Here is a 144,179-nt window from a genome sequence, read left to right as displayed (position 1 = left end):
TTCACTAGAGATATGCGAGGATGCGTAGCGAAGGATGTCTTTTTAAAGAACCAATAGTATCGCTTCATTTATCTCGCCTCGCTCAGCACAGCTTTGGTGGAAACGGCTCAGTGGTGCTATCTTTTTGCACATACAAAACAAATTAAAGATGTGTGCGAGGAAAGTGTGCGAGAAATGCCTGCGATGTATGTTTATTAGTTCTATAATTTTATGCAATAGAAGACACAGCTTCGCAATCATCATCGTATCTGGTGGAAACGCAGCTTAAGAGCCAAGGGAGCTTAATCATATTGCTTCATTTAAGTTAATTTTTGAAGTTTGAAGCATTTAGTGTTTGACGAGATACTATTGGTTATTGAAATAAATAAAACACATTTATTGTCAGAATCACACAAAGATATACATTTACAAAGGAAAAACAAAGGAAATAAAAGAAAAATTCTAAAAATAAAAGAATCTTATTCCTGAGAACACAGTTGGTAATGTGGCAGTGAGTGACCTGACAAATGGAGCCAGCTCAGTTTATGATGGCAAGGTGATTAATACCTTACCACCACTGATTTTCAGTGACCCCAAGTGACCATATTTACAAACACATTCCTCGCTACACATCCTCGCACATCTCTGGTGGAAACGCAGCCTAATAGTGGAACGTCGCGGGTGATAAATGTGAGCCAGTGTTACCGAAATATGCCGAGTGGCCATTACCGACCGTTTGGATGCGCTTGCACGACGCAGAGAGAGCTCTACTAGATAGAAATGGCAGATAGGAAACTAATTTTATCATAATACTAGCGGCCCGCCCCGGCTTCGCCCGTGGTACATATGAAAAATAGATGTTGGCCGATTCTCAGACTTACCCGATATGCACAGAAAATTTCATGAGAATCGGTCCACCCGTTTCGGAGGAGTATGCAGACTAATGGCTGGCGTCCACTAGGCGGATCGGGCCGGGCCGCATCGCAACGCAAAAATACGCCGGCCTATGTTTTGTATGAAACATCGTCCATTAGCGACGGATCGGGCCGGGGCGGGCCGCAACGCATTGGCGGATATCGCTTCGCAGGCGGATTTCTGCCGGCGGTGCGCTGCGGCCCGGCCCGCCCCGACCCGTCTAGTGGACGCAGGCAGGCGGATGTGAGCGGCGAGCGTCTGTTAGATAAAATCCGCCGCGCCCCGTACAGGTGGACGCAGGAGCAAACAGCGCGTCCATTAGAGACGGCCCGTTGCGATGCGGCCCGGCCCGATCCGCCTGTAATGGACGCCTAGCATAACATTGTGACACGAGAATTTTATATACAGGGTGTCCCAAAAAGTAGTGATGAACGGAAGCTGGGAGGTAGAGGACCTAAAGGGCTATCCGAATCACCCCCATGTATGTTATGCGATTTTTCGTATTTTCGGAGTTATGACGTTTTTTTCAATTTTTCACCTATCGCCGAGTACGGTGATATTTTCACTCATGGTGACGTCAATTATTGCGGAAGGTGCTTGATTTTTTTTGTGTGCTAAGCTGAAAGATAGGCCAATTCAGTATGGTAACATTTACTATCGTTAGATCTTTGAATGGAATAAAAAAAAGAATTAAAATGCCAAGAAAGATAAAATTACCCAGTATGTTCTCCACTTCAAGGGCCCGTAAAAAAATAAAATCACATAAAAAAAGTTTTCCATTTGGCTTTTAAAAACTTGCTCTATCTATCAGGTAGCTACCCTGAAAATTTCATTTTATTATTCAGAAGGCTTCAATCAAAAAATTGAAATCTAAATGAGGTAAGTGCAAAAATTGAATTAACATGATGATTAATAAAAACAAATTAAAACCAATAACAAGATGTTTAATTACCAGAAATTTTTAAAATGACCCCGCTATTGCTCAGTGCAAGTGCGACATCACCGTAAAAAGTTGTCTTTTAAATGTCTGAATGCCCTTTTGTCATTTTTAATGGTTTCTTCTGCTACTATGAATTTCCAGGTTATTTCGTTCAAATTGTGGCAGTCTCTCGTCTTTGTAGTATCCCCACGGAAAAAAATCAATAGGGTTTATGTCCGGGGACCGTCGAGGCCAGGCTAAAGGGCAAAGATACCCTGAAAGATGGATTGGTCGTTGCAGCCTGCGCATGCGCTGGTGACGCCTGCCTTAAAGCCTGGCCTGCACGGTCCCTCGACCTAAACCCCATTGATTTGTTTCAATGGGGATACTAAAAAGACCTCGGCTACTTGAGAGAATGCTACAATTTGGACGAAATAACCCGGAAATTCATAGTAGCAGAAGAAACCATTAAAAATGATAAAAGGGCATTCAGACATTTAAAAGACAACTTTTTACGGTGATGTCGCACTTGCATTGAGCAACAGCGGGGTTATTTTAAAAATTTCTGGTAATTAAACACCTATTTATGGGTTTTAATTTGGTTTTAATGATCATCATGTTAATAAAATTTTTGCACTTACCACATTTAGATTTCAATTTTTCGATTGAAGCCTTCTGAATAATAAAATGAAATTTTTAGGGTAGCTACCTCATAGATAGAGCGAGTTTTTAAAAGCCAAATGGAAAACTTTTTTTATGTGATTTTATTTTTTTATGGGCCCTTGAAGTTGTGAACATACTGGGTAATTTTATCTTTCTTGGCATTTAATTCTTTTTTTATTCCATTCGAAGATCTAACGATAGTAAATGTTACCATACTGAATTGGCCTATCTTTCAGCTTACCACACAAAAAAAAATCAAGCATCTAGCGCAATAAGTCACGTCACCATAAATAAAAATCTCATCGTACTCAGCGATAGATGAAAAATTGAAAAAAATGTCATAACTCCGAAAATACGAAAAATCGCATAACATACATGGGGGTGATTCGGATAGCTCTCTAGGTCCTCTACCTCCCAGCTTCCGTTCATCACTACTTTTTGGGACACCCTGTATAAGATGTACTTATTATTTGTTATAGAGCTAAAGATTGAAAAAATATAGGTGTTTCAAATACAAGTGTTATAAAGCTGAGAATTGAAAAAGGTGTTTAAAAGTTGGTTATTCAGTATTTTATTTTTCATCATCAGTGTTTGTACTAGTAAGTAACTATTAAATGTTAGATCATTAATCAAAGCTACTATACTATAGTAAATGATAATGCACTATATTTAAAATAGTTACACATGTAATCTTATTTCTATATACAAAATATACAATACTTCTCACTTTCATAACATTTCCGATTGTAAACTGACCCTAGTATTTGTCGATGTTAAACTAACATTTTAGGACATCATAAATACAAGAAAAACAACATCCCTTCCCCCACTTTATATCTCTGATACCGGAGAGTAATAAATTTATGACCACTCATGAAAGCTCTATTATATTTAAAGCGCTATAAATGTTTCAGTTTGATTTATATTATTGTTTACTTGCTTACTTAATTAAATTGCGATGACAGTACTGCGACAAATTTTATATTAAATTAATTTGTATACTTTCGTTTCATTTACTATTCAATTATTAAAACACTCGAGCAATTTTTAATTATGACATTTTTGTGCTCGTTGTTTAATCTTCGGTGAATAAGAAATATCAATCTTCGCGCAGCGGTCCGCCCCGGCTTCGCCCTTGGTACATGTTTACGTTTTCTCTACATAAGAACCATCCTCGTACTTCAAGGAATATAATAAAAAAAGAATTATCGAAATCGGTTCAGCCGTTCTCGAGTTATGCGCTTACCAACACATTTTGCGATTCATTTTTATATATAAGAGAAGATATAATATGTAACTGGTTGCTAAGATGAGAGACAATAAAGTTTTAAAGTAAATGAATAATGTTTTTTTTCATTTCCATATGAAAACTAAAAATAATGTACTTACTAAGAAAAGTACATGCTTTTCATGCTAAACACCATGCTCTACAATTTTTCATTATTAGGTTTAAAGAATCATTTATTCTCATTTATAGACTTAAAGCTAATTACATGAGAATAACATAACAAAGTAAATAAATAATCTAACAGTCGTCCGGGCACAGCTATTCCAAAGGTAGGTAGGTCCCAGAAGTGATTGGTCATTAAGTATGTGATCAGCTAGGCGCTTTTTAAATGCATAAATCGATTCAGCTGTTTTTATATCATTGGTTAGTTTATTATATAATTGAGCACCTTCAAAAGTAATACATTTCTGTCCATAGCCAGTCCTTATTATTTCCTTTCACAAGGACTTCTTTACCCAAATTTTTATACGTTCTACACAGAAAACGTTTATTTAAATTCTGCAATTGTCTCTCACAAAGATTAAAACGTAACAGCATATAGACATTCATTCCCCGGCGCAATTTCAAAGGAGCTTACAAATCACAAATAGTGAATCCAAAGCAACAAAGACATAGTATATTCAAAACACGAAAATGCTGCATCGCAAGGAGCGAAGGCGGCAGAGGAAATAGTATGTAAACGCAACGCCCGCATCTCGATGCTTCGTTTGTATTTAGGGAGTTACTGGAGCTATCGAGTAAACATGATTAGTTTGTTTTTATTGTTATTTCTCCTATGTTGAAACAACCACAGCAAGGAGAGGAGATGGTATATAAACGCAACGCCCGCATTTCTGTGCTTTGTTAATCAAGGGAGGTTACTTCAGCTATTTTATGCAGAAACTTTTTCTCACATTATATTTAAAAAGAAACTGCCGATGTACAAAAATTGCATGAATCTACCCAATAAGTTCGTCAAGATATTTAAAATATTTTTGTAATGAACAGAATACGATTTAAGCCAGGTTTTTTTTATTTTATATATAGAGATTTAATTCGTATTTATGCGTTTCCTATTACCATAAATTTTAGGTGATAGACAACCAATTATTATCAGTAAATTGCTCTGTTACGTCTCAAACATTGCAATGGTGTCCCTAGGTAATTCCAAATAGATGTTTGTAATTATTATAGTAATTAAAGAGCCAATCTACATGTTTCTTAATATTTCGAATAAAGATTGCTATTTTCCAGGAGGATATTTAATACTTAAACACACTGATATATTGTTTGTAAATAAGTTTCAAAGGAAGAACTTCCTAATAAGATTTAACCTTATGAATTAACATTTTTATTTAAAGACTAGCAGTCCGCCCCGGCTTCGCCCGTGGTACATATTTCGCAATAAAAGGTAGCCTATATTCTTTCTCAGGGTCTAAAGATTATCTGTGCCAAATGTCATCAAAATCGGTCCAGTAGTTTATGCGTGAAAACCATACATACATACAAACCTTTCCTCTTTATAATATTAGTATAGACAAACGCTACCAAACAACACAACATCTTAGTAACCAGATAGACAAGGAAACTAAAACTGTGTATCGTATTTGTCACCAGAATAGTGAATTTAAGTGGCTAGCAAACGAGGCACCGTGTTAAAAAAGTGGTGAACTTATAATAGTCGCTCCTACCGGTTTATTCCTTTCACGGAGTTGCGCCAAATGAGTTCTGCCTATGTTTTACGTCTGTATCCCATTGTATGCATGCTTTATCTTCTTTTTTAATTATACTGTTTGTGGGATTTTGTCGTGTAATTTCACTTTTGAATGGCGCTTCATTTGTATTTTATTTTTATATAAAAAAGGAGTTAATGACTCGGCTCCGCTAGACTGTTTTTCTGTTTGTAACTTTTGAATGTTATTATCCTAATTGGAGCGAAGATTAACTTATTTCAAATCGGTTTAGCTGATTTGGAGTAACAGGTACCTAGGTAATATTATTGTGTAACTATCACGATTTCCTTTTAGTAACCAATATTTAAAATATTCATTATATTTTTGAGAAACCTAAATGTAACATCAATTTAAATTTAAAAGTTTTCTAACAATTAACAATTTACTTCAGCTTCATCAATCAAAATATGTATATTTAAAAGATATCCCTAAAAAACATTATTTGTAAGAATTAGGTTATCGGTAAAAATAAACGAAAGTGAACAATAGCCAAATACTTTAAAACTTATTTACATCTTGTAAATGAATATCCCAAGAATATTTAGGTATTTGTCCTTTTTGTTATAAAAGTAATTGAAAGTTATTAACAACAGGGGTTCGAGCTTTAATTAAAAATATTGCTCCCGAGTTACAAAGGCTTAAATTAAGCTTTTATTGAGGTTTGCATTTTCTTCGGTTATTTATAGCTATTTGTTATATTTAGTTATTCTTTCTATGTCGTGTCGGTCTGGTTATTAGACTAAGTAGCGCGCTCAAGTTTGCTTGCATTTACCTAATTATTAGTTTTTTTTTAAATAAACTAATGTGTTTAAATTAAAAGAAGCGTGAGTAATTTCTTAAATATTTTTTTGAAAACAAGTCATGAACAGTTTTATACAAATAGGTGGTTACATAGCTATAATATTATTATGATAATATTCATAATTTTACTTTTGCAGGTTCGTTTGGAAGTTGTATTCTGTTATGATTGTAATTATTCATAACTCATATTTTCAGATTAAATTTGTTATTGCTTTCTTAAGCATTCATATTATGAATTTTTGCCAAATTTTATCCGAATCCGCTCAATTAAAAGGCGTGAATGATGCACGGATCGAAAATGTAAAATATTCCTTATTATGAGTACTTTTAAAATACTACCAAATTTTTCTAATTAAATTTTTTTAAAGTGAAACTTTTATTACATCGTCTCAAACTTTTTGGTCTGTGTAGCGCATGTCGCGTGTATCGCGGCTGCCGAGTAGGTATACCTGTGGTATACCTACTCGGCAGCCGACCGTCATGCGACATGCGCTACACAAAGCAGTGTTCGGAACCGTTCGAACAGTTTCACTTTTACCGTGGTTTCATAAAACCACACAACATTTTTTCTTCATAAAAAGTACCAAATTGAATCACTTAATCTGTTTTAATATTAACAAAGCGTAAATTTTATTTAAACAGTAATTCGGTTTTCACTCTTTACGCGCCCTAAAACAGGATTTTTAAAGTAATTGCCCTTTTAAATCTCCAGTTTTTAGTTCAAAGCAAGAAAAGTGCACTCTCTTAAAGTCCGTCAGGATTGCGATACAAACGGAATGTTAAATTAACTGTAGGTACGAATAACTTCATCCAGTATTCATATCGCACTACCGCACTGCACTTTGAGCTTTGTGCGTATGGTAATAGAATTGTAAATGCGTTGCGTGTGTTATGTTTAGGTTGTACTGGGACTATGTTTTGGGGAATGTTTTTTGGCAGAAGGTTGAGTATGCTCTTCTAAAATCTGCTTATTTCAAGCCTTCTAGAAAACAGAGTATATTTGTACAAGAAATGTACGTACATGTATGACTGTATGTCGTAGCTTAAAACTACAATTAAACACATGCCAATTTTAATGATGATGTACATTATATAATCTCATTAATTTTTAAGCGTTTCTTAGTATTCTGCATACAGCATGCATGTACTGTTTTATTTTGCTGTGTTTTAATTTTCAGTTCTATCTATTTTAAATATTATGCCAACTAGAATATTTATCATACTGACAGTTACCATGAAACTATGATAAGCTGATCGATATAGAAAACCTGAAAGTTTATCCTACCTTAATAAATCAGATTAGTCTTCGCTAATTTTCCACTCCACAGATTATGGTATAAAAGAACAAAATCCTGGAAAATCTCAAATGTAGTTACACCGCTTCGTGAACAATATTCCTAGGGTGGCTCCACATTAGAGCCGTGAATTCACGCACGAATTCACGCTGCGAATTCACAGCATAAGTCGTGTCCTCTACATTCATAGGATGTTCACAATCGTAAGTGAAACCCGCCGTGATACTTCTACCATGGTTACCATTACTATGGATACCATGGTATCTATCTTGGTATATAATATCTACTCATGGTATATATCTATATATAATATATACCATGGTATGCCATGGCACGGGGCCGTGAATGTGGATATGCGTGAACGCCGCGTGAAGAAGGCGCAAATCTTTTGATGTTTTTATAAAAAAAAAACAATAGAAAAATCTCCAAACGAAACGAACTAAATGAAGCGATATGATTGGTTCTTTTCAAACACATCCTTAAGCATCAATGCACAACTCTAGTGGAAAAGCACCCTTAGAGTATGTAGCCGTAGGGCAAAGCGCGAAGTCGTAGCGTGTAGCTGTTAGTTTTTATGTTCGAAAGCCTGATACTTTTTTGTATCGAATTTTACGATTGACTTGCGTCAGGTTATTCGGTTTGGTGTGTCTATAAGCACTCTTACCAATGCAGGTTTTTGTTTCTAAAAAGTAAAATACCAAATATTAGAATATTATATCTTGATGATATTTTAATAAATAACAGTATAGATATACTAGATAGGATAGAACGGCTCTTTTATAATAATTTCAAAAGGTATATAAACTTTAGTCTCTTACCTTATTGAATACAAATAAATAGTATATAAAGTTACTACATCTAACCTTAAATACTCTTTTGAAACAATGGCATCCACTACTTCAAAATAAAACCATCTTACCATGTAATAATTGCAGAAAGCGCATGCACATACGTATAAAAGTATAAACTTAAACACACATTTAGCAAGAATCCAGGGTTGAAAGTGTTCCAGATATTTCAGTGTCAGTGAGACGCGGATCCAACTGTTTAAAAGTGATACTTTGTTTCGCTTAGATTTACTTGAAATATAACGGGGTTTTTGGGTTATATACACTGAATTTAACTTTATTTGGGATGACTATTATGATTTGTGTAGGTTTATATTGAGATTGAGGCATTCATATAATTTAATACGAATCGTTCAATACAAAAGGAGCCACAATATATAGGTACCATATTAAATTTAAATTTTTAAGAACGTAAAGTATTAGTTTAATATTATTATAACTGTTGGATTATTGCCAACTAATCCGTAGTTTACTATATTTTACAGAAGGTATATTATTCGTGACGAATAATTTCACTTAAACAGTTATTGATTTTTGTCGTAATAGGGAACTCCTACTAGAATTTCTAATACAGCATTATCTCCCATGCATCTTTTACTTTTACAAGAAAATTAAAAATATATATTTACGTGTATAAGAATAAATATTTCCAAAAAGTCGGAAAGCTTTGATTAACATTCTCCACCGATATCTCGATATCGCTCTAATGTATTATTCATTGAGAATAAGATCGTATGTGACGAAAATATATTGATATGTTTTTCATCTTTGTCTCTTATTTATTAGAAGCCTTTTGTTGAGCGGACAAAAGGCTCTCGTTCCGATCGATTTTAATATGTATTCTGTTTACTTAAATTTTAATGATGATGATTTATTGTGTCTGGAGCCCGTGGCTTCACTTGTGTTGTATATTATAATACTAGCGGTCCGCCCCGGCTTCGACCGTGGTATTTATTTACGTTTTCTCTACATAAGAACCATCCTCGTACTTCAAGGAATATAATAAAAAAAGAATTATCGAAATCGGTTCAGCCGTTCACACGTGATGCCGTGACAACGCGAAACGGGTTACATTTTTATATTTATAATATTTATATTTATTGTATTTCTGGGGGAAAGAAAATTCATGGAGATTGTAAGTCTATATATCACTCTCTCTCTGCTTTATTTTATACTAGCTTTCCGCCCGCGGCTCCGCCCGCGTTTTAAAGAAAAACCCGCATAGTTCCCGTTCCCGTGGGATTTCCGGGATAAAACCTATCCTATGTGTTAATCCAAGTTACCCTCTATATGTGTGCTAAATTTCATTGTAATCGGTTTAGTAGTATTTGCGTGAAAGAGTAACAAACATCCATACAAACTTTCGCCTTTATAATAGTAGTAGGACAAGCCTTATAGCGGTTTAAGCTTATAGTGTTAAGTGTTTAAATAGTAGACTACATTTTCATGTTAATAATATTAGTACTATAGTAGGATAGGCGTGTACCTAGAGCAAATATAAAAGCAAATTAAAGTACACTATTATGTAACGTACGTGTATGACGTTACATGTTACATAAGTATTTCATTGAAATATAGCCTGATATATAGAATTTGACACACAAATCCAAATATGGTATACATACAATGGTGTTCCATAAAAAATGTAATACGAAAATAGTTTCCATCATTCGTACGCGAAAAGACAAATAATTCGTTTCTATGTCATGCATTTTCAATACGATATTGCATTTTATATCCGCTTTGCGCTCACAAAAGAGCATTGCAGGCAAAACATTTACGTACAAAGAATATTTGTGAAAAATGCTTAAACGTTATACTGCGGCCGGTTGCGGGAAGGCAAATTTACAAAAGAATTCTTGACACTTTTCATATTATTTAATGTTAGATTTTTCTCGAAATAAACGGAATATATGGTTTGTTTTTGAGGAATTTATTACGTCACGTTTGTTTAACTCAAACTCAAACTCAAACATTTATTTATTCAATTAGACTTCTTCTAGAAGCACTTTTGAAACGTCATTACATATTTTAACATTTACCACCGATTCGGTTTAAGTTTCAATCGCTATTTATGTTGTAATTGCGAAATTAACTGTTTCTATAAGTTACGCTTTTATGTCTTATACCTACCGATATTAATGAAATTTAGTACGAGCATAGAAATGACCTTGGATAAGACCTCTAAGATTTGGAGAAAATTAACTCTTTAGTTGTCTTATTTAGTTGTATTATTTTCTAGAGAAAATATTGAATTATGAAAAGTTAAAAGCTTCCCTATATTTTATGACGTTTAAAAAGTAGTCCACCTGTTTCGGAGTACCGTGGATACAGACATGAAAACGTTACTTACATCCATATAAAATGGATATAATACGAGATATGCACGTTATATAATCAGAATATTGCGTCTATTTTATAAAATGTATCATAAACCACAAATACTAGAAACGAAATATGTTTTTTACTGCGCATAATATTTAGTGTGTATTAAATTAACATCCATATAGCAACCCTGCAAACATTGTTAAGTGCGCCGCCGAAATTTAATCCGGCGTATGTCTTTGCTTATTATTAAGCGTTAAAACCACTTATCCTGCCTGCGACTATGTAGTAGGGTTGTCACTTGTGAAAAGTTTAAAAATTTTCATATTAGTATGGAGAAAAAAATTATTAATCATTTCAGATTTAAACAGTGCATTTTCATTTGATTTCGATCTCCAAAGACACACATCAAATTTACACAATCTGAAGACTATCATAGTCCGTATACTTTAAAGCTATTGCATAGCTTTTATCTCAGACTTTGAGCACGGCGACCGAATGTAAAAATTCCGTAACGAAAAAACCGAAACCGAAAACTCCGACCGGCACAGCGATGCGATGGTATGCAATAGCTTTACCGCGGCAGTCCTCGAGTGCCGCACGTATTTTTTTAACTCTCTAATTGTAACTTGTTTATTGTAAGTAGAAGTATTAATTGACGTTGTGTGTTTCCATTAAATTCTGAATAATAATTTAATATACCAAGAGTTGTAGAACTCAAGCTACATAATATTATGACACTTAAGGTATTCATTTTGGTATCTTCAAAATGCAGTTTATAACTGCATCGCCAAATTGCCAACCCTAGCTAGTAATACTCATGAAAATTAATTCCACACTAGTTTTAGTGTAAAGCCAGATTCCCTTGTAAATCGCTGCTAAAACTTCACACGATGATAATTTTATGAGACTAGCGGGAACAATATTGCGGCCGCGTATTGAATTATTATTACCACGTATCTAATTTAGTTTAGTCTGCCCTGGGCAGAGTTTGTAGGGTTGCCACAATATACTGGCATATTGGGATCCTGTGTCACGTGAATCTTAGTTGGGTAAATATGATGTTACTTATGATAAAAGTGGTAAACTAGTGTCTAGTAAAGATGAGTCTCAATTTATAATACAGAGAGGAAATTTTTATTTTGTTGTCTTGTTAAGAATCCACTCACAAATTACTGTATTTATTAAAAATACGTATTATTAGAAAGTTGTCATTGCCAGGAGATAGCAGTAGTGTCAAAGTAGTGTCAATTTAGATGAGTAATTAATATAACTACTGAAATATTTTGGCTGATAACTTTTATGCATATGAACTATAGATGCAAATAATAGGTAAAGGTGCTTTTTATACCTTATACTTTATAGGTATGTTTTGTCTAAGGAAAGTCGGGGTATAATAAAGCTAAATGTTGTAATTAGCTAGAAAATTATTCTAGTAATACTGAGGGTAAAATTTTTATAAGCATCATATATACTTCCAGGCTTCATTTGGACAGAAGCCTAGCGATGACGCATACTTGATCCTAGGGTTCCTGTTTCACACGTCAATCGAGGAGTGACGTCACAACACATTGACGGGTACAGATGGCGGATTTAATCGAATATCGGTCTTGTATGTGCTTGTGTGATGAGCTATCAATCTGTAAGTGAAACCGTGGTCCTGTTGACTGGCTTGTTGGATTAATTATGTAGGGAAGTGTAGTGACATTGTGGTAGATAAGGTTTGTATTGTTTGTTTACAATCACAAAATATAATAGCTGTAGAGTGGAACTTCTTAGTCCGAGGTCTCCAAATAAAAAGCCTTATTTCTTTAAACTTTTAATCCTTTTCCCAAACGTATGACTTAAGCTAAAGGTTAAGCGCTACTGAATAATAGATATACAGGGTGTCCCAAAAAGTAGTGATATACTGAAGCTGGGAGGTAGAGGACTTAGAGGGCTATCCGAATCACCCCCATGTGTGTTATGCGATTTTTCGTATTTTCGGAGTTATTACATTTTTTTCTATTTTTCATCTATCGCCGAGTACGATGAGATTTTTATTTATGGTAACGTGAATTATTGCGCTAGATGCTTGATTTTTTTTGTGTGCTAAGCTGAAAGATAGGCCAATTCAGTATGGTAACATTTACTATCGTTAGATCTTCGAATGGAATAAAAAAAAGAATTAAATGCCAAGAAAGATAAAATTACCCAGTATGTTCATAACTTCAAGGGCCCATAAAAAAATAAAATCACATAAAAAAGGTTTTCCATTTGGCTTTTAAAAACTTGCTCTATCGATCAGGTAGCTACCCTAAAAATTTCATTTTATTATTCTGAAGGCTTCAATCGAAAAATTGAAATCTAAATGTGGTAAGTGCAAAATTTTTAGTAACATGATGATCATTAAAACCAATAAATAGGTGTTTAAAAATGATTTTTTTTTAAATAGCCCCGCTGTTGCTCAATGCAAGTGCGACATCACCGTAAAAAGTTGTCTTTTTAATGTCTGAATGCTCTTTTATCATTTTTAATGGTTTCTTCTGCTACTATGAATTTCCGGGTTATTTCGTCCAAATTGTGGCAGTCTCTCGTCTTTGTAGTATCCCCACGGAAAAAATTCAATAGGGTTTATGTCCGGAGACCGTGGAGGCCAGGCTAAAGGGCAAAAATACCCTGAAAGATGGATTGGTCGTTGCAGCCTGCGCATGCGCCGGTGACGCCTGCTTTAAAGCCTAGCCTCCACGGTCCCTCGACCTAAACCCCATTGATTTGTTTCAATGGGGATACTAAAAAGACTTCGGCTACTTGAGAGAATGCCCCAATTTGGACGAAATAACCCGGAAATTCATAGTAGCAGAAGAAACCATTAAAAATGATAAAAAAGCATTCAGACATTTAAAAGACAACTTTTTACGGTGATGTCGCACTTGCACTGAGCAACAGCGGGGCTATTTAAAAAAATTCTGGTAATTAAACACCTATTTATTGGTTTTAATGATCATCATGTTAATAAAAATTTTGCACTTACCACATTTAGATTTCAATTTTTCGATTGAAGCCTTCAGAATAATAAAATGAAATTTTTAGGGTAGCTACCTGATCGATAGAGCAAGTTTTTAAAAGCCAAATGGAAAACCTTTTTTATGTGATTTTATTTTTTTATGGGCCCTTGAAGTTATGAACATACTGGGTAATTTTATCTTTCTTGGCATTTAATTCTTTTTTTTATTCCATTCGAAGATCTAACGATAGTAAATGTTACCATACTGAATTGGCCTATCTTTCAGCTTAGCACACAAAAAAAATCAAGCATCTAGCGCAATAATTCACGTTACCATAAATAAAAATCTCATCGTACTCGGCGATAGATGAAAAATTGAAAAAAATGTAATAACTCCGAAAATACGAAAAATCGCATAACACACATGGGGGTGATTCGGATAGCCCTCTTGGTCTTCTACCTCCCAGCTTTCGTTCATCACTACTTTTTGGGACACCCTGTATAATCACTACATAGTATAAAACAAAGTCTCTTTCTCTGTCCCTATGTCCCTTTGTACGCTTAAATCTTTGAAACTACGCAACGGATTTTGATGCGGTTTTTTTTAATAGATAGAGTGATTCAAGAGGAAGGTTTTTGTATATAATTTATAAGGTTTTAGACAAAGCGGGCGAAGCCGCGGGCGGTAAGCTAGTTTACTATAAAGTAAAGAGCGTCAGGTTTTCACATTAGAATTTTCAATTTTAGTTTCAATAAACATTTCATATTAATGACAGTAGTCAGCACACAAATTTTTGTAAAATAAATAATCCATAGCTTTAACTTTTTGCCAAGATAATAGACGGCTGGTAAGTGCCGCAGTAATTTCGACGGACCCGACCATGCCCTATTGTTTCTGTGCATAGAACATAGATTACTAGATTATTTTGGTGTATTTTAAATGTAATTTCTACTCTATAATAAACGCTATTTATTATACCTACTTAAAGTTTGGTGTAATAAAGTTCTTCTAGAAGTCTAATTGAATAAATAAATGTTTGGAGTTTCTAGCCGGTTCTTCTCCATAGACACTGCTTTCCGAATCAAGGTAAATGTTAAAAATATATAATGACAATAGGAAAGTGCTTCTATAAGAAGTCTTATTGAAAAAATAAATGTTTCAGTTTTGAGTTAGTTCTTACAAATTCTAGGTAATAACAAGGTAAAATAAACATTTGCGGGTTAAATAGGTATTATTTTAGTCGTAAGCCATAGACTATATACTTTTATTATAAAACATAATCAAATTACATAAGAACGATTAACAGCGTAATGTGTTTGCTGTGATCAACAACAGAATAATCTAAACAATAAAACGAACATAAATACATAAAACGAACAGCAATATATTCCTAGATACAAATATACAATAAAAAGAAATTTAAAATCTGTAAAGTGCTTCCAGCAACCAATAATCCGTACATTTATGTATTTTATGAATCTGCTGCGGGCTTACGTTCAATCTATTATAAATTCATATGTCCGTCCCTTTGTACCTGCATATCAGCCATTTATCCAGGACGAACTGAGCTAATGGTGTTTTATGGATAACCTTACTCCTAGGTTTATAATTTATGTAATCTGTATTCTAAGTAGGGGTGTACCTGTTCATAGAAGAAAAAAAAATATTTGACTCCACAATATTACAATAAACACAATAACAGCACGCACAATACAATTAGGATCAAGACAATACAATGGTATGGTGTAATACGAATTGTAGTAAAAAAATATTCGCAGTTTCCAAATTCCATATGATTTGTCTTGCATGCTGAATTAGTTTTGCTATTACAAAATTCATACCATAGTAAAAATAATTGGTGAAATATGTTTTTTTTTTGTTTGTTCAAACATACACCAACGTAAGTGTAAAAAGTCCAAACATATTGTTATTCCAATATAAAACATTCACACAATAAAACCTTTATCTTGAATAAACCCACAAACGAAACACAATACGACTAAAAATATTCCGGCCATTGTTTTAAATAACAATAATTTTCAGACCAGCCGACATATTTAAGGGCAAGAAATCTTCATAAGCTTAAGTATGAGTTAAGTAAGGTATGAACTCCATGCTAAAGCTACGGTTTAAAGCTCTTAATTATTGTTGATTTAGTTCCAGTTGGAATTGCGAGGATTTAAATGGCTTTAAAAATATTTCTAAAGTATTATGTGTGGAGGGAATTTTGTAAAGAGCAGAACGGTATGAATTTAATAATGAAATACCATGTACAAGAGAATAGGGTAGACGTTTATAATCTATACAAATACTAGCGGCCCGCCCCGGCTTCGCCCGTGGTACATATGAAAAATAAATGTTGGCCGATTCTCAGACTTACCCGATATGCACAGAAAATTTCATGAGAATCGGTTCACCCGTTTCGGAGGAGTATGCAGACTAACATTGTGACACGAGAATTTTATATATAAAGATTATAAAGCTGAAGAGTTTGTTTGTTTGAACGAGATAATCTCGGGAACTACTGGTCCGTTGAAAAATTCTTTCGGTGTTAGATAGCTCATTTATCGAGGAAGGCTATAGGCTGTATATTATCACGTTACGATCATCAGGAATGGAGCCACGGGGGTGAAACCGCGCGGAGCAGCTAGTTTTATATAAACTGTGGGATTATATATAAACTACAGGCCCATGTTTGAAACATTTATGGGTCATTTGTACCACCAAGTGACCCATCTAGAACGATATAAAAGCATAAAATAATAAGATTCAGCACTATGTTGTCACTTGTAAGCTGTCCACCAGAGTGCAGATAAGAATTCGAAAGTACAGGTAGAGATTTTTTCTCCTTGTCTCCATGATTTTTCAATGTGTGCGTTTGATATTTAGGTAAGTAGGTTCAAGTTGGTTTTAATGAAATATAGAATCGAGCAGTAAGAACAAAAAAAACATGCAACAATTGGAATCAACAATTAATTCATCTCCCGAAAAACACAATTATTGTGTATTCGGTTTAATTCATAAATATTTAAAATTGAACCTTCTAGAAGCATCTAATCGCAATATCGCAGTTCTCAAAATACATATCTTATTTACGAAGCCGCCATTGTAAGCTGGGACGGTTGAACATCAATAAAATTGAATCGCAATCAGATTGTATGAATCGTTGGTTCAATAGTTAATGATATTACTTCTAACCGTTTTTCGGATTCAATATGTCTTTCGTCTATTTTTGTAACATTTCAATATATGTTATGGTATTAAAAGCCATACGTGGGCAGCTAGCGCGTTGTAATTTTGTGTTATTTTTAGATCCAGAGGCATTCAGGACAATTATCTTATTATTTGAGCGTTTTTTTTATGAAAATACGGATTATGTATGTAGAGTCATTATATTTATTTTTATGAATTGAATACGAAAGTACCTACAATAAAACAACCATCAGAATTAATATCTATTTTGTATATTTAAAACTGACCTTAGTGCAACAAAATTGAAACGTTAAATACAAATAATAATCATACTAAAAAGTTGAATTAATAATTCACAAAATATTAACCATGAAATAATGATAATTCGATTAATTGTTTCAGATTTCTTTGTCCAAAAAGAATTTTCAATACAGTAAAGAAATAAAAAAGAAAAACTACATTGGCAAAAAAATGGCAACGTATTCTGTTGGAATATTCGATACAGAATTCTTTGAACGAATTTATCATTCTTCAGAATGTTTTTTTTATTAATAAAAAGTACAATCAATCGTGTATGAATTCGCTTTTAAATACAATATTGAGAAAACATTTCGCATCGCATATTTTCCTTTTACAATACTTGCTGAAAAATGGCTGTCTATTTTAATATGTGAGTAAATGATAAATGTATTTTGTAATTTGAAGTATGTATGTTTTTATTATTTTCAACAGGAATACTTGCTATTGCTCTTTTTGAATGAATAAACTGTACTTTTCACGTCATGATTGGAAATTGTTCAATCAAATTCGATATCTATTATTTTACTTTTCTTCCATTTGCAATCTAATTTTTTCCTAATAAATACCAGAATAGGAGAATTGCTTGGCAGAATTGTATAAATTAATATTTATAGATATTATTTTTTATATTATGGTAGATAGAGAAAATAATTAATAAAATATCAAATAACAAGGCCTTAACTTATTCCACTTATTCTCCGAGATACCAGGCGAGCAGAAATTCGAAGAGTACTATTCGTACATAATAAACCGAAATACAATTCGTACACAAATGATAGAAAGTACAAGCGTGAGGCAATTCCAATTGGAAAGCCATTAGCTTCCAGTAGACTGTCCACAATGTAATTTGCTTCGAGATCCATCCATATCTACTAATGAATCATTAAACGTTTAAATTTGGCCATTGAGACTTGATTAAAATCGTTTTTATTGAAATTTAAGTGTCTGTGGCGTAGATTTTTGGAACAATGTGGTTTTAAATCATTGTTGGAGTAAAGTAATTGGATATTGATATTATTTATAAGGATATCTTATTACCTATTTTAATTACATGTTTTTTGACTGACCGTTTGGCTTGGTTGGTAGTGACCCTGCCTTGCAAGTCAGAGGTCGTGGTTTTGATTCCTACCCAGGGCAGGGCTCTGGGTGTTAATTATCTATATAAGTATTTATCTAAAATTATAATATACATACCTATTCCATTGTTATATAGCAGTGGTGGCTCAGTGGTGAGACCTCGGACTTCGAATCGATAAGTCCGGGGTTCGAGACCAGGCGAGCGCGCAGGAAATAAATTGATTTTTCAATTTATCTGCGCATGTTGTAACATCACCACTGCTCGAACGGTGAAGGAAAACATCGTGAGGAAACCGACATGTCGAAGAATTAAAAAGTTCAACGACATGACGTGTCATCCGCCAACACGCACTTGGCCAGCGTGGTGGATTATGACCTGTACCCTCATAGGAGGCCCGTGTCCCAGCAGTGGGAACGTATATGGGCTGATGATGATAATATATTCAGACGACAGCTGATTATGGGATGAGATCTTGCCGTGTGTGAAAAATGTCCTGAAAAAAAATTTATGTATTTAATATTAATTATAGGTAGTAACTAAGAATCTAGAGACTAGAGACTTGAATAACGTCATGTTTTGTTAAAAAATCCTATTTACTATGAACGAGGACTAGTCAATATCGAATATTACGTCTTATTTCTATGATTTCAAATATTAATTTATTGAATATTAGTTGCCCTTTGTGAATTTTGTGTAGGTGTGATCGGATAAAAATTAATCAGTTTCAACATTAATTGGTTATTCAGTTAAAAAGATTATAATAATTTGTTGCTAATAGTATTTTTAGGTTAATGTCGGTATTCACGTAGTAACTATTTACTAGTCTGTGGTGTTAGGTGCGCTAATTTGTGGTTTTGGTAGCAGTTACATTTAGCTAGTTGCTTATTGTATTTTTCTTTAAATTATAATACTTTTATTTTCATTAAAACATCCATCGTATTCTATAATATTGCTAGAGAGTGCTTGGGTGCTTTTTTATAGTTGTAGTTGTACATTTTTACCATTGGGCGGGTCAACACATAGCGTGCAGTGGACGTCGCTCGGTCGAAGAAAGTAACCGCACGTCAGTTTTCCTAGGCAGAGACATGTCTACAATGACAATTATTGTAGGGTGACAATTGACATTCGCGAGGCTGCTCGCTCTGCGATGAAACTCTTTTGAAGAATAATTTGGGCACGATCACAAAATTCCTAGAGCAGCTCTCACAGAGCGTTTGAACGCCGCGTTCCGCCCGCTCGGTTATCAACCTCCTCATACACCACTGTTGACATACGAATTGTCCCGATAATGACGTTGTAATGCAATTAACACAGCAAATTGGTTTAATCAAGTAGCAGTAAACATCTACTGGTCTCGTTAATTGACAAATAATGTTTCCACTGTTGGAATATTGCTTATTAATTTATTGGTAAGTCTCGTGTATAATTCGTTTAATTATCGTAGTTTATTCTCGTTGTGAAATTAATTGAAATTACTGAGAAGAGGATTTCACGACATAATTTGTAAAGGATTTTCGTGATAATCAATCAATTGCATGGACAATTTTAATTATTTATTCAGGCAGCTCGCCTTGGTTTTCGCGTTGTTCCGGTTTAAAAATAAATATAATAGCCACATGTTTGTAAATTGTATTACCTAAAGGTTACCAAATTTATTACACTGTGAAACAGATATTCTCTACTGTAAGAAGTAGAGAATGTTTAGAAAAAACTCGTACTCGTAAAATAAAATCAACAACTGAAACATACAATATAATAATATGAATTGTATTGTCCCAAACCCGACAAAGCACAGAACTTCACATTATTGAACAGTCTTCTATCCATGTGCTAGAGATTCATTCAAACTCTTTTACCCCTATATTGGTATTATTCTTATCTCTCATACATGCGAACAAAATCGTACAAAAGATATACATATCCCGCCAATAAATTGTACCAAACGCATCGGCTATTACCGGTAAAGCATTCACGTGAAGTTAGACACTAAAAGCGAGTTCCAAGATTCAATTTCCGAAGCATATTCTGGGCTAAATGTCTAACTTTGTTCTAGGTTACTGCAAGGCGTAAAAGGCTTCGACAATATGGCCAACTTTACGACTATTGTGTGAAACTTGTACTCTGGTTTTCATAAATCTGGAAATAAAGTTTTGTTTCGTAGTTTGGCTATGTTGGTACGATTTTATGCCTAGGGTGACATTGGTATTATTGCGCGACTTGGCTTTTTATTTTCGTTTATATTATCGACATTATATAAACGAAAATAAAAAGCTAAAATTGTTCGCTATATTGCGGAACACAGATCTGTATCTCGAATACTAACCAAAATATTTATATCTTGAATATCTTAGAACTCAAATATAATGCTATTACAAGATAATCTATTGAAATAACCCAACTCAAAATTTGGCTAAATGTAGTAACTAGATTATAAAAAATTGTGTTTCGTACAATAATAAACAATCACCCATTCCTTCTCCTCTTCTCTATAGAATTTCTTACTCCGCTACGATAAAAATTTTAGAACTAACCATAAAATAATTCTAGAATATATAAAACAACTTACACACGTTTAGTTCAAGGCAACCTTCCCACTTAAACCGCCCATTAAATAAAATATCCTTTGATTCGTTTCGCAGCAATTAAATTCTTTTCACAAATTTAATGGCGGCAAAATCCCCCGCTGTGTTGTGTCAATCAACTTTGAATAGTGAAAAATGGCGGGAAAAACAACAGATGTTTTTGGTAACTTGATAAATGACGACGTTTATAGTCTTCGGTAATGTTTCAAAGAATCGGTTGACGTAATGGGAGCTTTTTGTTTTGTTTGTAAATAATACGGGAGCGGAGTTTTTGCAATTACGAGAAAGAATTTGAATGTTAGTGAAATTATAGAAGCTGTTATTGTTTTTACCTTTGCCTTCGTTAGCTGTCGATAATTGTTAAAAAATAGTTGTGTAAATTTTATGATTGTTAATTCTACTTTTAAATAATATTCAATTATGTAACTTAACAGTTAATATGCGTATCATATTATTTATATCTATTTATATTATAAATTTTGAAATAGCCAAATTGTTTCTCACTTTCTTAAACAAAGAATAATAATCCAATCCATTGGATTTGATTGGGTATTAAATTACTCTTGTCTTTCCAAACATAATTACGTATCTACATACTTGAAAATATTCATTTATTATCACAACGAATCACCAGATGCCTATAAAATTCCTTAAGCACTGCCTGTCTAGAAGTTAGCAAAGTATCGGAATTCGAGTGTACTCCAGCGCTTCAAAAAACTTGAGCGAAGTAACGACCCTAAAAGTCTCGACTTGGACAAACACATAAATTGTTTTCCGAGAGTCATACTTCACGGGGCAGAGCTGGATACGGGACAAGCAGATCTCATCTCTATTGTAAATACGTATGATTCATTTTTATGTGACATAATGTCATCTGTAAATGTATGATGCGGATTTTTACCATGAAATCGTTGTAAGCTTTCGCAGTAATGAAGGACATATTTTAAACAATTATCAACTTGTATTCGGTTTCACACAAGCTTTATTTATGCTACAGTGATTTGGAATAACGAAGGTATGTTTTAAAATTGTTATGCAATCGCAATTCAATTAAAATATAGAAAGGCTTTGAGAATAGTTGCAAATAAAAATATATTTAGAATTGATTACTGCCAACACATAAATGCGATATTAAATAAAATTTGCTATTTTCCATTATGAATTAAAATATGTAATTGTTGTAGTTATAGGTATATCAAGTAACAAAATAATACACACATTTAAGAGCATGTAAGTATAAGATTCAAATTACTAACTTCCAACTTTAAAACTAGCTGTATTATCCACACACTAAAACAAAAGCTGCTCTTTTGTCAACAAAGCTGTCACTGAAATTCAGGACACCCTTTTTTAAAACTTATTTACTCAACTGTTACGCAAATCGGTTTACAGAGTAAAGTGTGAAGTAATGCCTAATTGGCGTTGTCATTTTTCTTAAAAAACTAAAAGAGAATCCGTCGTACATTTTCAGTGAGATGAAATATCATCCGCGACGGAAAACCGGAGATCCTGGCGCTTTGCCAGAGTTTTTACAATATTCCAGCTGCTGATTTATTATTTAATCAGTGGAAAATCTGATTGACCTTTATTGAAGACATAGGTATTGTTTTGGATGGTTTTGGACTTTGGAGGTGTCTTGTTGTTTATATATTTATTTTAAACATATTTTTTACTGATTTTATTTCTTTAAATTTTGAAATAATATAGTACTCGTATAGTACATCTACATCTTAATATCATTCTCACGAGTTGGGGCTTCCACCCGCGGCTTCGCCCGCATAGTGAAAAAGGATTTTCGATGTAAAATTTACGTCCTTTCATAGGTCTTAAACTATCTTTGTACCAAATTCTCATCAAAATCGGTTTAGTGCCTTAGACTTGAACAAGAGATAGACATAGTTTCATATAAGTTAGGATTATACATTTAGTTACAAAGGTACTTACAGACTTTGTTACAAACGCATACTATATTATAGTATGTTCCTTAACACAACAACATCCAAAAAAGTCCATCCAAGCATTAAATTCGTTGATGACGTAGTGTCTTCCCGACTGGCCGGCCGCCAGTCGCAATTAGCTCCTACTGCACTTGCATACGAAACACTGAAACAAAGGTTCAACAAAAAACCTAACTTTTACTGTGAACTCGTGATTCGAGTACGTGTCTCGAATTCACCTACGCTTAGGAATTTATTTTGGAAATTAATTTATTACGTTACTCATTAAATGGTGAGTCCTACAATCAATGAATCAAACTAGATGAGTGTATATCAATTACAATCTAATAGTTTATTATATTAGTACCTATGTATAGATTTATTCTCATGAAATTTTGCAAGGTACCTATAGTAGGTAGTACCTATAGGTAAGTAGGTACCTATGCCTTTTGCGTAGATCTGAGAATCAGTCAAAATCAATTTTTCATCCCCTTAAAATATAACAGTAATAAAAGACTTAACAAGTTTGCTGGGTCATCTAATCTTCTATATATAAAAATGTATCGCAAAATGTGTTGGTAAACGCATAACTCGAGAAAGGCTGAACCAAACCGGTGTTGGAGTACAACGGTGGTTCATATGGAGAGAAAACGTAATCATGTCACGGGAGAAGCCTGGGCGACTCGCTAGTGTTTATATAAATTCACTACAAATACAGGCTGTGAAGAAAAACGTCAGGAAATGCATGTGTTATCATAAGAACCTAAAGTTCGACGACATGTGACATCTGCCAAATCGCATTTGGCGCGGTGGATTAAGCGCGTCACACACGGTGAAGATACTATAATATTTTATCTTAAGATACTGTTATATTTTATATTACAGTATCTTAACGCATCCGGTATCAGCGTTCGGACCATCATTTTTCTTTTTGTCATTGCGTACTAAGACCCCTGTAGAACCGCAATCCTGTTACAAATGACGCGAAATTTTGTGGGTCATTTGTAACAGGATGGCGGTTCTACAGGAGTCTTAGTACGCAATGACAAAAGAAAAATGATGGTCCGAACGCTGATACCGGATGCGTTAAGATACTGTAATATAAAATATAACAGTATCTTAAGATAAAATATTATAGTATCTTCACCGTGTGTCACGCGCTTTATGGCCTGAACGAATATGGGCGGATGTTGGTGGTGATAATATATTTGTTTCTCTTTACTTTGTACCTAATAAATATTGTTATAAATACCTACTAAACGCCTATTCTACTCGGTAAACTGTAACTAAAAATTGTGCAATATTTTTTACAACCGACGAGAAATTAGACGTAAATTTGTTTAAAATTAGTTCGTGTCAATAGGTTATCCAATTTATAAATAAAAACAGTTCCAGTTATATTCTGCAGATATTTATTAAAAATATGTCGGTAGAAAATAAACTAGTTCTATTTCCATTTTATCATACAATGAACTACCATATTGATTCAGCCTATTTTAATCCCTTTGAGTTTTGGCATGTTCCCGACCGAAATAGCTAATATCCCTCTCCAAAACATTATTATAACCTCGTATAAATATAAAGATTTTAATGATGACAATAAAAGGCAGTCTAAAGTTATTAAAAGACAATCGAATTAAAGGATAATATGATCATCACTACTAGGTATAAAACAAAGTCGCTTTCTCTGTCCCTTTGTATGCTTAAATCTTTAAAACTACGCAACGGATTTTGATGAGGTTTTTTTTAATAGATATAGTGATTTAATAGGAAGGTTTGAGTATAATATAATTTATTAAGTTTTAGACCAAGCGGGCGAAGCCGCGGGCGGTAAGCTAACTATATATAAACTTATGCCGATATGTCAACATAAAATATTAAACCAGAATCCACGAAATAAATATCTCTTAATCGTTTCTTTTTTTTTCAATTCATTGAAAAACAAACGTTTTGTTATTATTTTTAATGTAAACTGAATTCATGAGATACATTTTAGTAGAATTTATGGACCGCAAATACTATTTAGGTAATTTCGTACAAATAACGCAATTTAATTAAATAAACCTATATTATTTATTTATACTATATACCTACCTATTTTAGAATCAGTTCTATAATGTGATACGTAGATAGAATTTACCATATTGTATATACTTAATTAAAAACAAAAAAACACGGAATTCCTATGTTTCCCGCGTTAGAATTTAACCGCTTTTTTAAATGTGGAATATTTACGACACAGCCCTCGTGACTATAACTCAAGCGGGCTTGATGCTATATGTCACTTGCATATACATTTATCTGTGTATTTAGCGAAAATCCTTCGCACGACATGCAGTTTTATGTATTTTTTAGAAAAAAAATGAATGTGCTGTGGTGTAAAAATACATTCGTGATTTCGTGGTCTAAATTCTAAATATTTCCGATTTTTTTAGATGTTATACCTAAACTCAATTTCATAAATGAATAAATATTCTGTGAATTTCTCCACTATAATGTTTAATAGAATAAGTATAAGTATATAAAATGTTGCATAACTAACTTGTTAAGAAATGATGAATAAAAAAACTGCACATTGTTGTAAAGTCCTTCGTTAGTCTTGTATTTTTTCAAGCATTTTACAGACAGATTATGTACTATTCAATAGTGTAATCGGATTCATATCTCATCATTTAATTTAAATAAAAATCCGACAGCTCCACACATTTCTCTGCCATTTTTTCTCATTCCGTCCCTTCACAGTTCATTTTCGCTAATTAAGTAATTATACTGATTGTCTAGATTACGTTTAAGAAAGCGACAAAAACTCAAAGAGAAAATAAATGAACGTACAATTGTAATTGAAGGGCCCCTCAAATGTTTTCAAATTGAATTGTTTTCTACCATCGTTTGTGGTTCAAGTTAAACATTTATATTTTGAGTGCATATTTGTGAAGAAACAATTTAAATGTTTATTAGATATTGTGTATTATAGTTTTTATTTAAGGAAATGTAAAATAAGAATCGCTGCTAGTTAGACAGCACTTTTAAAGAAAATCAGAGTATGTTTGAGCCACTTCATCATCATTTTATGACGTGGTCAATGCCAATGGTCAATAAGCAACGCAAATATGATGGCAAATATAGATTAGCAACATATTATTGTTATTAACAGAGCATTGAAATACAGAAATAAACACGGATTTCCAATCAAAGAACTGTACTAATTGTGTCGATTGTACTCCACTTTATATTCTAAAAATACAAGATCCTTAATTCCTTTCAAGCGACTAACTTAAAATAATCCAACGTAAAAACAAAGTTTTAATGATGATTTATACGGAATACTGGGAAATATTCAATCCTCGGAGATCAAGCTGGATAATTAACGTCGTTTTTCAAAATGAGACGAATATTATGCTTTGTCAAGAGTAGGTAGATTGTGGTAAGCGTGGGTTTGTATTTTCGTAAGTGGTTCTGTATTTTTTAATTATTTTCGAATATTTTTTGTATTGATTAAGTATAAATAATTATTCATTCATTACGTCTTATATAACGTACATAATATAATTGTTATTATAACGCAATTATACTATATAAACAATATTTCAGTAGCTTTTTAGTTTAAAGCTAAAGTTTAAAAAAACAAAATATTATGTTCATCTATCCTTTTTGTTCTGTTCTAATATTTATATAATATATAGCTTTAAAGAATTTACTGAATAATTAATTACAATATAATAATTTTCATTTGTACATTAATTATAGAATCAAAGGCAATATTGCAGTTATTATGCATAGATAATGTTCATTCTGACCTGTAGGACTGCTTTCTTGGTACAGTGGTTGACGCGTGAGCGTAAAACCGAGGGGTCCTGAGTTGGATTCCCGGTGGAGACAAAGAAAAAAAAATGTCTTGGTCTGATAGGACACAGAAGGCTGATCACCTACTTGTGTCCCTAAAAGAAAATGGATCAGTGAAGCAGATGATATGATTTTTTTCACTTGACTTGTAGGATTTGTATGTACAAAAAAGAAAATCAACTTTTGATTACAAAACATGATTCTAAAACTTGATTGATTCACGCAAATTACAAGTTGTTAAACAACTTGTAGTTACCTACTAGACAACAACAAAATAATTATTGAAGATTAAAATCGATTTTTTCATCAAAGAAAATCAAAGTAGGTAACTAAGGTAGGTATCAAGAAACTAATTGAGAATCCACTATTGGCTTCACTTTCTTAACTTCATTACAGAATTACATTTCACAAAGGAGTCTACGGAACTCTAAAACAAAGGCCAAGGAACGCTAATGAAAATGATTAGGCCTATTTACAAATTCCACGTCGCCTTCCATTTTGTTTCAAACTGCGATTAACGATGCTCTGTATTTAGAAATAAATCGAGTTTCAGTCAAATCTAACGACTGTTTCTGTATTTTTTAATGTTTAAAAATTCTGCTTTTGGGAATTTAATTTTCATTTATTAATTGGATTTCAAATTTATTTTGTCATTTCTAATTTTGTAAGCATAAGAATTATTCATACAGTGCAACCTTAATATAACGTACCTCAATATAACGATTTCCTCGATTTAACAAATTTTTCGTAATCCCCTTGAATTGTCCATAAGATTCAATATAAAATAGCCCTTTACATTACGAACATTTTTTGCGAACAACCTCTTTATAACGAATTTTTAACTATCAAGAAAAGTATAAATACCTCTAATTAACGAATTTCGTCAACCCAAAACCTTTATATAAAGTTCCAACCAATGTAATGATTCTTTAATCATAGTATGCGATTCATGTCGCGACAGGTTTCGACATGCTTTTGTTCGTAAAACGATCATTTTTGTTTAATTTAAATTGGAAAGTAATGTGAAAACTGCTGCTCGTCACTATTGTTAAAGATTCAAGTTGAAATGGATCAGAAACTTAAAAGACCCACAAAAAGACCTCTTTATAACGAATTTTAGACCAACCTAACCTCAACATAACGAACCTCAGTTCAACGAATTACTTGATATAACGAATATTTATTTGTTCCCTTCAGATTTGTTATATCGAGGTTGCACTGTATAAATAAAAAAACGTACGTGCATCTAGTAATTGAACTGAGGAGAGTAAATTAGAGTGATTAGTAGTTTTGCTCTACTATAACATACATAATCCGTTTATATTAAACTTATAAATGGACTTGGAATTCTAACACATTTTCTAATGACTGCCCTATTGCTTCAACCCAGGGGCAAAAGGGGCTCGCGGGCTGCTTGCAGCCCGCGCACAACGCACCAGCTAGTCTTTATCTCAACAATAACACTTGCATTTTAAGAATATCACTCGATAAAAATTATAAACGATAAGATATAAACATCACTTTTAATTCCTAAATGTTTTATATGCATTAAAAATTATCGTATTTATTTTAACGCTTGCAACTCTCGCACAAAAAACCGACAGTGTAGTAACGAAGAGTGTGATCGTCTTTTTAGTTCATCAAAAATGCAAAACTTCATGAAAATGTATGCGGATCGGTGTCGAGTTTACAAAAAAATGCCTGCGCTGCAGATTGCGGCCCACGGGTTTTAATATAGCTGAGGAAATAATACATTACTTTTAGACTTAAAAGTAGCAGACAGAAATACTGCTTATCTATACTAATATTATAAAGCTGAAGAGTTTGTTTGAACGCGCTAATCTCAGGAACTACTGGTCCGATTTGAAAAATTATTTCGTTGTTAGATAGCCCTTTATCGAGGAAGGCTAGGCTATATATATCATCTCGCTAAGACCAACAGGAGCGGAGCAATGCGAGTGAAACCACGGAGCACAGCTAGTTATTGATAAAGTCCGACCGGTATCCTTAATACTTTTTGTTAAAGTAAGTACCTAGCAGGAATCTTCTTAGTATCCGTAATGAAAAAAAGTTCACCTAAAAAGTAGGTTATATACTAACATGAAATAATAAATTTGAACTCAATCATAATTAATTAAATAGTCGAATGAATAATTATTATAATAGCATTGGAAAGACACATCTTTACTTAGCACTTCTCCAATAAAATAAATATATTAAACGGCAAAGCCGGGACATACAGCTAGTTAACCAAGGATTAAGAATAACTAGGGATTTTCGTATTATTTTAAGTTAACCTTGCCTTTTTTCGTTAAGTTAATCTAACGTCATGCTTTGTAAATTTTACGATTACGGAAAGGGTCGCAGATAAATATTTTTAAATAATACAAAGAAGGGAAAAGGTTGTGATTTTGTTACATGAAAAACAATTATATTAAGTCCCTTACTTTTATTTTTTGAAACGGAAATGTTTGGAACAAAATAATTTTTACATTTTATTCGTTTATGGATAATTGTTACTGTAACAATTAGCGACTTATCTTCATATTTTCCATCGATGCATATTTAAAATCAATTGATGGAAAATACATAAAATATACCTAGTTAACACTAGCGACATTTCCATAATTTATAAAAAATACGATAAAAATTATTTTTTTATATAATACCTATGTTAAACTATTAACTGAACTATAAAAATAGGTATGAAAACCGGCTAGCCATATAGGTATGATTAAAAATCATAGCATACGCAAAAAATACTTTAATTATCCGTTGTTAAATAAATATTGTAGAACGAAGTCCAATAGGCTAGCATGAGGCGCAAAATATTTTTAATAAACGATGTGTGATATCAACTCCTCCGTTTAAAAATCAGTTGGAATCCCCAAAGCTCTAGTCGGAACGCTTAACAGTTCCACAATTTCCATATACATATATTTTTAAATACAAGACCAAAAGTTCATGGAGAGCATTTTGTCCGTAAATTTCGCTAAAATTCCGTCGACCCTCGTTACGATTTTTGTAATCAAAAATGCAAATCTCCTGTTAAAATTATACTGATTTGCAAGTCCGCTCTTTCGACGACTACATTTTCTTTTTTAAGTTCGTTGCTGTTTCATGGAATTATCGTTGATTTTAAAACCTTTTTGAGTCCAGTGTTTCGTACAAATGTGGAGGGTTAAGTTATGTTTGGAAGTTAAGCGCTGAAAACGATAACAAATAATCCGATGCAAAGCTGCGGTAATGAAAAGGAAAAAGATGCGCGTGACGGTCGCTAGTTTTCAGTGCTCGTGGGAACAAATTAGAGGAAATTTTGAATGAACATTTTAGTAGCGTTAAAAGTGTCTTAATTGGCCTCTATTAGTGACTACTATTTTGTACATTGATTTAAGATTACATCGAGCATTTAATACTTTATAATGAAGCAGAATGGGCGTTGCTGTGACATGTGTACATGAGACAATAATTAACAATACCGATTAATATGCATTTTATTTTATCATTAAATACATTTGAAGAGGATTAGAAGTTTCTTAATTTGATTACACAAATTAATAATTATGACGTGGTATATGAATGTTTGCTATGTTGTGTGTGGTTCATATTAATATGTATTTTTAATTTTAGAAAAATCTTTGTCTCTATAATATATATTTATCGAGTAAAGTAAGTAGGTAGTAACCTACCTAATAAGGTTATTTAATTATTTTTTCACTACCTATTGAGTTATAATATTTTTTAAATGCTGATATATCGTGTTTTGAAAACATTTCACGAGGAAAGTCTCAAGTGCCTACAGAAATAGTACAATATGTGTTATGATAATAGATAAAAATTGTTTTGACTATTTCCATGAAGCATTAAGTTGTTTATAAAATATTTTATCGCAATTTGAGTTCATTTGCGTAATACAAAAATAACAAAATTATTGGCTAATAGGTACATGAATTTCTTTTTCCAACTAAACATATTATACACTAGCTGTTCCCCGCGGTTTCACCCGCATTGCTCCGGTCCTGTTGGTCTTAGCATGATGATATATATAGCCTTCCTCGATAAATGGGCTATCTAACACCGAAAGAATTTTTCAAATCGGACCAGTAGTTCCCGAGATTAGCGCGTTCAAACAAACAAACAAACTCTTCAGCTTTATAATATTAGTATAGATTGATATTATGAAGCTGAAGAGTTTGTTTATTTGAACGCGCTATAATCTCAGCAACTACTTATCCGATTTTGAAAAAAATATTTCGGTGTAAGATAGCGTATTTATCGCATACATAATATTATATCATCACGCTAAGACTAACAGGAGCGGAGCACTGCGGTAAAACCACGGGGTACAGCTAGTTCAACAATACAGATTAGAGTACCTACGCTTATTACAAAATTTAATATTGGTATACAATTTTCTATTCGTAAAATATTTCTACACTAGAATGCAACGGAAAAAACATAAAATAGCTTTTACAGATGGAAATTAAATAACTCTTCGATGGATTAAAAGCTATAGCAACAACTTTATTAAATACCAAATGTATTGTATGATTGAAATAAAAGTGTTTTAAACGAACAATAAAAACATTGAAATAAGGAATATCTGCATTTTTTATTCTTTGATATTCATAGTAATTGTATTGAGATTAAAATTTAAATAAGTAAAAACTTTACAGACACTTTTAAAATGTTATCATAGTGACAAAGTTTTAATTATTAATTTACTTCAATATTTTTGAAGTAGTGATCCTTCACTGTCCTTTCCCAACGAATAATTTTAATGATAATAATTAATGAAAGTATGTTTAAAATATCAAAAATAGGACATTATAAGTTTTGAAATATACAGGATAAATCGCTGTTATTATAAAATAATTTGGAAAATCCAAAAGTGCACGCCTCATAATTTTTTTTAATAAATATTTATAATTATTATTTTTGTTTATTTAATAACAATTAAACCACATCGAATCAGACCCTGAAAAATGAAAGGGTTCTATTCCTGAGCATACTCAAGCGTAAGAGAAAAAAAAAGACTCGATTAGTAAAGTATTTCGGTCGCTATCGTGTTAACAAGAAAAAGGATCCGCACATACAGACACACGGACGTCCAAGACAGAACTTTTTTAAACTGTTTTTTAACTAGTTTAAATAACAAAAATGACATCAAAAATATCATGAACGTTAAAAATAGTGTTTTTTCTTAATATGTGTGTGTATGTATTATCTTACAAGTGCAATGTATGATACATAAAGACATTTTAAGTTTGAAAAATCAGATGTTTTGCGCGAAGTGACAGTAGTACCCACCTCAACGCTTCGCTTATGAGGCGTGCAAAATGTGAGTATCATTTTATTTTACAAATTAATGAGCACGGCTTCGGATTAAAAATGATATTTGCAAGTAAATTTTAGTACGTATGTGACACCGTTTGCGGGAAGTGACGTCACGTTTCTTAATAAAAATAATAATTAAAAAAGTAGAACGTAACATTATGGAACAATTTAATGGTAACTATTTGTAACAGTATTTAGTATTATAGATAGTATATTATAATAATATTTGTTAAGTTTGTGTCAGAAAGTCGCATCGTAGTTCCAAAACCGGAATATGGCGTAGAATATTATCTATATTTTAAAATTTTATTCTTCTGCTATTTATTTAATATTAAAATGAAATACATTAAGACTGCGATCGGTCTAAATTCAGACGTATGTAACTGATAAGGTTTCTTTTACTATCTTCCTATTAAAAACTATACTTGGAAAGTATTTCGAATTCTCGTATGCCACATAAAAATGTTCAGTGGAAACTATGTCTGTACCACTTTGCCGCCAAATAATCTATCATATTACGAGTGCTGCAAAAATGTTTTGTGCATCCAAATAGTGACATAAATCCTATGAAATTTAGGCAACGTTAAACGCAGCCCACTTGAAAGTCTACTTGAATAATTTTAACTGTTTTATCGCAGTAGAATGCAAGTGCTTGACACTGTGAAACCAGAGATATCTATACTAATATTATAAAGCTGAAGAGTTTGTTTTTTTTTATTTTTTTGTCTGTTTGTTTGAACGCGCTAATCTCAGGAACTACTGGTCCGATTTGAAAAATTATTTCGGTGTTAGATAGTCCATTTATCGAGGAAGGCTATAGGCTATATTATATCATCACGCTAAGACCAACAGGAGCGGAGCAATGCGGGTGAAATCACGGAGCACAGCTAGTACTATTATATGAAACTATGTTATATTTCAATAGCCCTGTCACAAATGGTTACATTGTTTCTATTATTTTTAGATTCGTGAAGGAGGTGTAAACTTCCATATTTTGTTTTATATTGTTATTTTATGTGTGTTGAAACTTTGAATAGAGTTAGGGTGTCCTTGAGGTAGTTTGATGATATTTCAAATATTGAACTGTGTTGTAGTAACAATGTATGCAAATATTGTGTCAAAGAATCATTTTACGCAGAACCTGTTATTAAGAGAACTACTACTTATAAAATAACATTATGGTATTATGCTTACTTTTATTATATAAATGGAATTTTTTTTTGATGGAAGCTGCGTGTGATATGGAAATTATTTTCGCGTACTAATAATATTCGTAACATAATGTTTAATAGAGGAAGGATCTCAAAGCATGCTAATGCGAGGTAAACAAAAGTGTTTGCGGATGCATTAAAGATGTAGGATTGTAGGCAACACCTCATTAGTAAGTGACGGAGAGCCTGTGTCCTCTGTCACACCGTATTGTAACATGTATCGAGCGATATTTATACGTAAAATCGGTGTGAGATTATGATTGAGATTCAATAATAATACAGTTTACAAATTAATAAATTTTACCTTTGGTGCAAATTTTGAATATTAAATTTCATTATTTTTAATTAGAAATATCGTTGATGTAAAGAATAGATACATGCCACATCTGAATTGTGATGTGATATTATTTAAATTATGTTTCCGATTTATTTCACAAGAAAACATATTATCATAATGATAAAAATATTATGCATTATGGTGGTGTGATGAAACTGTCCGAAGGAAAATTTAGATTTAATTGTTGTTCGTGTTTTTTGAAAAAACTTCTTTAACAATCTAGAATTGAAACTAACCTCACTACTTCTATACAAAAATGCAAAACAAACGATTCAATACTTAACTTACTTCATGCAACACAAGACAACATAATATTATTATCACAGTATTACAATATTATTTCCTAGGTAATACTGTGTTATTATTATTACGTATGTGTGTACTCTAAGAGCTGATGTATCTCAAATACTAGGAGCTTATATCAATAGCCCGGCAGCAACTCTAGTTGCTTACAGCTTACATAGGTATACCTATTATGTTTACAGTGCATAGGTCAATAACCTATGGTACTAAGATTAATACTAGGCATAATATTTATAACAAAAAATACTTCATAATATCTGCAAGTAGATAATATGTGTTTATTTAATTATTGAACAATTTATTGGATCAAGAAACATTAGATTAAATAAATAATACACATAGTTAAACATTATTTATAAATATCCACTGTTAAAAATATAAATAAGAGTAAAAACAAACCATGTAATAAAATACAATATTTAATTTATTTTAAAAGACGACATTTTAAAAATATGTTCCACTTCTGTAAGGCTAATAATTCTAGCCTTCTGCCTTTTTATGGCGTCAACAACTTGTATAAAATCATAACTTTCTGTTATTTTATATCGACAATATCACTCATATACGAACTATTTAGTAGCGACATGTAGCAAGATGTGTGTTAGGTTTTGATATGTTCGGTTTTTAAAATATAGTTTATTGTTCTTGTCTGTCGATCAAGCGTTTTATTTTATTAGAGGTTATGCGCCCAGATTTTTTAGTTGAAAATGACGACGAATTATCTTGTTAGTGTGCCTAAATTGAAAGGACGTGAAAACTACAGCGAATGGGCTTTTGCGGCTGAGAATTTTCTGGTGCTGGAGGGATTGTCTGATTGCATCAAGTCGGAGACTGTACCAGCAGAAATAGGAGCAGCAGGTGACGCGAAAACCAGAGCTAAGCTGATCATGACAATAGATTCGTCGCTTTATGTGCATATAAAAAGTGTACAAACGACACATGAGCTGTGGAAGAAATTGAAGAACCTATTTGATGACTCAGGATTCACGAGAAGAATCAGTTTGCTGAGGAGTTTGATTTCAATACGACTCGAAAATAGTGCTTCAATGACTTCGTACGTGACACAAATCATTGAAACAAGCCAAAAATTAAGCGGTACGGGCTTTAATATCAATGATGAGTGGGTCGCATCGCTTTTGTTAGCGGGATTAACAGAAAAATATTCCCCTATGATAATGGCGATTGAACATTGCGGCATACCATTGACATCAGACGCCATTAAAACAAAATTATTGGACATGGAAGAAAGTGGAAATGGCAAAGACAGTAGCGCTTCCAATTCCAGTGGAGCATTTGCGAGTTATAAGATGAAACGGAATGTTGGTAACACTGAACAGATGTCAAACTTGTCAAAGTCAAAACCAAAAGTCATTAGATGCTACAAATGTAAACAAACAGGACATTATCGCAATCAGTGTACTTTTTCGGACAAAAAAGCGTCGAATACAAATAAAAATGAACGCACAAGAAGTAACGCGTTTAGCGCCGTGTTCCTGAATGGTGAATTTTGTAAAAGTGACTGGTATATTGACTCCGGGGCGAGTGTTCATCTTACCGCGAACGAAGAATGGTTGTCAAATGTGTCGCGAGATGTTATGATCAAAGAAATTGTCGTGGCAAATAAAGATAAAATACCAGTAATATGTACTGGAGATGTGCAGATTACGACAAAGACGCATGCCTGTGAATACGATATTACAGTGGAAGATGTATTATGCGTGCCGAAGTTGACTACAAATCTGTTGTCTGTTAGTCAACTTATATCAAAAGGAAACAAAGTTTCATTCAACAATAATGGATGTCAGATCTTCAACCAAGCAGGAGTATTAGTGGCTACAGCGAGTCTGTTGAATGGTGTGTATAAACTAAACATGCCTGAGTGTTGTTCATCGGCTGCAGTGATGGTGTCCAGTGAAGTTTGGCATCGACGTCTAGGTCATGTCAAGATGGAGACAGAGAGTGATCTGAAGGTACAGGAAAATTGTTCAGATGAAGTGAATATGGTTCCAGTGGAGGAAAAAGACTTGACACCTCAGGAAGATTCACTTGAACAATCAGAGAGCTCGAACACAGATGACAGCAGTGAACTATATGTACCTTGTGAAGAAGACACATTAGATAGCTCTGAGACTGGTACAACAGACAGTGAAGACTCCATTATATTGAACAATGTCAACATAATATCTGGTCCCCGGCGTAGGCAACAGCCAGACAGATATGGATTTGCAAGTGCTTGTATAAAAGATGACAACATGTTCATGGATGAGATATCCTTGCAGGAAGCTTTGGAAGGTCCAGAGAAAGAACATTGGTTAGCGGCAGTACAGGATGAGCTACAGTCATTCGAGAATCATAGTGCATGGGAACTCGTAGATGTACCAAAAGATGGTACTATAGTGCAGTGCAAGTGGGTGTTACGAAAAAAGTACGATAGTGAAAACAATGTGCGTTATCGTGCTCGTTTGGTCGCAAAGGGCTTCACCCAAAAATATGGTGTAGATTACACAGAAACATTTTCGCCTGTAGTGAGACATACAACCCTTCGACTATTATTTGCATTGTCTGTAAAGTTAGGTATGGATGTTCACCATTTAGATGTCAAGACTGCTTTCTTGAATGGTGATTTAGAGGAAACCATTTACATGAAAATGCCAGATTGTTATAATAGTAGTAGTTCAGATCATAAAGTATTGAAACTTAAAAAGGCCATTTATGGACTTAAGCAAGCCTCTAGAGCTTGGAATAAAAAGGTTGATAATTGTTTGATCAGTAATGGTTACAAAAGGTCAAAAATAGAACCATGTATGTATACAAAGAATATTAATAATTGTAAGACCATTGTGACAGTCTATGTCGACGATTTCTTTATATTTTCCAATGATATAATTGAAACTAATAACTTGAAACAGATTTTATCTAATAATTTCAGCATTAAGGACTTAGGTGAAGCTAAATTATGTCTTGGAATGAATGTAACCTTCAATAAAGATAAAGGATATGTAACTTTGAGTCAGGAAGCTTATATTGATCAACTTTTAAGCAGATTTAATTTAAGTGATTGTAAGACTGTTGATACTCGACTGTGCGACTGTTGAACCGAAACATACTTGTGTCCAATATTGAGGCTCTCCTTGGTGAAGTCTCTGAGTGGGGTCGACAAAATCTTGTCCAATTTAACCCTAGCAAGACGCAAGTATGTTCATTCACAGCCAAGAAAACCCCATTTCTCACAGCTCCCTTATTTGAGAACACTCCCCTAACAATAAAGCCTAGTATCGGAATTCTTGGTGTCGATATATCTGATGACGTTCAGTTCCGCTATCATTTGGAAGGCAAAGCTACTATAGCTTCTAAAAAAATGGGCGTCCTTAATAGAGCGAAGCAGTATTTCAGGCCAGGCCATCTCTTGTTACTTTATAAAGCGCAAATACGGCCTCATATGGAATACTGCTCCCATCTCTGGGCCGGCGCCCCACAATATCAACTCCTTCCACTCGATAGCGTGCAACGAAGAGCCGTCAGAGTTATCGGCAACCGGGCACTTACTGATCGGCTGGATTCACTTGCTTTACGACGAGACGTCGCATCTTTATGCGTATTCTATCGTCTGTACAATGGAGAGTGTTCTGACGAGTTGTTTGAACTGATACCTGCCGCAGAATTCCACCATCGTTCTGCCCGACACAAGGCAAAGTTTCATGCTCACCACTTAGATCTTTGGCGTACGAGTACAGTGCGTTTTTCTCGTAACTTTTTACCACGCACTACCAAATTATGGAATAGCCTCCCCGCAGCGACATTTCCTAATGTCTACAACTTGAGTGTCTTCAAGAAGAGAGTGCACCTCCATCTCAAAAAGTCGGCAACGCAACTACAGAAACCCCTGTAGATGAATATGGGCGGTGGACTCGCTTACGATCAGGCGCTCCACAAGCCCGTTTGCCCACTCTAATATAAAAAAAAAAAAAAAAAAAAAAAAAAAACTCCGATGGAGGTCAAATTAAATGTAAATAAAGGTCCAGTAGGGGCAAATAGTCATGTGCCCTATCAACAACTAATTGGTAGTTTGATGTACTTGTCAGTCTTAACTAGGCCAGATATTAGTTACTCTATAAGTTTTTTAAGTCAGTTTAATAATTGTCACACAAAAGAGCATTGGGAATATGCAAAAAGAGTATTAAGGTATTTAAAACGAACTAAATGTTATGGAATAAAATATTGTAAAGAAGGTAATTCAGAAATAACAGGCTATGTAGATGCTGATTGGGCTTCTAACTCTGAAGATAGGAGATCATATACTGGAATGTGTTTTTTGTTATCTGATGGTGTAATATCATGGGAGTGTAGAAAACAGAAATGTGTAGCCCTCTCTAGCACTGAATCAGAGTATATTGGTCTATCTGAAGCATGTAGAGAAGCATTATATCTTAAGGAATTACAATATGAAATAACCAATAAGATGTACACTATTTGCATATTTAATGATAACCAAGGTGCGCAGAAGCTGTGTGCAAATCCAGCATTTCATAAACGTACAAAGCATATTGATATTAAATATCATTTTTGTTGTGATCTAGTAAGAGATAAAATTGTTAAGGTGCTGTATTTGCCAACAGCTGATATGCCAGCTGATATTCTTACTAAAAGTTTATGTTCAGCAAAACATTATAAATTTATGTTGCTTCTTGGCATAGTTTGTATAGAATAATTTTGTATATGATTGTTTAGTGAATATTGTGATAAGTAGGGGTGTTATTTTATATCGACAATATCACTCATATACGAACTATTTAGTAGCGACATGTAGCAAGATGTGTGTTAGGTTTTGATATGTTCGGTTTTTAAAATATAGTTTATTGTTCTTGTCTGTCGATCAAGCGTTTTATTTTATTAGACTTTCCAAGATTCATGCTGTAAGTAGTTTTAGTTTACATAAAATATTAAATTCTTCGTAAACACGATGAGACCGCGAATTTCACGTAGTTTTGCGCGCATTAATATTATGTTTCTAATGTTTATGTTTATTTTTAATATAAATGTATTTCCTGAGGTATTTATTTAAAGTGGTGATTATAAAATAGTAATAGTGCATGGTGGAAATATTTTACTCTTTGTAATAGAAAATAATTTTTACTAGTAGATAACATAGAATTATAATTGAGAACTATTTTCCTCTTCCAAGTAATTGTCGGCTATTTTTATTTGCTTTACAGAGTAAATATTCATTCACATACAACAGGGAAAGATAAAATCACTTATGAGCGTAAAGTTTTGTAAAAAAAATAATAATAACAGATAACTTCATACACTGTTTTTAACACGCTTTTATGTTTGTAAGTTTTTATGTCTGTGTGCAACGACTATTTTGAGTCACTTAGAACATACAGTTTATATTCAAACTTTGTACCTTAATAGAGAATGGGTGATAATGCAACAATTGCCTGATTCCAGTTTATTTATTGATACTTTTGTTACACAATCGTGTAACAGGCGGCAGGCGCAAGTCAGTGCATCATAATTTGATTACGTATGCATTAAGTGCATCTTCCCCATGGTTGCAATCTCTTTCAAATTTGAATGTGAATCTTGCATTTGTCTTTAAACGTATTCATTTAAATTCGCGACGCTTGTTAGTTTTACTGCTTTTCTTTGTGGTGTCTGGGGTTAAGACCGGATAAAGGGTTTTTACAAGAGATTGTTGGATTGTTTTGTAATTTTGATTCATGACGAGGATTTTTAATGTTGTAAGAAATTATAACATTTATTGAGAAAATACTGAAAAAGTGTAGTTACCTAGTAAGTATTTATAATTGTTACGTTTTTTTAAGCTCAATTCATTGAGAAAATAGTGATCTTAATCATAACTCAGACTTTCCACTACATAGAAAAATAGATCTTAACTTCAGTTTTACCTAGTATATTATTATTAGTCTGTGGTTTTACTTTATATCATCATCGAGACATGTTTTAATAATGATTCTATTCCTAGCGACGTTCGCTGATTCATGAGTGTTATAAATATCAGGTCATTTATTTAACCTGATTGCAATGACCTGATTTCACTATGTTAGTTTATTTTACTATACAAGTATGATGATTTTTATAATGATTGAATCACATTTTTAAAGTTTAACATCCATATTTTATAAGAAATTTTTAAGCTATTGCAAAGCTTTTATCTCAGACTTTGAGCGCGGTGACCGAATGTAAAAATTCCGTAACGAAAAAACCTAACACCCCCCACTCCAACCGGCACTGCGATGCGATGCTATGCAATAGCTTTACCGCGGCAGTCCTCGAGTGCCACACGTATTTTTTTCAGTATATCTGTATTTATTTTAAGGCATAACAGCTGCCTTCTATTCTAAGAAAAACATCTGTTGATATTCTACACAATATCACAATAACTATGTAGATTTTAGCCTAATATTCTAGCCTACATCGAAGTATAACCAAGGCATGTCTATGAAAACAATACTAGTCCGGATAAGTTCATGGAACACATCTAATTGTCATCTGAAGACTATTTGGACCATGTAGCGAAACACAATAGGGCCTAATTGCTTGCCCCGTAACAATGAATAGATTGATTACTCCGCAAAAGCCTTACAATTGTTGAAGAAAGGATAGTTCTGCTTTAAACCTTATTGTTAATTTAATGGAAAATATAGAGCTCTATAAATATATTGAAATCGAATTAATTGAGTGCGAAAATAGATCGTGGAGTTTTGTAAATGTTAATGGTGTAGGATAGTAACCGGATTTTAGAATAATATATTTTACAGATTTCAAAGGAGTTTCTCAATTTTACTGTTTATTTGTTGGTTTTGTTACCTCAGAACTTTTAGATTTGATAATTCTTCTTTATTTATAAAGCTGGTGCCTTCCTCGTTGTCCCAGTTTTTTTAGGTCTGACAATTTGAACGAAGTTTTCATAAAAGAGGAATGCTTTGAAATAGAACTGCAAGCCACATGTGCATTAACTATTATGTAATAATTTAATGAAACAAAATTCATAAAATTTTATTTCCTTACCAAATGACCGCTTGTTTGCCATCTCCATTTATTTCATACTTACCAACATAAACTTCACGTAGCGTGATCCCGCATAATTAATACCTACCAATTTCACTAAATACAGTAAAATTTAACTGTCGTCGGCAGTTAATCGCTACCAAAAGACAAACCTGCGTATTTTGTAATGACAAATGAGTATCGTAGAAGGCAAAGACAGTTCCGCTACAGTTATGGCTACTTGACATGCAAGCCGTTTTGAGCTTCGAAATTTCAATTGCTATTTTGTCGTAAAATGAGCAATGAAGTTTGTTAAATAGTTAGCAATAAATTTTAACTATTCTGTGTTATATGGGTTCGGAAACTACCTTTTTATGGCGCTGATGTAGCGGTATTTATCGTGAATCTTTTAAAAGTTTATAAATCGTGAATGTTGTTGAAAAACATTAATGTGGATGATAGTCATTATGTTCAGCAAAGGCGTTAATAATGATTTGCGTACCAATTATTCATTCTTTTTATATTATATATTATGTATAAAATGTCGCTGCATTTAAAGCCATAATAATTTATAGTAATGAGTACATCATCACTTGCCAAAATTATATAAAAGAGAGAAAAAACATTTATACATAGATATTGCCAAACTTAGTTATTCTGCAAACCTTGCATATTACAATGATAATAGCTGTGCCCCGCGATTTTACCCGCATTGCTCTGCTCCTGTTGGTCTTAGCGTCATGATTTATAGCTTAAGCCTTCCTCCATAAATGAGCTATCTAACACCGAAAGAATTTTCCAAATCGAACAAGTAGAACCTGAAATTAGCGCGTTTAAACAAACAAACAAGCCTTATAATATTAGTTACTAGCTGCGCTTCGCGGTTTCACCCACGTGGCTCCGCTCCTGTTGGTCTTAGCGTAATGATATATAGCCTTCCTCGATAAATGGGCTATCTAACACCGAAAGAATTTTTCAAATCGGACAAGTAATTCCTGAGATTAGCGCGTTCAAACAAACAAACAAACTCTTCAGCTTTATAATATTAGTTATTGATATAAACATTCGTCAGATTTCAGTATTTACACGATTTCTTCGTCTATTTCACATCCGAGCTGCGGAAATTATAACAATCTACAAACAATTTAAACTACGAGCTTCCAATATTGAATATTTGAATATAAATAGGAATCGAAAACTATTCAGAACAAACTGTTTGCCCGTGAATATGGCGAACATTTGTGTTGTAGTGTTTTCGAATCAAAAGTTTTCAATACACCGACATCGATTAAACTATCATAGATATATATACTGCGAATATGCTAACATTTAGACAATCCAATTCACTGTGAATAGTGAATACTAGTGTATAAAAGTTTTGGGTCGTTTTGTCACTGGCTCACTGCATCGGTTTTATCCGGTTAGAGTGACTTATGTTGTAACAGGACCTAGTTTGATTCTTGGGAAATGTATTGTAAGGAATAATGCGTTATTTACCTACACGTTTGTCAATTACATTCGTTACTTATAATTTAAATGCACTTATGAGTAGGTACTTTAGTTTTTACAGGGTGTCCCACTATTGGTATACTAAGCGCGAAGGGACTTGTAGTTTTGCATACACTGATCACGAAAAAATACTTAAACAACAAAATTACATCAAAAAAATTTTGCTAATTTTTTCTTGAAAATCCATGTTCTCTTCTCTAGCTTCGCGGAGCCGGCATATAAAGCTTCGCTAATGTGAGCATTTTGTCTATGAAAACATAATCTTAAACGATAGGTCACGTGATGTTAGCAAAGCTGGGCGGGTTGCTTATTATGGGTGTACACATATCTAGAGTTTTAAGAATTCATCTATTTGAAAAAAAACTGCGTCTGGAATTTTTTACGTAGTCAGCGTATGCAAAACTATAACCTTCTTTGAGCTTAGTATACCAACACCCTGTATATTCCAAATATACTTGCAAGGTTACATTAATAGATAATTTGAATTAATTGCGCTGTGACAAATAAAGTACCTAAAATGTTTATTTTACATCTAATTACAAATTGTGTAGGTAATTTGCGTTATGTAATAACAAAACAATGCTCGAGAATGTATTCGTATCGAGTATTATAAAGCTTCTTTTATTTGTTTTCATATTTATTTTAAGAGAAATCGAATTCTTAGAACTTTATAAATCCCTAATTATATCTTAGTCCCTGTTATATACGCACTGCTTTACAAATCGAGCTCAAATTATATTGGCTCTTATTTTTTCTTTATAACATTGAATCGAACCACGTGTAAGTTGCAAAGGCCGAATAAAATTAATTAATAACATTTCCCTTCAAATAAAGCCTAAATGTAACTCATACATAAAAAAACACTATTTTCTGGATGATTTACCAATATTAATTGAATCGTAAAGGGTAATGACATTTAAAATTCCCTTATCCAAGAAAGCCAGACAAAATGGTGAAAGGTTAATCAGGGTAGAGTTAACAAGCCAGTGATTTTCTTTCAATTTCAATTAAAACCGATTAGGATTTGACCACAGATTAGGTAGTAGTTATTAAAGTTATGATTAATCTCTATGAATATTAATAAATTTTATTCGTATACATTATTGAGTGTAGACTGTTTTTTTCGTGAATTTAATTGCGATTAAAGAGAGTTTGTAAAAGCTAAGTTAAAAAATATTCGAGGATACAAAGATTGATCGAATTCTTCGTCATTTACGCAGAAGGTATATTTTTTTTATTTAATACTTACTTACTCAAAAATGTAATCCTTGAATCACTCTATCTATTAAAATAACCGCATCAAAATCCGTTGCTTAGTTTTAAAGATTTAAGCATACATAGGGACAGAGAAAGCGACTTTGTTTTATAGTATGTAGTGATTTACTAACTGGTAATTATTGATCTGTTATCAATATTTTTCAAATAAAAAATCGACTCATTTTTTGAAATAAATATATGTTATTACTATAGGAAGTTACTAGGACAATAGATTCATTTCCAATTTTAATACCAGCTTTCTAAAAAGATAGATGTATGTAATAGATGCATCACATAGCCGTGTTTGCCACATTCCGGCTATGTGATGCCAGACTAATGCATCTTCTTTCAATATTCCTATAATGACGACCGTTGGGTTTCAGGTAACAAAAACAACAGATATCTTCAAAACTTTATTCCAGTACACTGAAAGCATAATCAGGTGCTTCCTAAATTAGTATGTACAACTTATTCAGAGTTACATTCCCGTAGTGAATATATTTCATAAGCTTTGGCTATAGTGAAGTCAAGGCTTACTTAAAACTAAATGTTTCCATGTTTTGTTACATAGCCCTTTTTATTACCATCTATGTTTATTAAATTATTTTTAAATTATTACATAAGTATATAAAGTTTCATACAATACATGCAAAATATTATACAATACAAAACGTAATAAAAATAACAGCAAATGAATTAAGTGTACTTAGTTGAAAACATAAAATTAACGAACGACGACGACCTAAAACATTTTTATCAAAATTATGTTTTTCTAGATAAATAAGCTATTATATATTTTGCTGTCGATTATTTTCCTTTGGTATACAGGTACTAAATCGAATGACTTCAGAGTAAAGAAATACAACAACTAAACTACTTAATAAAATCTTTAATTAAGTTTATACAAAATTACCTCCTAGGTTTACCATGATGTCTTATAGCAGTTTTATTTCCAGCGTGGGAAAGTGATGGCGATAGACGATCTATATAGCGCTGTCACTTTTCCGCATTCTAAATAATACTGCTTTAAGACGTCATGGTATAGGAGTATCTTTACAATCACAGTTAAAAGCCGAGCTATGTAACAATCAAATCCTTATTCTAAAGTAGAAACCGTGCATGGTCTATTCTTAAACACCACTTGTCTGTCAAAAATATACTTTCTCATTTCTCTACAAAATCCTTACCTAAATTAGTTGACTATCTAATTCAATGCAGTTCGATAATTCACGAATGGCTAGATACATGTGAAACGTTAAATTTGTTTTAATTTGTTATTAAAATAGGAAACCAATGACAATTCCTTATAATATAACTAGCTGTGCCGCGCGGTTTCACCCGCGTAGCTCCGCATCTGTTGGTCTTAGCGTGATGATAATATATATCCTATAGCCTTTCTCGATAAATGGGCTATCTAACACCGAAAGAATTTTTCAAATCTGACCAGTAGTTCCCAAGATTAGCGCGTTCAAACAAACAAACTCTTCAGCTTTATAATCCTACCTATTAGTATAGATTATATTAATAAAATTAAATAAAAATATTTCAATTAATTTCTCATTTCATTAACGTTTATTTTTAAACTCATTTAATTTATTTAAACATTAATCTTTGTATAATTGGAGTGGTTGTTACTAGTTTCTTGAAATAATGGATTTTTCATTATCAAATAACAGGAATATCAAGTCATGTACCCAGAAATTCAACTCAGCCATACTCAGCTAAATAAAATTCCAGTAACTGAAAACAAAAGAAGTAGGTATGACTAGTTTTATGCTATGAATTTAATTAAATTGAAGTTAATATCTAAAAAGTATATAAGATATTTGCAATAAATATATCTTGTTATTGAAGTTCATAAAGCTGCCAATAATAACTGGCTTATTTCTAATTCCTAACCTTGAATTAGTACGAAAAGGTAGTCTTAGGTTGATTAGTCTATTTATGAAATTGATATTCTGCTTTATTGAACGTATTAGGTATATAAAAGACGAAAATAGTGACAAAAAAAGAGATTTGAAATAAATGCTGTGTTGTGTGCAATGTCATGGTTGGAATAGTCTTCTATATATATAAAACTCAAAGGTGACCCGAAATTCTTGCGGGAACGGGGAAAAACGGGGATGCACGTACAAAGTCGTGGGCGGAAGCTCGTGTATTATAAAATTCGGTGTAGGTTATTTTAAGATTTATTGAACACTTTAAGTATTTCTATCAATCCATATTGTTAATAGCAAAAGAATGGATATTAAAATATAGAACTTCAAACAAAGTAAATATCATACACATTACAGCAATTCCAGCCTTCAATTCCTGAACATCAATTAACATGAAACCATTCGTGAATTACCCAAACCCAGCTCTTAATATAACCTTGCGATATTGTCAGCATAACTTATCTAGCATCACTCAATAGTTCATAACTGTTTTAAAAAGTTTTCATCAAAATGTGCTCCCCGTATTGACCGAGCTTCGGCAGAATATCATCTTTCTTCCTATCCCTATGTGTACACTTCTTTTTCAGTCCTGTTTCTGATTTGTTATGTGTAGTCTTTAACTGCGTTGCTATGGAAACGTTACGTTTTTTAACACACGATTTGAACTCACAGCTTCCTTTAGTTTTAGCACTCTCACTTAAATGTTCGCCGCGCGTTTTCACTTTCGGTATTTCTTTTATCGCTTCGACGACTAGTTGTTTGTGATCTAGGCACGTTGTCGATTTCTGCGGGCAAACTTTGTTTTAGTTCCGATGAAGTATAATTGAATCGTAGTATTTCTGTTAGAAGTTTATTGAATAGTAATTGAAGCGTTATCGTTGTGAAATATTTTAATAAGTAATTTATTAAGCTTCTTTTAAACTTAACCCTTAAATCTCTGATATTTCAATGAGCTTATAAAAGGACCATAAAATATTATTTTTCATATTATCACTCAACTTTCATGAAAATCAATTAGTCTCATCATATAATATGAAGGTTAAGAATTAATTAAATTTTGAAAACGTACAGTAGGATTAACAGCTTTCGTGTAGATCTGAACTCGTCCCTCTAACTCCATTTTCAACGACCAGTCTCTCCAGTACATGTGTGAAGCTGCGCTGGGCCAACCGCGGCGCCATGTGTGCCATCTGTATTTATATACAAATATTATAATAATATAAATATTATTATTTGCTTAAGATATCTTTATAACTAAGGTAGTAGTTTTTATATAAATTAATACTGAATGTGAAGAATTTGCTAAGGACGAAAACCTCACCGATGTAATTAAAACTAATTATATCAATAATTTAAAGGCATATTATGAATGTGGGATATAGACTACGGAAACCCCATCACTGATCTATTTTGCGTATAAATGATGATAGAAACCGATGAAAAAGTTTATATTCACGTAAATCGGACGCAAATGGCTGAAAAGGACTTATGAGTATCATACTTATTGCTTTGCGTACCTATATTCCTGAAAATAAATACTTCAAAGCATAATTCTAGCAATTTGGACTCCACTATTGCATGACCAGCTCGACCGTAATTGTCATCAATAATACCAATGCATGGAAAGCCAAGTTTTATTTACGTTGAAGTGTCGTAGCTGAAATATTGTCAATACAGCGATAGGATCCGCGGAGAATACAAACAAAGCTAATTGAAAATCAATGGCGCTCCGGCGAGCACGTTTGTTAAAACATATTGTTTTATAAATTCCTTTGTAGTGAATATTAATTTCCATCGCGTTTTACGGATATTTTATTGGGCTATTTTAGTGGACATGAGCTGTTTGTGCGCATTCAAAGAGGCTCTTAATTTGATTTTGATTTAATATAGATTATAAAGGGATTTATTGATGGCGGTTTATGATATAATTATTAAAGAACTGTATACAAAAGGCATGTTGGACAAAAGAGACACGTGTAAAAGATAATGGTATAAAGTTAAAATATAGCATGAATATCAAGGTTTTCGATTTTTATCAGTCACTTAATTCATATATTATGTATATTTCATGTGACTTCTAGTTGAAATTATCGAGTAACTCATTAACGTTAGATTATTTCGTTTGCACTGGTTTTTTCTATGGATTTGGGAAAAGTTTGGTTTGTACCCAGTCAGCAGCTGCAGCACTTAACGTTTTGTACCTGGTTAACAATTGTAGCACTCTCGAGCGCTGACCAAGCGCGCGGTAGGTAAGCGTTTTGTACCGGGCAGCAGCTGCAGCACTGAATGCTATATACCTTGTTAACAACTGCAGCACTCTCGAGCGCTGACCAAGCGCGCGGTAGGCAGGGGCGTGCACAGAGTTTTTGGACAGGGTAGGCAGAAATATTGCAATGATAATAAGTCATAAAAATTAATATTTCATATTGCAGTACTGATATTTGATTGGAGATACATAGTATTTCCGCAAAATAATGGAAAACATATTATCACGAACATTTTTGTAATCTAAGCATAGGTCATAACTATCTATAAAATAATTGTCAAAGTACTTAGGTATGATATCCTAACTAGTATTCTATATTATGTAATTAATGATTAACTTTACCTTTGTGTATTACAAATTCCGGTATAGATCCATTTATAGATCGGCCTTTTTCCTATCACTCTGTTTGATAAAAGTTTATTCATAAAACAAAAATAAGAATTTTTCGTTAAATTAGGTATGCCTTATTATCTTACAAAATACACTGATGATATACATAATCTATTTAGTTACTCTCAAAACACTTCACTTGCAAATTGTCGTAGTAAACATTATTAATTTTCTCAAAAAAACAAATTTAACCTCAAAGTAAACGTTTGTTATTTCCAAAACAAAACAAACGAATAATGATACTATTTGCAGATGGTCTTTACCGCTACAAAATTGTATACATTATCACACTTCTTAAATTGGTCGCATATTCAACTTCAGTTTCGACTTTCGATGTAGTTCCGAATTCGGTTCGTACCTAATTCGTATATCTTCGTAAAAACTAAAAAGACACTGCCTACCTTGTGTGTTTGTGTGCGTGGTTTTATTACATCAGTGTGCCGTGTTTATAGGCACGCACACATATAAAATATGCGTAGACACGCAGATCACACATATAAAAACTTAGACACGGATAGTTTGTGTCTTTGCCGTCCCGTGACGTACTGGGTCCTGTGGCGGCGCTAGTGCAGCGCATGAATAGTGACTTGAGCCGAGCCGGTGTTATAGAAATTAGATATTATAATGTTACCAAAATACCGATAGATGGATCTAAAATATATTTGAAATATATTTTTATTTCATAACTACATTGCGCAATTAATAAAATTTAATGACGCTGTGAATTTCATTTATGCATATTAAATATTGATCAGAGTTTGGTAAATGGTAGGGTAGGCAGTGTCTTTATGTCTTTATGGAATGCACGCCACTGGCGGTAGGTGAGCGCAGCGCCGCGGAAGGCGAGCGTTTTGTACCTGGTCAGCAGCTGCAGCACTGAATGCTATATATACCTTGTTAATAACTGCAGCACTCTCGATCGCTTATCGAGCGCGCGGCAGGTAAGCGTTTTGTACCGGGCAGCAGCTGAAGCACTGAATGCTATATACCTTGTTAACAGCTGCAGCACTCTCGAGCGCTGACCGAGTGCACGGTACGTGAGCGCGGCGCCGCGGAAGGCGAGCAGGTCAGCGCGAGGCGCGTGCGGCCGCGACTGGAAACTCAGTCGCGTTGCTTCTAGGTAATACTTGGAAGCTGCAGCGGGGAGACCTGGCAAAGTTGTTTATGTGGTAGAAACGTTTATTTTAACACATACAGAAAATAATTTCAAAACTACATAGATATTCTACTAGAGAGATATTCGACTACATAGAGTACTGAATATTAAACATTGTTGTGGTCAATTTAGAACTTGGTTTTTACAAAATAAAGATAGATACTCATAAGTTTGTAAAATTATTCTCAAGCTGCATAATAAAAGAATTTTCGCGATGTAAAGTAACACAATCATAAACACAAAACATCTTTTGCCTACCACTTACCTCTACTCCGCCACCAGTTGCCGTACAAGATATAATGTTCCCAGTTATTCGGCTCCAAGTCCACCAACGTCTTCAAAATGTCCAGTTTCTCCAACTCCGGTTTCAAAGACAACAGTTCCACATGGGCTTGTACGAAGCGAGGATGTAAGGAAATACATCGCTCCAGCATTTTTACAGCTTGCTCGGGACGTCCTGTTTTCCTGAGAAATTTCGAGACTATTCAAAAGCTTGTAACCATAATGACGTCATTTATAAAAATGGATGACGTCATTATAACCCGATCATTTAGATCGTCCCCTAATAATCTTCATGATGAACAAAAATAAACAAGTATGGTAAAGGTCACTGGGATTATTAGTTGACCCGCGTCATCAAAGTCAGAGTATAAAAAATGTGTTTTATATTGAACTTGGTCTTACTTTTCATTGAGATGAGCAACCGATAAATTTAATGAAACAAAATTAAAGCTCTAGGTATATCTTTGCAAAATATTTAAAAATATTATGAAATATGCTGTAAATTAAAAAAGCATGAAACTGTACTTAAAATTGAAAATAATTTACGAAGTCCAATGAAAAATATGTTTAATTTTGTCGTCGCAGAATAAATTTTATATCGAGTCGCTTGCTATGACAGCGGTCACGAGAATTCACACTACATTCCAATCGTAAATTGTAAAAAGAAAATTTTATATTTTTATTGAATTTACAAATGCTTTTGTCCGGATAAAGAAAGCGTTTGTCATCATCAGAACTTTCATAAATTATATTTAAAAGTTGAATATGTATTATAGACTGGGGTAGAAGCCTTTGAAAATAATGAAAAGATAAAAAAAATCGCAGTCGGATGAAACCCATTATAGAAGGAGGGGAATATGATAAAAATGTAAGGAAAAATAAATTACGGTCAATCCGAGTTCGGGAAGCGGGAGGGGGGAGCTTCTAAGAGAAAAAAATGGTTTCTCTCAATTTCCGACAAAACTACAAGTCCTATAGAAAAAAGTTCAATGGCAAAGTTGCAGGTAATTAAAAGTTCTACAACTTTTGTATTCACAATTTTTTCACATAACCTAAAAATTTAGGTGAAAAATTCAAAAAACCAAGTTTTAGGTCTTTTATTTCTATCTACTTCAAAATTTATTTTTTTTCTACGAAATTTGGTGGAAACTTACTTTATTATGTCCCAAATACACTGTAATTTATTTGATTGAAAATATTTATTTTTTCGCCTTATTTTGAATTAATACCAAAAAAACAACCTAATTTTCAATCGAAAAGTCACCCGTCAAAATATCAGCTTTTTTCAAAAACTTGGGGTGCCTTTTATTCATTGAAATCTCTACTTTCATATGGTGTAAAAAAAATAAACACCACCATAGTAAATGTTCTCAGGAAATGCATACAAACAGTCTGAAAATTAGCTTTTACTAAATCAGGCACAATTCTTGAACTCTATATCTTCTCTTGTATCGGCTTTTCGGTAATATTTCAAAAGAAAAATAATTATCTGTTCTTAGTTTAATATTACAGCATATTCAAAAGCAAAATGATGTCGATAAAAACATTTCAGGTAGTTCGAGAAGTGTGCCTGATTTAGTAAAAGCTAATTTTCAGACTGTTTGTATGCATTTCCTGAGAACATTTACTATGGTGGTGTTTATTTTTTTTACACCATATGAAAGTAGAGATTTCAATGAATAAAAGGCACCCCAAGTTTTTGAAAAAAGCTGATATTTTGACGGGTGACTTTTCGATTGAAAATTAGGTTGTTTTTTTGGTATTAATTCAAAATAAGGCGAAAAAATAAATATTTTCAATCAAATAAATTACAGTGTATTTGGGACATAATAAAGTAAGTTTCCACCAAATTTCGTAGAAAAAAAATAAATTTTGAAGTAGATAGAAATAAAAGACCTAAAACTTGGTTTTTTGAATTTTTCACCTAAATTTTTAGGTTATGTGAAAAAATTGTGAATACAAAAGTTGTAGAACTTTTAATTACCTACAACTTTGCCATTGAACTTTTTTCTATAGGACTTGTAGTTTTGTCGGAAATCGAGAGAAACCATTTTTTTCTCTTAAAAGCTCCCCCCTCCCGCTTCCCGAACTCGGATTGACCGTAATTTATTTTTCCTTACATTTTTATCATATTCCCCTCCTTTTCTAATGGGTTTCATCCGACTGCGATTTTTTTTTGTTTCAAAAGTTATCTACTCTAGTCTATTATTCAGCTCTGAAAAGAATAAATAGCGGTAAAATAAATATGTAGATAATTTTAATATTTAGTAGTTTAATTTATGTTTTTTATAAAATTCTCACATAAATGTACAGTATCATTGAGCAGTTCCTAAGAAAATCTGATTTATTACAAACGGAAATCGTACTTTTCGTTTCTACGAAATTAAAAATGAGAAAAGCTTTTTTCCTCATTTTTCACTTTCCCAGAAGGACCACAATAATTTTATTTCTCAGAATAAACAAAAGTCGATTACATACATAACAAATACATAAACTTCTTACTGAATAACATTTATTTCTGATACCTTATATTTTGGAAATAATATACCTATACGGTTAATATTAAACTGCTAAACTATCAATAAGACTTGCACTATACTAATTAAAACAAAATAAAAATCACTTCTATTAGTTTATATCATTTTCATAAATGGTTTCGAAGAAACGCATGCATGGACAAACACACACCTACAAAGTATATTTGCTTAGAATATTATTTCGGGCCAAATATTTTCGGGTCAATTTTCACATACGGCACGAAGTGATCTCATACTAAGCTTTCGCTTGTGCTATGGAAACCAGATGGCTGATAAACATGCATACATAATTACATAATTTTAAATTAATGGTGGGGTGTGAATCGAACCCACGACCAGTGGCTTGGAAGGTAGGGTCACTACCAACCAAGCCATCCGGCCAGTCAAATATGAATAAAGTATATTTGTTTAACTATACTCACTTATACAGCTTCCCAAGGTTGTAATGTGCGTTTACATGATACTTATTGTACCGAATCGCTTGCAAGAAGTGGTGTTCTGCGTTCTCTGAACCAGTGACCAATGTTCCAATGTTGTTGTGAGCGCTGGCGTATGTTGGCCATAACCTAAATAGAAACCAATTTTATTTGTCACCTAAATACTTCAAGCATCACCTAAATACATTGTACAACATAACGTTATGGGAAATGGATAATATAATTTAAAGATAAGCAAATGTTGGAGTAGAATGAGAGTCTGGGTAAATGCTGTTTACTTGTGCAACTAGAGAATAAAGAAAACCTAGGTAAATAATATTAATATTACCACATTCGTAGCATTCAAATCTTGAAGTACTGTCGGTTTTTAAAGTGAAGAATACTACAAGCTATGTCATATCAAATGCAAAACCATGCAAGATATACAACAATAAGCAAAAAAAGTTAAACATAACACAATTATCTACGCTCCCATTGTGAAAACTCCTTGTATCCCGCAGGTACGTATGTTAATCTTAACATATTACATTTCTGTTTGAAATTCATACGCCAGGCGTACTTTTGTAAGCCAAGCACGTATCTTAACAGCAGAATTGCAATACCTGTCTAGTTCGAGCTTGAGCCACTGAAGAATTTGAATTGACTTAATTTTGAGGTACTTAGTATGAATTTTCGTATGAAAATTGTATTGTTTGCAGCTTTTTGTTGGTTATGATTCAACAATTTTGGTGGTCTATTTTATTGTTAAATCCATACTAATATTATAAATGCGAAAGTAACTCTGTCTGTCTGTTACTCAATCACGCCTTAACTACTGAACCAATTTGCATGAAATTTGGTATAGAGATATTTTGATACCCGAGAAAGGACATAGGCTACTTTTTATCCCGGGAAATAGGATAGGTTTTATCCCGGAAACCCCACGGGAACGGGAACTATGCGGGTTTTTCTTTGACTGCGCGGGCGAAGCTGCGGGTGGCGGCTGGTAAGCTATAAATATTAATCGATAAACACGTTCCCAATAAAGCAGCAGCATAGGCTTGTTATAGAATTAACATTTTTAATACTTAGTTGCTACACATTACTAATACTTCTATTTCCATAAAACTAAGCTAAAAACCATCGAAGCTATATTTCACTGAACAAGAGCATTTAAATATGTTCCTCCATTAGCATGCTACATGACCCCAGATCGATACACAATTATTAAAGTTGCGTATATTCAACTGTATTTATATCGGGGATTGGTAAAACATGTTCTACATTATACATAGTAACCTAAATTATACAATCGCTCTAAAGCGATAAGACCGCCATTTGTACTTAGTTTAAGCTATATTTAAGTGTCTGTATTTCTTTTTTATTCTCTTTAAGTGCAATAAAGAATTTATAAATAAATAAATAAAAGACAACTGATGTATAGTTAAATACAATATCAACAATCTACATCACTAATATGGAAACTTATAACACAAAATGTATGCTACAATTAGGCGACCAATTTGTAAGGGAATCCATGCGTATTCGAACAATACCGATTCGTTCTCATTGATGTAAGTATTGAATCAAGCCTATTATTATGATTGTACATAATATCAATCACTAAGCAATTATAACACAATTATGCGTAGTAATATCAAAGCTATTATAACATTAATATAGAAATTATAACTAGCTGTTCCCCGCGGTTTCACCCGCATTGCTCCGCTCTTGTTGGTCTTAGCATGATGATATATAGCCTATAGCTTTCCTCGATAAATGGGCTATCAAACACCGAAAGAATTTTTCAAATCGGACCAGTAGTTCCCGAGATTAGCGCGTTCAAACAAACAAACTCTTCAGCTTTATAATATTAGTATAGATTTATCGTTTACATTAACAAGGAAAATCACGAAAACAATAAAAACAACTCCCGAGACCTTTAACGAGGAAGAAGCAGAAAAACTAGAATGCAAATACCTATAACATAAAGGAAACAGCAAGCACACAAAAGCTTATCAAAGTATCTCAGGTCCCATTAAAATATCTAATTACAGACCTCAAAGCTTCTTTATAATGTTTGATGGCGGACTCTTGTTGTTCGGTTTCACGAAGAAAGTTGCCCAAGTTGTAGTGTAGTTTGGCGTTTTGCGGCAAGCTGGCTAAATCCGCGCTGCAACAAAATGCATTACGTCGCATTTATCATTCGAAGCGGCCAAATCTCGTCACACGATAGTTCTGGAAAGTTCTAGAAGATTTCGTGAAGTGTGGGTGACGTGGATGCGGGATCATTTTTGGTCGAAATTTTAAATGATGAGACATTTATATGTTTAAATATCTTGTTAATATAAAACATTGTGTGTGTCTATTTAACGGAGTAATCGGAATAAAATCCATTACGTCGAATTTATAATTCGACGAAAAAACTAGCTTACACGTGTAATAATTGTAGCCACAGTAAAAGAGCTACGAGACGAAATTCGTGTTAGTGAAAACGCTTACAACGCCTTGTGGCAATGAAAAAATGCCAAGTCTACGTAGATTGCGCCTAGTGAATTATATATTAAATTTAATATTAAAGGTTGTAATGTTAATTTGATGGGTATTGTGTGTTAAACTGTTTGAATTTGCTTTGCATTATCTGGCAGAGTGCATACCTATGTACCTGGAATAAAAGTTTTATCATTTAAATTTGGACGACACATATTTTGTCAAGTGTTCTAAGTGTTAAAAATTCGTCAATTTAAATTTTATAGTTAAAACAGTGAAGCATTCTCGAAACTTACTTTTCTGAAATCTAAATGTAAATATCCAAAGGTAAATAGTATTTAAATTATGTCCCATTTATCATTTGTTGAGTTCGAATTTCTTCTCGTGACGAGTTCACTACTGAGTTTTAAAAAATTTACATTTTAAGATTTATGTGTTCTTACAGTTAAAAATATAACATGACAATTCGATGATCTGTTATTATGATCAGGTGGTAATTTTGCACGCTCTTTTAGTTAGATTTTACTACTTTTTTCATTTTACAAAAGGTTCTTTGGTGTTATGTTCATTGTTTATCATAAAGAGGTATAACAGGAAATAAACAATATGGTACATAAATTTGCATTATAGCGGTACGGGTCGCATACTAAGTTGCACTGCCATCTGCTTTATTTGAGCACTTACTTACGCTATGCAATGATTTGAGCGGTATTCGGAGTGCGGATTAAACTCCCGCTGGCGGTGGACTATATTCTACATGACACATTATAACGTGTTTATTAGTCTTTTTTGTGTTTGATTATATAGTTCAAGTAGTTAATCATTCGAATGATTTGAACTATATTCTACTTGACACATTATAACGTGTTTAGTCTTCTTGACGTGACAACGTCTTATAATTCGTTAGAGCTGGTTGCACGCACGAAAAAACATGACTCATGCGGCGTTACCTCGCTCTGAGGCGTTCCATGTAAGGCTTGAAGTGGAAGCGAGAGCGCGGAACGAGCGACAAAAAACACAATCGGACGTTGTCACGTTCAGCTATCGTCAGTAAACCGACTTTACAGACAACCAATTTATTTTTTATGTCAGAGCAAGCAAAGGAGCAGATGGGCCAACTGATATTAAGTGGTCACCACCGCCCATAAACACTTGTAACACTAGAAGTGTTACAGGAAAGTAAGAACAAGTTCTAGAAGATTTCGTGAAGTATGTATTGTACACGATTGTAAATGTGTTACCGCAGCAGAGTGTGGCGGTCGCGCCAGTCCGCGTTGCGGCGCAGCGTGCGCGCGGCCCCGCCGGCCGCCAGCGCCGCCAGCCCCACCACGAGCAGCGCGCGCCAGCCCGCCTTCGTCCACATCAGTTGGACGCCGTACGCCGTTATTATTACGCTACCCACGCTGTAGGCAAACTTTCTTATGAGTAAATATAGTCTTATTGTGTATTTTTAAGTATTGTAGTAGTATTGTAGCATATAAGTATTGTATAAATTCATTATGTACTTGTGACTGCTATGTGCCATTAAATAAACGTTTTCTTTCTTTCAATAGTTTTTGCGTGTTATTAAATATTATATCAGAAACTAGCTGTGTGTTCCGCGGTTTTACCCGCAATGCTTCACTCGTGTTGGTCTTAGTTCCCGAGATTAGCGCGTTTAAAACAAACAAACTATTCAGCTTTATAATATTAGTATAGATAAAATCGAGACGACTCAGCGCCGTATATTTACACGAACTATTTCGAGTCCCTTTTGACACCTCTACAAGTATGCTTTTCCTCCAAAGATGTGATAAGTAGCTCTGCTGCGAAAATCTATGATGTAAGTAAGTAGACTCCGTTCTGCACATATGCGTGCGTGCGCACCCATGACACGCATTCTTCCAAATAAAAAACACGTATATTGGCTGAATCCATTTCCACCAGTGAAAAGCACCGTAACTCAAAATCTATTCGACAATTTAGTATGTACTTACTCTCATAACTAATTTTGAAAATATATGAATATTAGTTGATTAACTTTACCTGGGAATGTAGAGCACTCGTTCAGCGATCACAAAACCAACTGTGACCAGTAAGTTGCTAGCTGGTACGAACGGTATGACCAGCAACAGAAGACCCACCACGGCTGGTGTGTGCCTTTGTACCTGGGGCCAAGAATATTGGTTATATTTCGTATTGATATTCATAGGCATTCGAATGTTTATTTAAATTTAACTAAGAATTTAACATATACAAAAAATATAGCACATTTTCTATAATAATAATTACGGGGATGTCGTCTCAATATATTCTGTTTCCACTAATAATTGCTAAAGACTATTTCCAGGACTAAAATTGATTTTTCCTTTCAGAGAATCATAGACACATACATACATAAACCTACAAACAACCGTATTTAGACTAACATTGTGACACGAGAATTTTATATATATTTATATAAAATTCTCGTGTCACAATTATTTTATTAAATTATTATTATTATTTTATATATATATTATTGAATCAATACATTTGGACTTACGATAAATAGTACCATAAGCTTGATAAATGATAAGTCATATCTGTGAGTCATATACTTTTATAATAACTGCAATGAATTTATCACTTATTTAGAAAATATAAGGATATGAAACAATTATAAATGTAACACATAGACACATAAAAAATATCAAAGTAAATGGACATTATGAGGTTTGAATGAGCGTAGCCTAAAAATAAAACTCATTAGCGTTATAAATGAGTTGTCATACACATAAGACTTAAAATAAAAACCCCGAATACTCGTAAAAAAGATTAAACATCAATCAACATTATTAATTCGAGCAAATATGAAGGGTACCCTTTCAGAGGTCGTATTCAGGCAATTACTTTTGGCCAAATAAATATTTGTGTTTCATATAAATTCCTTCATATGCTATTTAAATTTATTGCTATCCTATCTGTGCCACGCGGTTTTACCCGCATTTCTATGCTATATATTATCATCACGCTGAGACGAACTCAGCGTGATGATATGGTAGCCTATAGCCATCCTCAATAAATGGGCTATCTAACACTAAAATAATTTTTCAAATCTGACCAGTTGTTGCTGAGATTAGCGTGTTCAAGCAAACAAACAGAATCTTCAACTTTATAATATTAGTATATATATTTATATTATGAAACATAAGAAATTAAATGGCAGTAAAAAAGTTTTTATCTAATAGAGAAGGAAAAAAAAATTCTAAAGCGTAAGCCGGACAAATTAGATAGCTAAGAACTATTCAATTTGTATTAAAAAGCAATTTTTTCTTTAGATATTATGTTACGTTTAATGTCGCTGAGAAAAGAACAAAAAATATGTTAACAATGGTCGTATATTTAATTATATTATAACAGTTATTACACAATAATCTAATGTTAAGATTCTTAATAATTCATATACCTACATAGTTCCAAATTTACGATATTGTCAAGTTTCTAAATTATTTTTTACTCAGATTCTGATGTTTGTTATTAAGAATTCGTTTAGTTTGTCAGATGTACATAAACTTTTAAAAATTTTCATCCCCATAAAAAAATCACTGCATCTAAAACGAAATACGTACCTCCAAATCCGTCAAGCACCTATATCCCAGTAACAGCAGGATCCCAAACGCCGCACACGTGAGAATGTTCCTCGGATCCCAGCCACTCGTGATGAGCGGCACGGATCCCATCTGCCAGTCGTGGCTGAGCGTCCAGGGGCAGAGGAGCAGCCACCAGTTGAAAGCAGCCAGGTAGCAGAACGTCATGAGTCTGGAAATGTGTCTTATTAGGGTGTATTTCCACACAATAATGTGCGAGGAATGTTTGTAAATAACCAATAGAGAGCAGTGGTGGCTCAGTGGTGAGACCTCGGACTTCGAATCGATAAGTCCGGGGTTCGAGACCGGGCGAGCGCGCAGGAAATAAATTGATTTTTCAATTTATCTGCGCATGTTGTAACATCACCACTGCTCGAACGGTGAAGGAAAACATTGTGAGGAAACCGACATGTCGAAGAATCAAAAAGTTCGACGATATGTGTCATCCGCCAACCCGCACTTGGCCAGCGTGGTGGATTATGGCCTGTACCCTCATAGGAGGCCCGTGTCCCAGCAGTGGGAACATATATGGGCTGATGATGATGATGATGATGATGATTGCTACAAGCGCTAAACTTCAAACTAAATAGAGCGATATGATTGGTTACAACTTACAAACACATTGCTCGCTACACATCCTCACACATTATTGGTGGAAAAGCACTTTTAGGCTCTAGGTAATGAGATAACTATTTTTAGAGTGTGGTAAGAATGTTACATTTATAAAAGAAGGAAAAAAATGACTGTCATTTGAATGACACGAGAAACCACACATAAATGAGAGGCAATAAAACATTTCGAGTTGAAAATGAATGAATGAATAAATGTTTGTATATAACCGCACATTCATTTCTTCATTAATTTTATACATTGATAAAAAAATGCACTGATTTACAATACTATAACGTTAACACTTGAAATAATAATAATATACAGGACAAGGACTGTGATCCAGACTGTAGTAAGTAAAAATAAATATTTTAGTATTATAATAATTAATTGTCTTCTGTTATAAGTGATTATTTTATTGTTAATTTAGTTAAAATACCTTAAAACTAAAGCAGTAGCATTTTCAATTAAAGGTAACATGATAATAAAATAATAGTGTATAATATAGTGTAACGTTCATATTAGTCGAAATGCATACTAAAGTTACAATGCTAAAAGCACCTGAGGGCAAGCCTTTGAACTTAATAACCTCTATATAGAATATGACGTAAGTAATACTATGTTTTGTTGCCTCTTGATGGAACTGCATTTGAGAATTTTAGAGAAGCATTTGATTCACTAGATATTAAGAATCTTTCATTAAAATCATGCTATCATCCAACCATACCTGACGAGGATGTTCAGAAACTGGTATAAATTAAATTATTTTTATTGGATTAGCGTGAAAGGATATATTTATAAATTTATAAATTATTTTTATTTAAAAGTCCAGATAGTAGGCACGGAACAACCGTAAGGTTATAAGTGGGGTTAGTTATTTTAAGAATCAATTATTTACTATGCACACATAGATAATTACGATAATTATAATATTAAAATTATTAAAAAGTATTCAATTTCTAATCAAGGGAAAATAAATTAGTATTTCCATGGAAGTCAATGTGCCGCGACTTCCATGCTATCCCACAACTTCCAAATTGTATTGGATTAAAGACGTATTTCCCAAAATAATAGAATCGCTCAAATAAATTTGAAATTTCATTCAAACTCATTGACGGTAACGCAAACTTTATCCAGGATCTTACAATAGAAAACAAATTTGGACCGAGTTAGGAGTTGGCAACGATACAATGGGGGTTAAATTAGTGCCAAGTAAAGCAAGTTTTCAATGGAAAATGTATTATTTAGTCATTAAGGGATGTAATTGTGATTTTTACTGTGACGGAAGGGTATAAACTTCACATTGAACATATAAGGGAGATTATCAAAATCATTTATTCATTTGTTTTTGGGAGTTTTAGTTTAAAATTCAATTAAGAACTGCCAGTTTAATAATCTTTACTAGTACGGAACGAAAGTTTGAGAAGAATCATGTTACTATTTCCTGCAAATGCTACTTATTTTTTTTGAATGAAAAGCAATGCTATATATTTGATTGATTCTAATTGATCATTTCCGGAAACATTTCTAAAACTAATTCTCACTAATATTTATTGATAGGCAACGACGTAAACGGATACGACTTATCAATTAAAATATTAAGTGCCAAATAGAATACAACAATCTTACCTCACAAAAAAGCTTGGATGGAACGCAGCAGGGTTGTCCTGTGGTGAAAAAACCGGCCAGGTCCCTTGCAAAAGAGCCAACCTAACGCTTATCAATAGGGCTAGAGACACCACTATCTTAATTGTCCTGATTGACAGCCCTGCACATTTCTTCTCGATCTTCAATGTACATATGGACCTGTGTAAAGATATTAGTATTACATGTAATTTTATTTTGTGCAAACATAAAAAAGAGCGTGTGTGCCGAGCACACGCGTCAGAAGCGAAACTTCTTTGGCGAGATTCAAAGATACCAAAATCGTCGTCTTACTCCATGACGTGATGGAATTCACATGACGCAACCTTGAAATTTTACTCTCAACGCGCCTAAAGAAGTTTCACTTCAAAAATAAGAAAGGTCATGATCATAAATTAAAATAAATGACCCTCATATTATTTCTTTGATGCACGTTATTTTTATTGTATAATAATAAAATATAAGAACTTTTAATGCATTTTCTAACAACGATGGTGTCCTTCATAGGCAACTTGAGATATTTATTATTTCAATTCCAGGAGCAAAACACTAAGAATAAAGTACAATCTAGATGAGAAAATAATAAACTTGCTATTTTAAACAGCATTATATTTTTTGCATAAATAAATACGCAAAACACAAGGAGATATAGACATAATTATGAAAAAAAAATAAGAATGTTAAACCTTTTATTGTGAGGCAGGATTTGAACCTGCAACTGCAATACCTTAACCGCCGGATCTTCTCACATTTAAATATTCCAAATGGTAAAAAATAATAATTTATGCCTCTCTATCTAGTCAGACAGCCGTGTGAATGACAAAATACATGTCTAGTTTTATGTAAGAAATAGCCAAAGAAATAAACGCGGATAACGTCGCGGGCGTCAGCTAGTTAATATTAACTTTCACACATAATATGGACTCATAGTACATAACAGCCAATAATGAGCTTTATTTCAGTACAAAATTTACGCACAAAATACACAATATAAATGATAAAACTGTAAATCACCAGAACTCGATAAATAATTAGGTGCCGAATCGTATGAGTTTAATTTATATTGTGAGGTGTAAAAACACTGGTATTTATTGCTATGTTAATTACAATATACATACTTGTTAATATAATTGTTGGATTTTTTTAAGTTTAATTATAACTAAGTGACTAATTGTATCTTTGGTGATAATGTCACAGTGGTTAGTATAATATGTATACAGGGTGTCCCACTATTGGTATACTAAGCGCGAAGGGTAGTAGTTTTGCATACACTGATCACGTAAAAATACTTAAACAACAAAATTACGTCAAAAATGTCTCCTTTGAGCTTAGTATACTACAGTGGGACACCCTGTATACGTGCTAAAGTATAATATCGATTGTTTAAAGTCGTAACCAAATTGTTTTAACAGTTTTAGAAAAGCTCGAATAACTTTGATACAACAATAGTTTATGATATCGCCAGCGAAACAATATTTTTATTATAATAAAATCTAAAATTTTAAAGAACAAGCATTTAGTAATAGTTTTAATTTGTAATGTCTAATGGAATTTGAATAAATTAATATCTCAATAATCATTTACAGTAGAATTCATACATGTTTTTCCAGCAGGCAAATAAATTTACTCGCTTTTATTTTTTTAACGTTAGAATAAACATTACTCAGTTTTCGCGGGAAATTCTGCGAATCCTTCTTTTTGTAATATCAATAAGACATCAAAATCATGTTTTATGTGTAAGTTTCATGGAACAGATTTGTACTAGAATAAATCTCTGCGAAAATCTAATTAATGAATAGCTTCAAAGAAGTAATTAATAATATAAATTTGTAACGAATAGAAAAAAAATCGATCACGAGGCGGGACTCGAACCCGCATCCTTTAGCGCCATTCCGGGGCGGATGCCTGACCAATTCAGCCACTCGTGACCCGCCAGAGCAATCGAATGTATTCTATTCTTTCAGTTTTTTATGTGTCTAAGGGACACACAATCATCTCAACCAATATGAAACACTTTTCAGTGAATACAATATTGTAACGAAGTAATTATTTCTTAATAAAATATCAATAATTATAACATGACATGGGAAGCGTCTTGTATCTTATTAACTTAAAGGAATGGAGCAAAAGGCGGCGAAATTTCTATTAAATAATTAATAAGCAAGCCTTTCATGTGAAATGTCAATTTTCTTGAAACGACGAGTGTAGGTAATTTATATAATATAACATTAAAATATTAAAATAGGTTTCCTTTCATCACACAGCTCTACCTTAAGCATGTTAAGACTTTCTTTAAATATATTCGGGGGTAATTATCTTGTAGGGTGCCTCAGGGTAGTAGCTATATGGCCCCAGGTTTTTCTTGATCTACATAGGTATATATAATTGTTTGTATAATTGTCTGTAAAGGCGTAACGACGCGTTTATTAGAACTTACAGTTGTTATATATTTATAAAAAAATACCATTGATACATTTTTAATTCAATCTAAGATAATTCAAATATGGCAATGTTATTCTGTTTCTAAAAAATATTCGTGTTGTGATTATGTATAATATAAGTTAACCAACTTATTTCAACGCGTGAAACATCCTGACCTCTAGTAAAAGTGTACTTACATAAAATATGAAACGAATAAAACAATAAGTTACTTACCTTTTAACAAACGGCCAACACCGGTAGAAGTCAATAGCTAGGTTCAGTACGAGGATAGTAATGCCAGTCTCCTTGGCCAGCATACTAAGACCTCCGAGAATTACACTCAGCCATACACTCTTCTTATTACTTGTAGGTCTAGAAGAAATGGACATGATTAATGGCTTTGAATTTGAGATTGAGTTTGAACATTAAAAATACTGCAGTAGGTCTACTATACCTATTGTATTGTCTATTGTTTTAAAAGTCACTCTCTACTAAAAATATTTAACTTTAAGACCTTAGTGAATATAAATAAATAATTTATTAAGATCAAAATATTTAAAAAATGTCACCAAGTTTTAATGCATGCGAATACCTACTAATGGGGTAAGTATTACGATTTTAATGTAAATTTTAATATTCATTAATTTATTATTGGTTTGCTCTATTAAACGTGCCAACTGATTAATATTGTGCAAATTAACTGCTTGGTGGATATATTTCGGTGAACACTTCTTTTTTTTACCAACAAATTGTTTTGGTCTTTTTTTGTAGTGTTTATTCTGTTGATAAATATCCCTAATATAATAGGAAAATTCCTAAATCCGTATTAAAGTAATGCAATGAATCATAAAACAATTTACCATACATTAAAAATCACAAAAAATCTACAAAAATATAAATAAAACGCCTCCTTACAATTTTTCCGCATTCGAACAATTCGGACCCATTATTTTTCCCTACGATTTTAAAATTAGACCGCCATTATTTCATTCAATCACGTTGGAATATAGGCAAATTGTAAATGGAGTTCAGGCTACCATTTATGGTTATTATCGGAAAGTGGAGCTAAAAGTCCGATCAGGGCATTAAATATTAATTGAAAAACGCTTTCATAGTTCCGTTGAAAATGATACATGGTTACATTGTTTCGTAAAATAATTTACAATTAATAAAATATTGAGTAATTAAGTACCTAAAGGACTTTTAAACGTATTTTAAACGCGCGATATTCTTAACAAGAGCTTTCGAAAAAGTGCAGTGTTATAGTAAGCTTGGTCACGGAGCAGACTGGACTTAAAATTCGTATATTATAATGCTCGCGTAAAACGTAACATTACGAATTAAGTTGAAGAATAGCTTTAAAGGAATTAAAGAGCTCTTTTTATATAATATAAGTAATAAAAGTACGATTCAATTACATCAATCAATTATTGCTAACTAAAAAGTTATATGTATAAACTTACCTATGATACACCAATAATGAGGATAGAAAAAATATACACGCCAGCACATCTGCTCGCCCCACTACTCCTGCTACCTGTAGAAAAAAACCAATAAACTTCAGAACAAGAAAAACAAAACAAAAAAAATACTTTAAAATTAGATACCTAAAACATTCTATAAAAAGTTAATAAGGTAATAAATCATCGCTCTAAATTACACAATAATAGTGAATTAATATTAAAATCTGCTGTAAATAAAAACAATATTATTAAGGAGAGAAAATGTTTAGATTTTAATAAAAGAGTAACGAAAAATAAAATAAATTATAATTTGCCGCCAAGGCGAACGTTATAATATTTTTTGCGCGGTTATTTAAAAAAAATAAACATTCGCATGACAGCTGCCACAGACAATATATTTTGTACTGACATGAAAATTTATTATAAAATTCCTAACTTATAATAATATAACGGGACCTGAAAATAAATTTATGTGAGAAATTCGATTACAGTCGAAACTGTGTAGGACTTAATATTTTTAAAGTTATACAATGAATGCAATGAAGCATTAAAATATAAGGACGACCTTTTAATGGACATGGCATGTTGTCTCTATAAAAAAAAATTGTTGCGCAAATTTTAAGATAATTTCTTAGCCCTATATAAATCCATTTAATAATAATTAGATATTATTTTTTAACTACCTGTTCAGTATGTACAGGATGGACAGCAAATAGCAGAGCAGCGAGCACCGTAAACGGGCGTCGCAACCGCGCGATCGTGACGCACGCCCGGGCGACGAGCTCGCAACACGCCGCGTGTAGAAAGACCTTACATGTGTATCACAATCACTTCCAGATATTTATATAATTACCGCTTCAGTATGTACAGGATGGACAGCAAATAGCAGAGCAGCGAGCGCCGCAAACGGGCGTTGCAACCGGGCGATGGTGACGCACGCGCGGGCGACGAGCGCGCAACACGCCGCGTGTAGAACGACGTTGCATGTGTGCCACCACCACGGCCGGAGGCCTGCGAGTGCGTAGTTTAATCTGTAACAAGAAAAAACGTATTTATTTTTGCAGGTGAAATCGTCACCACGAAATTAGAGATAGGGGATTATACATTCTTTTTAAGCTTCACTACCTATGTCAAATTGCTTATTTAAATAGAGGAAGAAAATAATCTTATTAATCTTAAATAGATTAATGGTCTACATTATATTTTATGCGAAAATTATAACTGAACATCTTTTAATGTTATATTAATTCAAGCTAACTCACACATAAAACACTAGCGTTCAAACATGCTAAATGAACGCGCACCCTACCTACGTAGATTTCTAACGTTATTCTGGGTAAGTAAACTACATACTAAGACCTTTTTCCCGGCAATTTACCGCGCCGTGCGTGAAAAATTCTTTATAAAACTCCGTGAACGCGTTTCATTTTGCCTTCCTTGAAGTGTACTTTTTACCAGCTCGTACGTGTAAGGTGGTAAGGCGTTTCATGCTTTATATGTTTTACTTGAAACTTAGTATAAAAGTGGTTTAAATATTTGAAATGTAAATACAATTATATAGGATATAAGTTGGTGTTTGTATTAATGGAAATTTGTATGAGCATTATAAAACCATCACGCAATCAGGCATCAAACAAATGTAGTCCAGTATTATATATAAAGGGTATATTTTTATAAAACTAAGGCTGAAACTTTTCAGCAATAGATTGCTGAAATAAATATTTATCTACAAAAAAATCTGCTTTAATTAATTTTGATAACATTAGTTAAAATAAAAAATCTCATTTTACACGCTTTTATTTTTATTTAAATTACATTAAATCGATTTGTAAAACTAAAATGGGTTGTATCTGCCCCTCAAATTGCCCTATTAAAATAAAAATATTTATTCCAATATTCTAAACAGCAATAAAAAACCCGAATTTTTTATTCAAATCTATTAACAAACACGAAAAGGCAATTGGAACAAACGATTAAAAGCAAATACGTGTAAAGATAACATGATTGGCACATGTCATTCGAATACCATGTATTATTTATACCGCACGACAATCCGACATGCAACTAAGCGCAGACGGCACGACACGACAGCGACACGTTATTTTTTTACAATATTAATAGCAATACTGACAGCTTAGGAACGAGGATCACGCGACTTCCGCGGAAATATTAAATTGGATCATTATTTTGTGGGAAATCGCTTCTGTTTTCGGAATAGTATTATCGTAGTTATATGCAAATCATACGTCATTCAATATTGCAAAATATTTTAAGTTATAACGACGTTAAACCCAAATTAACTATTCACGTATTTAATTATAAAGAGAAGAAGCTGAAAAATTGTATTCGTGTGATATGTCGTAATGATGAGCCCATACATCTCTACATCGGCTTCATCTTATATGTTTATGAATTTGCCATTGTTATATTAATACTGTATTGCATTGAATGCCCAACTTCTCCGCCCAAAGACCGCGATTAATTAGTCCTAAACATAACCACAGTAAAAAGATACAAACAGTTTACAAATATCATGACAAACTCACACGATACACTAATAAAATCAACACAAGCCAGACAAGTCATCAAAGTGTGAGAAAAGATAAAAGAGCGCTGATTGGTGTTCAACGATATCTGGCACGAAGCTATTAAAAAGCAATCAGCCAGCGGTGTCCACTGTCCTCGATGAAACTTCAGCCGGTCATTGATTATATTTATACGTGTTAGGTATTAGATGTGTCTGTGGTTAGGTTATACATTATGTGTTAGGTATAAGTATTAGATTTGTCTATGGTTAGGTGGGTTTAGATGGTATACTTTGTAGAATATTCGTGGTCTAAATTAACTTATTGATGTTAATATCAATCAATAATATTATGATATTTATGATGATAACATGGTGAAAAATGGTTTAAGGCAATGACGTCACTCAATCGAAAAAAAAGAAGAAGAATATACGTAAAAAAATGTAGCATGCATCGATAGTTTTAAATGTAACTAAACATTATTTTAAAGGTATTTTGGATACATTGGGATTAATCTATAGTTACTATTTGATATAAAAAAATAAATACTTAGTCTGTATTGTTAATTCCATGTTATTTTCTATTGGCTTGCATTGATACCTTCTTTTTTTTTATCGTGGGGAAATCTTCCAAAGATACCCACGGCCCCCGGGGAAGGAGCCGTGGGCTATGTCGGATTCTTACCGACTAAAACCCCACTGTGTTCCGTCGAGCCGCTTTAATGATGGGGCCGCGGGTATTTGTTAGAATTCTTCCGCGACCCCCTCGGCGGCAGCCCATCTCCAGGCCAGGCGCAATACGAGGCGGGATTCGAACCCGCGTCTTTCGCCTTCTCAGGGTGACGTCTGACCGCTCTGCCACCTGTGACCCCAGTTTTTATAGGTACTTTATAGTATAGAGTTTAGTATTATAGAGTGTACCGTGATGAGATTCGTCCATGGCAAAGTTAACTAGAAGGATACATTTTATACCTAACTGTGTTTATTACTATCATGAAAGCATTTTAAGGTTAATTACACTGTCCAATGACGTCATACTTCGATGTAATGTTATTATGTCTGTTAAAAGTTTTGTCGCTTACATATTTTATGAGTATTGATTATATTTTCTTCATATCAGTCTAGAGACATCAGGTGATACGGGGGGAATCAATTTTATTAGTACCTACGTGTTTTCTACAACTGAGTCAAATAATATGCATTTAAAATTGTAAGGCGAAACATTTATGCACTCTACATATAAATTTGTAATATATCTCTATCTACTCTACTTACATGAAAATTATTTATTTATGAAATTATATTATTTTCTGTGTGCTGTGCGTCGTTTTCATGAACGTGTATTTTTTTTGCAACTCATATAGTTTTTTATATTTGTTTTATCGCGACAAATGCAGTGGAATGCAGGTGAAATTAAAATCGATCATACGAAAAAGTATTACAAAAAATACCTAATGATGAATGTGATATAAGTATTCACATTAAAACAAAATTACGTGTGAAATTTAATTTAGAATTTACATTTTCCGATTGATTTGACTGAGTGCATAATTAAATTCGTTTGCACGAACCGAAAATAATAGAATTATAATAACTAAAATGCAAATCAAATATTTGTTTCACCGGAATTCAATGAACGACAGCTTATTTTGAGCATGAATATTATATTCCTGTTACAATAGTATGCGGTGTGGACATCACGTAGTATACGTGTTTTTATATTATGTAAATGTTAATCTGGGAAATAATAAAAAAAGTAATGTAGATCCTGCATTTAAACATACTTTTTTCACTATGTAGCATACTGGTCGTTGGATTTTGGGTGGCGAAAGAAGACGAAGTAAATTTGCGCGTATAAAATTTAATACTCAAAATTACAGGGTACGCGGCCAATCGTACGGTGCGGTGACGTGATGCCGCGATGACGCAGTACTAACGTTCCGTTCCACTCGATTTTGTTGCGGCAACACACTATTATACTTATTTCTAATAATTATATGAACAGAACTGTGAACAGAACTCAAAGTTACACTGAATTTATTTTACGTTTATTCACTAATCGATATTTCATGTAGCTTTTCTGTAAAGCTTAGCTAAATGTAACGCTTCAATCGAATATGCAAAAGCAAATTAAATTCGATATATGAAAAATATATGCAATTAATCAAGACGACGAAAGGTATCATTAAATTTTACAAATCCAGTCCAACTGCTATTTATTCCCACCAATAATTAAAAAAATTGGTTGTCTGTAAAGTCGGTTTACTGACGATAGTTGAACGTGACAACGTCCGATTGTGCTTCTTTGTCGCTCGTTACGCGCTCTCGCTTGCACTTCAAGCTTTACATGGAACGCCTCTGAGCGAGGTAACGCCGCATGAGTCATGTCAATTTAAGACGTTGTCACGTCAAAAATTTAAACTACCAATAAAATTACAAATTCATATCCACAAAATATAACACGCTAGCGCGGTTTCATTAGCGAAGACAGCGGTCGACGAAACCAATTTAAAACTTAACATGAAGGTGAAATGCCTGAGGTATATAATTTAAGTTCGTAAACGCGGTTCCGTAGTCTTGAAACAATGTTCGAGTTCACAAGCTTTGAATAGCTGGTAATACTGTCTATCCTAACTTGTTCGTGAACACGGGGTATGCAGCGTCACCCGTATTTGAGGTTATAAGAAAAATAGTGAAGATTTTCTCAGCATGAAGGAATATTCAAAATATATAGTTAAGATAAAATTTTTAAGTTTTTCTCGTGTGAAGGAATATCCAAAATATATGGTTAAATTAGGTATTTAAGATTAAAGTTTTAAATAATAGAAAAAAAAATTCACAAGGCGGGATGTTTTAGTTGATTTATTATAAAAAATAACAAGGGCTATTTGCAATTCATGGTGTTAATAATTTGAGAATCCATTTTTGTCCTATCCCATCTGTATTATGTGCAAATATCTGTTGAACGATTTAAAAGTGATAAAGTTACAGATAGACAAACACGACGTTCCTTTTTAGAAGTGGCTGTAACACCTAATATTATAAGCACTTAACTGAAAATGATGACCGCCTCCTTGGTACAGTGGTTGACACGTGAGCGTAGAACTGAGAGGTCCTGGGTTCGATTCCCGGTGGAGACGAAGAAAAATAAATGTCTCGGTCTGGCAGGACACAGAAGGCTGATCAGTGATCACCTACTTGTCCCTAAAGAAAATCGATCAGTGAAACAGATGTATGAATAATGCATCTGCCCCTTACCCCACTAGGGGACACGGGTCTTCACTTTTTTAACTGAAAATGTGAAAAAACTCATTCCAGACTCATTGATTAGTTGAATAGTAGCATAAATTATAAATCTAGCTATAAATCTATAATAAAGGCGAAAGTTTGTAAGGATGTATGGATGTATGGATGTTTGTTACTCTTTCACGTAAAAACTACTGAACCGATTACAATGAAATTTAGCACACATATAGAGGGTAACTTGGATTAACACATAGGATAGTTTTTATCCCGGAAATCCCACGGGAACGGGAACTATGCGGGTTTTCCTTTGCAAACGCGGGCAAAGCCGCGGGCGGAAATCTAGTCTAGCTATAAATCTATTTAAAAGCAAACATAATATTAACATTAAGTTATCAAGATAAATACAACGACATGGTTATATCGTTGTCAATAAATTTATCATACATACTAATATTACAGGTAAAGTTTCTAACTTAAGTAAGAGACAGTAGTCCTCGAAAGAACTCATACGAAAATTAAAATTTTCAACTAACGGGCGAAACTGTAGCAAGCATGTACCTATATTATATTATTTTCATCAACTCATTCTACAAAACTTCATTTGCCATTGTACAATATTTAATTACAAAAAAATACAATGCATTTTTCGTTGGAACAATGACGTCACTATTTACAGGCATTCAGCTGGTCCTGAAATATGCTCTAGGAGTGAGACCGATGGAATGACGTTTGAAAAATGGATCTCTCCAACACGATGACACTCTTGTTCGTTCGTTCATTCATTACGAAGTGTCATTATCTATTTCTCGTTAGTTTGCATTGTTCCGGTATCAATTGTGTTGTTAATTAACGGATAATTGCTAATGATGTATTGGGCTTGTATAGAACTTGTAGTATGGTTAATGAGAAAAAATTGTATTTGTTTGGGTTCCGTGGAGTACTGTTTAACTTTTTTTTAAAGTGCTGTTGTAGATAGGTAGATATTAATAGACAAGTTATAAAATTATATTTTACTTTTCTTTCCGAATCGGTGGTAAATATTAAAAATATGTTATGACGATTCAAAAGTGCTATAAGAAGAAATTTTTTAATTGAATAAATAAATATTTGAGTTTGAGTTTAAGTTTTGTAACAAACTAGAAATACAAAATCTAATGAAAAATACGTGAATAAATGTTATTTTAAACACATTTTACATCCATAAATTAGATTGAATATTTTTGTAATAAAATAGGGTATCTCATATTAATAGCTGCTATTACTATTTATAACATTTAATCTAAATAATGTATAAAACTTTACCCGATCTATTTGTATCCAAAAAGCCCTAACACTGAAATAAATAATTCATGAAGCAATATTCAAAAATAGCTTGTCTAGCACTGATTTATTTTAAAATAGTATTTACTATAATTATTATTGCTAGAATTTGATATTGTTCTCTATTTGCAAACTAGTTTTGAAATATTATTTAGAAATAAAATTTTATTATTTTACCTCAAAATAGAGCTTTATTCACACAATACAGAAATATTTAAGCATTCATAAGCGCCTATACGTAAAAAGTTATTTCAAGTATTATATTATGGGTGCTGTAGCTGCATACATGATTCTCTGATCGATTTTCTATACTTTCAGGTACAATAAGATCACCCTTCTGTGACCTAACAGACAGACATTTTTTGTTAGGCTCGTAACCACTGTACCAAGGAGGTGGTCCAAAATGCATTGTTTCAAGAATTGAAATGTTCTGGGTTCGATATCGGAAATGGTAAACAGCTATATTTAAATAGAATAAAGTGTCACTGATCGATTTTGTTTATACCGGAGTGATACTCTTTAATAACTATTTTAATACTAGCTGTGCCGCGCGATTTCACCCGCATTGCTCCGCTCCCGTTGGTCTTAGCGTGATGATAATATATAGCCTATAGCCTTCCTCGATAAATAGGCTATCTAACAACGAAATAATTTTTCCGATCCAGTAGTTCCTGAAATGAGCGCGTTCAAACAAACAAACAAACTCTTCAGCTTCATAATATTAGTATAGATTTAAAATTTAGAACATTTTAATTGCAATAACACCTTTAGTCTGAACTAAGGCACGATAGTAAATTATACCAAAACGAAACTTTAAAATAGAATCTAAACATATCTACAATAGAAAATAGTTGAAACCTTTCAACATTGAAGCATTGAGTGCAGCTACACCGTTATTATCTATTTTTCATTATTAGAAAGCTATTATAAGAATGAATGGTTCGCTAAGACTGTACGAGGCAATTATTTCAATTTCCTTTTGTATTATTAAGTGCTCATATTTTCCGTTAAATGCAGACTAAATACAAACTTATGTTTATTTTACATGCATAAATACGCTGTGGCACTTGGCGGTTAAAGAAAATTGTTTTTTCTATACCAATATTATAAAGAGGAAAGGTTTGTATGTATGTATGTATGCATGGTTTTCACGCATAAACTACTGGAACGATTTTCATGAAATTTGGCACAGACAATCTTTAGGCTCTGAGAAAGAACATAGGCTACCTTTTATTGCGAAATATGTACCACGGGTGAGGCCGGGGCGGACCGCTAGTATGAAATACAGGACTTAAGATATTATATATTTTATATGTTTAGATAGGATCGCATTTGTTCTTATATAGATAGATAGTAATAGTGATAGTTCCTTTTCCTTTTATATTAATAACTGGTTTCCGAAATTGTATAATGTATATCTTTAAATTTTATTCAAATACTAACTTCGAGCTTCGGCAAAATTAATAGCGTTGGAGGTTGTCCTTGAACAAACTTACGTAGGTACTACAGACTTGTTTTGAGGAATTTCTTCATAAGTAAAGTTTATTCCAATTTCTATTTACAAGTCTTTGAACCCAAATCATCAAGTGACACATGGATAAAAAGTATCATAAAAAAATGCAGAACAATTTTCAGCAATCAAAATTTCATCCACTACCGTTCAGCAATTCTTGTGTTCACATTTACCAACGTCCATACATAAAATTACCTTATTTTTAGATACCATCTCACAACAATAATTCCATTGCTTAATGACATGTCACGCTGACCTTGCTCATAAAATATTTATTTGCTGACAAAAAATACAAATCCATAGCATTTCGTTAATTATCTTGAATCTATTGTCGGTCGATAGGTTCAAGGTGTTTATAAAATATTCACATGAACTCATTAATAACATTGTCCATTATTCGAATGGATGTGGCACTCGAAAGATAACGTACTTGAGTAAATAATTGTGCTTTTGTTTTTTGTAAAAATGTTCTAATAATGACAAGTTATGGGAAAAACAAAAGACTATTTTACGGTACATAATTGACAGTGGCTTTCATTCAATATTCATATCGTTAAGAAGTAAAGAGCTTTATCTTTTAACGCAAAAGCAAAATCTGATTATCTGAATCAGTGAAATAGCTAAATATTTGTATGAACACATATTATCACGTGGTAACGTACCTATTACCGTGGTAACGTAATTAGCTACCAAAAAGCCAAGAGTCAAAGCCATTTATACTCTATCCGCTATCGGATGTGATACTATAGTCGTATAATAATTAATATAAATAGTAAAATAAAAATAAATAGTAAAGAATATCTCGGACAAAGTCAGTTGTATTTAATCATAATAGAACTTCACTCCATGTAAGTTCGTTTAATTGTATAATCTCTTCTCAAACTCTTCAAAATTATTGTGTCACATTGTTACAAAACTCCCAGGAAATAGCTCGACCGATTTTCATGAAATTTAACCCTGCTCTATAATAGAGATAACTACAGACAACGTAACGTAACGTACGTACACATACAACGTAATACAAATAAACATAAAAAACAATGTAACGGTGTAAGCAGACCAAAAACTTTTTATCCCGCGCGTGACAAATGGACACAGAGTGACGTGACACGATGGCTTCTCCATGCGTGACGCCCTCCGTGTTTCAAATTGATTTGAAATAGGACAAATGATTTTGTTGTAAAACTAGTTGCGTTATAGTTATGTTATAGTTCGTTATAGTTATGTTGGTGTGAGAGAGCGGCTTTGAAAGATTAATTTTCTTAAATCTCCTACTTAATTTGAATATTTTTAAGCTATTGAATATCTTCTATCGCGGGCCTTGAGCGCGGGGACCGAACCCAGAAATTCGTAACGAAAAAACCTCATGCTCCCCACTCCGACGGGCACGGAGGTGTGGCTTGAAGGCAGCATGCAATACATGCAATAGCTTTACCGCGGCAGTCCCCGAGTGCCACACGTCTTTTTTTTATATAATTGTATGTATTCTATACTCAAATATGTATGTATTTATTTATTCAATTCGACTTCTTTTAGAAGAACTTTCGAACCGTCATTACATTTTTTTAACAATTACCACCGATCCGAGCTAAAGATTTGTTTCGATTTCAATCATTACAAAGCCTGGGCGAGTATTTAGATTCCAAAAACCTGAATTTGAATTACACGAAAAAGGTTTGTAGCAGACTGTTAAAAGAATAAAGCTTATTAATTTTACTCAACAATTTAGCTATTTCACAAAGCTATTATAACTTTGGAATCGACCTAAGCCTTCATCTGTATTCAAAAATATTAAAAAGGGGCTTAATATTCTATCTTCAGACCTACCCTTAGGCTGACAAGACCTTTACTGAAACAAACGTTATTATTTATCTTTAACAATAACTCTGTTAAAGGTATACTTTTGATATCTTAAAAATTCATATTGTAATTTACCTTATAACGGTTGGGTAACTTTAAGAAAAGACGTGACGTGTGATACTTTTATTCTTATTTTGTTTCATATTGTATATTTGCCTACTCTTTCCAAAAAAGGTCAATATGGTGTTCTGTGGTTGCTTGTTACAACCGCGAGGTATTGGGTTCGGCACACGGTGAAGATTGATAAAGATTCTACGATGTCTAACTGAGTAAAGAAGACTGATCTACACACACGTCTACTATAATGTATTGGATATGTTACCGTCTTCTAAACAGGTCATAATATTATCACCTGTTGTAGCAACTGCATTGCTGAATTGTGAAATTCTCTTTTCCACATTATATTGTCATTTATCTACAAATATATTAGGGGCTAGCCTAGGGGCTGTTCTGTTGTTTTAACCTACTCAATATTATGTAATACAAATTATAATCGTAATTTAATCGATAGACTCTTCGAGTTCATTTGCATGCATTGTAACCTAAATAAGATCCTTGGTCCTTTACTTCCATGTGTAAATGAGCCAAATAAGATTGATTTCCGCTAATAACACTTTAATACCTTCAAACTACAAAATATAAAGATCAAACGGAGCGGTATTTTTAGACTGATTTATTTATTTATTAAAAATATCTATTCTATTATATAAATATATATTGAATAGAAGCCAGTTGTTTTCACCATGATGAGTAGACAACTACCTACTCAATATCAGGTAAAAGTGGTAATTATACCCGTGGCCCCGTCGTTGATGCGGCTTGACGGAATACAGTGGGGTTTTGGTCGGTAGGAATCCGACATAACCCACGGCCCTTTCCCCGGAAGCCGTGGGTATCTATGCAAGATTTCCCCACTTAAAAAAAAAGAAAAAAAAGAGTTAAAAGTGGTAATACAAAGTTTGGGGATTAACCACCATTAATTCGATTACACTAGTTAGGGATTTCTCTTCCTCTTGTAAATAAGCTCCATAAGATGGCTTCTAATACCTAACACAACTTTAATACCTTAAAACAAAACATAAAGATCAAATGGAGCGGTATTTTTATACTGATTTACAGTTATTGCGGCACCTGGACGTTTGTTGTGCTGTATTTTATTGGCAGCCTGTGTGACTGGGCCGTTATGTGGATACGATTTGAAATAAGTTATGGCCAGGTATGTTTGACCTAGGCTGAGAATAGCGTATATTCCGCCCAAAAGCGTTTTTTCGAAAAAATGTCACAAATAAGAGATGTTTTGAAGTGCAGTTCTTTAGGTGCGTTGTGAATAAAATTTCAAGTCGAGTCATGGCAATACCATCACGTCATCATCACGATTCTGGTATCTTTGAATCTTGCCAAAGAAGTTTCACCTCTGACACGTGTGCTCACACGCTCTTTTTTTATTTATACGCATTTTATTCAAGATATTATAGGTAGTCCAGCATCTGACGTGAGATTAAAATATAGGTAATATGGATTGATATATTCTGATGTTGAGTAATTGCGTGAATGCAGTTTTCCTGTCCTCATATTAATTATCATTGATAGCATGATGAAGGCATTGTGTATTAAATTTTATGTTGAACGGTCGATGTCATGTGCAATCATTGGTACCTACCTACGTACGGACTACGACCAAATAAGGAGTTTATCTCAAATTGAGATAAACTGTAATCTGACCAAGCTACAATACACACTAAGACTAACCGCTCGTCATTTATCGCTTGCTTCCAGCACGTGGCTCGCTTTACGCTAATCGAGTGCAGTGGAACACCTGCCTTAAATCGGTAATGGCTTTTTATTGCAACTTACCCGAAAAATATAATAAACTAGCTTTTACGGTAGGTACTCCATTATGTTAGTTGAAAAATAGAACCATGTATTTGAAATCGTGAATTTTGTACTAATAATTTATTTTTTTTATTTTAATACTATAAACATGAAACCAAATTATATTAACTCATCTAAATATAACTTGCACACTTAACTGACTATAATTATTGAGGCTGTAAACCAAGCAAAACATTGTTTCATAGCTTTTACACGACTACCTTGAGCTTACTTACGCATACCAATTTAGGGCAAATTATATGAGACATAAAGAATGAATATATACTATAACAATAAGTAACACAACAGATTATAAAAAAATTGTGCGTGTACTAGTGTACACACGTAAGAAGTGAAACTTCTTTATGGCCTTATTTTTTTTTAATAATTTACTATGTGCAACTTTACAGAAATACGTCGAATCACGCGTGGTAGGGATAAGAAAAAGATGGCGCGTAACGGAAAAATGTCACGCGTAACGGAAAAATGTTACACTAAATTTATTCCAACCCCGATAAAGAAGTTCCACTTCAAAAATAGATCAAATAAAATAAACTCTGAAAATAAAGAAAACATTCGTCATTCACAATATGATAGCGAACATCAACAATGATCGTACAAAAGAAGCAACAGCAGTTCATTCCATACTTTAAACCCACATTACAAAGACATTACGTCACAATGGATCAGAATTTTAGAACCATTGAAAGGTCTTATGCAGATCCTACTGCAAATAGTTCTGTTCATTCGTCCATCAATCCATTCAGATCTTCATTCGTTCATTCATTTACCAGCTGACGTCACAAATGATGTATTAAACTTTTGCATTGAACCAGAGCTATTGTTGAAATCGTTTCATTGTTTAAATTAAATACTGTGAGATTTGTTGGTTAACTTCTTTTATATTGATGTATGAACGATGACGTCACGCAATTGCAATCCGTTGGTATGAGATTGAAAAGGCTTCTGGAATGTTTTGATGAATGGAAACTGCTTTTGAGTTACGTTTAAAAGGATTTTAAGAAGCTTATGAATGTATTATGTTTCTAGGTTTTGTGTCAGTTCATCAATGTCTTTGTCCTATATTATAATGATTACGTAATACGTAGTATTCAAAAAAAATGATCTCAATATCAACTTCTTCACATTTCTAATAATACAATTGAATTATTATATCCGACCAAAGAAGCAACCGATAATCTCAACATAAGAATATGAATACACAACACAGTCCGCGCACATTTCCAACTGTAAAATGGAGTGTTAGTTAAAATTCAAAGAAATTGTACATTCGTAAGTTACAAGCGAATTTTTCGCTATGTGCAGCGTAATGCAGTGCAAATTCGATCGGAGGCTGTATTAGAGGATTCCCAACACGCGTCGAACTAACGAAGCCTTGCCAAAGTTTCCCGTTCAATTGGCTAAGAAATCTTGCAAGAACTGAAGAAAATTACCATTAGTTCTGCTTGCTGAGTTTCATGATAACATTTTTCTATTCACGTTTCGTCTGGGGTAAAGATTATCATGCTTATTTTGTTGTATGCCTAAAATCTCATGTGTCTAAAGAGCCTATATTCGAGCTAGATATTGAGCAACAAATCAATAAAAACTGCATTGAATTACACGCAATAGTTATTGCATGATACGTTTAATTATAAACAGGTAGATATAAAAATTACAAAGCTTCTGTCGCTCTAGTATAGAAAATAGATAAACTCTTTTATATATTTCTATGAAAATGTATTAAATATCTACACGATTTCCAAATTAGTAACTGATATGCTTATCAGTTTTTGATACATACTTAATTAATTCTGAGCAAAGTTTTCTTATTTTACGAGGAGAAGTGTAATTTTTTTCATGAATTGTTTTATATTCTCTATATTTTATAGTTGAACAATGTGATTCCTCTTCCCTTCTTTATTAATTAAAGACGATTTTTTATTGATGCTATGAATGTCATGAAACCTTGCAGTCTATTTTTAAACAAACTCGCTTTGAGCGCAAAATTTTAAGAGTAATTAAGCAGTGCTTTTAATATTTTTAAATGAAGATAATATCGAAAACTTGGTCAAGTTTAATGGTGCTTATAAATGGAAATCTTGTTTACACGTGTACGTCAATAACACTACAGATTCTCATTATTCGAAGCCAAACAATTATTTAATTAATATTATTTATTGTTATGAGAATGTCAAGAATATTTTGGCATAATTAATATAGTTTAAGATTTTGATTAGTTTATTGGTACAGCTTCTAATATTGTCCACGTTAAAACCAGTGTTGATGGAAGGAATTTGTAAAGTTATATTATTTTTTTTAGATGGATACTAGAAGTTTTTTGTAGCAAAAAATAGTTAATATTATCTACTATATAAAAATAAGTCGGGTTCGTTGGAAAGGTCTCGGGCTCCGTGAGGTTTATAGCAAAGAAAAGCCCCCCTAGTCAAGTGGCTTTCTGTTAGCGTAGCGTTCAATAGAATAGACTACGAATGTATGAGATTGACGTAAGCTGTAGATACGTTTATCTACAGCCTACGTCAATCTCATACATTCGTAGTCTATTATCTACAGCTTACGTCAATCTCATACATTCGTAGTCTATTCTATTGAACGCTACGCTAACAGAAAGCCACTTGACTAGGGGGGCTGGTGTCTCTGGTGACGAAACGGAGTTCGCCCGGTTTGCTAGTTTTGAATAAAAATATACCAATAGCGATAAAACAATATCGGAATAGCATTCAGTAAGCAAGTATGAGTACATGGATTAGATAGCAATATTTTCTTAAATATAAATATAATATTAATTACAAACTGTAGTACAATCTGTTTTTAATTGAGTTCAAGTGTATTTGTTTGGTTATTTTATCATTGTCTTCTCTATTCCGATCAATTTAATTCCGATTTCTTAGAATAGGGTTTCTATCATTAAAACAAATAAAGGATTTGTTTAATGTAATTCGATATCTAAATAATGTTGTGTTTTATTTCTTTTATTCAGTAACAAAACAATGGATTGAATGAGTTAGTGTTTTGAAGTAATTTGATTGTTTATTTTGATTCGTTTAACTCTGAATAAGTATATAAAATTTAAGGGAATGAAACACTCTCTGATTATATCTACTCACAGTTATCGGCAATAAGTGATAACAATATTATACGCACAGTATAAATAACATACTTTATAAGTCAGTTTTTAAATGTGTATAAGACTCGTCTAAAACAACTATTAAATAAGACCTTCTGAAAGTCACTTTAAAATATTGTGTAGAAATGTTTGAAGTTATTTCTAATCTCTGTAAGGAGAGAGAAGATCCAGTTATCAATTCAAATATTTTTGTAAACCATTTGAGATAATGGTCTTGCTAGTTTAAACAAGCGCGCTCCTAAGTCCTTTAAACCCTTCACAGGAAAACCCAGTGAATTACGTAGTTCCAAGCTTCAATTTAGTTTTAAGTAATACCATTTCTCAACTTCGCGGTTCAAATGTAAGCATTCGCTATGACAAGTGTGCTGTTTTGTTCCGTTTTACAGACAAGGGACCTTTTAGGAAAACTGCTGCGGAAAAGACGCTTTTATACCAAGGGGATAGAAGTTAAAATCACTTGCAGTTTTCCCCGTTGGTGACATGATGTGAATTTTAAAAAGCGATGCCTGTTTCTCGGCCAATTAGAAGCAAATGGCGTATTTTGCGCTACTCCGTGGATTTTTGCTCGTGGTTTGTGTCGCAGCTTGTCATTGGAATTAGCGGGTGCTCCCGTTTAATTAAAAGATGTTCATAGTGAGGTACTTGCACCAAAAAATACAGTACAGATATTTTCCAAACGGCTTATTGTGAATTTCAATAGCGCTTTTGTTAAATTGGAAGTTTGATTGAGATGATTGTTTGAGTATTGTACTTTTTGACACTGAAAATTGGGAAATATTTTTTGCTTTTTTAATCCTAGAAACTATCGATTTTTTATGATTGTACCCACAGAAAATTGTTATGAGTGGATTAATTATAGGTAAATACAGAATATTTCATTCGTATTTTCTTTGCCATTTTATTTTGATCGTTGTTGTTATTGCGACGAAGCATTGTATTAATGTCTCTCGATTTTAATTCTAATTTCTATTGTTTAAAACAACTTTATACACCTATCTTCATTATACCTATATTATGTACAAGTAAAAACTCAATCACACTTCAACAAAAAATGTACATATTTTTCATAGAACCTATATCCTTCACGTAGAAGACGCGTGATCGTCGGATGAATAATGGCGAAGGTTCGGGAACATTGCGAATTTCCCGCCAAAAGGATCGGAGTTGAAAAGTTTGTATACAGATTGTATATTGATAATATTTGTTTATTTTACTTCGGTTTCGTCTGCCTGGACTACCTAGTGTTTAATGAAGAGAAATCCAAAAATCTTCAATCCTCAAATATTTTATAATGTTTTATTTAGAAGCTAAATACTTACGGGAATTTGAGGACCTACCATAATAATTTTATTTTAATTTAGTTAAGACACTTACAAAAAGTTCGATATACCTAAAAGTAAGTGAGGAAGTCAAAAGATTGAAGTAATATGGGCTGTGGTTCTGAACTTAAATAGAGGTCAGGAAATAATTTTAATTATTAGATAAACTATATTTATTATTAATTTAAATTCCATTAGTGATTGCATAGTTTATAATCAGGATTACCTAACTAATATTATAAAGCTCAAGAGTTTGTTTGTTTGAACGCGCTAATCTCAAGAACTACTGGTACGATTTGAAAAATTCTTTCGGTATTAGATAGCCCATTTATCAAGGAAGGCTATAGGCTATATATCATCACGCTAAGACCAACAGGAGCGGAAAAATACGGTTTACCCGCACATCTTACTGTAGGGTTTGCCCCAGCTTTGGCTAGTGTGAAAACAAATAAGAGCTGGATGCATCTTTTACAATTTAGGCGATATTCTATTACAGAATCATATTCAACGCTTCAAGCGCCGGCTAGATTTATCTTGAATTGCTTTACAAAAACGGAACTATCTAAACTAAAATAATTTAAAACCTGATTATTATTCTAAAAGAAATCTTAAAATGTAGCTTCCAGCACCATCTGGTGACATCATGGACACTGCAAACTTTTAAAATATGTATAACGCTTGTATATTTAGGGTTACCACCTTTGCAGTTTATTTTAATAGTGGACAGCTGAATTATTAAAAAAAAATATTTAAACTTGATCATGGATATTGTCCTCCCATAACCCTCACCAATATAAATAGAAATATAGAGCGAACAAAAAATCTGTGATATTTTTATCCCTCGAAATAATGCATGAAATCGTATTCAACGAAAACAAGAGAAATTAGTTTCGTTTCGTTAATATAATATGAATCAGAAGTTGAATTTTAAACATTCTTTAAATAAATTTCAAAATAAACTTTATGAAACAAAATATTTTCAGTGATTTATTTTATACAGCTGACAACCCTACATTCCGGCAGCAGCTGGACCTCTTAATTTTATCTCGGAGAGGCTTTTTTCCCGATACTAGTTTTACTCAAGTTATTTTTTGTTGCAAAGTAAAATATTGACAGAGTTTGAGACGTGTCCTGAGGAAGTTTGGAACTATTGATATGAAGGGTTTAAAAGCAAAATTGAGACAAATATAAGGTACCTACACTGTAAAATTTTTTAAAGCTAAATTTAGTATCACTAGTGACTCTCGTAAGAAAGTTCCGCGTGTATGGAGCAGATGCATCTGTTACACTGATTGATTTTCTTTACAGGGTATACTTGGTGTTCAGATACTACCAGATTCATAGCAGTTATTTTTCGTTTTTACTGCGTATCGAACTCTTTGATTTCCTTACTTCATTTAGTTAAACTTTCGTTAAAATCAGTTAAGTGGTTTATATACAGAGACAGAATCCAAAATCGTTACTTTAAAAGTACCAATTTCAAAGCAAGGCACATCCGACTAAACTTGAAAAGCTTGCATAAATTATGTTTAAGTCACTCAGATAACAAAGGCAAATATACACAAAGGGACAATATGACTTCAAGCGTAAAAGTGTTTAAATTTGACCGCCGGAGCCGCAAATGCGCCACAAATTGCACTGAAACCTGTGGACGTACAATAGACATTACTGTAGTTTAGTTTACTAAATCCCGACGAAATGACGGGTCAGTAATTTACGGGCGACCGGAGCGCGCGTAATGAGCTTCGAGATACTTCTGGTGACGGCACCTCGCGATTTAGCGCCACTTTTTGCGATAGTGTAAATGGTGCTTTAGGTTAGATGAATGATTTTGGTATTTCTTGTTGGAATAAGAATTTGATTATTATGTGATGATGTAAATATTGAGTCTTAACAAATGCTTCTTTCTTAAATAATCGGACAGAAGGCAACCTTTTCACAGCTGTGGTAAGTTGAACAAAAAGAGGAAAATGAGCATTTCTAAGAGCCAAGAACAACAAAAAAGAGATAAAACAAGAAAGAGCAAAACCATTCAGTATTAAAACAAGAAATTCTAATGTAAATAGATAATTAACCATACAAATCAGATTAACTTTTTCATAACGTTAGTGTATTGTTATGGGTTATTTTTCTTAAGCACACGGTGATATGAAGCAAAACAACCAAGCTATTATGAAGGAAACGTTTTATTTCATTGACGTACACAATCAATAGAAATCTTAACTAAAAGTAAGAACTAGGTGCATATACTTATTATAAAAAAAACAGTTAGACTTAACCAGAGGATAATAACTAGTAGGTAGTAACTAACGTAACTAATTCTAACAAGACTTATATCTAAGTAATCTTAGCAAATTAGTGAGGGCGCCAGGAGGATTTTATTTATTGAACGGGATCCTTCCAATCCCTGCCTTTTAGTTAGCTCCAGGTAGTAAAAATCAGTCGCATGGATATCGAACGCGTATTATTTTGATCACGAGATTGAAGGCGTATCATACAGGCTACAAACAAGACATTATTTTAGTTTTTATTTAGGTACTTTTGAGTTTTAATTATCTTAACATTATAGTTCTAAAATTATAACTTACCCCTTCTCGCACGAAAATAATAGCACAAACTTAGAATATGTAATCACACTTATAATTATTATGATATTATTTCAAACAAATTACACCGACAAACGGTGTGCCGAGATCCACTGCTCAACGGCCACTGTCCTTTCAATGACATCGTATAAGGATTTCCAGACGTTTCTTAAAAATATTAATAATTATAAAAAATGCATTGAGATTCGTGTGGATTTGAACTTACGACCCGCGGATCTACGCCCCACATTAGTTCCACTGAGCCACTCGTACGATAGTTCAAGTCGTGAAACTACGTTACAATTATTGTTAGTTTACCAAACATAACATTCCCCCAACCAACACAAGAAATGAGATGCCATAGTTTATGCATCTCATTTCTTTCATGCGTTATGTTCACGCCAGAGAGGCTTTAAATCCTTAGCATGCCAAATACCTATTGACTTACCATGACAATTATTAAGACGAAAGATGTTATCTGATAACTTAGCTACTATTATGGCTTTTTCAAATTTAGGTGCTAACTTTGCCATAAATTTATTACTAGCATTAGAAAGCAACTTAGTTCTTTTCCAAACTACATCACCTATGTTAAAATTTGCCCGCCTACGTTTAATATTGTATAATTTTGAACTTTTATAATGTGAGGTCTTAATTTTATGCTCAACGTCGCGAAAAAGTTGGCTTCTTCTCTTTAAATCCATCAAATAATTATCGGTCTTAATGACGATAGAGTCAACATCTATTATTTGCGAATCCCTCGAATTTAAGGTTTTTGGAGGCACAGCAGTCTCCCTACCAAGAAATAAGTATGATGGTGTAAAACCTGTTGTTTCATGAATCGATGTTCTAATGGCATGACCAAAATTGTGTAAATGTACATCCCATTCATTATGTTTTTTTTTATTAATATATGTTGAGATCATAGTGCCAACAACTCTATTGACGCGTTCTGTTGGGTTACTTTGGGGATGGTAACTGGGCGTATACCAAATACTGGTATTGTATTTTGACATCAAATCCTTAAATAAATGAGATTCAAATTGTTTCCCATTATCTGAAATAATCGCTTGAGGCACTCCAAACAGTAAAAACTGTTTTTCAATAATGTCACAAATCTTATCGGCTTTTCCTGTTCGTAGCGGAAATAGAAGGACAAACTTACTGAATAAGCATGTAATGACAAGTAACATAGTGTTACAGTTTTTACTTTTAGGAAACGGTCCCATGAGATCTAATGAAATCACTTGCCACGGTCTAGTGACTGTACGATGACTACCCATATGCCCTAAGGGTAATTGTTGCGACACTTTTGCTCTTGCACACACTTCACACTTCCCGACATACATCTTAACATCCTTCAATATGTCAGGCCAGTAATAATGTTGTTTTACTCTAAATAAAGTTTTCCTTACTCCCAAATGACCTGCAGTGACATCATCATGGCAACGTTTCAAAACATCACCTCTGAGAGCATGCGGAATGTACAATTTCCAGTCGTTAACTTTATCTGGATATTGCTTCAGATGAATTTTCTTATATAATAACCCATTTCTCACTTGCCAATTAGGAACCTCGCTACCACTAGTAATTTTTAAGACTTTATTTCTATACCATTCGTCCTTATGTTTCTCTAAATTGCTGAGAGAGTTACTTTCTATACAGTCTCCAAGGACATCAATAGATCGTGATAAAACATCAAGAACAACGTTAGATTTACCGGGCCTATGGATTATATCGAAACTGAACTGTTGCAATTTCATGGCCCATCTCGCAAGTCTACCATGTGGGTCTTTCATTTTATGAAGCATTTTTAGTGCACTGTGATCAGTGACGACTGCGAAATGCGATCCATCTATGTAGGGTCTGAATTTTTCTATAGCATACACAATGCTCAAAAGTTCTCTTTCCGATGTCGTATATAATTGTTCTCGCTCATTAAGTTTTCTACTAAGAAAAGCTATGGGTTTCTCGACGTTGTCAACCTTTTGACATAAGACTGCTCCTATACCTTTATTTGAAGCGTCGCATTGAATAATAAAAGGTTTATTAAAATCAGGACAACAAATCACTGGCGTCGTGGTTAAGAGTGTCTTTACTTTAACAAATGCGTTATCTGCCTCATCCGTCCACTTAAATGTTTTGGATTTTCTCCCTTTTGTCAACTGATGGAGGGGTGCTGCAATGAGTGCAAAATTTTTAACAAACCTTCGATACCAACTTGCAATTCCAATAAATCTCTTTAACTCTCTTAAATTTTTAGGTCTTGGGAAATTAATAATAGCTGACACTTTTTCAGGATCAGTACGCAATCCATCTTTATCTACAATGTATCCCAGAAAACGCATACTTGAACGCGCAAATTTGCATTTTTCTATATTTATTGTTAAACCGGCATCTTTTAATATGCTGCACACTTGTTTTAGAATGTTCAGATGTTCCTCTAACGTTTCTGAACAAATAACAATGTCATCCAGATAAGCCCAAACTTTGCCCTCTAAGGCATGAAACAAAATATCCATGAGTCTTTGTTGTGTTTGTGATGCATTTACAAGACCAAAAGGCATTACTTTAAAATGATACAACCCTCGACCAGGCACTGCAAACGCTGTCTTCTCTTTACTACACTTATCCAGTTCAATTTGCCAAAAAGCAGTTTTGAGATCTAGAGTACTAAGAAATTTTGAGTGTCGCAAGTTGTCTAATATAGAAGCCACTCTAGGCAAGGGGTATGTATCTCTTTTAGTGACCTTATTCAACTGCCTACTATCTAAACAAAGTCTATTGGAGCCATTTGGTTTTTTAACCAGTACTATTGGAGAACACCAAGGACTGTAAGATGGCTCTACTACATCCTTGGCTAACATTTCATCTAGTTCACGTTCAATAATTTTCTTAATAACTGGAGAAAAATTGTATTGCTTTTGGTATATCGGTTTACTATCACCGGTATCTATTGTATGCTTCAGAATTGTTGTTCTACCTAATCCTGACCCAATTTCTTCCTTAAAATAATTAATAACCTCATATAAAGACTTTTTCTCATTTTCATTTAAATTTTCTTCACTTATAATTGCTGGTTCTTCATCTGATACCGTATTAATATGTAAACCCTCTTTTATATCATAACCTTTAAATGTAAACCCTATATCAAATAATTCAAAGAAGTCCTTGCCTAAAATCAGGTCTTGAGACAGATTAGGCATTACCAATATCGACATGACGTGAAATTTATTATTAAAATTAATGGGTACATCAACAATTTCAGAAAGAGTGTGATTAGTTCCATCTGCAGTAGAAATGTAAACGGGTTCTCGTTTCTGCGTCTTTAAGTTTACAACCTTTAAATATTCTATAAACCTTAAATTACCCACGGATCTAGTAGCTCCCGAGTCCAATAAGCCACTGAATCTTTTACCAAGTATGTTAATACAAACGTATGACCTATTATCACACTCCTTCCGAAAGGTCAGAGGCGAAATTACTTCTTGTGACATGAATAGCCGAACGTAATTTAACCAGTTCTGCCACTCAATACTGTTTCGACTAAGGGGAAAGGTTAGTTGGCAGTGTCTTGCCCTTCCCCTTTCTCGTTTCCCATACAATTACATTCTTTAGATGTAATGCCAAATCGACCACATCTATAACAAAAAAGTCGTTGCTTGGGCGCTGCACAAGATCGAAATAAGTGTCCAGATTCACGACAATTCCAACATCTGGATTTATTACTATATGTCTTTGGAACTAAAGCTTTTACTTCATGTATCTCGTGATTATTTTCAATACTAGACTTATAGGCTAAATCCGGTTCCATAGATCTATAGGAAGATTTAGGTTCTTTGAAGTTATCACAATTAATTTTGGTTCTTTCCAAAATTCTCAAAACATTAATCAAATCGGAAATAGAAGAAAATACGTCCCTACATACGGCTCTTTGATAGTACGGTTGAAGATTTTTTATAATTATCATTATTTTCTCCATTTCCGAAATTTTGTTTGGAAGTCTATTAAATAAATTTTGCATGACGGATACGTAAATAACTACAGATTCATTAGAACCCTGTGTTCTAGATTTCGCTTCAGCCAGCAATTCTTCTTGATAGTACGGCGACTGAAAATTACGTTTTAATAAGATGACTAGTTCATTCCAGTTTTCTATATATTCTCTATTAGCGCGAAACCAAATTAAAGCATCTCCCTTAAAAAAATCAATAGCGTGTCTCCAAAGATCTTCATCCGTTGCATTTCTAGCATATTTCAATTCATTCACTCGCTCAATAAAAGCGTTAACACTAACACTAGTGTCGCCCGAGAACTGAACACCCCATTGGCTAATAGGCACCAACTTGTGTCTTAATATTTGGGTCACTTGAGCATCATTTACTGACGTCGAATTAAAAACGTTCTCCGGTAATTTATCATGAAAATATTGAATGCCTAAATCATCATGAGCAAAGCTAACTCTCTTTTGTTCTAAGTCTACTTTCGAAGTGCATTCTTTGTTTAAATACGTTTCGCAGGGGACTTTAGATGTCGACGGCCCAATGACGTCAACATCCAATTCATTAAGTATCTTATGACTATCTTCACCCAATGATTTTTGTAGAATTTCTTTCATTTCCTTAGTAATTTTATCATCATCCTCCATATCATCCTTAGCCTCTAAATCATTAAGTAATATAACAGCCTTATCCGACAAAGCTTTGTGCTTCTCCTTATCTAATGTTTCAGCTGCTTCAATGAATTTTAACCTATTCATCACATGAATTAAACGAGAGACTAAACGTTTATAAAGCTGCTTATCGGGTTTTTCTTTTAATTCGGACACATAACGTAAAATGCAATCTAATTTATCTGAGCATATATCTAATTCATTACTAGGATTTTCACTACATTGGCTGGGTGCTTTTAATTCATAAGAAACCAGTTTTAAATTTTCAACATGTAACATTTTTTTTAAAACAAGTTTTAATGCTGAGGCTAAGCCCCCTGGATGTACGTATCCACGGCACGCGAGTTCAAACTCCACCTCATCCTTTAACAAATACTGTGGATCCATAATTAAAAGGTAGGTATACTATAAAATCTAATGCGCCTATAAAAACCGTGCAAGAAAGAATAAGTTGTATCCTCAAATAACTTACATATAAGTGTGTATAAAAAGATCACTATCCATGTAACACTAAATCTTATATTCGATCAACAAATTTCTTATAAACAATCATTCCATATAATATACATATTACACCAAATCCACAATACTTAATAATAAATAGAAATCTTATTTTGACAAGTATTAAGCACTTACATGTATTCAAAAAAATAATGTATTTAAACTATTTTAAAATACTAAATTAAAACTAAACGAATTAATCAAGTATCTATTATTGAGATTAACCCGCTAGCTAATTAAAAATAACAAGCACAGTTTTGTTAAATTAATATACTAAGAGTATAAATAAATAATCCCATTGTTTTAGCGTTGGGCGCCATTTTGTTATGGGTTATTTTTCTTAAGCACACGGTGATATGAAGCAAAACAACCAAGCTATTATGAAGGAAACGTTTTATTTCATTGACGTACACAATCAATAGAAATCTTAACTAAAAGTAAGAACTAGGTGCATATACTTATTATAAAAAAAACAGTTAGACTTAACCAGAGGATAATAACTAGTAGGTAGTAACTAACGTAACTAATTCTAACAAGACTTATATCTAAGTAATCTTAGCAAATTAGTGAGGGCGCCAGGAGGATTTTATTTATTGAACGGGATCCTTCCAATCCCTGCCTTTTAGTTAGCTCCAGGTAGTAAAAATCAGTCGCATGGATATCGAACGCGTATTATTTTGATCACGAGATTGAAGGCGTATCATACAGGCTACAAACAAGACATTATTTTAGTTTTTATTTAGGTACTTTTGAGTTTTAATTATCTTAACATTATAGTTCTAAAATTATAACTTACCCCTTCTCGCACGAAAATAATAGCACAAACTTAGAATATGTAATCACACTTATAATTATTATGATATTATTTCAAACAAATTACACCGACAAACGGTGTGCCGAGATCCACTGCTCAACGACCACTGTCCTTTCAATGACATCGTATAAGGATTTCCAGACGTTTCTTAAAAATATTAATAATTATAAAAAATGCATTGAGATTCGTGTGGATTTGAACTTACGACCCGCGGATCTACGCCCCACATTAGTTCCACTGAGCCACTCGTACGATAGTTCAAGTCGTGAAACTACGTTACAATTATTGTTAGTTTACCAAACATAACAGTATAATCCAGCTTAATTAATATAAAGCTAATATTGGCATATTCACTAACAATAATTTAGCATTGCTGATTCAGTCAGCGAAACCGCAACAAAACGATTATAAGCTTTCATTTATAAGCATTACATTGCTACACTAATTTGAAGCATTCGACCGTAATGAACATAGGCAGGTGTGGTCAACCTTTGGTTACTAATATAATAATGATATTTTTTTATTTGTTCCGAAAAATGCAATTAAGAGGTGCATCAGTTTATCTACTGATTCGAATTATAAAACAAATTGTTGTGTTGATATCCCATTACATAGAACTCTAATTTTATCACGAAGAAGGGACAGATAATAAGTATTATTTGATCATGAGGCAGGATTTTAACATACTGAACTATCTATCTAAGATCTACCTAATAGGGTAGAGATAGTATTTAATAAACACATTGATAAAGAACTTTTTGAGGCAAAATGTATTTAAATGAATACAAAAAGCATTATCTAAGTATCCTTTGAGTTTTGTTATGTTTTAATACACGCGATTCCTTCATTATTGTTTTGTCTCTCAGTCCGCACCTAAATGCGACATTTAGGGTGCACTCACACACATCAGTCACCGTCACGGCACGTTACCGGACAGGATTAAAAAAAAAATATGTATCAATAGTTCTAGTATGACTCTGTTCCCACACGACAGTCGCCGGCACGAAATCTATCAGTGACGTCACCGGTCAGGCACGTCAAATAATCTTTCCATACATGTATCATACTTTTATCCCCACTCACCCGGTGCCGTCACGTCTCAGTTCAGTCAGCGTCGTGCTACCGTCAATTGCTACACGTGTAATTGCATTTTATCCGTCAGGGCAGTATCTGTTCTCTAGCGTGACACACGTCTAATCACTGACTAACCTGATGTATGTGTTCAATGATTCAGTCAAACCGGCGACGTGACTGACGGACAACATGACGGTGACTGGTGTTTGTGGATACGTACACAAACCGTCACCGATCAGTCATCGGTGACTTGACGGTGACTGATGTGTGTGAGTGCACCCTTATCTGACATAACTTTTTAAATGTTATCGTGGTAATTTTACTTTTAGCTGTTTTGGCTACTATTTAAAACATTTTAAGGCTAGTTAGTATTACTAATACTAACTACTTTAATTTTTTTAGTGTTTAGTAGTTAAAAGGTAGACGAGTAAAAGGTTTCCCTTTCCTGAGAATAAACATTATTCTATATTCACAATAAAACTTATAATGGTTAGGTTGGTAGGAATTTGACTTGATTTAAAGCTATATTACAACATTCGTGACTGACATTTTTAAACCAAATAATACTAACGAAGTATAAAAAAAATGTAATATAACATAAAACGCACCAACGATATATAACAACTGGCTTAGATCAATAAATTTCATTTCGTTTAATGATATACGACTAATATTAATCTCCCTTAGGCACATATTATGATTTGCATAATGGTATCGAGTCATGATTTCAATATTGGAAATCATCGTACAATTTAATCTCTCCCAAAATGGTTAGGTATAAATTATTAATACAGATTGTAGAACGTATTACATTGCTAAATATGTCAGTAAAATTCGAAATAAATCGCGTTTAATGAAAGAAATTAACGAAAACGTTATTTCCTCATCTAAAAATAGAATTGTCTTCTATTTCAGGAATATAGAATTTTATTATTACACATTTTCCGTCTTGAATAACATAATAATTTGGACTAACCAAACAGATATATTAAATAAGAAGGTCCTAAAGAAATGCTCCTAAATCCTTACAAATACGAAGGTAATTTACGAAAAACATTCCAAATCATACATCATTCGAAGCATTACCTGTAACTAGGATCTTAACTCTTATCTCGATGATAAAGAAAGCTCCACAAAACCTAAGATCGTCTAATTCCGGACATTTTGCCGCCACAAATTCAGACATCACACTTAAACAACCCGGAGTCGGGCACATAAAACCTAACGTAGTTTTCCGCTTCACTAAATGTCACAGACTCACAGCTGAGATATAGCCTACGTGTCAACCTACTTTTGCTTCCAGAGTGAAGGCTGAAATATTGAAAATCTTTGGCATCTATAGAATCATTTCCAGGCTAGCGCTTATTCGAGCGGATACTTACTGATGATTTAACTCGGGTTGTGACGTCATAATGTGGGTAAGATATGGGGAATGTTCCACGTATTAGGTTAATCGATCATGTTCCTATAAACTTTAACTGCAACTTTGCTAAAATTTGTAGTCAGTAATTTAGATCTTTTGTGATAAATCCATTGCTTTACTAAAAGCTTTATCAATGATGAAAAAAAGCATTATACACGATGCCTTATCTCAAATCTTCTTATGCTTATTGAGCGATGTTCTGAAGTATCCTACATATTTCTAATCAGCAGAAACAAAAGTTTTGAATGGAAAATAAAAATGAATGTATACATATACCTATTATACTAATAATTATTAAGTCTAGCCACAACGCTTCTATAGAAATTTCCAATTATAACCACACCCGAAACAAACAAACCTCAATTTAAAACTAGCTATCGGAAAAGTCCTAAGCAAAAACCGTGAACTGTTCTAGCGAGAAATTGGCAAGCGTGTCTCTGAAACAATGCAATAAGTGCTCGGCTAAGCCTGTAATAGCAAGCATACCGTGCGAGCTTCAATGATTGAAAATGCATCCACTAAATTGTTGTTTGATCATGGATAAACAGTGTCAATTGTCATAGTGCGGTACGGATTGGTTTAGAATTGGTTGACTTTGTTTATGTAGATTTATGGTAAAATGTAGAAGTGTTTTAAATTAAATGTTGTAACCCTCGTATTGTTTATGGAATCCTGGTATCTACCTACATAATATGTATAAGATATGCACACATGATAAGATTATCGTCATTGATTAAATACTTCGGCATTTTCAGATGTGCACAGCTCACAGTATTCTTTTAAGTTTGTTTAGCAGCTATAATTTATGTTTAGATATTACACATATCTAGGCTACGTTTATCTAAAATCCTGTACGTAAATACAACCTTACCCTGTCCCTAAATAATGTCTTGAAATGTGGAATGTTTGAGGAGAAATTTGCAGATCTCTAAAGTATAAATTCTACGTCAGGCCCGAAATAAATCTTCATTTGAATGATCAGCCTTGTTGACTCTCAGTATTGACATAATTATACCGTCCTACGACCCGTAATGCAGGGCTTTGATGTGTACACGCCTTAATAATAATATACTTAGTCGCTTGATGGATGTGTAATGCTTTCTCTACTTCTAACATAAATATACTTTGCGGGATATACATAGTTTGTATGCGATGCGGGATAATAATAATTATGTGAAACGTAAAATGCAAATTTTAGAGGCCGCCACTTTGGTAATACATGAAGTTTGAATCTAGGTGGAGACAAACAAAAAAAGGACGGAAACCTTAAAGAAAATTAATCCAAGAAACATATTATATTGAATAAATATGCTACATACACAACGGGCCTCGGGACTACGTACAAGGAAATAGAAACAAGAGCGATCCTTTTCGAAAAAGGCTTGTGATATTTTAGGTAATCTAATTTCTGTCACTAAAATGTTATGTATTATCGATACATATTGTCCTCAATATTCACTTTCATACAAAAGTGATACCACGTACCACTCTCCAATAGAATAAAGGATCACATGACTTTCAGCTTTCCGATACCCAGTAACTAATTGTCGTTCAAATTATGATTTTAAATGCCGTATCGTGCGCGTATTGTTCGGTGTTTCGAACTTTATACCTTTATTTTTAACTTTATAGCCGTATTTATGGTTCCGGATTGACTTTAAATGGTTTGTTTTTGTTTCCTTTAAAGCTTTTCAATCAGTAAACGCTATTGCATTCTTTTCGACTCTTTGTTTTGACTTGTATCAGATAGCGAATGAAGAAATAAATAATTTCACGTGGATTTATTGACGATAATATGAATATTATGAAACTAGATTGTGCAGAAATTACAGTTACAATTAATTACAAACTACAATATATACTCATGTAAAAGTTTAAAATATAAAAAGGCTACTAAAACAGTTATAAACAATGTTATAAACAAATTAAGTTTTACTTGTTCAAATTACAAACACAGATCAAACCAAATGGCTGAACTATAGTTTAAGAACCAAATTAAGAAATTGTGTTTTTTTGAGAAGAAGAACGTTTAATTCAGGACCCGGTTAAGGATACATATGAGGATTTATGGTCTACATAAAACCATAATGTCATCGTTTAACCCAAATTATTTTAAAATTATTTATTCCTCCTCTGGTCAACCCTTTAAGCGGCTATAATTATCAAATTTAGGTTACATGATAAGGGCTCATTGTTGGACCATAAAAGGATCTTTTATTTAAGATACCTATCCACCAAATTTAATATTAGAGCTTACTATGAAAGCTATTTTTATAGGCACTAAGATGGCTTACGTACTAAAGCCTACTCTATCTAGAGATGCAATTTCTCCTTCGTGTCTACAATCTATATAATATATATATATATATATATATATATATAAAATACGCGTGATGCCGTGACCAAGGAAAACCCGTTTTCCTTGGTCACGGCATCACGCGTGAACGGGTGGACCGATTTCGATAAATTTTTTTTATAATATTCCTTGAATTACGAGGATGGTTCTTATGGAAAGAAAACATAAACATGTACCACGGGCGAAGCCGGGGTGGACCGCTAGTACCACATAATCATAAACCTGGATAACAATTTAGATTTTCCAAGTTCAAGTAATAATAGAAAAGGTACTGAATATTTGCCCTCTATCGCAAAGGTTTCATAATGAATGGTATAAGTTGGGGAACGGGGCTTTGGCGAGCCATTACGGGGCTTATTATATTGGGCTAGGGTTCAAATTAATTTGGTGAATCCCCAATAAAATGTTGGCCAATAATAATTTATTTATCGGTCGTGTCGTTACATTATAAATGAACGTTAATAATTAATGGCTGGTAATTGTGCTGGGTAATTGTTTGAACAATATCTCGCTAATATTTTTTAATGTTTCTGAAGAGGCTTAAATGATATTGTAAATATTGAGTTAGATCGACGTATATTAGGAGATTAGAATTTGTCTATCAATTATGCTTTTTATATTATAGTTGTTATGTGTCTATCAATTATAAGATGTTACTTATGAATTAGTAACAATAAGAATTTAGGTAATGTGAAGATTTAAAATTAAAACAAAAAAAACTTTGGTAAATTCATTGTAACAGTGCATTTACATCAAACGAGCGAATGCTCATTCTAACCCCACTATGTCAAATTATTTTAGTGTATACAGGCGTAGAGAACAAGCTCACGAAAGAATGCTCTTGCTCTAGCTCTAGCTCTATGTTCCTTTGATGTAAAGCACCGTTAGATTATAAGGATACATTTATTTTTAACAATGTATTGTGGCCATTTTACTCATTAGGTTAAGTACTTTCGATATCAGTTTAAAGTTTTTTGATATCTGCAATAGTTACGGAATAATCGCTTGTGCACACTTAACGATTACACCCTGTTTATCATCACGCTAAGACCAACAGGAGCGGAGTAATGCGATGAAACCGCGGAGCACATCTAGTCTAGACATAAGGTCATAATAATATTATACTGCGTGCTGGTTTTAACTGCTTTTAATAAAGGTATAAAAATAAATTGACGAACTCTTCAACGTCCAGTTTTTTCAAGTATTTATTTTTATTTATAAACTCTCTTTGAATTTGAATCAAGCAATTATTTTAATATTCTATAAAGCGTTTCACTAGGTTAAGAGATATTTAACGAGGTTGCATTAAATTATGTTGATTTAAATAGATGCTTCGTAGTATAAACTCGTTTGAATGTAATCCCAAGTGTATTGCACGCCTCATAAGCGTAGCGTTGAGGTGGGTACTACTGTCACTTCGCGCAAAACATCTGATTTTTCAAACTTAAAATGTCTTTATGTATCATACATTGCACTTGTAAGATAATACATACACACACATATTAAGAAAAAACACTATTTTTAACGTTCATGATATTTTTGATGTCATTTTTGTTATTTAAACTAGTTAAAAAACAGTTTAAAAAAGTTCTGTCTTGGACGTCCGTGTGTCTGTATGTGCGGATCCTTTTTCTTGTTAACACGATAGCGACCGAAATACTTTACTAATCGAGTCTTTTTTTTTCTCTTACGCTTGAGTATGCTCAGGAATAGAACCCTTTCATTTTTCAGGGTCTGATTCGATGTGGTTTAATTGTTATTAAATAAACAAAAATAATAATTAATAAATATTTATTAAAAAAAAATTATGAGGCGTGCACTTTTGGATTTTCCAAATTATTTGAATCTTTATTGGGTTGGAATTTTGAGGGAATAAGATATGAGTAGGGGTGAGTTAACTATATTAAAATTCTGAAAATCTCCATAAATAAATTATAGTTTAAGCTTGCCATTTTATGGTGGAGAAATTAAAAAGTATTCATGCTGTTCGATATTAAAATCTATTTCAATGTTGAATTTCATTCAATTTTTATTATCTGTTACATCCATACATCTAAGCATTCATGATTATAATTATTAATTACATTTAAAAGTGGGAATAAAGCATTTTCAAAGGACTTTATTTACTCATACTGATTTCCGCATTAAAGTAAACATAAGTAAAAATGTTCCTTTTAAATACGTTCATTGACCTGTCACAAATTACTTACTATTTCCACATAATAATTATTTCCTAATTTCAATAAAAAGTATATCAAGCAATAAAAACATTCATTGACCTCACATAATTAAAATGAAAATGAGGCATAAAACCTAGGTTTAGCGTTAGTACAATTTGAGCACTATTGCGACATCGCAAGTTATTCAAAATAATATTTCTGCGACTGTCACTGATTGGCACAGCAGTAAATGTAAGCATGACAAAATCACCACGAGTTATGTGGTACAAGGTATAAACGATTATTTTTATTTTTAACTACGCGTTTTAGTTATAAAAAATACATTCGGGGTAAAACAGATGTTCTTCTGTTATTTAAAATTATTAGCATCAAGGTAAGATTTTGTATATTTTGTAGGTAGTTTTGTTAAAATTACATAACGGTAAAAATTAAAACAATTCTTAAATCGGAAGAAAACATTACACACAATGCACTTCACACAATTATTTACCTCTGTACTTCATGCCATTATATACAAAGTATGGTCTAAATAAATTACAAAAAAAATCTATTTTACTATCTTCCTAATCTGGTGAGTAGGAAGATAGGAAAAGAGATTTTTTTTTTGTTTATTGAACAATAAGCCCATCAAAACAACTTAAAATTCGAAACACTACCAAAAAGCTTGTCGCTTACACCGTCATATTAAATAAAAAAGCTCGCGTGCGCCCCAACATTAATTTACTGCGTGAAAAGAACCAAGAACTGTACCGAGCCTGCGGTGAATGATAGTAATGGATAGGCCTCAGTGCGGGAATTATGGCTCGTACCTCAATAGCTTCCTTTTATAACCAACTTCGGGGTCACGCACATTTATACCTCCTTGGTTGAAAAATGTGACGCGAATTTTGAATTTGCTATCTAGGAACTAAATAAAGGAGAAATTGTGCCCTTTAAGTATGTAAGAATTTATGTTTGTATGGAATTTTGTTACTCTTTTACCAAAAAAAAAAACTAATAGAATGCAGGTAGAAATTGTCCTTTTAGTATTGTATGTAAGAATTTATAGTTGTATGGAATTTTGTTACTCTTTCAGCTCATCGAATATGTACGATGGTATTGAGATTAACATATTAGAGATTTTAATCTCGATGAACACAGGCTACTTTTTAACTGGATACCATACTATGAGTTATGAGATCAAGGTAGTTAAACGTACGTTTTTGGGGTAGAATTGAATGTATTTTGAGGATCAAATATTTATTAAATAAAAACAAGCCAGTAACTGAATACCATTGTAATTTTACGTTAGAATAATATTGATACATGAATATACAATGAGAAATTGGTTTAGAAGTCTAACCTTCATAAGATATTTATTTTACTATAGGTACACTTATTTTTATAATTTTGTATAACATAATTAAAGTAACCAATGGACATGTTAGTTTCCAAACATTATATTATGTACTTACATACAGTCATACCAAAATACAGCAACAAGAATAATTTGTAACTTAATCATAATAAGAACAAAGGATTTAAACCAAACGTTGTACTAGACGTTCAACAAAAGTCGGATCCAAAACCGAGCTAAAACATCCATCCACTTATAACCCTGTTCCTAAACCTATTTCGTATTGTATCAAATATTAGTCTACGATGCAATCCGCCTGCCACCTGTCTGTTTCCCTGTGTATTCAGCTTACTGAGTTTCCCGCTTGAAATTACATCGAATGATGTAAGATTTGGGATTTCGCTTCTTTGTAGACGCTATTGTGTTAATTAGTGAAGAGGTTAGGTTGTCTATCTGAGTGACGTCATTATTTTGTTGCTTTGATTCGTTGTATTAACAACTTAATAATAATTGGATATATTTGTTCGTTGGAATAGTAAGTTCATTAACAATCAGTCACCGAAGTATGAACTCTTACTTTAATTTGAAAATAGGGTGCTGTTAATCTATGACCATATATTATATATTGTAAACATTGACGACAGAACAGACAACGAATAATATTTGGTAAGGACGATACCTACTCTAAAATGAATTCGTTTAAAATGCAATGTTGAGACTAGTAAAAAATCGTATCACAACCATGTACATTAGAACTCCTCTCACACCCTTGTTAAAAGTATCTCGATATTCATACAGAATCGTGGGTAGTATTTAAATAATTCCGTTTCAAATTAGATTGCGCGTTACGCACCGCCATCTTGAGCACGTGCCAGATACAAAACAATGGCTTTATGAGATATTTCCAAATTAACAAATAAACCCTTCAAATATTTAACTTACCGTGGAGTTTTTATGAAATATATTTATCAATCTTCCGATGTTATTTTGCGGATTTTCCTCGTTTCGTATTTGTTTGAATCGATCAGAGTTTAGATTGATTTTTGTAAAATATACACGAGCTATGAGATAGTATCTTGCCCTGGTAGTGTTATTTGAAAAATTCATCGTAATGCTTAGTAAACTTTAATTTGAATACTTCACAAAAAATAACAATTGTAAACAGAACAAAAGAACAGATGAATACAATAAAGGAAAATCAGAAAAAAACACGCACATTTAAAAGTAAGCAACAGAAATGGTCCCAATACGTCACCCTGCGAAACCCCAAGACGGTTCGCCGCAAACATTTATGAGTTGCGATTTACTTGAAGCTTATTATAAATTCCACACACGCCAAATACATTTTACAAGTGGATATGTAAACGTATGCCTACAAGGGACACATTTAAATACCTTTGAATTAAATTCCCTTCGCCCTTCATTGTTTATGAACGTGCCAAATCTCGGAATCATTGTATTGTTGTTCCTTGCTTGACGTTTAATCAATAACTCATATTTATTTATAAGAGAATTCTGTATACCGAATAGTAACTTTTCTTTTGTGTTCGGAACAAGTCAGCGTGAATTCAAAGTATATTTCTTGGAATATTTAATGATTTGCTGATACAAATACCAAAACATTTGAGCGTTTTAACCAATCGAGCGTTTATAGAGACATTAAACATTTATTTGGTTGTATAGCAATTATTCCTTTGTTATTGGTAGATATTAAAATTGAGGCTTTTCCTCACATCGCTCATAAAATTAATATGATACGATTTCCTTCCCCGAAACTTCGATAAAACGTTAAAAGCCATGAAAATAAATTCTCGTAAACATTTTCTATTTCTTCGACGATAAATTATAGGTCGTTTTATAAATTGTTTTTGAGATTTATGATTTTGTTGATTTCTTAACTCTATGAAATTAATTACTATAGGTAAAGTTAATTACAGTTAACCTAAAAACTTAAATAATTAATGTTTAGTCCGAAATTTTCGTAGCAAAACAGAAAACAGGCCTAAAGACAAGAAAATCGTCTCTTAGTATTTATGGTTTGAAATAATTCATGAGCAACTTTTCAAAGCTTCTTACGAAGTAATATTTAAACATGTCTATGATCAAAATCCATACTAATATTATAAATGCGAAAGTAACTCTGTCTGTCTGTTTGTTACTCAATCACGCCTTAACTACTGAACCAATTTGCATGAAATTTGGTATAGAGATATTTTGATACCCGAGAAAGGACATAGGCTACTTTTTACCCCGGGACATAGGATTGGTTTTATCCCGGAAATCCCACGGGAACGGGAACTATGCGGGTTTTTCTTTGTCTGCGCGGGCGAAGCCGCGGGCGGAAACCTAGTTACCTATATTTATACATGTATATTATGATCAAAATAAATTATAAGCAATAAAAAAACAAATTAGCCTATAATGTCTGTAAATATAACATTACATGCAGCTGCACTCGAGAATAACAACCATGCAATACATTTAGTACTAAACTCATTAAAAAGACGAATAATCCATTTAAATATAGAAAAGAGCAAAGCATTTACAAGAGCAATTGCATGTTTATTCAAAGTAGATTTATTCCACGTTAAGGAGTCGAGGTCTAATTGCGGCAAGATATCATTACATTTGCACATTATGTAGTTCAATAACTTTCCTAGTTTTTACGTGCGAAGCAATTTAAATTTTAAATACGTGTCTTTAGAGACAATTTTTAATTAACTTGTCAATCTAATTTCAATCGATTATAATTTTGGTTTCTTATAAGTAAGCACCTACTATGTGAAATTGTATTTGAATGTGGTTTATACTCGTGGTAACATATTGACGAGGTTTTGGCATATTTTGGTAGATAATATTATTTATTTATTTATTTATTTAATAAAATGTTGGTAGAGCAACATAGGAAATGATTTGTATCAAGGTCCAGCGCGAGCGAACCCACGTGTTGAATTTATTTTTGATTTATCTGTTTTATAAACGCTCGCGACTTTGCGTGTTTTGATGGACAAAGGACAATTGAAAGAGATTTAACATAAACATAGAATTTCCATGGAAAAATTCATACTGCATTTTCTCCTCTATAAAAATAGATGTAACTTTTCAGATTTATGATATTTGGGTTCTTTGAAGAATCTTTAAAATATTTAAGTCGAACATTAACGCAATAGTTACTCTTAATATATTTAAATGCTTGCAAGTAAATTTTCTAATGTATTTCTATTTAACTAAAAATAAACCTTAGTACAAATGAAATTTGCGACAATCTTGATTAGCAGATGTTCACGAAAATGTATTATATTCACTAGTCGTAACAATTATAATTGAGGCTCATGCCTCGTACCAACTTGTACCAATGTTATTAACGTGGATATAGATATCTGGATGAGATTTTGAGATAGGTAGTATTTTGTATTTGCCAATTGTGGTAGTGTCGAGTATTGATATTCATTATAAGTTACGTAAGTTTTTTTTATAATATAACAACTAAATTCATTTTTGTAAATTTGCATAATTAAAGTATTTATTATTAAAATGAATCAATTTGAACATCTTAATCAGTATGAGAAACTATTTCAATAATAAGAATTATGTCGTATCGACATTAGACTTCAATTTTTGAAATAATTAAAAAAAGCACTTGAAACTAAAAAAATATTTTTGCCATTTGTCTACGGAACCTTAGAAACCAACCTCATTATAAAGCAGTTTTTACAAAATTGCAATGTGAATTTTAATTAATTGTTCAATCATTGTCGATGTAATCGCAAATTGTACTTATTATTTCATTCGCTTGGTACAATTTAATGATACTCTAGGCTTTTGTTCAGTTATTAGCTTGAATGAGTAATTGCTAGCGGTATTATAAAACGTCACGTGACATTTTGCAGGATTTAAATTTAGAATTTTATTTATAAAATGGATGACATTTTTTAACAGATAATTAGGTTGGTTTAAGTGCCTGGATTAGATATTTTTAAATAGAACGTTTATATAAGAATTTCCAGAGGTATCGCTTATATTTTTTTCTACATAGTGTTTTGACATCCATTAATATAAGGTTTAAACAATGATAGAAAAATTTTGACAATATATTACTCAATTTAATACTCCTGTGATACCTATTAGGTACTATATATTCTTATCATTACAATTATGTATTTCAACACTTCAACAGCGCAAATTTTCTATAAACTATTGACTTTTACCCAGATCAAACTCTTACAAATTAGATAAGGCTACATTTGTTAACATAATATTGGAGAAAACAGAAAAATAGTCACATCCAGTTCTCTACATCTTGGTACGATTGCCAAAATTTCAGCGTACTTCGAATTGTAACTGCGCGCAGACACGCGATTCCGTTCTCCTTTCATTAATATTCCGCTTTTACATTCATACAAACTCACAAACTTTATCTATATATCTTACCTTCGAAATTAAACAATTTACAACTGATTTAAAAGTTTCATTTATTAATCTATGGATTAAGTTGTTGTGACTTTGCCTTAAATGTCACGTCACGTACCTACTTATATGTATAATGTCATTGGAATCTGATATATTATGTAATATCTTATGTAAAATCACAGAATACTTAATAGTAGCTAACGCCAGTAAAATATTAATAAAATTTTAATTTGGTATAGAGAAAGAGAAGAAGAATTAATAAAAAATATACACAAAACTAAATGCACACATTAAAGTAGCGTATCACAAATTGTGTACACCAACCACTAAAAGCGGTAAAGAATTTTCATTCATTATTTAAATATGTATAATATTGCGCGTATTCTGCCAGACAGTCATAAAAGGACAATTTTATAAAATGTTACTCTGGCATCCCACAAAACATTACATGGCAAAAATAAAAAGATCACTAAAGACAAAAGTGATAATCCCGTATGAAATAGAGCAATTTGAAAATATTATAAAGCCTAACCGTATAATAAAAAGATACATTAAAGGTTCAAACACGTAGCGAAGTTACGGATTCCATAAAACTTGTTTTATTCTCAATCGTAAAAGAGACACCGCCTTCGCCCTGATTTTATTTTACGTTTTATATCAAAGCATTATTATTTCATACTTCAATACAGACGATTCAACGTATGTACTATAAATAGGACATGCTTTGAATTCGCTCTTGGATTAAACTCATGAATTGCATCTACAAGGAGCATGTACAAAATATCACAAAAAAATATTCGAATCCACGAATGAATGAATAATCTTTAAAAAGCTGTACGTTGGGAAACCTTTTAAGGTTTTCGTTGAAATATTTTCTATAAGTATATTATATAAAACTGTTTTACGTGCACAAGCAAAAAATACAACTGTACCAAAAACGAGAGCTTCTGAATGTATTCACAAAAGACAGCTTACAAAATGATTATTAATGAAATCAGTACAACCAACATAAGTAAAAATATGAACACGAAAATATATTACATTTCAATGCTTAAATTTTATTTTTTAATTATACCTTTTCGAGATCAATAATAAGTATAAAATTTTATAGAATATCATCGAGTATGTACAAATGTAAATTGCTTTAAAAGTTAAGTCTAAGATACAACAAGCATGGTCCACATTCTTCAGAATTAAAAGTAGGTACATCAAAACATAAGTGAACGTAGAATACGTTACAACTCTATACTAGGCCTTTTTATATTGCTGAAACAGAAATTGAACCTAATACAAAATCACAATTCAAACACATTTTTGAAGTGAATCTTCTTAAGGCGCGTTGAGAGTAAAATTTCAAGGTCGCGTCATGGCAATACCGTCACGTCATGGAGTAAGGCGACGATTTTGGTATCTCTGAATCTTGCCAAAGAAGTTTCACTTCTGACACGTGTGCTCGGCACACTCTTTTTACACACTTAGCTCCAACTGTGCACTGTCCGTCCTCATATAAAATGAAATAAGAAAACTATCTCAGTACTGATATAATTTGTACCTATAAGTACTTGAAATCCTAAATTCCAAGATTCCGCCATAACATACAAAACATAAACCAACAGATGTGTTTTATATAAGAATTACGTTAGGATCGGTAGCTTCTCGTAATAAAACCGGGCGAAACTTAAACAGGCCACGGATTGTAAGCGTCACGGATAAAGGGGAATTCTAAGCGTATAAGTGGTACAAATTACAAGCTTATGGCTGTTTAATTACGGTTCATTTTTAATTGCAGGATAATACATGACTTAAATTAGTATGAGAGAAAGATTTTTTTACTGTCAATAAAATCTTAATAACTTTTAAAGTCATCGTGCATCATCAAAAAGCATCGCTCTCATTAAAGCTTAAAAGTTAAGAATATTTAATTTGTCATAATAGAAGTAGGTAGTACAGCTGTTGTAGAAGAAGGCAAGCAGCCTTTCTGAATAGTATATATTTCAAACGCTTACATTGTAAAGGCAAGTGTAAAAATACACAAATAAACGCAAACAATATTTTGCAACAGAGACCCACTTGTTAGTAAGACCGTGACCCATTTGAGACGAATGCATTTTACATCTGTTACACTGACCGATTTTAGCGGAATGGGAACCTTCTAGACCTTACTTCTGCTCGTTTGAAAGTTTTTTTTTAGTATCATTTTTATACATACTAAGTGCATATATAATTATTATGCAAAAAATACATTTTAATATTTAGTTTTATTGCATTCAATAAATCAGAAAATTTTATTTTTGGCCCGCAACAAATGACGTGGGTTCGAATCCCGCCTCGAATGTTTAACAACTCATAAAATACATAATAATTTCAGCCATTTTTAATGTATTAGTAAGTACTTCTAATGTACATTAGAACAGAAGACAGATATTGTATTATGGAGTAACGTTAAACAAATTACTCAAACATTGGTTTACAAGAGTCAATAGAATATCTATCTATACTAATATTATAAAGAGGAAAAGTTTGTTAGTATGTAAGTATGTATGTATGTATGTATGTATGGTTTTCACGCAAAAACTACTGGACCGATTTCAAAAATTCTTTCACCATTAGAAAGCTGCATCTTTACTGAGCAACATAGGCTATATTGCATTTTCAAAAAAATTAGAGATCCTTACCAAAAATGCAATAATGTAACCCAAGGTGTAAAAAAATCCTCAATAAAACTTCTGTCATCGCGTGCGCTGCGGAATCTATTGAAGATAGAACAAAAAAATGTTCTACGGTATTATAGAATGGATCAATATCTACAAGAAAGTCCGCGATACCATATGTCCATCTTCAGTAGTTATGTTACTACAACAACTTTTTTACGTTTTCAAAGTAAATAGAAGTGCCGACAGTAATCAAACCATGTTATCCATACACATATATTAATCCTTATCCCATTAAATGATGTTTTATTATAGACTATTTCAATACCAGCAAAATACTTTTTAAATGAAAAGAATTGGATATTCCATTCAAAAGATATAACGAATTTATAAAAGTGTCAATCTACAGAAAATAGTAGGTATACTGTTCGAGCAGGCCGTAGTGCGGGGGTCACGGAGGAATTCTACCAATATGCGTCTTGACGGAACACAGTTGGGTTTTGGTCGGTAGGAATCCGACATAACCCACGGCCCCTCCCCCAGAGGCCGTGGGTATCTATGAAAGATTTCCCTACTAAAACAAAAAAAAAAGGCCGTAGTGCGGAACGGGGTAAAGGTGATTTTCATGTGATTAAAAATTAAACCTATAGTCCGACCTATAGTAGACTTTTCACTGTAACGATATCGCTATCTATGCGGGTGAAACCGCAGGGCATTGCTAGTCTTATATATAAAAATGAATCGCAAAATGTGTTGGTAAGCGCATAACTCGAGAACGGCTGAACCGATTTCGATAATTCTTTTTTTATTATATTCCTTGAAGTACGAGGATGGTTTTTATGTAGAGAAAACGTAAATATGTACCACGGGCGAAGCCGGGGCGGACCGCTAGTACAAATATTATAAAGAGGAAAGGTTGATAATTATGTATGTATGGTTTTCACGCATAAACTACTGGACCGATTTTGATGAAATTTGACACAGATAATCTTTAGACCCTGAGAAAGAACATAGGCTACCTTTTATTGCGAAATATGTACCACGGGCGAAGCCGGGGCGGACCGCTAGTTAATTATAAATTAGTGTACCTACATTTGTGAATTCGAATTAAATTCGAAATTCGCCATTATCAACATTTTTTTGGTTTTTAACTTTTTGTTAATTATATCCTTAATTTTATAACTTACACCACATTCCCAGTAACAGGACCGCAAAGCACTTAGGTATATAATATTTTTATTGCAGTCCCGACCCCGCTTAGGAACCAAGGACCCACTAAATAAAATATTCTTTACGAATGCCTGTATTATAGTGAACTTTGTTACAATATGGTAAGGCTCGTAGGATTTGGTTGCTTCAGATATTATAAATTACTAGCTGTACCGCGAGGCTCCGCTCCTGTCGGTCTTAGCGTGATGATAATAGGTATTATATAGCCTGCCTGCCTCGATAAATGGGCTATCTAACACCGAAAGAATTTTTCAAATCGGACCAGTAGTTCCCGAGATTAGCGCGTTCAAACAAAGAAGCAAACTCTTCAGCTTTAAAATATTAGTATAGATTATAGTAATACAGGAAATTAGATTGGTACAACAATGTTCCCAAGGTTTTGCAAGCATGTTAGAATAATAAGGTTTGAGATTTGGTTCATTAGAGGAAAATGCGCTGAATATAATTAAAAGAGATGCAATGTAATTATTTAACGAATTGCTAATTAAAAATGATTTATCACTGGTAAAGTTGAAGGCAAGAGGCTACGAGGAAGGAGTCCCAAGCGTTGGTCTGATCAGATTACCGAACACATGGACCTACCGATGAATACGGCGCTAGACGGCGCTACATCTTGCCACGGACCGGACTCGATGGCGACAACTAATTAACGACCCTGGTGGTGGGAGTCACGATCCTCAGTAATGAGGGAACGACTAAAGAGAGAGAGAATTAAAATGATTCGCTATAATAATAATTTGTAGTCTTTAAAATGCGTGTATTTAAATAAATAATAACGATAATTAAAGATGTATTTATATAGTGATTGATTAATGATTACGGATAGTAAATAAAGTTGTTTTAAAATGAGGTACTTTTAATATAAAGCTCTCGATGTTTTTGCAAAGCGAGGCCGTTAATTTCTCTAAATGTCAAGTAAAATAAGGGATAAATACCATGTTTATTTTCTGCGATAAGTCCCGTAATAGGCTTATTATATTATGTGCTATATTAATTAATAATTATGTTAATGGAAGAAGGAATTTTTATTAATTATATTTGTTTTTTTAATTCTTAGTTCTGCAAAGCAAATATTGAATACTTCTTAAGTAGTACTCAGAAAAAAGTACCTTATTTTCTCATCCAGACTCTAGTTACATCAGATTTCATTTATCCGATCGGTGTTGCATAAAATATCTTGCAGCCACATCCTTACACAGTTGCGCCTTATAATAGATATTTTCATAATAAATAAAGCATAGAGAAACAGGACATTATCTTCATTATGTTCCCAAAGGTTGTTCGAACCATAAAATGCATCCTTATCTCACGAGGCGCTATCAGCCGCTTTATGACCTCGTAAAGTGGCCTGTAGTGATAAATATTTTTGAAGTATCGAATATTAAAGTGCTCAAGTAGTTTTTAGAATGTGGAAGCTCCTTGCTACTGGGAGAGTAAATTGAAAGTGACATGTTTGTATGGAAAGGCGTTGGGTCGTATAGAATGTTCACTCTACTTATCAAGAGATAATATATTTATCGTTGTTTTGTATTAAAATGCATATTATCCGAGTGTCTTTAAAATTATGATACATTCAAGGGAATACGAGTGGGATTTTAAAATGAGAAAGTCTCGACAATATAAACAAATATTCGGTTAAATATTAATTTTATATTTTAACGTCCCTAGTAGCCCGTAATAATACATATTCATGAATAAATTATTGTCGATCAATTTTTTGGAGGTTCTGCGATTTTTTCAATAATGATTTTGAAAGAAGATCATCACATTGCGATATGTATTTCGTATCAAATTCTAATTCAAACTCGATTTATTTATTCAACTAGACCACATCAAATAAATATTATATACACTGTGTAAAAAATGTGCATTGCATACAAATATGTGGTTTAAAAATCCTGTTTTCCGGAAAAATATTTACAGAATGAGAAAAAACAAAATACACCATTTTAATCGAGGAGCGAAATAACTAGATTAAATTTAATTGGAATAGGGATGTGTGAAAAATCACTAGGTACAAATATTAGTAACAGTTGTCTAATAACCAAAGACAACAGTTATTAATTTTATCACGATTTTGCAACTTTTAATACATGCTTCTTAGTGAAATACTTCAATTTTATCAATTCATTCGTTATAATTTTGAAGTATGATACTTTATGAGCTAGCTTCACGTTTTCTTGTCCCCAATTCACTCAATTCAAGTTTTGTTTTCCTTACAAAGGTCTAAAATTATCTTATGCTTCCATGTGCATTAATTACAACATAAAGTAACATACATACTAATATATCTACAGATAGGTACAGTCTTCGCGTTTCAAATACAATGTTCATTAACGCTTTCGTGGATCTGTACTTCAAGATACTATACACTAAAATGTATCTATACAACTTTATAGACAAAATAATATTTATGACGTCTGTAAGTTAAAAATATATGATAACTAACGTTATAACGTCACAACTGTGACTGAGAAGTCACAGTGATTTGTAACTGTTATATCACACCTCACCACTAAGCTTGCAAATATCTATGGAAGAAAGACTTTAGCTACAGAGCGTTGTGCAACTATTTGGACTTACTCCAAAATGTGTTTATAAATTTTCATTTCTAGACAATGATACATGCTCAATGTTTGGGTCTATAATTTTGTATCTATACTAACATTATAAAGAGAAGGTATGTTTCTTCGTGACGATTTAAACTGTTGGACCGAGTTGGTCTATTCAAGCGAAGACGGGGCATGCGGCATGTTTTATATGTTTATACTGAGTTAATTTGCAAATTGGTAAATAATGTTTCAGTCTGATTTTTACGTAATATTAGAACCGTTTTCCAAGAATTAGAAGGCAGAGCTCCACGTGGTATACCCACGTGTTGTATAAGTATTTAATTTACTAGCGGTCCGCCCCGGCTTCGCTCGTGGTATATATTGACGTTTTCCGGAATAAAATATAGCCTATACGGATTCGGAAGAATCCCTCTAAGTAATGGTAAAGGAAATTTTGAAATCGGTCTAGTAGTTTTTGAGCATATTCAATACAAACATACAAAAATACAAAGGTTTCCTTTTTATAATATTAGTATAGACAACATGGTTTATATTCTAAATATTTGCGTGGTTCTAATTGCCTGAATAGATCGGAATGAATAGATATTAACTATTGAATTTCTATTTAATTTCGTCTCGATTATAGTTCATATTTTAAACTATTCGTAGTTTTGTTAAATTTATAAAGAGGCGTCGCGTCTGTTGATTTTGAATAATGAAATTACAAGTTTTGAAATAATATTAAAATTTATTCCCTTACATATATATGTACTACTACTGCTTTTACCTATGAAATATGTTTCTCGTGTTTGGATATTGTGTGTGTGTTTATAAATAACTAGCTTTAAGCCCGCGGCTTCGCCCGCGTTTTCAAAGAAAAACCCGCATAGTTCCCGTTCCCGTGGGATTTCCGGGATAAAACCTACCCTATGTGTTAATCCAAGTTACCCTCTATATGTGTGCTAAATTTCATTGTAATCGGTTCAGTATTATTTGCGTGAAAGAGTAACAAACACACACACATCCTCACAAACTTTCGCATTTATTATATTAGTAGGATACTACTATACGTTACCTATACATAATATTTATTTATCATTTATTCAGGAAATTATTACAATTCTTAAGACTAAACAATTTAAAAATTATATATATACTTAAAAACTAAAATTACATTGACATAATATTACATTTATAATAATTGAAACCTAATAAACTCAGAAATTAAGTAAAAGAATTATAACAACAACAGTTTGTTGTTATAATTCTTTCACTTAATTTCTGAGTAACAACTCACTTTCTGAGTAACTCTAACTCAATATAGCAAAGCGCCGTTCACTTGAAACTCAAAGTTTTCTTGGAAATATGAAAACAATAAGATTACCTTTTCAGGGCGGGTTTGAAGGAAACTATATTATTTTCTCTGAGGAAGCAGTGATATTTTTATGAAATAATTATAAATATAAATAGCATTTGGCTTCGCCCGGGTCATTGCTTACTGCGATGGATAGAAATCTATTTCCAAGTCAACGTTAAATATCATGAAATAAGGTCAATTCATATAGGTATCTACTTTCTTCTGTCACCTATGTGTAGGTACCAAGAAGCTTATATTATCTAATACACTGGAGATTGCACTATGACCATTAACTTGTAACAAGAAAATATGACCTTGAATGACGCCTGTATGTTTTTTTATCCCTTTCACACCAACTTGCCAAGTTAGGTGTGAAAGGGATAAAAAACATACAGGCGTCATTCAACGTCATATTTTCTTGTTACAAGTTAATGTTCATACTGAAATCTCCAGTGTATTAGATATAAGCTTCTTGGTAGGTACCTATAAAGGTTACAACAACTTTTTTTTCTTTGAACGAGCAGAACTCAAAATTTTGTATGTTTCTACGTATGTGTATTTTTGCATGCGTAATTGCGTTTTTTTTTCAAAGTCGTCAAAATTTGGAAACTTTTAAATTCAGTAAGTTTTGGTTTTAGTAGTCCACTACACTGCATACAACCGTAAATCATTATATGTATATGAAGCGAACACTGTGTACATAATAGATGGTATAGCCACTTTAAAATATATCAAGATGACAAACTCTTAATTTCACACTTATCTTTGATCTCTTTTGCGTCGTTATAAAGCAAATAACTGATAGTGATCAGCCGAGACTCTTAATTTCCGCTAGGTCGTCTCTGTAATTTGAAATTTCTCTAACCAATAAACGAAGAACCGATAAATTTATATAAAGCTACAAAATTAATTCCACTATCATACAGCTGTAATAAAATCGAAGCCACTAGGACATTAATTAAAACCTGTAAACCAATAAAATTCGTGACCGAAATCAGTATACAGGGAACGTCAATATTCAACACACGGTCTAATAAAATAACAATGAATGACCGATACATCAAATGGCTAATGAATTTTTAATCACTGCTGAAATTACCCACAATTATTCATCATTAATACCTACAATTTATTTGTGGCTGATACGTGTGTGAATTGGATATTTTATTGCAATTAAACATTCAATTGTTACGTTTTTATATACCTACCTAGTACCTACGCTGTATTCAAAATCAAAATACAAATACAACGAGCCCAAACTCGATAGTTCAACTATCTATATATATAAAACTCAAAGGTGACTGATATAGTGATCTATCAACGCACAGCCCAAACCACTGGACGTATCGGGCTGAAATTTGGCATGCAGGTAGATGTCATAACGTAGGCGTCCCCTAAGAAAGGATAGAAAATTCATCCCCCAAGGGGATCAAATGGGGGATGAAAGTTTGTACCATGAAAATTTATCTTTTCCACGCAGGCGAAGCTGCGGGCAACAGCTAGTTTCATAATATAACGCAGTTTCATCTAGTATACTTAGTAATTTCTGGCCTATTATGACTTATCGATTGCACTATATTATCAAATTATCACCCAATCAACACTATCTTTACAATGTAAGCTTATACTGCTGTACAATAAAGAGTAAATAAATAAATAAACGTAAGCTTAATTTCATGATGATGAAAGAAATAGATGTGAATGAAAAGTAGCTTCTTGTTCGTACTCTATAGTTAGTAAAAGGTTGTCTACATAAGGCTGAGCGGTTTTCCTAGTAAGATAATATATGAATACATAGTGTATGTGAAAAGAAAGTGGATTTACCAATAGACTGAATACATTTACGCCTACGGCAAATTGGGAAGCTGATCTTTTTAACCGGAACTGAAGTAACACACAAAAGCTTTTTCTACGCCACAATCCGATATAAATTTGAAGAGCCAGCAATTCTAGGGAAATGTATAGGCCTACAAAATGAAGTATGAATTTAAAAAAAAAGAATATTGTGAAGAAATCCTGGAAAGAACTTGAAATATTACCAACATTTGAAACGCTCAGATAGAACATTGGCGGAGTTTGTCATTTTTCCAATAAGAGCCGAATAAATCCAAGACAACTGCTTCAATTTACCCGAAATATAGCTCTCAATCATCTTGACGTTCAAAACTTTCGATTAAAAATAAAACACAAAACGAAATATTTGTTTATAAGATATGATAGCAAAAACATTCATACGTAACATTAAAAAATCGTTTTAATGACTGTGTTTATCCTATCACTTATTCTACCAACTAAATATCTTTACAAGATTTTTATTTGTACAGTTTTCTTTTCCTTGGTACAGAGCTGAGGTAGTAGTGTGAGCGTTGATCGAGCGATCCTTGGTTCGATTACCGGTGAAAAAGAAGGAATGTAAATTACATCCCCCATATCCCAGAAAATTTCATACTTAATTTTCAATCGGTAATAAATGTTAAAAATATGAAGATTCAAAAGTGCTAAGTGCTTCTAGAAGAAGTCTCATTGAATAAATAAATGTTTGCGTTTGCGTTTGAGTTTGAATTAAAAACACACACGCATAACTTTCCAAATTACCATACTGTCCGAATCGAATGTAACATTGTTCCATCAGATATTAGCAGAGGCGTTATTTCAAATCCGATTTGTGCCTTTGTCCCACAAACAAAGGCCTGTGTAATTACATGCTACAATTGATGGGACTTAACCCATAATATTGTGCGAATGTAGATTATCTGAATAATAACTGATAGCGTACGCGAAATGCGAAAGCTTTGTGTTGAATTATGCAAAAATGTGTCTTTGCGTTTTGCTTCCATCTGTATTTTTATGGGTACTGCGTGTATCATTTTGTAAATACTGTAAGTATTGTTCAAAATTTTAAAAATATACTTTGAAAGATAAAGACTTTACTTATATCAAATACAATTTATTTTAGCGAAATAAGGACTTCGTTTTATTTAATTTCAATTGACGATTTGAATAAGCACTTAATCAGAATAACCGAAAATATACTTTTATGATCAGTACAAATTTTCAGATGAATCTTTTGTATTCTCTTCTTTCTCTTGTAGAAAACAAATCTAGTTAAAACCTCATGTCTAAATTCCATCTCTACCATTAATTCGACCATATACACTTCACTACATTCTTACTTATATTATCTTCATAATATCTCTAAAAGCAGCCCAAAAGCGTCACACAAACAAATATAAAATAGAGGTTTGAAATAAACTAAAACAGCATAAATACACATTTGCGCAAATTCACAGATAAGCGACTCTTTGTGCTCGCTTGTCGAGTTATCATTATTTATAGCCACCACTGAGCGGCAGTTCACGTGGGATATAGATATTTAAATTTTAAGTTTAATATGAAATTTGAATGTATTAAAATTTGATTTTATGCTATGTGGGAGAAACTGAGCTTTGATGTTCTTTTATAATAAGGAACTAAACGAAATTGCATACAAAACGTAAAAATACTCTTTTAAAGTACACATTTTTCTAATACATCTGTAATTTAGTGTTGCATCTCTATTAGAAATCAACTAGAAAATGTCAAGGTTTTACTTTAAATATATAATAAGACATAATCATTAAATATTGAAATAGAATACTATACTATAGTTTAAATACAATATGGACGCGTATACTCGCTCTCTTAATCCTTCCTATTCATAGTTTAAATCCAAATAATGCAATGCCATCTGTAGTGTGATCGTGTAACGAACAATGAACGTTGATAATTCCAGTACAATAAGAGTTGGTACTGTATCTACAACAGTATATGTATATTTTCTATCTGAATAGCTTTCCGCCCGCGGCTTCGCTCTCTTTGTCTAAAACCTAATAAATAATACTAAAACCATCCTCTTGAATCACTCTATCTATTAAAAAACAGCATCAAAATCCGTTGCGTAGTTTAAAAGATTTAAGCATACAGAAAGCTAGTTTCTTCTATATTATGTAGTAATGATATACATACATACATGTTACGCTCAAAAGCTTTGGAGCGAAAAATTTGCTCACAACGCGTCATGTTCATGGTAAGAATCTTCATCGCAAAATTCGTGTTATGGCTCTAATGAAAACGCTCACGAGGCCTTGTGACATCATAAAAACTGCATAGCAAATTCGTGTCGTGGCTGCTCGACCATGACGCATTTTGGTATTGAAAAAATTCCAATACGTGATCTAAACATTGATGCATAATAAAACAATGGACAAGCCTTTACTACTATTAAAAATTTAAAAATCTAAAAAGAGGCAAAGGAGATCTATGTAGAGTACTAGCTTTACATAATTTGGACACTGCAGTCCAACAATCAAAACCGCCGAAAAACAAATATGATTCAGATCAAATTCGTGCAACTAATGCAGAAGTTTATTACCAGTAGGATCTTGAGTTCCATATTTGTGTTAACATGAAACTTCCCGGAACTAATACTGATTAATACTGCAGTTTGGGAACATTTGCTTACGTTAATTGCAAGCGCGTTTATCGGATATCATATAGGATTATGTATTACGGATGTGGAGACTCTTTGACTGTGTCAACGGTTTGCAAATGAAAATATATTTTGTATGCTTTAACTATAATTTTGATAAGGATCTATAAAGGTATTTAAAATAAGGTTGTACAGGAAAATTATCTTATTGAAGCTATCCAAAAGTACAGAACATTGTCAATTTAAATGTTGTTACTTGTTACATTAAAAGTATCTAAACTATAAAACTATCAATTACAATATTATAAGGATTTGGTATGTCAAAGCGTGTGAGATAATGGTCTTTTTATGGTTGAAGCACGGGTAATACCACGTAATACACCCATTACAATTTACAACCCTTGCGTTTTTTCAAATGTTAGATAGTAAAAATACTATTCCCCAAAAAGGTTATATTCATTAGCAAAAAGCTGCGTATACGAAACATAGTTGAATACATACACGTGTTGATATATTAACTTCTCAGTCCACACGCCTCATGATAAATAGGGGATTCTCAGGTAAATTTATTGCCGACTTCTAGACTCTAAGAATGAATGGTACACGACATTATGAGTATTCGTCTTTTTCTTGCTTTAGTTACAAACGTATTGCCGTCCCGTTCCCTCTTGTTGAATAAGGAAGTGCATATGAAAATTGTTCTGATTGTAAATGGCGTCGTTTTGAAGCTGTCTCTTTATTTTGATACGGCAAATGGCGGATTTTCTGCACGCAACGCTAAGTTGATTCTAGTTGTTCTCTCTATATGAAAAACTATGTGGCATTCTATACAAAGGAAATAAAATAATGTAAAGATTATAAAAAATAAGACATGATTTATAAATTGTAAATAATGTATCACAAGTCTAGCTTCAACTATTCGTAAGTGTCGTTGTGAAACTACCCGTAAATAATTTATACGTTCTAGGGCCATTCTTTAGGGCTGGTAAAATAAATATAAGCGTAATACATTTGTTTAGCCCAGATAAAGAAGACCTATTTCATATTAGAACATAAATGTTTTACTTATGTTTAACGGAAGAGTAAAAAACATTTTCATGTATTTTGGAATCACACATAGGGTGCATTATCAATATGAAGAGAAAATATTTGAGTGTTTCTTTGCTACGATTTGACTATAAAACTACTGGATCAATTTTGTAAATTCCTTTATAATTAAAAATCTACATCTTTTCCTAGTAACACAAACTTTACTTTATAAAATCCCGGGTTAATTAAACAATTCGCACATAATATAGGTAATGTATAACTTACCTAAAAGACAGCGTCGTCAGCGGCCTATACGACTTATGGCTATTCGGGTCCACCATCGGCGTGCCCCAAAAATCATCCAAGAACAGCTGCTTCAAACTATTCCCCCCTGTGACGTCACCATTAGTCACAATCGCTGGTATGTCATCATGAACGAAATCTCCGTTTAAACTGTTGCAGTAACTGATCACAGCAGTGGCCGTCACCATGGTGTAGATGGCCCAATCACTATGGCAAATGTTTCGTTTGGTGGTCTCTTCGCGCACTGTGGGGAGGCGGCGCTTCATTTTGGGACTGGACTTTGACCTTAGTGCTACGTGCCTACATTTGCACATTGGTGGGATCTAGAACAATGATATTATGTGATATTAATGAAATGTTGCTGTATTGGTTTATTTAGTAGTTTAGTAGTTGGTAGATTATGCATCTGCTGGGCGGGTAGCATGGTTCTTTAACCTAAGGATGTAAGTATTATGAATTTATCAATTTGTAAATCATAAAAATAAGCATGTTTCCTTGACTCTACATTCCAAGATTATAACTAATTTTTGCTTAAGATAATATATAATGATAAACTGGTCGTTGATTAAATATCTTCTACTTCTTTTTACACGCTTTATATTAGCTTCACCTGTATGTTTGTATGTTTGTAACCGACTTCTTTGGGCGCGATTTTGACCTACTTTAAACGGCCAGATTTCGTTCAAACTTTGTAGATTTATTTAGGACCGATGACAATACACTAATTTGATAAAATAAATAATAGTTAAAAAAAATAAAAAACACGCGTTTTATAGAAAACCGAACTAAAAGCGTGTTTTTTAGTTTTTTTTAACTATTATTATTATTTCATATTCGAATGTAATGCACGCCTGGTTAAAATTATTTATTTTTTATTTTATGTAAAATATGAGGATAGAAATGTTATAATTGCTTTTCATTTGTTTCGAATAGAATGATTTCAACATATATTTAAAACTTTTTTAATACTTTGGTGTTAGGTAAGTCTATAAAAATTCTATAAAATCATGTTGTATAAAATCTCTACGACTCTTATATAAATCGTTTTTGCACTGTACCTTTTACCTACATTCGTGTTCATTCCAATTGGCACGTCTGTTTCAAGCACTAGTGCGGAAAAACTATAGATAACCGCTCCGGCTTTGTCTGAGTTTAATAAAGAAAAATGCTTCTATAGATTTATAATATAACTGTACTAAAAAACATACATTCTCTTTATTTTATCATTTAACGTTAATTTTCAGTAGCCGATGTAATTTTGGTGCGATTTTGTAATAAACATACGAAATTTAATATGTAAACTTATGAAATATATTATGTATTCTTAATGTATTCTAAATATCATTTTAATATGACTTCATGTGTGCAGCTTGGGTCTATAAATTTGCGTCAATCGAGGTCTAAAATATAAGTTACTAGCTTACCGCCCGCGGATTCGCCCGCTTTGTCTAAAACCTAATAAATTATATACTAAAACCTTCCTCTTGAATCACTCGTTCTATTAAAAAAAACCGCATCAAAATCCGTTGCGTAGTTTTAAAGATTTAAGCATACATAGGGACATAGGGACAGAAAAAAGCGACTTTGTTTTACACTATGGAGTGATATGAGAAATAATCACGATGAATACGTACATATGAGACCCGTGAGAAACGATTACGTATAGAATTAAACAATTCGCTAAAATTACAATTACAATTGCAAAATTACTTTCTTGCCTGACTTGCTAGCTCTACTCATTTATAAAACACAATATGTCTCAAGTCGTGTAAATCTACATGCAAATCGGTCAAGCCTCAAGTATCATGCGAATTGGTCGATAATCTCGAATATACCACGTGCTGCAACACGACATATTTGGAATCTCAATCAATATTGCATTCATATCCAGGTTTAGTTTGGAAATCAGTTGGTGTTGCTAGTTACGTTTCTGTTTTAGGTATTGGGAAATAGGATTTTTTGTTATGTGTAGAGCGGTATATAGAGACTTGTGAATACGATTTTTTTTTACGAAATATCCAATAATTAATTTGGGAAATAAACTGACAAAATAAACTGCATACATATAAACGTTTTTGGACACTTATCACATGCTATCCAACTAACCTTAATGTTTGTTGTTTAACAATTACTAGATAGTTATTTTATCTGTAACTAAGAAAAACATCTTACGTGTAGCCAATATTTCACAATTCTTAAACTTTTTTATAACATCATTCATCATATTTGAGCACCCGGTTACTAAAAACATCACATCATATTTTTTTCAGAAATAAGAATACACTAACACAACAAATGATTCTGCATTAACTTAACACATTTCTAATTTGCCAAATATTTATCAAAAACATTTTTATTTAAATATCTATCCCGCAATACACTATCCACCTGTCTGCCTTCAATTTATTCACTAGAAGAAAAACGGATCATGCATTGCTATACAATTTCATGAATAAATTCTCTTAAACGAATGACGAGGCTATTTGCATTAGGGCTTTGTGCTCAGACCTCGTGATACCCGTCTCAGATATGTTTGGGACATGTGTAATGGTATTAGACCGGGAGATACTGACACAAAATTTCGAGTCATTTGTAACAGGATGGCGGTTCTACAGGGGTCTTAGTACGCAATGACAAAAAGAAAAACGATGGCGTGAACGCTGGTACCGGCGGCTTAGTCGCGTGGGCGTTAGTCGAACTCGTCGGAAAATAGCGAAAGTCAAACGATTTGTAACAGTATGGCACTTATTTTTCCTGTAAGTTTGAGGATCAACAAATATAAATACAAAATTTCAAAGATCTATGTGTTGGAAATCTTCACTTATATAAATTAATAATAAATTAAGTTTTCAAGTATGACAGCACTTTTTCCCCCTACTAGAAGTATGGCAAATATAATAATGGTCACATTTTATCAAATACTCTCCAAAAATCCAAATGCAATACTGGTACAAAAAGTTTGGCGTAATAAAAATTTTTTGCAGATTGTCGGCGGTATGGCGACCATTTGGAATCGTCCGAAAAGTATGGCATGGCGATTTTCGTAAATGGCTGCACGACGATAGTTACCTGTGCAAAAGTTAGCCTGGTACAAATGGTTGAATGATTGTTTTATTTAAATCAACACATTCGCGTCGGTATGGCGGGCTGTAAGTCACACCGGAAAAGTATGGCATGACACTACCGCCTACTACTTTTTTATGGGCTATCGGTAAATTCTAAAATTTTTGTGTTACAAATCGTTTGACTTTCGCTATTTTTCCGACGAGTTCGACAAACGCCCACGCGACTAAGCCACCGGTACCAGCGTTCACACCATCATTTTTCTTTTTGTCATTGCGTACTAAGACCCCTGTAGAACCGCCATCCTTGTTACAAATGACTCGAAATTTTGTGTCAGTATCTCCCGGTCTATATGTCAAACAAATGCATCGTATTTGAATTTGAAGCTTGTAGAAACAATTGGATATTATTGGAAGGTAAGGTAAAGGTTTCATCCCGACTCATCTATACTTATCTAAACTAATATTATAATGCTGAAGAGTTTGTTTGTTTGAACGCGCTAATCTCAGGAACTACTGGTCCGATTTGAAAAATTATTTCTGTCTAGATAGCCCATTTATGGAGGAAGACTAAAGGCTATATAACATTACGCTAAGATTAACAGGAGCGGAGCAATGCGGGTAAAACCGCGGAGCACAGCCAGTAATAAAATATTTTGGAGTCTTAATTTTGTTTTCAATAATTTATAAATTGCATTTTTCAATTCTTCAACAATAAAAATACATGGGACATACGATAATTGTCTGTTTTCAGCACTACTGTAAAAGTAATATTATTGTATTACTTTTAACATTAGATAGAATATTTTAAGCACGCACGAAAGAAAACTAGAAAGTTTTGAAAGTTTAAAGATAATAATAATTATTACTTATGCTAAAATCCTTTGAAATATATTCTTCACAATATTGTTCACAGAGCCTTTACAAAGTAAATTATTTGATGCTTCTATGAACGTGATCTTCTGTGAAGTTAGATAACCTAGGACGAGCGTAACCTATTTCTCCTTGACGTGTGCTGAACTCAAGTTCGAAGAATATACTCAATTTTAAATATTAAGAACCAATACTGCACATAATAGAAATAACTTGTGGCTTGGCGATAAAAAAGTCATAAAAATATGCTTACAGAACTTCACATCATTATCTCAAACAGTATTTCAATTTATGGTGCTAGAGTACGTTCCCGTCTGCAAACTTACTAACTCTATCTCTTTTAAGTACAGAAACGTATTATTATGTACAGCCTTAATAAATGAGTCATCTATATTCTTATATACCATTGAAATCAAGACACGCATACTGTATATTGCATATAAACCTACTTCGAAATCAAATCTACGAACAATAGCAAACGTCATAACGTAATATAAGAAAGCGTGCTAATCCTCAAATATTCAGCCGGTAATATCTGGAGGAACCACGTTCTGCGCAACAATTCAAGATATTTATATTTAGTGCGTTCGATTCCAATTTTTTCCCCCGAAATAATATATTTGGAGCACGTACATCGCTGAGTGAGCTAGACGAAATTCATAACCGATATTGCGAGACTATATTGAAAAATAGTTATAGATTAAACAGCGTAGTTTTACGAGAGCGAATTTCGATTAAAACGCTGTAAAATTAATGTTTTCGAAGTTAGAATTACTGCTGGAATAGAGGCATTCTTTGGCACATACTGTTTAAAAGTGTGAAGATTACGACACAAATTGTACCATGCTTCCTTTAGCATGCTTGATGCTTGCATACTTAAAACTTAAGCATATGAAATAAAACTAGAACTAGTTGTGCTAAAGCTACTAGAAATATAATCTTAATATACATATATAAATCTCGTGTCACAATGTTTGCCCTCGATGGACTCCTAAACCACTTAACCGATTATAATAAAATTCGCACACCATGTGCAGTTCGATCCAACTTGAAAGATAGGATAGTACATGTAGGTACCACGGGCGAAGCCGGGGCAGACCGCTAGTATGTGTATAAATAATGGCATTATTACATAGTGCACAGTGTAAAAGTATGCTTCTGCACTAGCCCGAGGATCTAAAGATATGTGTTAACATCCTAACAGTCTCGGAATTTAAGATTGCATTTCTTTCATCATTTCATACTTTTGTTTAAACGGAAGGTCAGAGCAGAGATATTACAATAAAATTGTTCCCATATAATAAATGCAAACTGCTTGTGTAAAATGTTAATAGAATCATAAGCTCTACTACGCTCCATTGAATAATTTAGTCACAATTTTCATGTATTAAAATTCATAGAGTGGACTTTAATAATATTTATTTTAGAATTTAATGCGTTCTTTGGCGTTATTTTAAAAGAAAAAGTTAAAAAAACTAACGAATTTTAAGCTTAACCTACGAGGTGTGTTGTGTATGTTGTTCTTGTTTACATGTATAAAAAATGTTGTTGTTTCATTTTTATAAAAAAAAAAAAAATAAACAAATACTACAATGGAAGAATTACCAAAATCTGTCCAGCCGTTCACACATAAAACTGTGACCAACTGATATAAGGATTAATTTTTACACAAACAAATTAACGTTCCATCTCTGTTAATTAAAAACACATAACCACGAGCCGATTTTATAAGCATAAAACATTAAAATAAGAACACAGCACATAATAATTAATTACTACGATTTAATTCGCATGCGATATTTCATTGCCATAATATTAATGAAGGCTCGGATGGCGCGAGTTGTAATATCATCACAGACATGGAAATTTTCGGTAATTAATTTATATTAATCCCCCCCCTCCTCCCTCCTTGCCTCCCCATTCCGTGTGTGAACTGAGTAAGTGCACGTTGTAATTGATGTATTGAATTTTATTTCGTATTTAGTTAATCAAATTAATCATGATTACTTGATGATTGATGTAATGTAAATTATTTTCTACGTTTTTGTTTTTATATAAAAACTAGATTTCCACCCACGGCTTCGCCCGCGTTTTCAAAGGAAAACCCGCATAGTTCCCGTTCCCGTTGGATTTCCGGGATAAAACCTAACCTATGTGTTAATCCAAGTTACCCTCTATATGTGTGCTAAATTTCATTGTAATCGGTTCAGTATTTTTTACGTGTAAGAGTAACAAACATCCATACTTACAAACTTTCACCTTTAAAATAGTAGTAGGATGCTGGTTGTTTTGCAATATTCTGATAAGTTAGCGAACCCGGTTTCGAACCGATTTAGTATTATATATGCTTTTCACAATGATAGAGTTTTCTTTATAATCGTATAGTTGTATCCTATTACAAAAATATCAATATTTTTTTTATTTAATTATTGTTCCAAATAATTTCATTTAAGTGGCCGTTACACAAACACTTTTATATTGAAATACACATAACACAACGTATTGTATACACTAGAACAACATAAAGCAAACGTCGAAAAACAATTCGTATGTAATTGATATTTAAAACGCTTTCCCATACAAATGTGCCGAAATATTTGTACTAAAGTTAACAAAGCGGCTCTTTGTCAATACATTTCACACAAATATGCTTGCATGAGTTATGGCCATTCGAATTTCTATTAAAATCGTTTTATCGCTAACTTTGTTTTGCACAAATTCGTTTGTTCAGAAAATGTTTTACTAATGAAATCTTACTTGAAGATGTACTTCGTTTATCAGCAGTGAAAACTAATAATTCCAAGATCTGTACGTGTAATTTTAGAAGTATGTTTATGCGAAAGTATTTTTTATACTTAATAGTCTAAGGGCTAAAATGGCATATCTTCGTTCTGTAGTCGGTTAATTTGATGGATGTACGCTCTACATTCAACAAAAATAACCATAGACAGTTGAAGATGGGAATTTTATTATTGTTATGTTGTTAAATAACTAGGCCTGGGTGTATTTCCGTAACATTTTTGTCCTGAAAATTTAAGTTTTTAATTCAAAATCTTTAAATAAAAAAAATCCTGTTTCATCTCTTTGAAATCTTCATGACATAACTTTTAAGAATATACTTTATAACTTAACTGCTTTATAAAAAAGGTCACACAAATATGAGACTATTTTGTCTCGAACAATATCCATTTATTTACTGAGATGATATTTTCCGCTAATATTATTTGACAAGCCATACCGAGACCTGACTAAAATAATAAATTACGCTCAATTAAGCGCGAAAAGAGTAAAGAATTAGAGGAAAATATGAGCACGTGGGAGTTATATTTTGTATCTGATAAGTTAGAACTAACTGGTATATTTATAGAATACATATTAGTACGAAATATTGATTTATGTGACACTACCTTTAACTGCTGTAAACAACCAAATTTCAATCGACAACGAATGAAAGTTTTAATATAAATATTGAATGAAAAATTTAATAGAAATATTATGACTCATGAGATCATAGTAGAACCTTGCGGTAAGTACTACTCTTTTTTATGATTTCATACACAAATAGCAGACAAATATAAAACTAAACCAGGAAAACGTATTTTCACTACTGCCTATTTCCATCGACAAACCATGTATTTTTTTTAAGTTTGAAAAGGTACTTCCCAGGTTAATAACCTAGACCATATCGTTCACAAGTCGAAAGTTCAAACGCGCGCCAATTACACCATTAAAACTTTTTTGCCAACCGTACAATATCGCATTGCCGTATAATACCGTATAAATTTGTCCGTCAGCAAATTAATTTGATTGTTTACATAGCTGCCATGCGTGTTTTTGCAACACTTGTTTGTTTAACGTGTGGGGGGAGGGGTATGCGAGCCTGCGGTGGGTACTGCATCGTAGCGTATTCAATAAAATACTGAATTGATATATTTACTGGCAAAATATTTCGTAAAGCATAAATATGAGCTAAAGTTTGGTTGTGTTCTTTCGTTGAGTTCAGTGGTGAAATGTTTTACTAAATTATTGAATTTTGTGCAAGCGTCTTTTTATTTCGCTGTGTGTTTTATAATGTTATTTTTAATTATTAACTATGTGTCGTGCAATAATTTAGTTGGATAACTTATTTTGACGTTGCACTGATGCATTTTTGCATTTTTCCATTGCTTCTATTCTTGGTAAAGCCTAAAACCTTATACCTACTTGTTATCATCTCATCTGATTTTTTTAATCAAAATTGTAATGTTCTTGACTATTATAATATACAGTACAATACATAATTGCTAACATAATATTTGCAGCGCGGCGTTTCATAGCAATGCTTAAATTTTTCAAATATGTATGTGCATAATTCATAACAAAACAACTTCATTGTAAAATATTTTACAAACGCTAATGTATTAGATATCAATTTATTACACTGATACAAAATATTTCATATTGTTTACTCTCCAGACCCTGCACTTCAAACATCAAAACTATCAATAACAAATCGTTTATTTTTTTCAGGTCCAAATTGGCGTTAAATATTGCACCAATCAACGCCAATACAACGACAGCTAACCCAAAAGAAATAGTTCGACCGCATTGTATTGTGGGCGATACATTGCGCGCTAGATAATTGAAAAGCAGTAACACCTATGTTTCAATGCGACGCTCGCATTGTGAGCGCACAATGTACAGCATTTATACTTTTTGTCCCACTGAGACACTAGATACAATCGTGCGCCTTTGTGCGGTATATTTGAATAGTTATTTATGTCTAGCTTTTGTTATTAGGGAGCTCATTTACTGTGAAACGATGGGAATAATGACGAATTGTTGCTTTTGTATAGAAATATACTCAAATGGTGACAGTTTACAATATTTTTCTATTTTAGTTACTCTTTACAACGCTCATGTTATATCTAGAATAGGTAACAGATATATGTATGTATATTCCTACGTATGCAATGATATATGATCATATTAATTGTTTCCACTTGTGTATACTCCAAGTATACTCCTATGAGGGTTTAATCCGTAATCGCTGGCCGAGTGTGATGACAGATGTCGAATGTGTCCTTAAGATATTTTCCTTCGTCGATTAGAGAAAATCTTATATCAAATTATTACGTATTAAAAAGTACTAGTTAATTCAGAAGAAATAAATGGAAGAAAAATAAAATCATTACCATTATTTATTATATCATACCAAATTACGAACTATCTACTTTCAACAACAAATAAAACGTTAAATTCATTTTTTTAGTAGTTCTTTGACAGAAAAATTCGAGTTTCAATTGAGTTCTTTCACGTCAACTAATTACCGTGAGATTAAAAACTATGTAGTTTAGAAACTAAGATTAATCCTTGGTATATATTTATGTTAAAGCGTGGTTGTATTACGTAATTAAATACTGATATAATACTTTTTAGACATCTTGACTCGACCAAAGTCGGTACAAGAATGACTCGCAACTGCAGACGACCGTTATTTATAGGACCACTATTCGAGTGGCGTGACTGTGTGAGTCAGCGCAGGTGTTATTTGTGTTGTTTTGATCGTTATTTTGAATATGACATGTAATATTATTATTATTTGATAATTAAATGATTATTAATACTTTTATCCATTTGATTATTATTAAAATAATTAATTAAGTTCATCAATTGATTTACTTTTAAAATATAATTTTATCTTTAAATTAAACGCGCTAACACGGCCATTCTGAAAAAAGCTCGTGCTCTGAGCGGTAATTCAAAACTCAAAATATCAATGATATAAATTGACATTCAGACTTGTTTTAAGTATAATATTCAAATTATCTGTTTCTTTGTCCAGTTGTCAGGCTAAACCACTGTCTGGATCCATACTGACAAGTGACAATCAGGTTATTATTATTTTCCGCCCAGTTGTAAGACTAAGTCACAGAAAACCCGTACAGACAAGTGGCATTCAATTCTATTATTATCTGCCCAGTTGCCAGCCTAAGTCACAGAAGACCCGTACAGACAAGTGGCATTTGATTGTATTATTATCTGCCCAGTTGTCAGACTAAGTCACAGAAGACCCATACAGACAAGTGGCATTCGATTGTATTATTGTCTGCCCAGTTGTCAGACTAAGTCACAGAAGACCCGTACAGACAAGTGGCAGTCGATTATCATAATTAGTTTCCATTACCGCTAACACGGTCATCTAAATTTGGCTTTGGTACTATTCTTACAGGTACATAGGACACACTAGTAGTCTAGCAATTGCTTGTACTTTTCGCTTCATAGCAATCATTGTTGAGTATTATTGTGATTTACATAGGATTCGATAGCTCAACGAGTTTTTACAGCTGCGAACAGCGGCTTCTGTATCTCATCTGTTTCTCAACTGTCAAGTGATTGCCATAAGTCCTGGAACATAATTAAAAGTTAAAACACAAATTATATCCGGCTTGGCCATAGTAAAACATTAACACAAAACGTCCTCGTACGTTCATTTGAAATGAGTACGGCAATTTATCTCGTGATGTCAAAACACAATGTATTATAACACAAACATAACCGCTCGGCCAAACTGACTTTATAGAACACCATCACATCCATACGATGAACTCAAACTCAAATATTGATTTATTCAACTGGACTTCGCTTAGAAGCGTTTTTCAATCGTCAAAATACAAAAAAATAATAATTTACCACCACAATAGCTTACACTGGGCGCCATCGAAGGCACCACATTGGATTCAAATTCCATGGGATCAAAAACTTATTATTTGTGACATAAGCACGTCGTTCGCTTACCACAATTATTAAAGGCTCAAATATCCTGGACAACCGCCCGGATTGCACATCACATTATAATATTGATGAACTACATTACCGTTATTCCACACCACAAACATTTACTTCACACAACGCACAAGAAAACACACATTGTGCGAGTTCCTTCATCCTTGTTTACTTGAAGTCAATTCAATCCAATTTTTCGTAGATTGAAGTCCACAGTGGTATACTGTCATGATGGTGACAGTGACAGTTGCATACTGTCACGTAGTATGATGGAAGAATTTGTGCCAGCCTGCCAGGATTCCGAGTAAGGGCTGGTTCATCTTCTACTTCTGATGTTAAAGCGTGGTTGTATTACGTAATTAAATACTGATATAATACTTTTTAGACATCTTGACTCGACCAAAGTCGGTACAAGAATGACTCGCAACTGCAGACGACCGTTATTTATAGGACGACTATTCGAGTGGCGTGACTGTGTGAGTCAGCGCAGGTGTTATTTGTGTTGTTTTGATCGTTATTTTGAATATGACATGTAATATTATTATTATTTGATAATTAAATGATTATTAATACTTTTATCCATTTGATTATTATTAAAATAATTAATTAAGTTCATCAATTGATTTACTTTTAAAATATAATTTTATCTTTAAATTAAACGCGCTAACATTTATGTTCTTTTGTGTAATACAAATGAGTATATAAACATTTTATTATTTTCACTGTTACTATATGGCTATGTGACTTTTTATATTAAATTTCTGAGAAAAAGCATGTACATATATTGGTATTCTTTCCGGATTATGGGAGTAAGCCTGCCCTCAATTACATAGGACTAATAAAATGTCCACACTTTAAGGAAAACGGAAAAAATAAAGTGCGTCCGATGGTACGTTTTAACATCACTGATTTATAAAAATGTTTCAGGATTTCGAAATATTTGATCAATTGTTTCATATTCATCGTGGGAAAATGTAATTCAGTCTTTCCTCTTTTTATAATTATAAAAATATTATATGAGCACACACAAAATTGATCATTTTTACAAAAAATAAAATGTATTAGTTTGTTTTAATTTTAACAACTAAGAATAAAATCACAATCAATACAATTTTTTTTTTATATATTGGGGTCAATTTTACCATACTAAGCTTTCACTTGTATTATGGAAACCAGATGTTATCAGCCATACACACACATATCACACATACACACATAATTTTAAAATATAAATACCAATATAGATAATTAACACCCAGACACAGAGAAAACACATATTATGTTCATCATACAAATATTTTCCCCGGGTGGCAATCGAACCCACGTAGAGTGGCTTGGAAGGCAGGGACCAACCAAGCCAACCAGCCAGTCAATATTACAATACTTCCTTTTCGAAGTAGGTCCGAAATACTCGTTAACACAGTGACAAATGAAGCTAAGGAAAACAAAAACAAAGTCAAAGCAAACAACTGTTTCCGGCTATTTATTAAGTACAAATGTATATAAGGCTTAACAAAGAGTAAACAGCAAGTATTGAATTTTCCCCGCGCTAATAAAATTATTCATTACAAATTGTCATCGCGACTGTACAAGGTCGATGAACTTTTGACAGGTTTACGTTATCTGTGCATTATTAATATGATTATTTTAACATGTGACGAGAAAAATAAATACCTATGATATTTACGAAAATATTTGTAACTTTTCATTCAATGTATTTATTTATTTATTTATTTATTTATTTATTCTTTATTGTACATAATATACCAAACATAAATAAGCTATTCTATAATTACAATTAAGGTACAATGAAAACACACGGCACATACGTACTAAAAGGCGGCCTTATTGCTTAAAAGCAATCTCTTCCAGGCAACCCTGATTGGTAAGGAATGTATGCTAGAACGCGACTTGGCGCAAATTCAATTAATAAATTAAGCATTAAAATATAATTAATAAAAACAATATATACAATAATAACAATAAAAATAAAATAAAATAAGTATATAAATTAATGTATTTAATAAATAAGACATTGTATAAACAAAAACGCAACTACAAACTTTTTCAAAGATCCTATAGACGAATAACTAAAGATATTACTTACTCAATGTAAGCAATCGGTTCAAATTATTATATTAAATAATACATTATATTTTCATACATACTTCTATTCTTATACGAGTATAGACACACGTGGTCTTGTAAATGAGCTCTTAAACCGATACGAAATTGAACACAAAAAGAAAACTCAAATCAACGTCAATTTCCTTCCTACATAAATAAACACAACAAAATTAAACCGACTACGAATCAATAAAATTGAGCAAATCTGACGATGTATAAATAAAGATATTTTCAATATAATGATATTTGGTATAAATAACGAATATTGAAGGCTGTATCACTCTCATTAATATTCAGAAGGACGTGGAAGCAATAAGATGGGAACAAAATTGTCGCCGAACAACATTACTTGAATTTTTATTAATGCCACGATATTTAGGGCACCTTTTTAATGTTTTGATGAATATATTAAAGCTTTGATAGACTGGTGGGGTCGATAAGGAAATAATTTATATTTATTTGTAAATGAGAAAAACAAGGTTTAATGGTTTTCAAGATAATTTTGAATATGAGAAGTAGGCTTTGTGAAAGGGTAACTAAAACGCATAGAAACTTTTGAGTTGAATAGTAGTATTATTATCCAAAAAACTTAATCACAAATTAAACCAAAACAATATATTTTCAAAACGTAAGTTAAACATAACCTCCGAACCCTACACACCTCAAATTGAATATACCTCTTCACTAACAAAGTAACAAAGGCCTATAAAACAACAAGCCATTCCATCACAAAAACATTTCACATAAACGATCATCAACAGTAACAACAACTTTGTTTTTCTAGTCACAAATTGTCCACTAGCTGCCGTAGCTGTTAAAAGGCAGGTAATCTCCAGCCATTCCCTCTATTTAGTGTCGTATTGCGAAGATTAAAAGGATTCCTTTTTATTCACCACTGTTTGTCGACTTAGACTACTTAGGCTACGACTATGCGGATAAGCGGTAGCGGGAGCGGAATCAAATACACATGCCTAGTAACAGATTCGAGATCTATTACTAGGCATCATCAGATCTGTAGTATTCATACAAATGAACACGCTTTTTTACTGTCAATGTTTACTTATAAACATTCTATTGGACAACTAAGCATTTAGTAATTATTTTTAAATGTTCACTTTAAACTTAATTTAGTTTAGTAAGTTACGGACTGCTGCAGCTAAAAAATGCAAAGAACAAAATATTTAAGACGGTAGAACCTTTTGTCTTATTTTCCACCAATATTTATGAAATTAAATTATTAACCTTTACGCGCGATTGAAGTAAAACGCACATGTCAATATAACCTTGTTATTGAATATTATAAAATGTCGCAATTGTCAGAAAATTTATTTTTAATTTACTTATTTTAAAAGTAATAAATAAACAAGTATATTTAGAGATTTTCAAAAAATTTTGCAATTTAAAATAATGTTTTTAAAACTGTTGAATTTTTCATTCACTTTGCTATTAACAATTGATCCGTTTGAAAATTTGAAAATAAATAATCCTAATTGATTATGATATTTGCCACTATTTATAGCTGGCGTATAAGTCAAGAAGCGTGTAGTATATGACATATACTTACAACCAATCAGAATTATTATTTTTAAATGGCGGAAACTACACAGCGTTACTTCCGTCAGAAAAAAATCTGAGTTACTCCCTAGTCGCGCCTAAAGAAGTTTTACTTCAATAATATGAACAAACTCTTACCAAGTACTATTCTTTATAACTAAAAGCATTTTTACACTTTCGATTACCTTTATTTTATTTATATTTGCCAACATACCTCGCTCGCTTACCGTGGTCTCTCCCTTACCCAACCTGCTTACCTTAATGTAGTAGGGATCGGGGATTCCTTATTGAGTGTTTGTACGGGATTCGATAAGATCTACGTCTTTAGAATTTACACGCGTAATTGTTTTTTTGTGTTTTCCGTGTACCATTTCTTAGTTGAATTTACGAGTAAGTAGATCGTAGTAAATTTTTACATTTTGTACCATTAGTGGTTCTTATGCTGAAAATATGTTTATGATCATGAAATAATTTAGTTACCGATTTCAGAATTCAGATTAAATAATAAAAAGTGTGACTATCTTATAACTCTACCTGTGTCTATTTATTACTATTGAATCGATATATTATTTCAACCTAAATTGCCAATGCATAGTACCTAACAGAAATGTCTATAAAATGTATACCATTACATCCATATATTCTTAAAACTTAAAGAGGAAACAAAATATTCAGTACAATTAATAATGTATAATATACTTTTTTCCACGCTCACCTCACCTACCAACGTATACTTTACGTTAAAAGGCACGAAATGAGCGGTTATTTCATATGTAAATACACTCCAAAAACATTTCACCCCACATAATACCGCAATTCCTACCTGTAGGGCGGAAAATGCAGTGTCATCCCGCACTTATCTATTGAACAAAACACTCCATGACTTTTGCTTTCTCTCAGGAAGTTGTGGTCCCTTTCGGGTTCATTTTATCAGCCATAAAAACGTGATAACTTGGCCTTTTCGACATTAACTAGAGGGTAGGATTAACTAATATAGGGGATACCCTATAGCTAGCTTGTTAATGGGGTATAGGCTGGAGATATTTTATGGTAACTACCAAACCCTTTTCGGGGAAGTTTTTAAATATTAATATGAAAACTCTAACACATGATAAAACGAAAATTTGTTTTTGGCAAAGAATTACTAAATAGGTAGGTGCATATTAACTGTATGAATTCTTATTTACCTTTAAAATTTATATTAAAAATTGTCATTCAATAATTGATAGTCTTTTATTCTACAGGGTGAGAGATTTTAGTAGATGTGCAAACAAAGAAATGTTATTGCTTACCAAGTGAACCGACGATATTTTACATCTCCAATTTTGTTTATACTTTTTTTATTCCGACGTTTTAATAGTCGTTGTTCTGCTATTTGTAGTAAAAGCGGATTGCGATCATAAAAATTAGTCCAGACGTTGGATAAAAGTGGTGTAAATAACCTTTTGTGTGTTAAAAAGATTAATTAGCACACAATATTTTACCTTTCTTTAATTATTTTCTTTCTTTCAAATATATTTAAGAACACTCTGGTTCTGTTTTACTCAATGAAACCTCCTAAAGCTATACCTTGCGTTACACAATATAATACTTGTATACGTAGTATATTATTATTAGTCTGTGATAATACTCTATCGAATTTTCCGGGGCTAAAAGACCCAAGACGTATCGATTCTTAAACGTTACAAATTCGGATCTCTCTATATATCCAAATATATTTTACGTTGACTCGAACGCTCTCATAATTCAGATTGTAATGCTCCACCATAAGCGACATCAAAGTTGAGTCTAGACGCATTACATCAAGTTATTGGTTCTTTATCTTAACTGTAACTTCAAGCGTAAAATCTCCTGTTGTAAACTATTGTGAAAACCAAATAAAAATTTGAACAGACAGCTATTGCTATCAAGTTATTGATTTAAATATTAATTTATGAGACATTTACTAGAATTAATGATTCAAATAAAGAAATTAACTGGTTATATGTATAACTAAACATAAGGTTTTCTGGTAGATATCGCTACATAGCGATAGGACCGTCATTTGTACATGTACTACATATTATTTATTTTATGTTCGTTCTGTATTTGTCTACCTACTGTGTCGCTTTCTCTTTCCCTATGTATGCTTAAATATTTAAAACTACGCAACGGATTTTGATATGGTTTTTTACAGATAGAATGATTAAAGACAAGCGGGCGAAGCGACAGACGGACGGACAGCCGCTAAAAAATAATAAATAAATTTGTAGCGTCAACGGTAAAATCTCTAGTTGTAAACTATTCACGCAGTTAAACATGGTGAAAAAATTAAACTATAAATACATTGTCCCCAAAAAGCTTTTTAGCTTATCTGTGGGTAGTGAAGTAATTACTTTTGAACGTAAATATTGATGTTGATGGTAATTTTTAAGATAGACCTATTTCACCTATTTCGAGTGGGTCTTTGTGTGCGAAATAAATTGATTGGCGTTATGTGGAAAATTAATTTATACAGAACATTATATTGAATTTATGTAAAGAACAATATTTGTTTATCGATTGATTGAATGTGATACTGTCAGAAAATGTTTAAATATATCACAATGAAAGATACTGAATTTTTGGAGAAATATTCTCAGTTTTAGCGAAAATAACATAGAGTTAAATCAACAGATTTGATAATGTAATCTGTACCTTACAAACTACGGTATGCTTTTTGCACTTTTCATCAATATTTTTTTGTACAAACATTCATACACCTACAGTCTACATATTTGAAGAGTAGACTAAACATCTACGTTGATAAAAATATACTTTACCCTTCTCAAACTAAAAACCTCCGCTTTAAAACTAAACAGCGAGCCACTATAAATCGCTAGATCGATATAATGTACGTTAGATGACAAAAACTTAACTGCAAGGATGGTGCCGCGAATTGTATCCAAGTGTGATTTATTGAGCTCGTGGATGTCTTAATAACTCCGCTGCTTCTCGTAAATCAACGGGGGTGTATTCTTGCAGCTGTGTGAATCTTATATATAAAAATGAATCGCAAAATGTGTTGGTAATCGCATAACTCGAGAACGGCTGAACCGATTTCGATAATTCTTTTTTTATTATATTCCTTGAAGTACGAGGATGGTTATTATGTAGAGAAAACGTAAACATGTACCACGGGCGAAGCCGGGGCGGACCGCTAGTTTTATAATAAAGTTATTGTAGAGTGATATTTTTGTGTTTTAAGCGCGTCACACACGGTTAAGATACTATAATATTTTATCTTAAGATACTGTTATATTTTATATTACAGTATCTTAAGGTATCCGGTATCAGCGTTCTGACCATCATTTTTCTTTTTGTCATTGCGTACTAAGACCCCTGTAGAACCGCCATCCTGTTACAAAAGACCCACAAAATTTCGGGTCATTTGTTATTAATTTGTTATTACAAAATTATATCTATACGTTATTAACAATGCATAGAAACAGTTCAGAATTGTTTATTCGTTCACATTAAGAGACAATGGCACACCACAATACATGCGCTTTTTTCTTAATGCTTATGCAATGCAATTGAAAATAGATGTATATTCAGTAGTAGTATGTAAAGAAATTCATTTGAGTAATGCCTGATAATTACGTGAAGATATACCTCAGATCAAGAAGATTTTACTATTAACTTGTGTACATTCTCTCATTGGTTATCTCTTAATCAAATTGCCCCCAATTCCTTCGAAACCATATCGCACGACGTTCAAAATAGTCCCCCACTCGTAGCAAGGGTCGTATCTGAAACCGTGTATTTTTTGTATCGACTGCAGACTAAGCGAAACATCCGACGATATTAATTCCGACGTGTCAATATTATCTATTTGTTCACAATTTTCAAGGGATTAAATAAAAATGAGAGGATTTTGTATGAGCGTACATTAATTGCTGGATTAGTTGGGATTCTCGATTTTTCACGATTGAATTTTTTACAGCAAAATATAATCACGCCTGTGGATTTTCAGTCGCTATAAACTGATATAATCTTTCAATTTCGATGGTAAGATATTTTCACAATATAAAATTTTATAATTACTTGGCGATAGGGACTTGAAAAGCGTTGTTAATCATTAAATCATATTAAAAGTTACACGTGGCTTTCACTAGACAAAATTAGCATCAGAAACAGTTTCTTTTGATCCGTGTATGAATAATCAACGAATATATTTATATTATCCACGTGTTCCTATTTATCAAGTCCTCTAAATAATACCAATAACTTTTCGATTTCTTGCTTTATATATTTACATGCTGCCCTTTTGGGACCGGGTAGACCTATTTTTCTCAAAGTTTTCAAATGCTTTACAGTTATATATTATTCCATTATTCTAATCCAAGCAGAGACACATTTATAAAACAATATAAGACGAAAAACCATTCAGCCGTTCTTAAATTATAGGTAAGTGATGTAAGTCACACGACTTTCTTTTGGACATAGCTACATAAGTTCACTAGTCCCTTTTAAATTTTAATACAAACCAAAAGTGACAGAGCTGTCACATCGCCGGCAAATTAAATAGAAGTTTGAAAATAAAACGCAAAAAGTCACCGAACAATGTCAAGCGGTAGGCACAAAGACTTCACTTGACCCGAATACCTAGATCGAATTTAAATGCTAATACTGAGACGGCTGAAATTAAACTCCCAAAGCTGTGACGTCATAATGTAACAAATGTCAGTTTGTGGGACTGTACTTGTGAACTTGGGATATGGAAATGTGGATTTTAGTCTTGAAATATGTTGGGTAACTAGCTGGAGCCGGCGGCTTCACTTGCATATTTATACAGTCTGAATAAGTACATAGTTGTTAAGGGTCTATAATATATTATAACATATCTCTATGTATACAAATATTCATATAGATCTGAGTGCTTAGACATATAAATGAATGCTTAGATAAATAATGGATGAACGAAAATGAAAAACATTTACAAATTTTATTTATGATATAATCATCTAGAATCTAGATCTAATATCTATACTAATATTATAAAGAGGAAAAGTTTGTAAGTATGTATGTATGTATGTATGTATGGTTTTCACGCAAAAACTACTGGACCGATTTCAAAAATTCTTTCACCGTTAGAAAGCTGCATCTTTACTGAGCAACATAGGCTATATTGCATTTTCAAAAAAATTAGAGATCCTTACCAAAAATGCAATAATGTAACCCAAGGTGTAAAAAAATCCTCAATAAAACTTCTGTCATCGCGTGCGCTGCGGAATCTATTGAAGATAGAACAAAAAAATGTTCTACGGTATTATAGAATAGATCAATATCTACAAGAAAGTCCGCGATACCATATGTCCATCTTCAGTAGTTATGTTACTACAACAACTTTTTTACGTTTTCAAAGTAAATAGAAGTGCCGACAGTAATCAAACCATGTTATCCATACACATATATTAATCCTTATCCCATTAAATGATGTTTTATTATAGACTGTTTCAATACCAGCAAAATACTTTTTAAATGAAAAGAATTGGATATTCCATTCAAAAGATATAACGAATTTTTAAAAGTGTCAATCTACAGAAAATAGTAGGTATACTGTTCGAGCAGGCCGTAGTGCGGGGGTCACGGAGGAATTCTACCAATATGCGTCTTGACGGAACACAGTGGGGTTTTGGTCGGTAGGAATCCGACATAACCCACGGCCCCTCCCCCGGAGGCCGTGGGTATCTATGAAAGATTTCCCCACTAAAACAAAAAAAAAAAGGCCGTAGTGCGGGACGGGGTAAAGGTGATTTTCATGTGATTAAAAATTAAACCTATAGTCCGACCTATAGTAGACTTTTCACTGTAACGATATCGCTATCTATGCGGGTGAAACCGCAGGGCATTGCTAGTATGTATATTATAAAAGCGAAAGTTTGTATGGATGTTTGTTACTCTTTCACGTAAAAACTACTGAACCGATTACAATGAAATTTAGCACACATATAGAGGGTAACTTGGATTAACACATAGGATAGTTTTTATCCCGGAAATCCCACGGGAACGGGAACTATGCGGGTTTTCCTTTGCAAACGCGGGCGAAGCCGCGGGCGGAAATCTAGTACTCAATGAATGGCGTAAGTACATCGTTAAAATCCGTATGTTTGTCATTAAAAAAATACGCTTTTGAAAGCTTTTGGGAGCGGTTAAAAGCCCTGCGTTGATTAATCCACTAGAATCCGTTCTATCAACGTCTCAGAAAACAAACAAACATACATAATCGACACTTAATCCATCCCAAGGAAGTAATTTAAAGAAAAATAACATTAGCAATTCAGATTACCCTATCGAGGCTTTTATTAACTGTCAAAGAGGCAAGAGCAGTAAATTGACTTTTCAGAAGGTGGCTCGAACAACTCGATTTAACTGATGGAGAGGATGTCATATTTCCTTGGAAATATACTGGATGTTTGATATTTTTTGTGTTTATCTTATGGATAACGCAATGCAGAAGGTATACGTTTCATTAAGTATTGGAAGGTATTGTTTAAATTCAAGGTACGGTATAATCTATGGAGAAAATAGAGCTTGAAAATTTATTGGATGGGATTTAATTAGATTTGTCGCTATGTATTGCATGTTTGAAAAGTATGTATGTTGTGTGTTATTATCTGAAAAGGAAGCTTACGATAGTTACACAATACACATAGAAAGGTAAATACAGAAATAAAAGTAAAGTATTAAATATTTTAACCTAATACCTAAATGTTTTAGTTTAACATAAATACCGTTTTATATGCGTATAAAAGTGGATCTTTTCCAATATCAAATATGAAATACCTTCTAAATTTTACGCTCTTCGTGATCTAATAAAATATTATTCAATAAACGAAACTATAATATTCTTAACCATAAATTTTATGTTTTAAAAGATCCTTACTAAAGTTTTCTATTAATTTTTTATCAAGTTTCATGTCAGAAGCGCAGTTACAACGGAATCTTATGTTAATATTTAAATATAAGTTTTAATTACAAGTGCTTTATAGTTATGAAGTTATACTTAATTCACATTTATTTGTTCGGGGATTTTTGTTAAGTGGTAATTACAGACAACACAGTTTAAGCATTTACTAAATATTAAATTAATTGTCTTTGTCGAAATCGTCCATTTATTTATGAAAAGTGAGGCTTAAATAGTATTAATTATAGGTCGGAAAAGTTTCAGGTTAAGCTATCATTTAACCTACGTCTGTATACAAGGCTATCTTCTCGCTTATATGATTAACTAGCTTTCCACCCGCGACATCGCCCGCGCAGTCAAAGAAAAACCCGCATAGTCCCCGTTCCCATGGGATTTCCGGGATAAAACCTATCCTATGTCCTTTCTCGGGTATGACAATATCTCTATACTAAATTTCATGCAAATTGGTTCAGTAGTTAAGGCGTGATTGAGAAACAGACAGACTGACATAGTTACTTTCGCTTTTATAATATTATCTTATATATAAAATTCTCGTGTCACAATGTTAGTCTGCATACTCCTCCGAAACGGGTGGACCGATTCTCATGAAATTTTCTGTGCATATCGGGTAAGTCTGAGAATCGGCCAAAATCTATTTTTCATATGTACCACGGGCGAAGCCGGGGCGGACCGCTAGTATTAATATAGTATATAGTATGGATTATTTCGTAGAATACAAAAAACATCATTACATCCATTCACATCCGCTAGTTTATCCGGTCTTGTAATAAAAAAAAATAATGTCTAGTAAGTTTCGTTAAAATAATATTGCTTATAAGTATTACTAACAAAAACCTCCTGAAATAAAGAAGTATATTTTTTTACGACGAAAAAGTGAATGTAACCAAAATATTTGTACACTAAATAATAATAAATTGACAGTGAATACGTAACCAAATAAGATAGATACCAAAGATTCCCAATTCAAGTGAAGAGTACTCAGCTCCCGGCATTTCAGTGTTGAATAGCGATACGGCCAAGTTTGCCAAAATGTATATCTCGCTTCCTTAACTAAGAGCTAAAATTATATAATACTACTGCATATCCCGGCTTCATCTATCAAGCAAGATAAATTAAAATAAATAGCCTATATACGTCAGAAGTGGTTTACTACTCGTGATTTTTTTACTATAGTCATTGCAAACAGACAAATGTAACAAATCTTTCTCCTTTACAATATTAGTATTTACATAGTTATAAAGAACTGATATACCTCCACACGATAAAGAATAAAACACACCATTGCGATGCATAAAGGCGAAGTCACACCGACATCATTAGCGACTTGCAGCGCCCTTATTTTTTAATTTACCTCCCATTAATTTGAGCCCGGTCCTCCCTACGTGATCTCACTAACATCTAAACACCTACCGCGTTGATAAAGCAGTTACCCACTTAATTCGAGCCCCATAATAGCGTGTTGGGAGCTAGATTGCGGGCGTTATGTGCTAGTAAATTACGGGGTAGGGGGTAACTACCTATATCCTTTTCTTTGTGACAATTAGATGTGGCTTGCGAGATATCTGTCTAATGATAATTGGAGCCTTAACATGAGCTGCCTCGTTAGGATGACGGCTGACTGATGTAGGAATTTAAGCTTGTCTTAAATCTTACTCAAGCGATTGTGTAGAGGTCACTGACATTTACATAAACGTAGGATATTAATTTCCACAACAAGATTTGTTTTGACGAAATCACGTGTTCAACCTTTTCCATAATATAATATGTAACTATAGTCTGTCCACTATAAGAATTGCTTTTTGACAGCTCGACGGGTGATACCAGAAGTGATGTTCAAAAGATTATCGATTGTGATACCATTTCAATTATAAATTCAAAATATTATCATAAATCGAATCAGGTACGTAAATAATAATTACAACGTAAACGTACTAATAAGATATGTAATAATAATACCACATATTATCTAGGCATTGTATGTTAAAACTAAACTAAACTAATATTTTATTTTTTATTGGTTTCTATCTTACAATTTGGTTGTCTTTACGTTTAAATTATATAACATAATAGAAGAGTTTTTCTGTATCGGATATATTTTACAGAGTATTTCTATCGATTATTATAATCTATCGACCCATCATTGAATAATTCTGTGTAGACATCACTAAGTGGGCGGAACCTGTCCATGAAGAACGATGATTATTTGTATGACATTTTAACATAGACAATACAATCCTTCATAGGCGTGCAGCTGTCAAAAAGCAAATAATATAATGGACAGAGTATAGAAGGCCCGCTAAAATATTCATCAATACAATTAACTTATTATAATGTACGATAGCACCCTATTTATATGTTAATATATTTATTATTTTTTCCATACTTTAAAGCTGACCCAGAAAGCTGAATATCTTTATATTCAATTTCCGTCTCTTTTTGACTCTATCAATTCCGAGAAACATATTTTATTTTGTAAAAAAATATTATATACGACAATATAGCCTAAAATAACTTTGTCCAATTGTGGCCTTTCGCTTGGTTTGACTACAACCATTATCCACTATCTTTACAACAAAAACTCCTATTCCAGTCAAATTTCGTATAAATGAAGGCTTTGCTAATTGCTTTTGTTATGGAAATGAAGAATTAGCGTTTTTAGCCGTAATGACAACGTTTTTGTGGTTTTCGTTGAATAATTTATCATATTTACGTGTTCGTGCGTTCATTAGAGGGCACAGACGGCAATGCTGATGTTTTATTATGTATATATTATATCATTGGGGATGTGTAACACTTTTGAAGTGTATTTGTTAATTACATGATGATCAAAGACGTGGTAAATCATGGATTTTGTTGAGATGTGCCAAAATTAAGCGATGTGCGAGTTTATCAATTACTTGCTAACCGCCCGCGGCTTGGCCCGCTTTGTCTAAAACCTAATAAATTATATATTAAAACCTTCCTCTTGAATCACTCTATCTATTAAAAAAAACCGCATCAAAATCCGTTGCGTAGTTTTAAAGATTTAAGCATACAAAGAGACATAGGGAAATAGGGACAGAGAAGGCGACTTTGTTTTATACTATGTAGTGACAAGCGGTCCGCTCCGGGTTCGCCCGTGGTACATATTTATTATTTACGTTTTCTCTACATAACAACCATCCTCGTTCTTCAAGGAATATAATAAAAACAGAATTATCGAAATCGGTCCACCCGTTCACGCGTGATGCCGTGACCAAGGAAAACGGGTTTCATTTTTATATAATATATAGATTATTTGAGGCTTAATGTTAGTGGGCTTCCTTTTGCGTAATAAACGTATCATCTTCCTTCATAATTTTCTTCTAGTATCGTAATAATATACAATTATATTTACAAAATAATATTATTTTCTTCTATTAACTAATATAATATCATCTATATATACATCTAGTTCCATAAACAAAGCAAAGCTTGTACTACAGACACAAAAGAAACATGATACTGGAAAAATATTACATTCAACACACAAAATTTTCCATTTCGTATACAACCTTCAATCTGACACAGTAGTTACATTGTCTATCAAATCGTTGATGTGATAAAAATCTATGAGACATTGCTATCTCCTTGGCTATCTCTAACCAAACAACCAAAATTCTAAACAAACTAATCTTGGGAATAAACACGTGAAAATAATAATCGAGGCCTTTTTGTGAAAACTAGCTCCGACCGTCTGCATACTAAGTAGTATTGAAAATACAGTTATAAATAAAGCTCAAATTTTTACCCACATTAATTAAAATATAACAACCTAACTCATCCTACTAATATTATAAATGCGAAAGTTTGTGAGGATGTGTGTATGTGTGTGTGTGTGTTTGTTACTCTTTCACGAAAATACTACTGAACCGATTACAATGAAATTTAGCACACATATAGAGGGTAACTTGGATAGCTTTTATCCCGGAAATCCCACGGGAACGGGAACTATGCGGGTTTCCTTTGAAAACGTGGGCGAAGCCGCGGGCGGAAAGTTAGTTATAAATATAGCTCAAATTTTTACCCACATTAATTAAACTATAATAACCTAACTCATCTTTAATATTCACAAAGTTATATCAAATCAGTATTATATTCAGTGACGGAATATTACATTGAATAATTTTAGCATGTCAAAGTAAACACTATCGAATAGTATTTAATAGTGGGCTTATACTTCAATATTATGCTTCGAATTAATTAAGGTACCATAATTTAGTTAACAAGGCTCGGAATATTAGTGAGAGTGGAACGTATATTATACATTCATAATATTCACCATCAATATTATTATAATGAGGTCTGATATTTCGATTAAAACGAATTTTCAACGAGGTTAAATTTGTACCACTAATTATTAATGTATGATTAATGTAGATAATTCTATTTCATGTATTTCAAAGCAAAAAAAAAAGAGATATTTGTCTTACTTTATAATATAAGGATTGAACAAGTCAATAACTGCGTTAAAAACAACCGACTTCAAACTTGCACTTGAAACATTTACAAATACAGACAAAAATGCTCATAAAATAAAAACTACTGGGCCTATCCGAATAAAATTTTTATGGGAACAATTCGACACCATCCCGCATCGAACAAAAAAAGAATCACGTAAATCGGTTCAGAAACCACGGAGTAATCGGTGTACATACATAAAAAAAACATACCGGCCGAATTGATAACCTCCTCCTTTTTTTTGAAGTCGGTTAAAAAATGAAGCATTCGAACCCTACTCTCATACCATGATGTTTTAAAGAAGTATAATTTCCAGAAATCGTATAGCGCCATCACTTTCCCACCCTGGATATAATACTGCTACATCATGGTAGCCCCCCTGATTGATGGTATTCTATAGTAACAAAAATGTTGCGTCTCTCTAGTGAAATTTATTCGTAGATAGGGACACGTATTGCTTTACATAAATCTTCGGGTTTAAAGTTCTCCCGTTACGAAAGTACAATCTCTTTTAACACGCAATACTGGGAAAGAGTATCTCACTAAGAATGTGTTGGTATGATATAACTAAATAAGAAGATTGAACGCACCTATAATGATAACTTGAACTATTATGATTAAATGCCATTTTTGTTATCTTAATTTAATATTTAGAACTTGTTCGAAAGCGTCATATTTCAGTTTGATTTCAATTTTTATGCCTATTCTTATGCCACTAATCTGTACTAAAAAAGTATTGAAATCAATGAATTTTAGAACAAATCATAACATATTATAAGGACCTTTGACATGCATGTTGTTGCAGTGAAAATAAAATAAGATGATAATATAATTGATGATATAACGTTGACATGAGGAAAGAATAAGCAATCAATATCAAATGGAAATAAACAGTGTAATTACAATCCTATATTACCCAACCGTTTTATAAAGTAGGTTACGAAAATACAAATTCTACTAAACATTACGAACATTTCACTGACGAGAAATAATTACAAATGGGTACAATATAAATTTATTTATAGCAATCCTTAAACGAGCCACGACACGAAATGAATAATGTTTTCATTTCTGTCTATAAAAATGTAATATCTTTGTTTTATGAGGGAAAAGGGGAAAGATGTCACGGCACGTCACGGCAATTAGGTCTGACGTGACGTGACGGCGGATGGCTGACTTTATTTAGTTTATAATTATGCCACCGTAGACAAAGGAAATATGTTTAAAAATATCTTTTTATTCCCGGAAAATTCGAGTTATATTACACGATTTGCCTGCTACTATCACAAAAAAATAACTATTTCAACCCTTTAGTGATTTATTTGACTGAGAACGTAGTTCATGGTTATGGTTCTACTAACTTTTTTCATTCGTTTGGGCGTAAAGACGTAATAGATAGATAAACCGCATTTATAGTATAAGTATGGAACCTAATTTTCTATACATTATTTTTGCAAAACCGTAAAAATAGATATGCTTATTTAACGTAGTTTTCATTTATATTTATGAATATTCCTGAACGTTTAACACATTTTATTATCCCAAAATAAGGAAAGTTTACAGAACGTATCAGTGGCGTAATATAATTACTTCAGTTCATATCAATAAAATTGAAGTGTTTGTTTGTTATTTCAGTAAATATGTTCTCGTAAGTGCTTATAGTTATTTTACATGATACCAATATACCAAAAAGTTTTAGTTTTGCAAGTCTGTCATTGGCCGATATTTTTGATAAACCGGGCCAATTTCCATTAATATTTTATGCGTAATTGTGGA

The 144,179-nt window shown here is 32.8% G+C and overlaps 2 protein-coding genes across 2 annotated transcripts; both read right to left on the bottom strand.

Annotated features, from left to right (window-relative positions):
* Positions 1-44,469: 44,469 nt before the first annotated feature.
* On the bottom strand, positions 44,470-116,908 carry LOC149902582 (protein O-mannosyl-transferase TMTC1-like). Its single transcript, XM_090110311.1, has 14 exons — positions 116,577-116,908; positions 65,705-65,882; positions 64,852-64,925; positions 63,623-63,760; positions 60,953-61,129; positions 58,697-58,886; positions 57,132-57,253; positions 56,348-56,509; positions 54,676-54,789; positions 52,623-52,766; positions 49,647-49,846; positions 49,215-49,374; positions 46,639-46,759; positions 44,470-46,354 (listed from the first exon to the last, which is right to left on the bottom strand). Exons 1-14 carry the CDS (start codon positions 116,906-116,908, stop codon positions 46,061-46,063), a joined length of 2,406 nt encoding a protein of 801 aa, XP_089966437.1. The 3' UTR covers positions 44,470-46,060.
* LOC149902583 (uncharacterized) lies at positions 87,798-89,297 on the bottom strand. Its single transcript, XM_090110206.1, has one exon. It carries the CDS (start codon positions 89,295-89,297, stop codon positions 87,798-87,800), a length of 1,500 nt encoding a protein of 499 aa, XP_089966332.1.
* Positions 116,909-144,179: the final 27,271 nt, after the last annotated feature.

The sequence above is a fragment of the Colias eurytheme genome, chromosome 15 (genome assembly GCF_061535395.1).
Source record: "Colias eurytheme isolate Ceu_HAF_F1 chromosome 15, ilColEury1 Martin Lab GWU primary, whole genome shotgun sequence".
NCBI classification, from domain to species: domain Eukaryota; kingdom Metazoa; phylum Arthropoda; class Insecta; order Lepidoptera; family Pieridae; genus Colias; species Colias eurytheme.
Note: the sequence above shows the minus strand (reverse complement) of the source record. Positions and strands in the feature narration are given on the sequence as shown.

Bases quoted from the DNA above. Each gene is read 5' to 3' on its own strand.
- LOC149902583 (XM_090110206.1), bottom strand. From the start codon at position 89,297: ATGGATCCACAGTATTTGTTAAAGGATGAGGTGGAGTTTGAACTCGCG.
- LOC149902582 (XM_090110311.1), bottom strand. From the start codon at position 116,908: ATGTGCAAATGTAGGCACGTAGCACTAAGGTCAAAGTCCAGTCCCAAA. The intron at 63,761-64,851 runs GTAAGTTTATAC...CATTTCTTCTAG, and splicing joins TCATTATTGGTGTATCATAG to ACCTACAAGTAATAAGAAGA. The intron at 46,760-49,214 runs GTATATAGCATT...ATATAAATACAG, and splicing joins GTGCTGCAGCTGTTAACAAG to ATGGCACACATGGCGCCGCG.